The sequence below is a fragment of the Staurois parvus genome, unplaced genomic scaffold (genome assembly GCF_062004578.1).
Source record: "Staurois parvus isolate SC_StPar_1 unplaced genomic scaffold, SC_StPar_1.0 ptg000155l, whole genome shotgun sequence".
In the NCBI taxonomy this organism is placed as follows: domain Eukaryota; kingdom Metazoa; phylum Chordata; class Amphibia; order Anura; family Ranidae; genus Staurois; species Staurois parvus.
Genome location: NW_028317951.1, coordinates 1517302 through 1661480, shown reverse-complemented (window position 1 = coordinate 1661480; position 144179 = coordinate 1517302). Strand labels below are relative to the sequence as shown.

Here is a 144179-nt window from a genome sequence, read left to right as displayed (position 1 = left end):
GTGCGACCTGACCACTCTCTGCCTACTGTCTCGGTACCACGCCATTTCCCACGGTGACAACCGCCGGTTTATCCTGCCAGGTCCTGCCGGCCTCCTCACATCTGACTCTACTCTGTCCTACTTCTATCCACGGAGGCTCCCTCTGCCACGGGTGGTATTGCTCGGAGGTCGTGACCTGGTCCCGGTTCTGCTCCAAGTCCATCCCCACCATCAGGGGCCCTGGTGAAAACGCAGACCGGGACTTAGACCCCACGCTCCGGGTGATTCCGCCTAGTGGGCTGCCAGAGGTGCCACCTGGCGGATCCGTAACAGTACCTTGCGGCCATGACAGAGTCAGGAAGAGGCCCGGCCTCCCTGGAGGATATCTGCCAGCATATGGCGACCCTAACCCAAGCGGTCCAGACTTTTCATACCCGATGCTCCCACCTTGAGGACCGCATGGAGACGTTAGTCCCCCTTACATCCCCGGCACAGAGCTCGAGTCCCGCAGCTTCTCCTGGGGAATCACCTGCTACCCCAGCTCCCGGAGCAGGGGCCGCACCCCCTACTCCTGAACCCCGCGTTCCCTTACCAGAACGCTTCCGTGGAGACCGAAGCCGCTTCAGGGCTTTCCGGAATGCGTGCATCCTGTTCTTCGACCTGCAGCCCCGCACGTTCACCACCGAGACCGTCAAGGTGGGGTTTATAGTCTCTCTCCTTCAGGACGAGCCCCAGGATTGGGCTCATCGCCTGATGGAGAATCACGACCCCCATCTTGATTCCGTGACTGAATTTTTTAGAGCCATGGCCATACTATATGACGACCCTCAGCGAACTGCTTCCGCAGAGTCCACCTTGTACTCTCTGCGGCAGGGTCGCCGGGCAGCCGAGGAGTACGCGTCTGAATTCAGACGCTGGATGGGGGACACCCGATGGAACAATGCGGCATTATGTCACCAATTTCGCATCGGGCTATCTGAGTCACTCAAAGACGAGTTAGCACGGGTAGGCCTACCTGACTCCCTAGAGAAGCTAATCGAGCTGGCCATACAAATTGACCGCAGACTGAGAGAACGCCGGCTTGAACGAAGCAACCAGGGTCAAAGGGCGGCTTGGGTACCATCAAGGGGATTATTCCCGCCCACAGGAAGCACTACCCGGAGTTCGGAACCTGAGGACACCTCCGAACCCATGCAACTGGGACTGGCTCGGTCCACATTATCGGCCGAAGAACGTCAGAGGAGACTATCACAGAACCTCTGTCTGTACTGCGGAGAAGCTGGCCACCGGGTGCGCTCCTGTCCTACGAAAAAATGTAAGTCCACTTCTAGTTTTTTTCCGTTATCTGCGGAAAGGGGTGATCAGTCAAGTTATCTGGCCATACCGGTGTCTTTACAGCTCCCAGGAAGAACCTTGACGGTGACAGCTATCATAGATTCGGGGGCATGTAGCTGCTTTATTGATCTCACGTTTGCTCACCAGCAAGGTATCCCACTCCAGACCAAGGAAAGGGGGCTGTACATCTTCCTGGCGGATGGGTCTAGCTTAAAATCGGGAGTGGTGAATCAGGAGACACCCCCTATTTTCGCCTCAATGGCTGATCATCACCAGGAATTCCTCCGTCTGGACGCCATCGCGTCCCCCCTTTTCCCGGTCATTCTGGGGCTTCCTTGGCTGCGAGCCCATAACCCCCAGATTGACTGGGAGAAGGGAACCGTGCAGTTTCGGTCCACATACTGTCTGAAAAGTTGCCACGTCTCAGGGCCCGTGGTCCCCCAATTACTCCTATGCATGGATGGGGATACAGATCTGCCCCAGGTTATTCCCCCGGCCTACCACGACTTTCTGGACGTGTTTAGTAAGCAAGGGGCAGACACACTTCCTCCACACCGATCTTACGACTGTCCCATAGACCTCCTGCCCGGATCTGAAATTTCGTTCGGCCGTATTTTCCCTTTATCAGAGCTCGAGTCAGGAGTTTTGAGGGAATACATAGACGAAAACCTTCAGAAGGGGTTTATTCGCCCTTCCACGTCCCCAGCCGGGGCCGGGCTATTCTTTGTAGAGAAGAAGGACAAGACACTGCGGCCCTGTATAGACTACCGCGACCTGAATAGGATCACGGTGAAAAACCGCTACCCGTTACCCCTGGTTCCCGAGCTCCTCCAGAGGTTAAGGTCCGCAATGGTTTTTACTAAGCTAGACTTACGGGGGGCCTACAATCTAGTTCGTATCAGGGAAGGTGATGAATGGAAGACGGCCTTCCGTACGCGATACGGACACTTTGAATACCTGGTCATGCCGTTCGGGCTCTGTAACGCTCCGGCCACCTTCCAACATTTTATAAACGACGTGTTTTGTGATTTCCTTGATATCTTCATGGTTGTCTATTTGGACGACATCTTAATCTTCTCGTCCTCTCTGGAGGCTCATCGAAATCACGTGATGCGGGTGTTGGAACGTTTGCGCCAACACAGGCTATACGCCAAAGCAGACAAATGCTGTTTTGAACAGCATAAGATCACATTCCTGGGATTGGTTCTCTCCCCCGCGGGGGTCGCGATGGACCCCCGGAAAGTCTCGGCAATCCTGGATTGGCCGATACCCACCGATAAGAAGGGCGTGCAGCGTTTTATCGGTTTTGCAAACTTTTATCGAAAATTTATCAAGAACTTCTCCGGACTGGTCTCCCCAATCACGCAACTGACTAAACAGGGGATCCGCTTTAAGTGGTCTACCGAAGCACAAACTGCTTTTGAAGTTCTCAAGAAACTGTTTACCTCTGCTCCGATACTCAGTCATCCCGATTCTTCTCTCCCATACGTGTTGGAAGTGGACGCCTCAGAAAACGCGGTAGGAGCGGTCCTGTCTCAAAGGAACGGCACCAAGGAGCTGCTACATCCTGTAGCGTTCTTCTCCAGGAAATTGACACCTGCCGAGCGAAACTACGACATCGGAGATCGGGAGCTCCTGGCCATAAAGACCGCCCTGGAAGAATGGCGGTACTTGCTGGAAGGAGCTACACACCCCATCCTGATATATACCGATCACAAGAACCTGGAGTATTTGAGGACAGCCAGACGACTGAAGCCACGCCAGGCGAGATGGGCTCTTTTCTTTTCCCGGTTTACCTTCCACATAACTTATCGACCCGGCTCTAAGAACACTAAGCCGGACGCGCTGTCCCGCATGTTTGAGGACCCAGACGATACACCAAGACCTGACACGATCCTACCATCCGGAAATTTCCTCGTCCTACAGACGGAACTCCGCTCCAAACTTCTTGACGCTTCCGTGGGACTACCAGCGCCGCCTGGGACACCTCTCCTGAACCGTGAAGGGTTATTGTGGAAGGAGGGTCGGATCGTAGTACCCGAAGGAGTCCGAACCATGGTCCTGGGCCACTGCCACGACCATCCAATGGCGGGCCATTTCGGAGTTACGAAGACCCTGGAACTTCTGCAGCGCTCATTCTGGTGGCCGACCATGGTCAAGGACTGCGAGCGCTACGTTCAGACTTGTCCTACCTGCCAGAGGAATAAACCCTCCAGAAGCAAGGCCTGGGGATTGTTGCGCCCGTTGCCAATTCCAAAGAGGGCCTGGCAAATGATAGCCATGGACTTTATTGTCGAACTCCCACCGTCTCAAGGCCACACTGCCATATTTGTGATTGTCGATCGCTTCTCTAAGATGGCCCATTTCGTACCCCTGGAAAAGACACCATCCGCGCCGGAAACTGCACGAATATTTATCAAGGAAATAGTTAGACTACATGGAGTTCCCGAGGATATAGTATCAGATCGGGGAGCCCAGTTCACTTCAAGGTTCTGGAAGGCCTTGTGCGAAGCATTGGGAATCAAGTTGTCACTCTCGTCCGCTTACCATCCTCAGACCAATGGGCAAACAGAGAGGACCAACCAAGTATTAGAGCAATACCTCCGATGCTACACGTCCTACCTACAGGACGACTGGTTGACGCTGTTACCGTCAGCGGAGTTTGCCTACAACAACTCGAACCACTCCGCTACGGGGCAATCCCCGTTCTTCACCAATTACGGTTACCATCCAACATTTCTTCCCGATCTCATGCCAGAGAGCTCAGTACCAGCATCTCAAGACATCCTAAATTTCCTTTCGACCAATAACAAAACAGTTCAGGAGGCCATCACGAAAGCCCAGGAGGACAGCAAGAAGGCATTTGACAGGAGGAGAAGGGGGGAACTGGCGCTTCAACCTGGAGACCGGGTTTGGCTGGCCACTGCCAACTTGAAGATGCAGTGTCCATCAAGGAAATTGGGTCCGAAATTTGTTGGCCCGTTCCAAGTCATCAACGAGGTAGCTTACGAACTCGAACTGCCGGAGTCTTTCAGGATTCACCCGGTGTTTCATGTGTCTCTTCTAAAACCGGCCGCATCGGACCCTTTCCCGGATCGGGAATCCAGGCCTCCTGAGGCAGTCACCATAGGTGAACAAGAAGAGTACGAGGTAGAAACGATTCTCGGTTGCCGTAGGAGGGGAGGCCAGACGCAGTTTTTGATAAAATGGAAGGGTTATGGTCCTGAGGAAAACTCTTGGGAACCCATCCAGAATGTTCACGCTCCCAGGCTCATCCGGGAGTTCTTTCGTGGCCACCCGCGGTGGAGAAATCAGTGGGGCTCCCGGAGGGTGCCCGTAGGGGGGGGGCAATGTCAGGGTCCGCCGCGGCTCCGTCCCTGGCGCATGCGCGATAGCGGCGGCTCACGCCGGGACACAGGCACCAGATCCCGGCGGGCCGCGGCTGACAGGAGGCCGCGCATGCGCAGTAGGAGCCGCGGGCGCGCCTCGGGCGACCAATGACAGCCCGGGGGCGCGTCCTGGGCGGCCAATGGCAGTGCAGGGCGCGATATTTAAAGATGCCCTGCACTGTCATAAATCGCCGCAAGGTCTGATCTGATACCTGTGTTTCCTGTGATTGTGACCCGGATTGTTTGACGTTCTGCCTGCTCCTGCCCTGACCCGGATTATCTGACTACGCTGCCTTCCCCTGTGATTGACCCGGATTGTCCCTGACTACGCTGCCTTCTCCTGTCCCGACCCCCGGCTTGTTTGACCATTCTGCGGACTGACCCCGGTAACTGACCCAGCGTGCGACCTGACCACTCTCTGCCTACTGTCTCGGTACCACGCCATTTCCCACGGTGACAACCGCCGGTTTATCCTGCCAGGTCCTGCCGGCCTCCTCACATCTGACTCTACTCTGTCCTACTTCTATCCACGGAGGCTCCCTCTGCCACGGGTGGTATTGCTCGGAGGTCGTGACCTGGTCCCGGTTCTGCTCCAAGTCCATCCCCACCATCAGGGGCCCTGGTGAAAACGCAGACCGGGACTTAGACCCCACGCTCCGGGTGATTCCGCCTAGTGGGCTGCCAGAGGTGCCACCTGGCGGATCCGTAACAGTTAGTGTGCTTTTTATGCTGACATAGGTGCAACAGCCATTCTCATATACTGCATGTCGCGGTGGTAATAATAATGTAAGGGAATTCCTGTGAGACGGCTGGCTAATAGAAATGAGCATGCGCACAGCAATCTCTACAGAATAGTGACCAGATGTGCACATGCGCACAGAAATGTGCGATCGCGCACAAGCATGCGTACGTGCACAGTGAATATTGGCTCCATGTGGACTATTTAAAGGATGCCTCTGCCTGTGCTTAGTGCTGACTGGTCTTCAGCTGTTTCCCTGTGTCCTGCTGTATTCTTGTATGATCCCCTTGTTGCTGACCTGGCTTGTTCCTGACCTGACTTCATGTTCTGCTCCTGCCTTGTTGCTTGTTCCTGATCCCGGCTTTGTTCCTGACTTCGGCTTGCTTGTGATTTGGTACCTCGCTGCCCGCCTGTTGATGACCTTGACTATTCCTGTGACCTTACTTCTGTCTCCGATCCCAGTTTCCTGTCCTGCTTGAGTGCCCGCCTGGCTGTCTATTATACCAGCTCTGTTCCTGCTTCAAGTCAGCTGGGAGATCTGACATGCCATTTATCCTGATCCTGTTGTGCAAGCAGAGTGCCCTTTTAACCCAGGTGGGATTCCAAAACATCGCTACCATTCCTGAACCAGTGGTTAGCCAGTCTCTTCAGGACTCCAACTGCAAGTTTTTAAGGCAACACCTGTTGGCACTCTTGTCCACTGGTCCCTCGGCACCCTCTGTTCCACTTTCATCAGGGTCAGGGCTAGTGACACAAGTGAGGCCGACCTCGTCATTTCATTCTCCTATCAGGTACGTGACAAATAATGCAATGGATTCTAATGTGAATTATAAATTATTAAAATAAGGGCAATGCCTGAATTATGAATGAAACTGAAATGGAGTGCCTCCAACCGTTATGCCAAAGTTAAAGAACTTAATCACTAATATTAATTGAGTTCAGACACCTCGAGAAAATATACCCACCACCATGAAACTCTCCTTTTACGCTAATGTGATATTTTACTAAATAGGTAAATATCTGCAAGTTGGTAGATAAATAAGGATACTTTATTTATATACAGATAATATTTAAAATATATATATATATATATATATATATATATATATATATATAAATATATATATACAGTTGTGTTCAAAATAATAGCAGTGTGTTGAAAAAAAGTGAATAAAGCTCAAAATCCTTCTAATAGCTTTTATTTCCATACACACAAATACATTGGGAACACTACACATTCTATTCCAAATCAAAACATGAAGAAAAATAGATCAAATTTGTGTTGTTCCTCTAAACAAAATTGAAGAAAAGTGAATATTAGACTGTTCAAAAAAATAGCAGTGTTTGTATTCTTCTTTACAAACTCAAACATTCACTATATAAACTGAAAAATGTTTGAAGATTTTGCTTTCCTTTGAATCACTTAATGAATATTTAGTTGTATAAGCACTGTTTCTGAGAACTGCTGTACATCTGTGTTGCATGGAGTCAACCAACTTCTGGCACCTGTGAACAGGTATTCCAGCCCAGGATGATTGGACTACATTCCACAGTTCTTCTCTATTTCTTGGTTTGGCCTTTAGGCCAGTCAATGTGCTCTTTGGCAAATTGTAACCTCTTCAGCACGTCTTTTTTTCAACAGTGGGACTTTGCGGGGGCTTCTTGCAGATAGCTTGGCTTCACATAGGCGTCTTCTAATTGTACCAGTACTCACAGGTAACTTTAGACCTTCTTTGATCTTCCTGGAGCTGATTGTTGGCTGAGTCCTTGCCATTTTGGCTATTCTTCTATCCATTCGAATGGTTGTTTTTCGCTTTCTTCCACGTCTTTCAGGTTTTGGTTGCCATTTTAAAGCATTTGCGATCATTTTAGCTGAGCAGCCTATCATTTTCTGCACTTTTTATATGTTTTCCCCTCTCCAATCAACTTTTTAATCAAGGTACGCTGTTCTTCTGAACAATGTCTGAAACGACCCATTTTCCTCAGAATTTCAGAGAGACATTCACTATAACCAGCATGTACAACATTTGCTGCCTTCCTTCCTTCCTTAAATAAGGGCAATAATTGCCACCTGTTTTTCAAAGAATGAATGACCTCACTAATAGAACTCCACACTGCTATTATTTTGAACATGCCCCTTTCAATTAGTGATTCAATTACACAGAATCAGCAGCATGCATGTCATGACTGTTGGGTCTGTTGGATTTCTATTACTCTACTACACCTGCTAGTAAATTATTTGCCATGTAGAAATATAATTTCTACCAAAAACAGTGACTGATCAGGTTAGTGATGTCTGACTGCTATTATTTTGAACACAACTGTATATATATATATATATATATATATATATATATATGTATATACACAAGAACTGGTGATTTGCAATTCATATACACTATTAAAAATTATTAACCACAATTAATTGCAATTAAATAAAACTTTTGGCAAACGTATAATCAGAAATATATATTTAATAGGTACCCAAGGGATAGCAAAATATCCCTGTCAATATCAGAGCAGTTTCCCACCTTTCACGGCCGAATAAAGGGAGGATACTACTTCTGATATGATCCAAAAATAAAATTAACCTTAAAACACATATTTAAAACAATTTGAATACTGCTTATCAACAGAAAAAACTCTAGTTTCTATTGACAATTAACATCCATGAACTCCACAACAAATTAACACCAATCTCCACCATACACATGTAAATTTCAGGTATACAAAGCAGATGTACACTCACCAGCCATTTTATTAGGTACACCTTGCTAGCACGGAGTTGGACCCCCTTTTGCTTTCAGAACTGCCTTAATTCTCCATGGCATAGATTCAACAAGGTGTTAGAAACATTCCTCAGAGATTTTGGTCCATATTGACATGAGTTACTGTTGCCAGTCTATCATCTTGAACCAGTCTGCCCATTCTCCTCTGACCTCTGACATCACAAGGCATTTTTGTCCATACAACTGCTGCTCATTGGATATTTTCTCTTTTTTGGACCATTCTCTGTAAACCCTAGAGATGATTGTGCATGAAAATCCAAGTAGATCAGCAGTTTTTAAAATACTCAGACCATGCCATGCGCAAAGTCACTTAAATCCCCTTTCTTCCCCATTCTGATGCTCGGTTTGAACTTCAGCAAGTGATCTTCACCACATCTTAAGTTGCTGCCATGTGATTGGCTGATTAGCAATTTGTGTTACCAAGCAATACAACAGGTGTACCTAATAAAGTTGCCAGTGAGTGTATATAATGATATGGGAAACTTAGCAAAGTAAACCACCATCCACCATAGGCAGCAATATACCACTATCAAAACACAGGTTAGGAAATTCTAGCAATGATTTTGGAATGAGTAAAATTTTGCAATGACCCTTATTGGTATAGATCTCACCACATCCCAGATATAGCGATCTGGAGTGTAGTCGGTTCAAAGATTGTGTCAAGGAGTTGGATCAAGGAAACAGCAATTCGTCTGGATAGCAGCACTGGTCATGTGTCTCAGTCATCAGCAAAAAGGGTTTCTCTCTCACGTGTGAGCAATAAACTTTTTTTTCCTTTCTCTCATTTTTCCTCTGCTTTTCTAGTGTAGTGGACCCATTGTTCACCAAGTCCACCCAAACTAAATATTGACTGTCTTTTGATCGGACACTAAGGGGGAGATTTACTAAAACTGCTTCACTCAGAATCTGGTGCACCTGTGCATGGTAGCCAATCCAGCTTCTAACCTCAGTGTGTTCAATTAAGCTTTGGCAATAAAACCTGGAAGCTGATTGGTTTCTATGTAGAAGTGCACCTGATTTTGCACTCTCTAGCTTTAGTAAATAAGCCCATAAATGTTCATTCCAAGAATATTTACTTAGTTGTTGCTGTACCTGTCCACTGGATGGCAGTCATATCTTATTTTTGTCAGTCTCACTTCCCGGCAAGAAGAAAAATTATTTGAAATGTAATTTGTGTCACGGTAAAAATATATATGACGTATTAAAGTTGCTATAACAGACATCTTTCTTTATAAAGTACCGGGTGCATTGGTTTTAATGTTGGGATACACGCTTGTTAAAGAAGACTGGACATTTCGGTCTATCATCCAGTATGAAGAGATCATCTATTAAAAAGCATTCTCCCATCATTTATCATGGCACTCTATCATATAATGCAGATGCTCTATTCCAGTCCATCAGACAAATATATACCATGTCTTTTGCGGCACAGTATGGGATCCCTTTTGTGGCTTCTTGATATGATGTTTGCAACCTGATATGTGGGAAAGATCCTATTAGACAAAGCACTTCCTTCAAATATGACTGAAAATTTCCACCCAGAATCTCCATCCATAGTTTATGTTATTAGAAACTGACTGATTGGTGATTAATAACTTGATATGACTGTGGGGTTTATTTACTAAAGCTGGAGAGTACAAAGTGAGACTCACTTCTGCATAGAAACCAATCAGCTTCCAGGTTTTTTTGCCAAAGCTTAATTGAACAAGCTGCAGTTAAAAGGTGATTGGTTTCTATGTAGAAGTGAGCCTGATTTTGCACTCCCCAGCTTTAATAAATAAACCCTTGTATCCTTTGGACATATCAAGAAAAAGGAATTTGACATATACTTAGAGCTTTTAGAGAAATAAGGTTGCGTTTCTCTTTCGATAATCTCTAAAATGTCACCCTATTAATGAATTACTGCATATTTACACACTTGAATTGACAAGTTTAAGGTCTGAATAGACACCTGGATTTAATAGAAAACAATCTGTCCTATTCATTCTGAGGGGACCATTGTCTTTGTGACTAACTGACAAAAACTTGTCTGGCTGCCCAGCAGATAGTTGTATCTGCTGAGATTGAATGTGACAGTTCTCCCCACTGTCATTTTTCTCTGTTCTGTTTAACAATTGTAAAACTTGAGTTGAATGTTGGGACATGGTAAATATAGGTGTTTATGTAAAATTGAGTTTCCCAAGTCTCACCATTGTCGGTTTGGTTATCCATTACTTGTTTGGCATGTACTAGGACCTTCTGGTAACGAGTTACTGTTCAGCCAAATTTTCGTATCTCTTGGAAAGAAGCCACCTTGCCTTGAGTGATTCAGTGTGGGGTTTGGATCTCACAATTAATCAATTTTATGAATATATATATATATCTATATACAGTATATATATATATATAGATATATATGCCCTGACATATGCCACATCTTAACTTGTAAGAGTCATATCTGCAGCTTTCCAACATTTGCAATAGCTATTGAACTATTGGCAGCAATGATCAGACAATTCTCAGACATCAATGGCTTTAAAAGAAGTCCTATAGAAAAAAAAATATCTCTATATGTGGATGATGTTTTTTTATTTATAGGTGAAACAAAATGTTCTTTAGAAAATGTCATGACTGTAATTTCTAAGTTTGGTAGTTTTTCGAGATCTTTAATCCATTTCAGTATGTATTTATTGTTATCCATTGATGAACTGAAATCCCTTTTAACTAGTTCTACCAAAGCTGTACACTGTACTAAATGTAGATCCACCTATTGTAAAATTTTAGGCAGAGTGTTTTGAATGTGAGTGCACATCTGCTGCCCAATTAAACACTCACTCTCCTTTATTTATTGTCAAGCCCTGCAGAATTTCTGGACTCAGGTCCATAACATCATCCGAAGAATTTACAGATGATCCCGTTTCCATGAACTCTGCAATCTATCTGGTACACCATAAAACGTTCCCATTTAAAGCCTAGGTAATATATCTTTCTGCAAATATTTTTCTTGCACCATTTTCTGTCTTTCATTAAGATGAATTAAAATTATATTTAAAAATAAATAAATTGTATTCACACTTTTGCATAGTCATATTTGAGAAAAACCCACTATTTGTTTGTTATGTGTTCCCATATTAAAAAATATTTCTCACCTTTTAGATGTTTCTTGGGGTGGGGGTGGTCAAGATTTTTTTTAATAATGTTATAGTGAGCCTGTCCCAATTTGTCCTTATTAACAAAAAATGCAAGAAGTCCAGTCTTTACACCTTTAATCCCTTGTTGGCACAGTGTTCACATTTAGTTGTAACTGTTTCTGTAAATGTTAATTAGTTGGCCTAATTTTACTAGATATGGACATTTCATACATTTTATTTGGAGATGTTCTAAATTGGTAAGATATTGGAAAAGTTTGTTCAGTATATTAAAACACATGTTGCATGTATTAGTATTATACGGCATCTAGAGGTTCTGGATCCAATTAATCTGAAATTGGGGTTTAGCAGAACATGCAGGAAAATTGATTGCACCAAAGTGGATTTCACCAAATTCACCAACAGAATGGATATCAGCCATCAATTTAAAAATTAAATTAGAATAGTTAACTTTTCAAAATAATTTCAAAATATAATTTCAAAATATTTGGGCAAAATGGCTTCAGGTACAGTCTGGTACCATATAGCTGACAATATCCAAGATTCTGTAAGCTCAAGAATGTTGGGGTAAAACCCTTTTTAACCTTTTTACCACAGAGCTAGTATAGATTAAAATGTACAATGTTTTCAATATGTAAGGTTAAATTTAGGTTGTTTTTTTGTGGGTGTACTTTGTTCTGTATTGTGATGTTTTTCTATAGTATATGTGTTTTCTGTAGAAAATGTTTTCAATACCCAAAATATGGTTTAAAGAACATGCCCTGTAATAAAAACACCCTGATAGTTTGATCATACTCATACCACATGAACATTTTTAGCCCTACATTTTATATCCACTGAAATCAACCTGTACTGAGAGAATGCAAAGGTTGACTTTTACTTCTAAAAAAGGCTAGTTGCCTGGTTGTCATGCTGATTCAATTGCTTTAATACTTTCAGCACAGTGGACAAATGGTTAGCACTTCTGCCTGGCAGTACTAGGGGTTGTTGGTTCAAATTGCAAGCATGGCATTACCTCCCTGGAGTCCGCATGTTCTCCTTGTGCCTGCGTGGGTTTCCTCCTGGTACTCTGGTTTCCTCCCACACTCCAAAGACATGCTGGCAGGTTAATTGGATCCTGTCTAAAAGGGCCCTAGTATGTGTATGTATGAATGTAAGTTAGGGACTTTAGATTGTACGCCCCTTGAGGGTTAGGGACTGATGTGAATGTACAATATGTATATAAAGCGCTGCATATATTGACAGTACCTGTAATAAATTAAAAATAAAATAAACAAAGTTATATTTCTCACTTATCTCTCATAGAAAGTAATGGACTGTCAAAAGAAACCCCCAACAGGTCAGGTGCAATGGTTTGGCCAATCAGAGACAACTGGGTGGAGCTAGCAGTGATGTCACCACTAGCTCCACCCAATTGTTTACATCTGACCAGCAAATGTCTGATTGTGGCAAGCGTTTGACAAGTGTGGACCGGTTGGCAGGAGACGAGGAAGCTTTGAGACAATGCTGGACACTGTGACTGATGAAGGATTATAACGTTGGAACCATTTTTTTTGGCTTTTTTTTAATAAAGGACTTATCAAAAACTGTTTTTTGTTTGTTTTTTTTCTTTGTTCACTTACAGGAATTTTTCAAAAGTCTGGCGCCTTTATTTTTTCTAAATCTAACCCTTTAGTGAATGGGTAGGGGTAAAAGTACCCCTTACTCATTCACAAGGGGGGGCAGCATCAGGGTACCCTGATGCTAATGAGCCCTTCTTCCCACAGACCTCCACAGTCAGGGTTGTGGGGAAGAGGCCCTTGTCCCCATCAGCATGGGGACACTGTCCTAATGCCAAGGGCACGAGGCCTGGTAAGCCGCAGGGAGGGGGTAACACTTGATTGTCTCCCCCTTTCCTGCTCTTCCAGGCCGGTGCTCAGGTCTAGGGTCTGGAAGGAATTTGGGGGGAACCCCACACTTTACCCCCATTTTACGGGGGTGGGGTTCCCCTTAAAAGTCCTACCCGGCCTAAAGGGCCAGGTATGGCTTTTAGGGGGTATCCCATGCAATTTTCCCCCCTATTTTGGGGAGGTGGGGTTCTCTGTACAACAACTCGGATTTTCCCTGATTGATCAGCACTGTCTGCTATAGCTGGCGGTGCTAATCAGTATATTGTGATGTGGGTAAGTCTCCCCGTTATCTGAATACAAAAACACAGAGGGGAGGATTCCCCCATCCACACATTTGATCCCACAGGTTGAACTAAAAAAAATGACTCATGTATGACAAGCTCAACACTGTTCTGAAAAGTTCAGTGAACCATTGCAAAGAATCTAATTTTAGTGAATTCTACTCGGATAAGTTAAAAAAAAAAATCACTTTTGAGTGGGTGCAGGCCAAAGCAGGCCACTCAAAAATGTCAGCAGCCAGTGGGGAGCTCCAAGATAACGCTTTAAGACAGTTGGAATCACGGCCACACATCTATTCACCATCCATCGTCTATGGCCAGAACCAGAATCTGGTATTGTTTTACAGCTTTGGAAGATGAGGCTATTTTTGCTGACCTCTGATATTTTTTTTTTTTTTTTTTAAACCACTGAAAAATAATGGTTCAGCTGGCTAGTGTATTCAAATTTGTGAAGTCGACTGAAATATTCCTCTTCCCTACATAAAAAAGGCCTAAGTAGTCACTGTTATTTGATGAATTAGTTCTCTGTGGGGAGCTGACATGTGGAGTTGTATCTCTCTGCAGGATAAATGTTAGGTTTATCCTCTTACATCGGATGGTTTGAAATGACGATGTCCATACACAACACAATTCAGGATAAAGCTATCTGAACTAGCAGTGGTCTGACTAAATGGCAGTTTGCCCAATGTTTGATTTACAGATATCCAAAAGCTCACAACAGAGGAAAACTGGAGATTCATTGATGTAAGGGGAGCAATTTCCTCCATGAATCCTTTACCATCTGTCATTTATAGAATAAATTCCCATTCACCGTTATTAAATATATGTTGCAAATGTTCCACTCAGGCTTTCATTTCATTGTAAGAAAGAACTGAAGATAAAGATCATCTCATGGAAGTAAAAATGTCAGATGCATTTTGTGGGATGTCACTGTAAAATAGCGCCGAATAAATGTGTATGCTGCTTCACAAAAAAAAAACGAAAGGCTACATGTAGTGTTTTTGTATATTATTTATCTGTTATATTCCTATAGCACAAAAAATATGGGTTTTGTTTGTATTAGATGAATTGTAAATTATGCAGATAAATATTTATTGCTACTACTTGTAGCTAGTAGGCAGCAAGTTCTTGGCAAAAGCACTAGCTTTTTTGAGGTTGTTGTGAACAGAAGAGACCCAAATAGCAAAAAAGATCAGATTACACAAACTGTAAAATGATGTAAGACATTAACACACTTTCCATCAAGCAGCCATTTACTGTCTAGCTTGGTCAGCTATGCTCAAGCATCCCTCAAGCAAACAGGTAGCCATCCTTCCCATTAGAAATGGTTGCCCTCTCTGCAAACTAAAGGTTTTGCATTGACCTTTTATTAAAGCAAGGAAAATCACTACAGACTATATAGTATATAAACAAAATATATATATACAACACTGTCAGGTTGAACCTACTGCTAAGATCACCTCTGCCAAAAAGTTTTGGCTGGAATTCTACTAAAAAATAAAGCCCAAGTGAAAAAAAAGCGGTTGTACATTCTCAAAGTACAATGTGCAAATGGGATAAATCAATTCTTAAATGTGACAGCTAAGATAAAACAAATTATTATTATTTTATTATTATACAGTATTTATAAAGCGCCAATGGTTCGCTCAGCGCTGTACATTATAAAGGGGGACAGAACATGTGACAGAACAATACCAATACAATGCAAAACATGAGGAGATCAAGGGCCCTGCTCTTTCGAGCTTACAATCTAGGAGGGAGGGGATGGTGGTATAGGAGGAGATAGCTGTGGGGGATGGAGTGGTAGGAAGAGTGGAGGAGGTCGGCAGGTTAGCAGGGGGGGTAGGCTTCCCTGAAGAGATGGTTTTCAGGGTGCGCCTAAAGGAGAGGAGAGTAGGTGATAATCTGATGGGTTGGGGCAGGGAGTTCCAGAGGATGGGTGACACCCTGGAGATGTCCTGGAGGCGGGTATGGGAGGAGGAGACCAGGGAACTAGAGAGAAGGAGGTCTTGTGAGGAGTGGAGTGTGCGTGCTGGGCGGTACTTGGATATTAGGTCAGTGATGTAGTAAGGGGCAGTATGGTGGACAGCTTTGTACGTCAGTGTTAGGATTTTGAATTTGATCCGTTGCGCAATCGGAAGCCAGTGGAGGGATTGGCAGAGGGGGGTGTCGGAGATGGAGCGGTTGGAAAGGTGAATGAGTCTGGCAGCCGTATTCAGGATCGACTGAAGCGGGGATAGCCAGCGGCGAGGCAGGCCAGTGAGGAGGGAGTTGCAGTAATCGAGTCGTGATATGATGAGGGAGTGGATGAGCTGTTTAGTGGTTTCTGGGGTTAGGAACGTGCAGATTTTGGTGATGTTGCGGAGGTGGAGTCTGCACGAGTTTGTTAACCTCCTTGGCGGTGTTCCCGAGTGTAGCTCGGGGTAGAATTTCTATACCAAGAACGGTAACCCCGAGCTACACTCGGGCTTACTATGCAGCGTTCTCTGGGGGTCCCTGCAGCACTTACCTTGTCCTTCGCTCCCACGATGTGTCCCCTGCAGCGTCCCCGTCCATCTCCTCCGGCGGATGCCGGCATCTGACTTCCGTGTTCCGGTCCCCGTGACGTCGGAACGTTCGGGCGGCGGAACCGGCGGGAAATTTGAAATTTTTAAAAAATGACATTTTTGCTGTCATTGCTTTTTCACTGCATTTCACATACATTTTGTCCCTACTGCTTTGTCCTGTGCCCTGCCTGTATTTTGACTGTTCTTTCTGCCTGGAAACTTAGAAAAGTCCATGGCGGCCAAAAAGCGTCCCTTTACATCAAAAGCGGTTTTAGAACAGCGATAGTAAATCAGAACCACTTGCAGAATTGAGTGATAATGATTTGTGGGGAAATTCGTCATCAGACACTGAAAACGATTTTGCGACTTTGCTCAGCGATGTGCGAATTTGCCTCTGTATTTCAAATTTCAGTGTTTTTGGTTTGATTATATTATTGAATTAAATTTATTATTATTATATTATTATTTTTTATGATTATTTATTAAATTATAATTTATGATTTCGTGTTTCAAGTTTTATCACATCCGGAATGTTTAATAGACTCTTTTTTGGATAGATTTCAGTGAGTTATTCCTAAAAATTACAGCCTACAATTAAAAACTACATATTTCCATGCAAAAAAATGGTACCGCTTTCAGCACAAAATTCCTGACATGATCATACCGCCAGGGAGGTTAAAGATTGGACTTGGGGCTGGAAGGATAGGTTGGAGTCCAGAATGACACCAAGTACTCTGGCCTGCGGGGCGGGTTTGATGGTGGCGTTGTTGAATGTGATGGAGAAGTCAATGGGGGGTGGTGTCCGGGCTGGGGGGAAGACAAGAAACTCGGTTTTGGAGAGGTTCAGTTTAAGGAAGTGGAGCGACATCCAGTCTGATATGTCGCTCAGTAGGTGTGTGATTCGGGCGGAGACCGAGGGGGTGAGGTGGGGGGATGAGAGATAGATTTGTGTGTCGTTGGCATAGAGGTGGTAGTTGAAGCCGTGAGAGTGTATGAGTTGGCCAAGGGAGGAGGTGTAGATGGAGAAGAGAAGGGGCCCGAGGACAGAGCCTTGAGGGACCCCAACAGAGAGGGGGAGTGAGGGGGAGGTGGTAGCATTATAGGTAACGCTGAAGGAGCGTTGTGACAGGTAGGATGAGAGCCAGGAGAGAGCAGAATCTCTGAGGCCGAGGGAGTGTAGCTTTTTGAGGAGGAGGGGGTGGTCGACTGTGTCGAAGGCCGCAGAGCACTGAATAGTGGCCATTAGCTTTGGCGGTTAGCAGGTCGTTGGAGAGTTTGAGTAAGGCAGTTTCGGTGGAGTGTAGGGGACGGAAGCCGGACTGTAGCGGATCAAGGAGGTTGTTGTCGTTGAGGTGAGAGCTTAGGCGGGTGTAGACTAGGCGCACGAGGAGTTTAGATGTAAATGGGAGCAGGGAGATGTGTGCATGTTTCAGAGGGGAGGGGATGTATCAAATACACAAGTTTATACTGCATATCTTTACTGTTGTGATGTAAATTGTAGACAAAAGTACAGGTAAAGGTTTAACATGAACCTTTCAGTCACTCTAATCCTGCAGTATTATTATATTAACCAAAAAAGCTCATCCATGGGACCCTCTGTTCCTGGTTTCATTATGATCAAGTTCTGCCATTTCAGAGCTAAGCTCCGATACCCAAGAGATAAAACTACACAAACTTGTCATGTCCCTATCCAATGAGAATGTTAATAGCAATTAGAGCAATCTCATTGGATAAACAGTGTGCTGTGCTGCCTAGCAAAATTATTAATTTAGTTATTTTTCATTTTGTAGCTCCTTCTCTCATGCAGAACAATTACCTTTTAGCATTTTAAAATAGGCTAAACCATCAATCTCACAAGGCAAGAATGGAAGAACTGAACCACAACTAATAAAAGGCCTGAACAAGTGGAATAAACCAAACCACTGAACCACCAATGTTATGAGGCTTGAATAGGTGCACTGGACCAACACTGAAATACCAGTAGTGTGAAGCCTGAATAGGGGGTCTGGACTATACCACTAAACCACAATTGTTATGGGGCCATAGTGGAGTTCTTGGGATAGATAGAAGCCATAAAATAGTTATTGGACAGTTGTAAAAACCTGTTCAAAATACTACTGTGTTCTTCATAAGTCAAAGCATATAGGCAGGTGCAGTCTATTTTCTTCACTGTAGGAGGCATTAGTCCAGAGCTGTACTGCAGCTGGAGGGAAAGTCAAGGGAAACTTAGTTTCTCTATGGTTCCCTCAGTTCCCTGAAACAGTATTCTGGTTGGCAACACTGCATCTAGGTGACCCTGGTGGCAAATCTTTTTTAAGTCCCTGTCCACATGTTTTGGCACGCATTTGCGAACTGGCTAGTGTAGGGAGATCATACTTTCCTGTCAGGGACAGCAACACTGATAGGGAGCGGTTCTGGAGGAGGAAGTAAAGGGCATATGTCTGCACTTCCACAAGCTCCCTGTTGGGTTGGACTGGCCACGCTGACTCTCCGCTACATTGACTGCAAGTTTGGGTGAGCTACCCGCAGGGCTGTTGTACTGTTTGCACGTTCTTTAATACACCATTTACTGCCCCACGCTGCCCCTACCCTACAAGCTATTGGTCTGGTATGTAACCTTCCCCCACATGCTTTAACATGAATGGCTGCTTAATTTGCATTGACGGAAGTACTGTACAGTGAAAAGGGCCAAGGGCAGTAGGATGATACCTGCAGATCTGCATGTACAGTAGCTGACACAGGGCTGGCAAACAATATATGCCCAATGCTGTAGGATTCCATATGCCCCCGGTAATCAGGGAGGTAAACCCCAGCAGGGGAGATCACTGCTCTGATTGTTAATTCAGTATTAAACTGTGCTTTCTTTTGTGATTGGTGTTTGACTTTGGGGTTTCAATAATACTTGTTCACTTGTCTGCTGTTTAATGTTTCCATTGTTTCATGCGTAAAATTTACCTTACTTTGCTGTCTCATATTTGACATAACTCGAGTAATCAAAGGCAAAATGTTAGCTTACCATCTGACACTGCATTGCAGAAAGGTAGGTTTGACTATAGAACATGATTGGGGACAAGTACTAAGCATGAAGGTTTTCAATCTGAGGAAAATGAGAGCATAATGTGTACAGTTTGGAGGATAATAGAAGGAGATACTTCACTATGTGATCTACATCACAAACCAGGACCAAAGCATATTTAAAAGAAAGAAACTAGCAAACTAGACTTGAATTATAGTTTTTTTGTGTTTGCTCAGTTCTTAGCTCAGAAAACAATGATGCAAATGATGCTTAAAACACAACTCCAGCTTTATAAAAAAAAAAAAAAAAAAAAACAATGCCCAGCAGTAGTAAAAATAAAGCTTTCTGCAATACTCACCCTCTGCCACTGTACTGGTTGTCATCTTGGTTGAATGAGCTGAGTTTTGCGAGCCCAGGAGCCAAGGACCTGCCCTGCCACATCAAGGACATCATCCAGCTGCCATAGTTACAGTGGAGGGTGTTGCAGGACGTGGAGCCAAAACATTACAGGACAGGACCACCATTCGGGAAAGAAGAGGAGCATGATGTCATACAACTGAACCCATGGAAATAGGTATGTACAGTATGTGATTTTTTTCCTTGATATTGAATGACCCCACTGGAGAGACTTCACCTCTATTCCTGTCTCTCTGACAGCAGGACAAGGAATGGAGGGAAAGATATCATGGAAAGTTATAGCCTGACAGAGGTTCTAACCCCTCCCTACGTTAGTGAAAAAATGTGTTTTGTTGCAGACTAAGCAGTCTAACAGAAATGAAGGGGAGATCTCCCCAATAGGGATACTGCACTACAAACCTGATGAAGTAATGGACCTTCTCTATTCTCTACAAAACTAAAACAAGATCTGGCTAGAATTGAGCTTTAACCTTTTATAGATACCTTATGGCAGTAAAGGATGCACTAGGTTCTTTTATGTCTCAAGTATTCCATTATCTCCTCATTGACATTTCCAGCTCTGTTCCTTCCTCATCCAATGAATCCTTTTCCTAAATTGTCCACATTATAAAGTAAATGGAAATCCAACAGAGAAATTGCAACACATCATATTGGCTTTGGCAGGTCAGTAAACGCAAACACTTTACTACACAGAACTCACCGCAGGAGCCATTAAAAATATAGGAAAAAGGTCAGTGATTAAATAGAAAGGCATCTACCCAACACCGAAATATCAGTTCTAAATGAGCTTTTATTGCCTCCTTATTTTCTCCAGGCATTGCCTTGTACAGACAGCATTTTATATTGTGGACACTATGTATTGTAGCCAGGGAAGGGTAAACATAGCAAGTCAATAAATGCATTTCAGCTATCTATGCCAGCCGGGGGGGCTCCTACATGCCATAGAAGTATGTGGTGTCTTATGGAAGACATATGCTTCTAGTTTTACAGCTATTGGAAACTATGTTGATTTGATTACATGAAAGGTAACAGGGAAAGATGAAAAGTAATGGACACATTAATACATTCTTGGGGGCTGCTCTCCCATTACAACCCCTGTCCTTTTATGCTGTAGCTTTCAGGAAGCCTTATTGTAGTGTGTATTAGCAGAATAGTTGAAATGCTTTGTGGATGAGAGAGACTTTAGACAGAAATAATAAGATCCTTTCATTGCATTATTTGTCATCACGTTTATTTGTTACATCTGCTTTCACGAGAAGTTTATGCTCTTGCAAGAACTCTTTGAAGGCTCTTTACGTCCATTATATATTATATTAGTAGAGAAGACATCCATGTAATAGAATTATTCAAGTGTTAGGAAATACATTACTTTCCTGTGTATAACTTCAATTTCAATCTTTTACACATATTTCCAAGAATTATACAAAATGTGTTGAAAGATAATTCAATAAAAATGTTTACATTCTTTGATAGATATGTGCAGAATTTACTTGGGGTCCTGAGGTAGTCTAGGCAGCCAAAGTGTGGATGAGGGTAGTCTGCTAACAAATAATAGTAGGTCAGCCCATTAATTCCTATGTTAGTGCAGTGAGAGCTGCACTGTGAGGCTGGTCATGTGTCTGCTCAGTGTATTCTGACAGGAGGGAGATCCCTGCATCCATATTGTTTGTGTGGATATGAGGATCTGAGTTTTCTTCTTCATTCAACTCGCTGGTTGAATGAAAAAAAACTATGCATGTATACCCTGCTCTTCAATTGACATTTGTCTTTAATAAGACAGGCCCAAACAAAAACAGGACTCATAGTCAACACAACTAGGTGCTGCGTAATTTTAGAAAACAGATACCACTAGATGATTTATATTTTATATAAGCAACCGTTAGTTGCTCTACTAGAGACCCACATCGTGACAACAAATCTAAAAAGGACTAGACTTGTGCTTCCTACCTTGCCATTTATCCATGTCTTCATGATCTGTCTTCCTTATGGTTAGACCTGTACCCAGTCTTTTGGTGCATGTGCCACTCTTAGAATATACAGTATGATATACAGTCAATACAGGTGCGACTAACTGGCCTGAAACATACAAGTGTAATGCTACCCCAGGAGGAGCTGCTGAATTGTTTTGAGATTTTTCTGCATACCTGAAGATGCCAAACCTCACTAATTCAGCACTTACCAACATACCTAGGGGTAATTCAAGGAATTTATTAAGCCAAGCATTGCCTAAAAGAAGACAGGATTAGGATGTGTACTTGAACAATCAAAAAAACAATAATGGAACTTTGAGAGGTGTTTAAACATCCACAGTATTCTTTTTTTTCATATTCTTTATTTTAAATACAACAGTTTCCATCTGTGGAAAGTATTACACAGAAATGGTTAAAAAACCAGTGTAGGTAAGTCACAAAAGAAGAAAAACATAATACATTCATGCAGGTGTTGTCAGGTATCTTAGAATACACAAACATCAAATTGTAACCAACAAAGGAAGAAACCATCATGGATGACACTGCTGTAACTTTTTCCAAGATATAAAAAAGAAAGCATAGAAAAAAGAAGACAGAAAGGAAAGAGAAAGAGGAACAAAGAGAGAGAGAGAGAGAGAGAGAGAGAGAGAGAGAGAGAACGAAAAAAATAAATAGATAAATAAAGGGGGAGAGAGTAGAAGGGAAGGGGAGGAGAAGAAGGAGGTTGGGCAATAGCAAGGAAAGCATAAAAGGGATGTTAGTAAAGTAGTGTGTCTAATGACCATGTCCAGTAGCACAGCTAATTGTAATCAAACTCTAGACAATGGGGTGATCTGCCTCGAGAAGGGACTTCCTCCTTCGAAAAAAATAAACATGTTCCACAAGGCCCATGTTTTGGAATATACCTCGTGTTTGTCATGTTTCGTCAGTACCAAGTTTTCCACTACATTTAGCTCCTCTACCCTTTAGAGCCAGAGTCCAACAGATGGAGGTTGTGGATCCTTCCATCTAAGGGATATACAGGATTTGGCAGCGTTCAGAAGATGTCGTAGAATTGATTGTTTGTAAACTTTAGCTGGAATGTTGGTGACTTGAAGCAGAAAGAACGCAGGATTGTCAGGGACCGGATAATCTGTAAATTTTGTAACAATCTGACCTCTTGCCAGTAGCACCTCCACCTTGGGCAGGACCAGAATACATGCAGGAATGTCCCCCTCTCCGAATTACAATGCCAGCATTTATCCATGGGCCCGCAGTATTCTAACAGTAATTAACAGAACTGAATTGCATTCTCTTAGCAACAGTTAATAAACACGTTCCTAATTTGTTATAACAGTCTCCATTTTATCCCACTGGCCAGTGATTGATGAAGAAAATGTTGACTGAGAAAAGTTGGGGTCCTTTAAGAAAACACAACAGTTTCCAACACACAACAGATGAAGTTGTGTAATGTTAGTCTCTTACCAGACCCAGGGCACACTCTTCTGAGTCTCTGGACACGTTCAGTTCAAGGCCTCAGACAGGAAAAGAGTTGCTGTGTTTTCTCTCTTTCAATACTCCTTACAAGCGGTGGGAGTGCTCTCTATAGTATAGTATGATCACACACCTCCCAGTGAGAAGGTCCCCAGTTTTTCAGACAAGGTTCTACGCAATGAGCAGTTCTCTCAGGTCCCTCCCAATTGTGGTTAGCTATGACTGGCTTCCTTTCAGTTAGCAGTTCAGTCTTTTTCCAACATCCTGCTAGCCTTTTCTTTGACTGTGCCCTTCCTTTCCTTTCAGCAGCCTCCAGACACATCCTTCTTGCTTTGTTGTATCAGCCAACCACTGTCCACTAGGATCGATCCAGAGCCAGCCAAGAAGACTGTTCCCTGCGCTGAAAACACTCTATAGAGGAGAATTGCAAGTGGTCTCATTAAGGATGGCGGCTGCACTTCTGCTTTAATGAATATTCAATTTAACCCTGTCTACACTGCAGACGGATAATACAGCAGCAACAAAGGAAAAAGTTATGCAGCAGTTATCAGCTACAGTCCAGGTTACACAAGCAATTCTGCTTTCGCAAATTAAAAATTTTGATATGGGGTTCTTTTCTGTCTCATGATTTCAGTTAAACTTCCTGGATGACTTCTCCTGGGTTTAGAAAAGCTAAACAAAGGAGTGCCATTATGAATTAGCAGGGCTGTATGATGCACCTGTGGCTCCCAGATGCACTAAAATACCAGGATTGCACATACAGCAGCTAGATGCCGCATGTGCAAGGGGCTTTAGGGCTCATTCACTCTAGAATGTATTGGCAGATCCTGGACACACAGAGTTCTATTTTTTCTAAGCACAGCTAAACTGACAAAGCCTAAATGCAGATAAACACACAGGGTTTTATTTATTAACCGCTTCTGCACCACCCTATAGCAGAAATACTGCTACAGGGCGGCATGGCTGTGCAAAATCACATATATATATATATATATATATATATATATATGTGATTTTGCATTTTCTGGGTAGGGGGCCCTACCTGCGCCGCCATTCACGGCCTCGGCTGTCAATCACTGGGTCCTGGCCAGTGATTCCCCGCCGGCACCCAGCAATCTCTGAGCATCAACAACAGGGAGAGAACTGTATGTAAACTAATCTCTCCCATCAGCTCCTGCACACTGCCATACGAAGCAGTGTGCTTACAGTGTAAAGCACACACACAGCCCACATACTAAAACACACACAGCACACAGTTAATCCTTTGATCGCTACAGATGTTAACCCCTTCCTGCCCAGTGTCATTAGTGCGGTGTCAGTGTTTTTTATTAGCACTGATTACTGTATTAATGTTACTGGGGATGTCAGTGACAGTTAGTCAGTTCCCACCCAGTGTCAGAATGCCCAACGCAGTCCTGCAGTCCCACTATAAGTCGCTGATTTCCGCCATTACTAGTAAAAAAACAAAAAACAAAATTCCAATATATATACACTGCCATTTGTAAATGCTACAACTTTCACATAAACCAATTAATTTACACATATTGGGATTTTTTTTAGCAAAGACATGTCGCAGAATACATTTTGGCCGAAATTTTCCCCAGAGCTTAGTGAATGCAGTGAAATTTCACTTTGCAGAGAATATCCAATCTAATGCATAGAATATAAAAAAACAACATTTTTACTTGCAAATGACTGAATGTTGGAAGTCAGCAGTGCTTTACCTCATTCACTATCCCCTGGGGTTAATTCCGTTGCAAAGTAATACTTCCCCTGCAAAGTGAACAGTCTATTTTCCTTTGGTAAATCAATTGTATAGTTTGAATGGCAGCATTGAAAAATCATTACATGCCGGTGTCTCTAAGTGCTTCCTGGGTTGTAGAGAACGTGGAACCCTCCTTTACATTTGGTGGACCTGCCCTAAGGCAATCTGGTTTTGGACCTGTGTTTATACTATGATTCACCCTGTTCTTGATGTTACCTTAGCTCGCAACCCCTGGGAGGCCCTACTACATATTCCATCTCTATCTGAGACTCGGAGGAAATTGGTGGGGTTTGTGTTTTTGACCGCCTGTCAAACTCTTGCCTTGGCATGGAGACAACCTTTTTCTTAATGTTGGTGTTAAACAGAGGCTCATGGGCACTATGGTGCCTGAGAAGTGCATTTCAATTTTGTAACATACCCCAAGGTTTGGGGACCTTAGATAGATTATAACCCTCAGGCGAAACTTGCCCGAACTTTGTTTTCCTGTGTAACCCAGTGGAGGCTGCTGAGGTCTAATGGTAGGACTACTCTGGTCCCCCCCTTTCCTCCTTCCTTCTATATCATTCTATTTACTCTGTTCTAGGCAAGTGTCTTTACTTCCTGCCCCCCCCCTTTTTTTTTTTTTGCAATTGCTCTTAGGGGCACTTAGTATTGCCAGCACAGAGCAAACTTTCTCCTATCACTTTGGGTCTTTTGTAACCCCTGCCTTCACTATTCTGCTGATCTCTTTATAGTTGGTAATTGCTGACGTCTTTATTGCTCTTTTATGTAAACATCACTATACTCTTGCTTGTATCAGTTACAAGGCAACAGCTTTTTGTTTGCAGTTGTACTGCATTTTTTCCTCTAAAACTGTCAACCTTTATTAAATCTGTTGTAAAAGAAAAATTATTATATGCATTTATATGTGTTTAGATATATCCTGTAAACGCATATAAATGCAGGTTTGACAAAATAAATTCGAATGAGGCCTAGAGTAGAGAAGAGAGGTTAGAACCTCTGCCAAGATGATGTCATTATGGTGTCCCCGCTGGGAAGATTTTACCTGTCCTCTCTAGATGACCGGTAGCATCAGGAAGTAAAGGGCAAATATTTCCAAATGAAACATGTGGAAAAAACACTTCTTTTTCAGGAAGAATGTGGAAATGTTAGAACTTCTGCCTAGTTTTATTATTGTTTTATAGGTCAGTTCACTAAGCTATAATGCATATGTTATTTATCTTTTTGACTGTTATTTTCAGGAATGCAACTGTTTGTTTCAGCTTTTATTATGTCTCTCTTGCTGAAAATAAAAAAAGTTATATCAGATAATATTCATTGTAGTTTAGTGAATTGGACCTTGTATTCTCATTAGAGAGAGAAAAAAAAAACAATCAGACAGTGGTTCTTTTCCCAATCTGAGCAAAACTAAAGAGAAACGTTGTAGCTAGAGGAGGGTTTTAAAAAAAATTAATACTGTGCTGGAATAAAACAGCTAAAAAACGTATTAATAATGGATAAAACAGCTGAATTACAAATTAGTGTAACATATATACAGCTTGGTGTGACTACCCTTTGCCTTCAAAACAGCATTGGTTCTTCTAGGTACACTTGCACACAGTTTTTGAAGGAACTTAGCTGGTAGGTTGTTCCAACATCTTGGAGAACAAACCACAGATCTTCTGTGGATGTAGGCTCATATCCTGTTTCTTCACGTAATGCCAGACAGACTAGACGATGTTGAGATCAGAGCGAAACCATCACTTTCAGGACTCCTTGTTCTTCTTTACACGAATAGTTCTTCACCACTTGCCCTCCTGAGGATTTACCCCCCTTCTTGACCAGGCCATTTTTTGCGTTACAGCGCTGCGATACTTTAACTGACAATTGCTCCATGCAACACTGCACCCAAATGAAATTTACATACTTTTTTCCCACTAATTGAGCTTTCTTTCGGTGGTATTTGATCGCCTGTGCATTTTTTTTTTTGCACTATAAGCAAAAAAAGACCAACAATTTGGAGAAAAAAAACAATATTTTGGACTTTTTGCTATTAAACATGTCCAGTAAAAAAATTTTAAATATCAAATTTCGTCATAAATTTAGGCCAAAATGTATTCTGTGACATGTCTTTGCTAAAAAAAAAAAAATCCCAATACGTGTAAATTAATTGGTTTAAGTGAAAGTTATAGTGTTTACAAATGGCGATATAGATAAGGGGATTTTTTTTTCTAAGAGTGACTTTTAGTGGGATTGCGGGACTGCCTTGGAAATTCTGACACTGGGGGGGAACTAACTTGGTGTCACTAACATCTCCAGTGACACCAATACAGTGATCAGTGCTAAAAAAAAAAAAAGCATTGACACTGTACTAATGGCACTGGGCAGGAAGGGGTTAATGTGAGGGACGATCAAAGGCTTAACTGTGTGCTGTGTGTGTTTTACTAGGGGGCGGTGTCTGTGTGCTTCACTGTAAACACACTGACCAGGATGGCTGTACTGTGCACAGCCATCCCGAGCAGTGTGCTCAAGTTGACAGGGAGGAAGATTGTCTGTATTATTTGTAAAACAAACAACCTTCCTACCCATTGGAGATGCTTGGTAATGGTTGGGAACCGTCGATTGACATCCGCGGCCGCGAATGACGGTGCGGGTAGGGAGTGCACGTGGCTCGCTAGTGCCTCCTACCCGAAAATGCAAAATCACGTATATATACGTGATTTTGCGCACAGGTGCCACCCTGTAGCAGTATATCTGCTTTAGGGTGGTCCTTAAGTGGTTACTGACACTGGCTGTATGTTTGGGGTCGTTGTTCTGCTGCAGAATATATTTGGAGTCATTCACACGCCTTCCTGATGGTATGGCATGTTCAGTAAGTATCTGCCTGTATATCTCAGCATTAAGGACACCATTGACCATTACCGTCAATTTACGAAACGCTTTACATATACAGTATATATTGTACATTCACATCAGTCCCTAACCCTCAAGGAGCGTACAATCTAGGGATATATATTAAAACAGTGGCTATATCAGATCCAAATGGAAGTAGAATTGCTATCATTACTGGGTGGCTAATTCACATCTGTGTACCGCAATGGGACAATTAGCATTAGTTCTGGCACAGGGTCCTCTAACAGTCAAGGCATAGATGCCAAAGTACACCCTACCCCCATGCTGGTCTAGCGAGGGCACTGTCAAGAACTATCAAAACCAGATCACATTTAAGACTTTCGGGTGGGCTAATCTCACATATCAACTAATGATTATATTTGTACAGGTTTGTGAATGTTTTTGAATATGTTCTTTGACTTGTGGTACACAGGAAGGCAGCTACAGTAGAAGGAATAGAGAAGCTTTTCTTCAAATCTGTATTATGTATGAATGCTCCTAAAATGCATGATGAAAACTCTTTCTACTTATTATACCTTATTTATACACGCAAAAAATATTTCCCCAAAGTTATACACAGTTGCCGTTGTTACCAGGGGTGGACTGACAACTCATGGGGCCCCCGGGCAATAGGGGATCATGGGGCCCCTGTGTCCTCACCCACAATCAAACCACACCATAAAAAGCCTCTGAAAGGTACCAGAGGCATCTCATGGGGCCCCCTACTGACCCCGGGCCCTCGGGCAGTCCGCCCCTGGTTGTTACATGAAGGGTAACAGAGCCACACAGATAGACATAATACAGAAGGTCAGGTGTGAAAACAGAACCAGGTTAGCAGTAAGCAATTACCTAAAGCCTAGCTGATATTCAACCTGTGGCCCTTTGGTACACGTGCAGGAGAGAGAGTGGTGGCAATGATTTATAAGTACCTGCAACCTTTTCACATAACATGACCCCAGTCTCTGCCTGTTTAACAGAGCAGTTTTTCAATCTCCAGCAACACCTGTATTATGTCTGCAGTCTCTTTCCATCTCTTTTAGTATGTATGCACTTTGAGAGCCTTCTGTAGTCTGACATATGCTAAACATTATGTGCAGCCTTCTGGTGCTTTCAGGGGCCACAGTAGAGGCCCCTTATACCTCATATGTTGACAACCACTGACCTAGACAGTACATATTGATTAGCACACAGAAAAACATATAAGACACTTTGATTTCTCCTATTCTGACAGTGATTACTCAGTGGAGCTCTGGGACCATTGGAGAAAGTAGACAATGAATGAGGATCCAAACACAATCAGTTCATAAACTCATTCTAATATTTATCCAACATCTGAGAAAAATGTTTTTGTACTTAGCAAAGGTGGGTTCCCCTCTGCCTACCAATCGTCCTGACCAGGGGCGGACTGACAACTCATGGGGCCCCGTGTCCTTGCCCAAACTCAAAAAACCCTATGAAAAAGGTACCAGGGGCATCTCCTGGGGGCCCCCTACTGACCTCGGGCCCTCGGGCAGTGCCCGAGTTTCCAAATGGATAGGGGATCATGGGGCCCCTATGTCCTTGCCCAAACTCAAAAAAGCCTATGAAAAAGGTACCAGGGGCATCTCATGGGGCCCCCTACTGACCCCGGGCCCTCGGGCAGCGTCCGAGTTTCCAAATGGTCAGTCCGCCCCTGGTCCTAACATAGTGTAGCTTATTCATGCATTTACAGGTGTTAACTGGGCCCATTGAAGTTCCTGGTAAATATGTAAAGGCTCATATATCTTGCATTTGTTTGATGTTTAAATACATCTAAACAGTGGAAAATCAACGTCCCACCCTGTTTTGCATAGTGCATGAACAAAACACTTGAATTCAAATACACAAAAGACCATAAGCATGCCTTTAAAAAGCATAAATGAATGCAGACCTATTGATGAAATAAAATGCATTTAAAACATCTATTACTGTGAAAAACCTCAAAATGCAATTTAAACATGTAAACACAATCAATGAATTGCTCATGCTATTCAGGAAACATTGTTGCTATGCTAAATTTGTAAACTTCACTGCTGTTGGGTAGCAGGCAGCTTCTTGTTACATGAATATGTGTTCTGCAAACTGCCTCTTATGCTTCAGTCTGAATAGGGGTAGCTGCAGAGCATTCAAAGCAAAGGCAGTTCTGGGACTATGAAATTTACCTCTGCCTGAACTTCTGTCAGATTCAGGGCTATTTACATATTGAGTATATAATTGCAATATATATGCAAGACTGTAGCTGCTATGCATTCTGGGAAGGACAGAACCGGTTAAAAAGAACTATGATTTGTCCCCAGGGAGACTGAGCTTGTGTTACAAATTGGTTCTGGGACTATATATCCCAGCATTATCAGAACTCTGTGGGGAGGAAAAGAAAGAACTATTCCAGAACTTAGGGCAGTCTGAGTGAGGATGAGGTGGAACAGACCCACAGTGTAGCAGGCTAAAGTAAGATCATTTGGCGTAGTGTCAAGGATGGAGAAAGGCTGAGTAGCTGACATCTCCTGGTTTGTGGGAACACCAATATTGAGCCTGGTGTCTGCCTGGAGAGCCATGGGCACTGGGAACAGGAGAAAACAGAAACTCCTTTGGGAGTAATCACTACATGGGGGCCTTGATTTTCCTGGTCTGCAAGAATGTCAGCTACCACAAGACCAGAAGCCATCACGGACCCTGCAAAACTGCTCAGTGGTGCAGAGAGCAAAATGGCCAACCATGCCTAAGTGTGGTTCTAGACATCCCTGGAGTTGCGTGGGAGGAAAAGTAGATTTGTCAGGCAGTGATGTCCATACTTCAGGACATTGGCTTTTTATGTTGGACTTGAAAGTGGACTAGGCAATCTCCTGCACTTATGTGCTGTTAGAGTGGAAGGGAGAGATTCCGCTCTATTTCCGGGAGCCTAGTCTACAACTGGCTAATGATGTCAAGACTCACCTGGCTCAACTGAAAGTGCCAGACACCAACCCAGAGAGTTCAAGTCAGGCAATGGCAACAGAAGCGGCTTCTGCAGCAGCAGGATATTTCTGTCCGTTCGGGAGTAGGCTACAGAAAGCAGCGACACTTCTCTTGGTGTCCAAACCTTTTCAGTGAGTTGAGCTTTGTGTTAAGGGAGCTACCAGAGCAGAAGCCATTGGAGTCACTGTTGTAGGTGTTCTCAAGCTCTAATGTGACCTCACTCAAGTGAGAGGTGGAGACATACCTACACTAAGAAACCCTACCCTAAGAAAGGATCAAGTGAAAGACCCTCTATGCAGTTTGACTGTGAAAGCCCTGTAGAGTAGATGATTATAGCTCTTGCTAGTAATCTCCCTAAAACACATCTGGTTCATAAAGAGTGAGATCAACTACAGGTGCATGATGGGATGGACAACTGAAGGGGCCCCTTGGATGTTCCCGAAGACAAGTGACATAGAGAAACTGGTTTTACTGGCCAAAATAGAGAGTCGCTATCACATCTGCATACACCACATTCAAAGGAAGACTTCACCCTCCAGAGCCACCTCAATGAGCCACCTTTAATGTCAAGAACCCATTTAGTTGGTTTGCATTGGTTTCTTATGCCTAGAACCCAATTCCATTGGATAAGGGAATGTCCTGGTGGTGACAAACCATTTCAACCAATGCGCACAGTCGTTTTTAACAAAAGACCAACTAGCATCCATGGTGGCCAAGGTCTTGATGGAGAAGTTCTTCATTCACTATAGATTGCCCCTAGTTTAGATTGTTCAGTTTTATCAAACTAATTAAAGCGGAATTAAACCTCCTCACAAATACAGTTTAAAAAATGGCCCCATGGAGCTTCATGTCATAATGTACTTGTATGTGCATTGTATTAGCACATTATGGCAGACTTACCTGCCAAACGATTACCTCTAGCACTGTGGTATCAGCGATCTCGGCTGTCATGGGCACTTTCATCTTCTACTCGTCTTCCTTCTGCGTTTGGACTCTTCAGCCTCTTGAATGGCCAGGCCGCAATGATATGAGTCCCGATCATGCACATGGGAGTCACATCATGGCACAGAGCAGTGCCATAAATATACAGTGAGATGTGCATGCATGGTTCAGTGTATATAAAGGCTGACTGGAAGGAAGAAGGGTTTAGGAGAGAAAAGACCAGGGCTAATTCATTTATTGATTCATATGTTATACGATAACAAGCCTGTCTGCTCTTACTCATTACACTTCTTGATAAATTTTCATATATTAAATTATCACAATGCGGAACTGAAACATGTGAATGTCCTAGAATCCTGAATTCAAGTACTATAGTGAATCTCAGTGAGACACACACATTCTATTCCTGGAAACTGCATAAGCCTAGTCAGGGTTGACTCTAGTCAGGGTTTTTAAGGACAAGAAATTCCTTGCTCGGGCCAGGAAAAATAAAAGTCTTTATTAAATGAAAGAATATGTAAACCCAACATTTCATATTCCTGTGCCTGCTGTAACATGTTTCTGTTCTCTTTGTAATACTTCCTTTGTGTGAAATCCCTGGTGTTTCTGCCAGTCTGTCTGCTTTCCTATTAAAAACTGACTACACTAAGCATGAGAGCATACAGTAGCTTGGTTAGTTCTCTAGATTTGCTCTCCACCAATGATTATACTTCTGCTGACATACTCCCCTGCGAAGCCATTCACTGGGAAGTTCAGTGTACTGCAGTTTCTCCTCCCCAAGCTCTCTGTACTTAGCTGCATAAGGAGCTTAGAGAGTATGTGATCATTTATAAAACAGGGAAAAAAGGTATTTATAATGTTTTTATATCTATACACATTTTGCCTTTCATTTCTATTTTAAACTGAATGGGTTGTTTACATATACTTTAATTTCTACTTTTGTAGAATGAAGAAGTTATGGTTGGGGAGATTTGTTTCATTTGGAAAACACAGGCTTCTGTGCCAATCTTACACTTTATTTTCAGCACTTTATTCACAACTTTACTGAGGGGATACCATGTTGTATGTGCTAGTCTTGTATATCCTAAAAAGGAAGGACACACTTTAGGAAAAAAAAATCTATGCTGGGCCCAACAGAAATTCAATGATATCTGCTGTTCTATAATCAGTCTGAGTGTCATTAATCATCTGAATGGATAAGCTTACTCATGACTATTCAACTTTATATATGTGTGAATGAAACTCAATGAACAAAGTAAAATACATTTACAGGAAGATACTGCCACTTAGTGTTGACTCAGTTAACTGTAGATATGTTTAAAAGGACACTTTCTTCATGGGCTGTCATTTGTAATCCTTTCAATTATCATCATGTAACTGATTTAATTTATGGCTGTTTTCATAAAATTCCTGCAGAATGGGGAAACCCTGTAAGTTATATAATATTACAGTCCTAAAACAAATATAAAGATCAGTCACAGAACCTACTGAGGGTCCTCTGGTTAACCTTCACCATGCATTAGCTCCTGTAATATATGGTAGCATAGAAAAACTTGATTTCATTGCCTTCTAATATTTTTGTGACACAGATGTTCATAATTCATATTGTGGTGTAGCTACAGTGTGTTTTGTACAGCATATCTCAGTTTTTGATCCTGTATTGCACCCTTATAACTTAAAGTGGTTGTAAAAGCTCAAGGTTTTTTTACCTTCATGCATTCTATGCAAGAAGATAAAAACCTGTGTGCAGCAGTGCCCCCAGCCCCCCTGAGCCTCATCAGGATCCTGCAATGTGAACAAATGTCTCGGCTGGCCCAGGTCTCTGCCTCCTGATTGGCTGAGACAGCAAGTGGGAACCATAGGCTCCGGCTGCTGTCAATCACAGCCAGTGAGCCAATGAGGAGAGGGGGCAGGGTCAATCCCATGGCAGTAGGTGCCCCCATAGCAAGCTGCTTTCTGTGGGGGCACCCGACAAGAGAGAGGGGTCAGGAGAGCCCGTGAGGGACCCTAGAAGAAGAAGATCCGGGCTGCTCTGTGCAAAACCACTGCACACAGCAGGTAAGTATAGACATGTTTGCTATTTAAAAAAAAAAAAAGAATCGCTTTAAAGTGTTACTAAACCCGCAACAGTAAAATCAGTCTGTATATGCAGTAAAGCATGCTTGTTATACTCACTGTGGAACCTAAGGGGTTAATCTTCTGCATTGTGTAAAAATGCTGTTTGATCCTGACTTCTCTGATCCTCCCCTTCTTCCAGTGTCCACCTCTTATCTCCTGATAAGATATATCGTGTGGAATCACTCTGCACATGCTCAGTTTGGTGTGTATTGCTAGAGAGGCATTTTTTCCTTGGGAGAGAACATGCGATCAGTACAGGGCCAATCAGCACTGTCCAGACAGAGATCAGGGGATCTGCATCCTCCTAGAGCAAAATAAAAACTCCTCTTACAAGCTATAACATTTGCTCAGCTGGGCACTGATAGAAGTCACAAGACGTTTATATACTGCTGATGAGAAAAGGTATTTACCAGTTTATATTTACTAACATAATTGCATTTCCATGTTCTGTGTACTGTGAGAGACCAGATATAGTGAATGCAGGGTCCTGGATTTAGTAACACTTTAATTAATTGATGGGACATGATCATTCCAATTCAACACTGCAGACACCTCAGTGAACATAGAAAGTGAACATAGAAAGCAACAAATTCATTTTAATCTCCTCCCTCAGCAGCACATACACACCTTTTCTTAAAGTGGCTGTAAACCTCAGATATGAAATATGAACAAAGCACATCCTTCTATACTGTATACTTGTCTCTGAGTGTGATTCATCTCTGCTGTTTCATTCCTCTGTTATCTGCACAAGTCAATTCTGACAACTTTTTCCAAGTGCAAAATATAATTGATGTTGGGGAAGGAGAGCGAGCTCCAGCACACAGTCTGTGATTAACAGCCTTCGCTGTGCATGTTCCTGTGTACTGTGAGAAGGGGGATGTATCCCTTCCCTCCAATCAGATCTCAGAGCTGTCCTCACTGAGCTGTGCAGGGTGAGACTTCAGATCCCCACCCCGTGCTTTTCCGAGCTTAGAGATTCTGTGTAAAATGTGTGTTTTTAAAAACTGTAGGGAAGAGTTGGCTGCACATAAACAGGGACAACTTATGTAAGAGCATCTGTTTATTATCTGTGTATCCCCTGATGCTAGTCACTTCACTGGGTATATTTATGGGTTTTCAATCAGTTTGGCTGCCAGAAGCAGGAGAAGCCACCCCCTGTGCAGGCTACGAGTCAAAAAATGGGACAGTACTGGGGCTTGGTGATTAGGGCAATGCTGTCATATGGAATGAGTTGTGTATGTCAGATTTCTGTACAAAGCAGCAATGCAAAAACATTAGAACAGTAGCAATAAGATCTTTCTAGGGACATTTTGAAGACAAAAAATACAGAACACCTCCAATGTTGTCTTTGTTAGAATTTTTTCCAGTGTTGAAAATTACTGGGCCAATTTAGCTATGATTTGTAATTTAAAAAATACAAAATGGTATGTGTAGCAGTTGTAAAGGTTAATTTATTTTGGGGGAAAGTGGAGTTTTCTTTTAACTATACTGACCAATAACTCTTAGAGTGCTCAGCATAAATGAGTACACCCCAAAAGGTTTGTCAGAAAACCTTTACTTCCCTTTCAGAATCAACATTTTCTATGAGACACTATACTACAAAATACTCCCACAAATGCGGGTCATTGCTTGCAAACATGATTTGTTAATTTGCACATACAAACAAGTATTTTTCCTAACAAATTAATGCAAGATTATGTTGCAAAAATGAGTGCACGCCAATGAAAGTCTTATGAGGAAAGCTAAATTTTAGACAACAAAATCCTAATTAACTATTACTCAACTAACAGGTGTCTAGCAAACAGTTGATTATAAAAGGGAATTACTTAACAAAGAAAACCCCTTCCCATTTCATACTGTCAGCAATGGCACCACATGGAGAAGAAATGTCACAAGGGCTGAGGAAGAACATAATTTGTTTACACAAGAAAGGTGAAGGCTACAAGGAGATCAGCAAAGCTTTACTTATTAGTCAGAATACTGTAGCAAAAGTGATACAAACATTTTACAAAGATGGAACTGCAACCATCTCACAGAGATGTCCAGGCTGTCCATGGACATTAACACCTCGACAGGAGTGTCTTCTGATGTGAAGGGTTGAAGAAAATTGCCATGTAAGTTCACTGCAGTTAGCTAAAGAAGTAGAAAGCCAAACTGGGGTGATTGTTTCCTGTGACTCAATACGGTGTACAATGCAGAGGAATGGCATGCATGGGTGTCCTCCATGAAGGAAGCCTCTCTTAAAGCCCATACACAAAAAAGCCCACCTAGAATTTTCCAGGGCCATGTTGAAAAAGAAGACTACTGGGACTCTGTACCCTGTACTGATGTGACCAAGATAAAAGTTTTTGGAACTGATAGCTTCAAAAATGTATGACATCGCAAAGGTGAGGAGTATAAAGAAAAATGCATGGTGCCTACAGTGAAACATGATGTTGGCAGTGTCCTTCTGTGGGACTGCATGAGTGCTGCTGATGTCGGGGAGCTGCATGTCATTGATGGTATCATGAATTCACAGATGTACTGCTCTACATTGAAAGAAGATGCTACCATCACTCCGTGCCCTTGGTCATCATGCACTTTTCCAACATGACAATGATCCAGAACACACATCGAAGGCTACTGTTGCATTTCAGAAGAACATGGTGAAAGTGATTCCGTAGCCAAGTATGTCTCCTGATCTGAACCCAATCGAACACCTATGGGGAATTCTGAAGAGGTAAGTTGAGCATCACTCTCCATTCAGCATCCAGGCTCTAAAAGAGGTTGTTCTTGAAGAATGGAAAAAGATAGATGTTGCAGTATGTTGCCAACTTGTTCATTCCATGCCTAGAAGACTTGGTGCTGTCCATACAAATCATGGAGGTCATACAAAACAACAGATGTAGTAGTTTTTGTTGTGGGGTGTATTCATTTTTGCATCAATTAATTTAAGTAAAACTGAAAATTTGTTAACTTAAGTTATATAAATAACCTTACTTTCATGTAATGAGCTAAACAAATGTTCTATAAAACTCAGTTCTGTCAAAATGTTGGAAATTGTTCTTGTGTTCATTGAGATATTGATTAAAATCTTACTTTTCAAAAGGGGTGTACTCATTTATGCTGAGCACTGTATTTGTATACTTTGTGTGTACTGATGAGCACAGACAGCGCATTACATCAAGACATTGTTGAACATCTGTGGATTTGAGTGTTCTTCAAAAAAGGGAGGCCAGTGTGTTCACATTTGGTGCATCTCCTGGGCAGAAAAAAGGGGGCATTCACATGTGCTGTACATCAAACTATAACTAATTGGGGAAGATTTACTAAAGCTGGAGCATGCAAATTTGGTGCAGTTCTGCATAGAAACCAATCAGCTTCCAGATTTTATTATCAAAGCTTAACTGTATAAGTTAGAAGTTGATTGGCTACCATTGACAGCTGCACTACACTTTAAGAGCTCCAGTGTTAGTATTTGGCCCCCATCGCATGAATTTTCCCCTGCAAAGTATGTATTTAACAGATATTTTTTTTAATGCACTTAAAAAACAAACTGTCATCCAATCATACAAAACATATTTTACTGCTTTTTTTCCTTAGGGCACAATCGAAGTTCAAAATCAGTATTCACCCAGTCTACATAAAATTACCTTTTATTAAACAATTGTCCAGATTTAAGGCAAGATAACCGCAATACTGATAACACAGACATGTAAGTGCATGTTTTGCCTCAACTATCTTATATCACCCTTGAAATTCATAGAGCTGATTTGGAGGTCAGATATGGTTTATCAAATTCAAATTCTGTCTATTTAAACATAATAGCTTATAAAATATGTCCTATGTCGATGATCTGTCTATGAGACATCTGTGTATCATTTAGTCAGGATTTATTTATAATTTATCAAAATTAAAGTAATAAATCTCTACTTTGTTCAGCAGTGAAGAAAAATAATCACATATGGGAAATATTAGGGTCTCTTGCAGAATGATGTGAAGCTCTGATGTGTCAGTCTCTTCAGTCAGCATTCTGTTCAGTTATATCACATGGCAAGACCGCTGAGTGACAGGACTGTCATGCTGACCACCATGTGTATGCAAATTGCATCTGACACATAATTAAGTCATTGTTTCTATCACCTGATTTTTTGTCCTCCACTTGGGAAATTAAAATAATATCAACTCAAGAAACAGTTAATATATAAACCTTATGCGGGTTTAAGAGAAGAAAGTGTAATTGTAATTGTAATTTATCAAGTGTGCTTAAATTGAATAAAAATATTATACTTAAGATGGTAATCATCAGGATCTGGTTGATAATATAATTCCCTAGTAAAGAAGACATTATACAGTGGTGTATTGACTGGGGGTCACATCTTCAGCAAAGCAGTTTTCATGATCGGGGGGAGGGAAAACCCCTATACTAGAGTCAAAACTCAAGGTTAATATCTACCTGATACTATTTAAAATTTCAGATACTTGAGTTTATCATCTGTCAAGAACTGGCCTACCCCCTTCTACCCCTCCTTTATTTCTTTGGATCAATCTCCAAGGTAGGCAACCTAAAGCTGGCTAGACACAAGTAGAAATTAATTTAAAATTTTTCATTTTAAGAGCATTTGTTCAATTTTCTAATCATAGGTGGGGTCAAATCGACATGTTTATAACTGCACTGATGAGAAAATTTGAAGGAGCAGGATAGAAAACTTTCTCAAATGAACAAACTTTTAACAGTGAATGTGGTTTTTGTTTGGTAACAAAATCAAATGTTACAAGCAAACAAAATTTGTAAGTACTTCAGTTCTTCAAGCCATCAAATGAATGAGAATTTTCATACCAATGTTCATAGTTTTTTCAAAAATCTGTTGGTATATGGCCATCATTATTGGCCATCATAAAATGGGTCAAAGGATAGGCACAGGAGGCTTAGTTTGTACGCAGGTTGTAACTGCTTTAAAAGTCAGTGTTTGGCCTAGGCTGGGTTGGGAAGGGGTTAAGGTGTCTATTCCCAGTGTGCTGGCTTTTTGGGTTTCACCTGGCCCACCTGTGATATAAATTGATGGGAAAGCTGAGGTCCCAGGGCTCCAAAGTACATCTGTTGCTGCTGTCCCTGCCAAAACCCAAGAAGAGAAGACAAGACTGTTGTGTGCCATCTCTACCACAGTACTGAGGTGCCACCAAGTATGGACTTTGCCATTATGGACTCTTGTCTGTAAAAGGTATGCCTGGGCCATCAATCATTGTAGTTAGCATTAGGGACATGGAACTGTTTGTGTTGAACTATGTTGCTGATGTTTCTTCAGTAAAAGTTACATTAACTGTTACTTGAGCCTGGTCTGAAGGTATTCAAAAGGGGTGCATGTTGGTTTTGGCATATCCTAAAGAACCTGGGCTTGTGAAGCACTAGCGGGGTATGAAGCAAATCACACTACAGTGTCAAGTCATTATGTAAAGAGAAGAAAACAAGGTAATTACTATGGAAAACCAAGTGCATATGTATGACACATAGCAACTAGTAGATGCATGGTGCCTGAGCAAGTGTCCTCCGGGTACAGGAGAGGGGGTCGCTGCTTTGGCTCCCTCCCTAGTGGTCCATCCCCCATAGCAACTGGGAGCAGACCAGCATTATGGAGGCACTCAGCCTAACTGATGGACTGGAGGAGGAAGAATGAACACAGGACATGCATGTGTCCAGCTGTATCTCATTCTGTGATTGGGAGTGAGGTATGTTGGCTGGTGGAGGCGGCCCATCACTCTTAAGGCAACAAGTAGAGGTCACGCTGTATAGAGCAATGGGACACCACCTAACACACTACTCTGCTTTATTACTATATGCTGTGGGAGCTCACCTTTGCATCAGGAGACTGCCTTAATGTTAGACTGTTCACATGACCGCAGTTCCCGTTAGTCCTGGGCACTGGTGAGCGCTCGCTCGGCAAAGGTTCCCCTTAGCACATGGATGCAATAGGCCCTGCCCAAAACTTTCAGAAGATTTCATAATGCACAATGCACAATGGCAATGCACGGGAATAGAGAAGAGATTTATTTAAACATGGTAATCTGCGATCAGTTATAAATCCTAAAAACCATGAGGTTTAGATTTTAAGTGTACTATCATTTATTTATAATTGTTTCTGGGGGTTAATAGTTCCCAAGATGTGATTTTTAAAAGGGCAATCCATACATTGATCATTTTTTTTTCTTTCAGCCAGTGGGTTGAATTAAAAAAATGATCCGTTATAGCCAGCGGTACTGATTGGTCAGGAAAAACCTGACAGGCTGAATTTACACAAGTCAATCGATAGGACTGGATAAAATTTTGGCCAGACCCTGCTGAACTGACCATATTTTGATCCATGTATGGCCAGCTTAAATTTTTTTTTTTAATCTTTTATTTTAAATAATTATGCTTGGTGGAATAAAACAGCTAGAGATTTGTTTTTATCAGAACAACCTCAGTATTTGTATGAAAACAAATATACTTCTTTGTTGTTAACAATTGACTGTCAAGGTGAATGGAACAATTCACAATCTCATCTAAAATTACAGGCTGTGCTGTTTCAGCTGTGCTTTTTGAAAGTCTTATAGAAACCTATAATTACTGCTGAGTGCTATGAATAGTTCAGAAGTTCTAGCATGACTTCATTGACATAAAACATAGATACCATCAGTTGTTGCTAGGAAGTCAAACAACCATTGATCAGTAAGTGACAGCTCCTAAATGTTTGCTTTAGAGGCATCAGCAGCAATTATATTTTGACATACTTTCAATTATTTTAAAGAATACTGTACTTGAAGAAAGATGGTGTCTGACACTGCTGATTGCCTCCCAAAATGTTGGTTGCCTGGCTGTTTCTGGCTTCCATACTTTCCGAGCCACTCACATAGAGCAAGCAAATAGAGTCAGAAGAGTCAGAGTGAAGTCATAAGTCCTGATCTGCATATTTGTTCCATGTTAGTGATTCCGAAAATGTAAAAACCATTGGATCTGCATAACAGGTTTTGTTAGATCTGTTTGATAGAAGTCAATGGGAGCTGAATGTTAAAAAAACAGTTCTGGCAATTTTCTGAACTCTGAGCTAATAGGCAAGGGATTGTCAAACAAATGGCATAGGGAGGGGGGGGGTCTGCACACTGCTCTGGGACATATGTACCAAAGCAGAACAAAATGTTAAAAATTCAATTTGACAGAGAGCAGCAATTTTAGCAATGCTTAAAGTGAAACATGACAAATGCAAAACTTCAATAAATAACACGCCTGGGGAATATCTTGACCCTACCTGTGAAATAGCTCACCTGTGCAATGTGCATAGCCTAATACAGGTTTGTTTAAATTACCAGAAAATTACAGCTTCCAACTGTTTCATTCTGGGCTGGGGATTCTATTCGTTCCAGACCCTTATCCTAGATAAGGGTCTGGTGTAGCTGTCAATGGGGTACTCCGCAGGAAAAAGAAAGAAATAACAGTGTGACCCCACACACACACACCTTGATGAGGAAAAGGGTTCTATAGTTGTGGAGGTCTGAGGGCAAGAGGGTCTTTTCAAAGTCTGGCAGCTTCCTTTAGCAATAAGGGGGTAACCCGATAGTGCCTCCTTCCCATGTGAATAAGTAATTAATACAGAACACCTCTTATGTAGAGGTAATACCTCTTATGGTATGGCAATGGGGGGGTTGCTGTATTGCTCCCTTATAGATACAGTTTGGTTGAAAGCCTCCCTGATTTACCATCAACTCCTGCCAAGCTGGCCAGGGGCTCCTCCCATCTTCTTCTTGCTCAGAGATGAATTAGGGTATGCACACACCTAAATGGGGAGAAACTTCCCCATCTTAGCTACTCACATTCTCCTGGCCTGAGGCTCACTTCTGATAATAAAAGAATGTCCACACGAGCAGATCTTTACTTTACATTCCTCAAATCCATAAATCCACACTCAGAACACAGTTCAATGTCTGCTATAAGTACTTGAACACAGAATGTCTGGCCAGCTCTCCCACTCTCTTCAATGTAGGTCCTCCACTAGTGCATTCTCCCTCAGAGTCTCTACAGCCTACCCTGGAAGGGTATTCCTTCCTAGGCTACAGACTGACATAACACAAAAAGCCTTTATTGCGCTGATCTTCTGTAGAACCTGGTGTTGTAAGGAGTGAAGGGAAGGATATTGCAGCTCTCCAATGTCTCCACAGGGTGATGGATCTGGATAGCAAAACAGAAAGACAGAGAGAGCACAGCTGCCCTAGTGTAACTCCATTTATTTATAATTAAAATCATAAAACTGATTGCACTCACACGATACAGTGATAATAAGGCACTTTGGATACAATAATTCTCCTTGGCTCCTTCCCAGCATAGGTAGCATCACTCGCGTAGTAAGCTGGTTGCTAAATGTGTCATCATAGCAACCACATTGATGTTTCCTCCTTCCTCCCTCTGCACATGCTGTCCAGAGCCTTTTTTCATCATCAGAAATGCATGCAAAGTATTTTCCATGTATTCAAATACAGCAAGCGTACGCCGGCTGGCCTGGGCGTATGCGCAGTAGTGACAGCACGCTCTGTCAGGCCGCTCAAGGACTGAGAGGAGCCACTTAGCAACCATCTTACTACACGAGTGATGCTACCAATGCTGGAAAGGAACCAAAGAGGATTATTGTATCAGAAGTGCCTTATTATCACTGTATCGTGTGAGTGCAATCAATTTTATGATTTTAATTATAAATAATTGGAGTTACACTAGGGCGGATGTGCGCTCTCTGTCTTTCTGTTTTGCTATCTAGACTTACATATCTTATATTAGGGGTAGCCTGTTCCCCTTTTACTCCTCTGCCCAAGACTCCCTGCACACCAGATTATATAGGGACACCATACTCCACCCACTAGCTCTAGTCAAAGGAAGGACTTTTCTGATAGGGGTACTAACCCCTGCTTACATTTTGAGTGAGCTTTGTCACCCTAGAAAAGGAAGTGTGTTGCTGGCAGGGTCACCATGTAAAAAATAAAGAAAAGAATTAATAAAAAGCAAATTTAGCCACCACATGGCTATTGGTAGGTACAATATATTAAATGCATGCTGTTGGTTTTAGCTACACATTGATAATGCTATAAAACACCCATGGTGTGCTATAATACAGGACAACCAAACATAATTTATCATTCCGCAAAAATCTTGTTTGTCTTGGATTATTTTCTAAAGTAAAATGTTTTCTTGTCTGTGAGATATTATTTACCTATGGACATGTTGAGGAAAGTTACATTTAGGGCTCATGTACACTGCAGCTCCTAAACTGACGTTCAGGAGCTGTTCAGCGTTTTTTTCAGCAGCCCCTGAACTCTCCCTAATGTTTTCCTGTGTCCATGTACACATAGTCATTTACAATCGTTTACAGGCAGTTGAGTTTACAGCAGTTTTTTTGAACGTACCAAACTTGCGTTCAGGAGTAGATTTTACCGGCGTTTCAAACAGTAAACGCGGTAAATTGCGTTTATAAGCGTTTGCGTTTTGAAGCGTTTTTTAACTGTTCCATGTCCAGATGCTGTCCAGAGCCTTTTTTCATCATCAGAAATGCATGCAAAGTAGTTTCCATGTATTCAAATGGACCTAGTACACCAGTGCAATCAGTTGCAGGTTTCGTGTGAAGGAAAAAATGGTAGAACGCGCTGCATTATGCTCATGATGGGATCCATAGGGAATACAAGACAGGTCATCTCAACACATACTGCTCTCCCTACTTCTGCTCTCTCTATTTCTCTCAAAATTACAGAAATAGTTAATTTTTTACTATTTTTCAGTGCATTCTAGGCATTTGGGAAGGTTTCTCGAGGTTATCTTTTAAAAATGCTTCTAAATGTAAACGCACATAAACGCAGTATGCAAATGCGGCAAACTGCCGTTTTCCAGCAGTCAGTTTCCATTGTTCAGAAGAGTTTTCCAAACGCCCCGTGTACATGAGCCCTTAGAGATGAGTTTATCTTCACTGAGACATTAAATCACTTCAAAATTTCACTTGTTAACTTCAGTTTTGCCACGTTTGTGATAATATGGCATATACAAAAACATAGGCCCTCCCTGTGTATGGCAGATGCATCCTTGAGAAATAACTGCTGTGCAGAAATAAGCTACCTGCCAAGTACACTGACTTTGAACTCCATTCAGTAAGTTGTCAGCAGAGTTCTATCAATAATCCTGCACTGAGAGGCAGCAAAGAACCCTCACTGTGCTGCACTGTTCAGCAGAATGCACAGTATGTGATGAGAAAATACAGCTGTCCTCATGTACAATATGATCAAAATAAAAAATGAATGAAGAACAAGGTTATAAAGCACCTTTATCATAATATTGCTTGCATTAGTCCAATATGTGAAAGTTCTACACATAAAAAGAATACAGATTAAGGGAAATGACTGATGAATTTCACAGGTGGCCAGCACATCAGACTGCTATGAAGTATGTTTTTCACACAGAGCTTCGCTAATTAGGAATGGCTGTGTTTAAACCCCAGTCTATAGGGGGCAAACAATAGCGATCAAAGTTTTCTATACCTTAGGAGTTAGTAAAGGCAAGAAGGCTGTTCATTTTACAAATAATTTTTTTTCCCAGAGTTTAGTGAAAGGGGAGAAGCTTTACTGATTTCCGTCATCCAGTCATGTTGAATCTTGTTTTTCTTATTGTACATGCACATGGTTGGGTATTCTTTGCAAAGTGAAACTTCACCACATTCTCAAAACTCAGGGGCAAATTTCCTTGTAAAGGGCAACTTCACTTGCAAAGTGAACAGCCTATTGGCCTTTAGTAAACTGAGCCCTTTGTGTTTGTGCCGACTAGCTGTTAAGTGTGCTGTGGAACTCTTCGGGGTTGATTTACTAAAGGCAAAAAAACTGTGTACTTTGCAGGTGCACTCATTTTCCCAGGAGCTTAGTAAATGAGGTGAAGCTCTGTGGATTTCCATCATCCAATCACATGCAAGAAAAAAGACTGTTTTTTATTTTCCTTGCATCTGATTGGGTATTCTTTACAAACTAAAATTTTACTACGTTCACTAAGCTCTGGGAAAAATGAGTGCAACTGCACTTGCAAAGTACACAATTTTATTTGCCTTTTGTAAATTAACCCTTTTGTTTTGGATTGCTCTGTGAGTTGCCCTGCCATAGGCATCTTACCTACAGTATACTAGGTACAGGGGCGGAAAGACCATTTGGAAACTCGGACACTGCCCAAGGACCCGGGGTCAGTAGGCGGCCCCATGAGATGCCCCTGGTAACTTTTTCATAGGCTTTTTTTAGTTTGGGCAAGGATACAGGGGCCCCATGATCCCCTATTGCCCGGGGGCCCCATAAGTTGTCAGTCCGCCCCTGACTAGGTATAAGTTGATCTGAGTGATTGCCATTTATATTTTTCTCATAGCAGTTGTAAAGGCTATACTCTTTTTTTTTTTTTTCTAAAATAACAAACATGTTTTAACAACTTGCCCTCCTGAGGATTTACCCCCCTTCATGACCAGGCCATTTTTGCGTTACGGCGCTGCGTTACTTTAACTGACAATTGCACGGTCATGCTATGCTGCACCCAAATTAAATGTACGTACTTTTGTCCCACAAATTGAGCTTTCTTTCGGTGGTATTTGATCGCCTGTGCACTTTTTATTTTATGCGCCATGTCTAGTAAAAAAAATTTAAAAATCAAATTTCGTCATAAATTTAGGCCAAAATGTATTCTGCTACATGTCTTTACTGAAAAAAAAAATCCCAATACGTATAAATTAATTGGATTACGTGAAAGTTATAGCGTTCACAAATGGTGGTATATATACCGAATGTATTTATTTATTTATTTTTACTAGTGATGGCGGCGATCAGCGACTTATAGTGGCACTGCAGTGGGCATTCTGACACTGGGGGGAACTGACTTGGTGTCACTGACATCGCCAGTGACACCAGTGCAGTGATCAATGCTAAAAAAAAATCACTGACACTGTACTAATGACACTGGGCAGGAAGGGGTTAACATGAGGGGTACTCAAAGGGTTAACTGTGTGCTGGGAGTGTTTTACTCGGGTGGCGGTGTGGTGGTGCTTCACTGTAAGCACACTGCTCTGGATGGCAGTGCTGTGACAAGCCATCCAGAGCAGTGTGCCCACGTTGACAGGGAGGAGGACTGTTAGTAAACAAAGCAGCCCTCCTCCCCTTCGGAGATCCTCGGTAATCACCAGCACTGGCGGGTAATCACCAGCCGGGACCCAGTGATTGACAGCGGCGGCCGCGAATGGTGGAAATACCTGGAAATACAAAATTACATATATTTACGTGATTTTATGCACCCCTGCTGCCCTGTAGCAGTATATCTGCTATAGGGCAGTCGGGATGTGGTTAATTACCTGCTCTGTGCAATGATATTGCACAGAGCAGCCCCAAGCCTTCTCTTCTGGGGTCCCCCACCGGTGCTCTAGGTGCTTCTCCTTTGGGAACACATGTCTAGGTGAGCTCCCAAACAGGACTATGTGCATCCACAAACACATAGAAACATAGAAAAGTGGCAGCAGAACAAGACCGAGTGGTCCATCGTGTCTGCCCGTTTTTGTTTTGTTTTTTTGTGTGTTGTTTTTGTGTTTTCTTTTTTTGTTGTTGTTGTTTATTTTGTTTTTGTCTTTATTTTTTATGGTGTTTTTTGGGAGAGTGGTTGTTTTTTGTTTTTTTTGGTAACTTTTTTTATAGATCTATGCTTGTCCCAAGCATGTTTGAAGCTATTTACTGTTGACAGGTTCAATACCTCTGCTGGAAGTTTATTCCAAGCATCCACTACTCTTTCAGTAAAATAGTACTTTCTGAGGTTAGTTTTGAACTTCAGTTAGTTTAAGGTCATGTCCCCGTGTTCTTGATTTTGATTTCATGGTGAAAATACCGCCCTCCTGAACCTTATTCACTGCCGAGATGTATTTAAAGATTTCAATCATATCTCCTCTTTCCCTTCTTTCTTCCACACTGTACATGTTAAGTTCCTGAAGTTGCTCTTGATATGTTTTATCCCCCAGACCTTTCACCATTGTTTTACCCGTCTCTGGACTCGTTCTATCTTATCAATATCTTTTTGCAAGTGAGGTCTCCAGAACTGGACACAGTAGTCTGCATGAGGTCTAACTATAGATCTATATAGGGGAATCAGGACCTCCTTCCTCCTGCTGGTGACCCCTCTAGTGATGCATACTAGAATGCTATTCACTTTCCCCACTGCCTGGCCACACTGTTTACTCATTTTGTAGTCATCTGAAATAAGTACCCCCAAATCCTTTTCTTCTGAAGTGCTGGCCAATGCTGTACCCCTAATGCTGTACTCTCTCAAGAGATTCTTTTTCCCTAGGTGCATTAGTTTACATTTAGAAACATTGAACTGCAATTTCCACTTTTTTGACCAATCTTTCAGCAATGCCAAATCATGTTACATACAACTCCAGGGATATCAACGCTATTGCAGACCTTTGTGTCATCAGCAAAAAGACATACCTTACCGAACAAACCTTTAGCTATATCACTTACATACATAACATGGCTCGTCCTGCCCCCGATCCCTCTTTACGGGATTGAATTAAAAGCAGCAGGAGCCAATAGCTTTTGTTGCTCTCACTGAGCACTGTGAGGAGAGGAAGAGAGAGCAGCACTCCTGCATTCTAGCACAGTGCTAGATTGAGATAGGAATCAGGTAATTCTTAACCGCTTCCCATCTGCCCTATAGCAGAAATACTGCTACAGGGCGGCACGGGTGAGCAAAATCACGTATATATACGTGATTTTGCATTTCCAGGTAGGGGCTCATGTGAGCCGCGTGCATGCCCTACCCACGATGCCATTTGCGGCCGTGACTGTGAATCACCAGGTCCCAGCCAGTGATTACTCACCATCTCCTAGTGATTTCCGATGATCTCCAACCGGGAGGAGAACTGTTTTGTTTGCTAACAGTTCTTCTCCCTGTCAGCTTGTGCACACAGCTTTGGATGGCTGTGCTGTGCAAACACACTGACACAGCCCCCTATGTAAAACACTCCCAGCACACAGTTAACCCTTTCATCGCTCCTCATGTTAACCCCTTCCTGCCAGTGCCATTTGTACAATGTCAGTGCTTTTTTTAGAATTGATCACTGTATTGGTGTCACTGGAGATGTCAGTGACACCAAGTCAGTTCCCCTCAGTGTCAAAATGCCCGCCGCAGTCCCGCTATAATTCACTGATCGTCACCATTACTAGTGAAAATACAAAAAAAAATCCAGTATCTATACCGCCATTTGTAAACGCTATAACTTTCACGTAAACCAATTAATTTACACGTATTGGGATTTTTTTTTTAGCAAAGAATACATTTTGGCCTGAATTTATGATGAAATTTGATTTTTACATTTTTTTACTGGACATGTTTAATAGCAAAAAGTAAAAAATATTGTTTTTTTTCTCAAAATTGTCGGTCTTTTTTTTTTTTTCAAAAGTGCAAAAAATTAAAACCGCACATGCGATCAAATACCACCAAAAGAAAGCTCAATGCGTGGGAAAAAAGGATGAAAATTTCATTTGGGTGCAGCGTTGCATGACCACGCAATTGTCAGTAAAAGTAATACAGTGCTATAATGCAAAAAACGGCCTGGTCAGGAAGGGGGTAAATCCTCAGGAGGGCAAGTGGTTAATGCAAGGAATTAATGTTCTGCATTTGCAATCACTTTAATGCCCAGCTCTAGCCAGCTCAAAAATGATCCCTTGCACTGGGGTTGTTCCTGCACCGCAAGACTGGGGGGGGGGGGTTCTGTAATTGAGTATGCTGTGATTTGGGAGCTGTGTGATTGGGGGACATTGATGTGATGGGGGACTCTGATGTGACGGGGAGACCTGTATAGGGGAAACTCTAATGAACATGGAGGAAATTTCTGATGTGATGGGGAGGGGGCTTTGTTGTAAAGGGGAACTTCTGATGTGAAGGAGGGCTTCTGACATGAATTTCATTTTATCAAGGTGGATGTGTACACTGTTCCAGGCTCCGGTGTTCCTTTGATAATTAGCATTTACAATTTTTACATTTCAGACTGGGTTGTCTCGAGTCTTTTTAATCTTTTAAAGGGTGCTGCAACTTAAAGAAGTTTGAGAAATACTGGAATAATTAGATGTGAATATGAAATCTGACTTGGAGGCAATGATTTTATTCAATAGTACAGTATATCAATTCCAACAAATCGCTTTTTGGATAATCAGCATGCAAAGCATTGTTCATTGTTTCAGTACCATGCTCTAATGTTTTCATCCATCACGTTACAAAGGACAGAATGTTGGAATAAATTACAAGTTCATTCCTATGACCTTGAGCAAACCCTTAGCACATTAAGTGTCAAATTGTGCTTCCCATGACAACAGCAAAACAGGACTAGGCTCAGCAGTAATCTGACAGCTCTGGAATGTGAGACTGTACTCTTAGACTTGAATGCAGTCACTGTACCTTGCTTTAAGCTTCTTTCAAGCTACAACATCACATAATTATATCTATGGCTGAGCAAATGGAAATTGCATGGAAACTCCTTGATTTACATGACTCCATCTCACTTTCCAAGTCAGAAAGACAAGTGCGAAGGACAGGGGGACTGAAGCAATGGCAGCTTGATAGATGTCCACACTTAACCTCCTCAATGACTCATTCAATGGAACACAAAAAGACCTTATTGTATGAGGCTGCCTGGAGAGGGGACCTGGACCAAGTGAACACATTACTCAACTTGGGGATATCCGTGAACTGCCAGTAAGTGCATTTAAATTTTAAGGTGCGTGAGAAACAATGGTGAGAAGGATACCATCACCAGGCAAAATTAGTTTAATGTTGGTCATTGACTGTAAAGACTGAAGTTATATATAATACTCCTAGGGATATGTGATATAAAGCAAAAAAAAATCACTAAATAAATTCAGTGATTTAGGGGTAGTCTTTCTGGCTTTATGCAAAAGTTGCTTTTTAGATATTAATCAATGTTGACTTATTATAGGAGTATTGTTTTTAATTTGCTCAGTAAAACTGCAAAAGAAATTTATATTTTTATACAAATTTATATTTTTAAACAGGCTTGCACATGCTTGGGTGGGTGCTGAAGAAACCTACAAGTTCAATATAAGAAATATGCCTTTGATAAATTCAGCCCAATGGGTCTGGACAATGACTTATTTTAATCTGAATATATGATCAATATGGCAGCAATATTTAAGATGCACTATATGTCTTGAGAAATCGTACAGACTGTAGGAGTTTTTTATATTATTAAAGGACTGCAAAGGCAGATTTTGTTTTTGTTAACCTTCCACAATCTACTAGGTGTTCCATTGCTAGCACTGGGTTCACCATTTTTTACATTATAAGCAAAATACAGAACTCTATTGCTTGGCTCTGTAACAGCTAAAACAAATCGCAAGCTCCTCTGGCAGGGAGATTGTGTTACAGGACTCCTCAATTGATATAAGAAAATACAAGTTGTTTAACCACTTGCCCTCCAGAGGATTCCCCCCCCCCCCTCCTGACCAGGCCATTTTTTGCGATACGGCACTGCGTTATTTTAACTGACAATTGCACGGTCATGCAACACTGCACCCAAATGAAATTTACGTCCTTTTTTTCCACAAATGGAGCTTTCTTTTGGTGGTATTTGATCGCCTCTGTGTTTTTTATTTTTTGCCCTATAAGCAACAAAAAATTTAGGCCAAAATGTATTCTTCTGCATGTCTTTGCTAAACAAAGATTATGCATAAATTAACTGGTTTATGTGAAAGTTATAGCGTCTACAAATGGTGATATATATAATGGAATTTTTTTTATACTAGTAATGGTGGCGATCAGCGACTTATAGCGGGCCTGGGAGCCTGCAGCGGGCATTCTGACACTGGGGGGGAATTGACTAACTGCCACTGACATCCCCAGTGACACTAATACAGTGATCAGTGCTAATAAAAAGCACTGACACTGTACTAATGACACTGGGCAGGAAGGAGCTAACATCTGGGGAAATCAAAAGGGTTATCTGTGTGCTGTTTTACTGTGTTGTCTGTGTGTGCTTTACTATGTAAGCATGTTACTTTGTATTGCTCTACCATGGAGAGCAATACAAAGCAGCATGCTGGTGCTGACAAGGGAGAGATCTGTATTGTTTACATACAGACCTCTCCACTGTCAGTGTTCCTCAGCGATCGCTGGGTGCCGGTGCGGAATCTCCAGCCGGGACCTGGTGATCGACAGTTGTGGCCGCCAATGATGGTGCGGGGTGGACGGTGCATGCGCGTACCCCCTACCCAGAAATACAAAATCATGTAAATATACATGATTTTGCACAGCCCTGCTGCCCTGTAGCAGTAGTTCTGCTATAGGACAGTGGGGAAGCAGTTAAGCTAAATTAGCATTTCTAAGTAGATTAGCATTATGTAATCAATCAAGCCTGTTGAGGAAAGTCAAAGCAGTTTGTTTCAGATCTGGTTTCTAATTTCAAGTATTGATCATTTCCAATTCTGTTTGGTTTCTGTTTTCAGGGACATTTCTACACCTACAAAGCTTGTATGTAAAAAATACAATTCTACTATTAATAACAATTTTAAAAAATTATTTTCCTTTTTGACATGATTTTTATTTACATTATTAGTATTATTATTATTTCAGTTTTTCCAGGTAATACAGCTTTTATCTCCATTCTATAACCATCTGTACAACCAACTTGTTAGGTTTCATTATTAACATTTTAGGTTATTCTTTCTCAAACTGATGTCACACTCTAAATAAACACATCATTTTATGGTTATAGGATTTATAGATACAGTTTCTTTAAGAGAATATCGTTTATGAGATCCACTTAAATTTCTGCACTGTATTATTGTACAAGAATGAGTCATTAGTTTGTGAAGGTCAAAACCCCTGGTGTGGGACAAAAACAACTTTTACAGAAAACCAGTCAGACCTCAAACGGAAAGATCAATGTTGCTATAGAATTATCAAATCTGTCAGGGTGTCTGATATCGTAGTACAGTCATGTCTATTGTCTCTTACTGTCTGAAGTCATCCAAACCCTGCATTTGTCTGAAGCCCTTGACTTGTGTGGGACATCATTTAAAAAAAAGAGAGTACGTTTTGACATTATTATGTAGAATTGTTTTATGTGAATGTCAAAGCATTCTATTATGTTATAGCAATGTGCTACAAATAATAGGTGGATCATATTGCTAAATATACTTGAATAGCGGTCACAGATCAGTGATGACTTTTACTGTTGCCATTATTAACCTTCACGTAGCCATGATTAAGTTCATGCACTCAATCAGTCCTCCCAGGTATAAGTGCTCTTTGTGTTTCAGCACTGTAAACAAACACAAAAGTAATACATGGTAACATTATTGTATCTAGAGCTGTGTTCATAACATAGCAAATACCAATTTGTTTAGATTACTATAACACATTGTAGCCAGTACTTCAGAAATGAAAAGACTTCTTAAGTTATGAAGAAAATATGCACACAATAGAACATGATGGAAGGCTTACAATGTAAACATTTTAATGGCATCAGGATTTCATGTGATAGATCGATGATAAACAAATGTTTATTAAAGTAATTTGCCAATGCTGACAAAAGTTCAGGCTGTAAATGTAGTACAAAATGTACAGGTGTTGGACAAACATATGGAAACATCGGGTAAAAGAACAAAATCATTACCTAATATGGTGTTGGACAACATTTGGCATCCAAGACAGTCTGAATTCTCCCGTGAATTGACAAATATACGTTTTGGATGGTAAGTAATGGAATCTGATACCACTCTTCATGCAAAAAATCATTCCAGGTCTTGCAGAGATGCCAAAGGCGGAAAACTAACCCAAACCTGGTTCTCCAAAATTGACCATAGTGGCTCTATGATAGTGGCTCGGTGACTGTGGTGTCCAAGGAAGGTGTGAGACTTCATCTGCATGATCTTCAAACCACGATTTGACAACATCAGCTGTGTGAATTGGAGCATTATTGTCTTGGTCTTCAGGAAACAATGTCTGCACCATGGGGTGCACATGGTCAGCCAAAATTTCTTTGTAGTCGCTGGCAGTGACTCTACCTTTTAAGTTAATAATGGGGCCTGCAGAATGCCAGGCTATGGCTGGCCAAACTATGATTGCACTGCCACCATGCTTCACCGTTGGAACAAGACAGTCCTAGTTGTAAGCATGGGATGATGTTTGTCACACGTAAACACGTCAGGTGGTTGGGAAAAGTGACCATATTACAGTCTTCTATTGATCGATAGTCCACAGTCACTAGTGGTTTGGCAATTGCAGCTCACCCGTGAATATTTTGCTTTTGGAGTTCCCTCCGCACAGTTTTTGTGGACACAGGCTTTGGCAGACTGAGACTGAGCTCTGCAGTCACTTTTGCAGCAGTTGTTTTCTTATTCTGGGTCACAATGTCCTTTTGTCTCTTTCAGTCGGTTGACCATGTCAACCGAACTTTATGGTTCTCAAACAATGTTTTCCCGGAAACTGTAAATGCCGTCATAACCTCTGACACTGTACCTCCCAACACCGCAAAATAAATTGGCAACTTTAATAACAGAGATACCAACTTAGCGGGCACCAATAATTTGCCCACTTTGAAACTCAGTAAGCTCTGACATGAGTCAGTATTATTTGCAGTGAATGTGGAAAGTTAAGCTTCCCAGCCGGCCATCCTGTTCTTTCCTCCAGATAATACCTCTGTGGCGTTATGCCTTGTTTAACCCCTTATGAGCCTACTTATTATCTTCTACATGTGAGTGTTTTTTGTATGTTCACCATTAAATACATCTTACAGTCTACACTACATGTCATCACTTTCACACCTGCAAATCATGCAGTGTTTCCATATTTTTGTCCAACCCCATAAATAAATCTAATCTATAGACTAATAGAGTTGATTTACTAAAGGGGTGCATTTTTCAGGTTACGGAAGCTGTATTCACACTAATCAACCAATCATGAGCAAAAGAACCCCTTTTTTTATATTGTCTACATTTGATTAGGTGTTCAAAATGAACACGTGCACTTGGCTAAATGGATGATGCACTTCTTCAGTGAAGGCTGGTACACACGGGCCAAATATCGTCTGGTATCGGCCAGTTCAACAGAAACAGGCTGACATGCAGCCAGTGTGTACAGCAGCCTGTCCTACAGAAGCCAGTCTAACAGGCATGCTAGAAAACCAGCATCCCTTTCCCGTTGGCAGCCAATGTCAGAACAGAAAGGCACAGCGGGAGAGATCGCTGCACTAACAGTACTCTAACCTCTCAGTTCTAGTTTGTACCTAGCTTAAAATCAGCCCGGTATGTCTAGAAATTCTAGGACATATTTAGCAGTGAATGTGACATTTAGAGATGTGCACAGCGGAAACATTTGTTTTGTTTCCTTTCAAAGTCATGTGTTAAGTTAATAATTTTGTGATGTTATTTATATTATGATGATTCATTTTCAAAATTTGTTTCGTATATTCAGATTCATTTTGTTAATTTGCTATTTCCAAATTGATGTGAAATTCAAATTTCGAAATACAAATTTCAGAAGGTGGTTATATTCTTTCTATTTTATTCTATTCCATTTCAGTTTTGAAAGTCGAATTTGAGAAGATTGCTATATTCGTTCTATTTTATTCAAATCTATTTAAAATTCAAATTTCACATTTTGGAAGACGGATACATTCTTTTTTATTCTATTCTATTCAAAATTTTAATTTTGAAATTCAAATTTCAGAAGACGGCTATATTTTTTTTAGTTTATTCTATTTGACATTCAAATTTCAAAATTCAGAAGAATGCTATTTTTTTTTTATTCTATTCTATTTGCAATTCGAATTTCAGAAGGCAGATACATTATTTCTTTTTTATTCTATTCTATTTGAGATTTGAATTTCAGAAGACAGCTATATTCTTTCTATTTTATTCTATTTGAAATTTGAATTTCGGAAGACAGCTATAGTCTTTTTTATTTTATTTTGTTCTCTTCTAATATTTGAATTTTGTAAAATGACTAAATTGTATTTTACTCTATTCTATTCTATTCTATTCCAATCTATTCTATTTTTTTATTCTATTCTATTGTATTCTTTTATTTTCTATTATATTCCTTTATATTCTATTCTATCATTTTTCTTTTCTATTCAATTCTGTTCTATTGTATTCTTTTCTATTCCTTTATATTCTATTCTATTTTTTCTATTCTGTTCTATTCTATTCTGTTTTATTCTATTTTGTTCTTTTATATTCTATTGTATTCTGTTTTATTCTATTCTTTTCAGCAGCCTAATAGGAAATCATCGTCTTATTTCACTTTTATACCTTACTGTATTTTTGTAATATGTTTCAATTTCAAATTGTTTTTCAATTTTATTTTTGAATTTAAGTTAATTTTCAAATTAATTTTTTAATTCAAATTCAGATAATTTGTTTTGTTATAATTTATTTCAGATTCGTTGAAGTTAGTTACTATGGTGATTTGGGAATTTAGATACATTCAAATCTCCAAATACCAAAAATGTTGTTTGAACATCAATTCATAACAAAATTAATTGCACGGCTAGTGACATTTACCACACATTTACTGCAGCTGAACCAGCCACTGTATTGTAAACGCATGCAGCAGCACTGCACCAAATATTTGGCGAATGTCACATTCACTGCCTTATAAATTTACCCTCAGAGACAGTATGATAATGTGTAGCATAGCCATAGTTCTGACTGGTAAAGAAAACTTGTCATCAATAGGGTCTATGAACATTTCACTAACATATATCTAAACCCGCTTTTGACCTAAAGGGACGCTTTTTGGACGCCATGGAGGTTTCTCAGTTTCCAGGCAATAAGAACGGTACAAATGCAGGCAGGGCACAGGACAAAGCACTCGGGACAAAATGTATGTGAAATGGTTTGATACAGTAATGTTTTACTATGTGATTTTAGTGAATGTCACTTTTTGTCATTTTCAAATTTCCAGCCGTTCCGTCCCCTGTACGTCCTACTAATCAGGATACTACTCAGGATGGCCACCAGCGGTGGTCAGACATCCGGATACTGTAGCCCCCCTTACTTTCATTTTACCTCTACAATTCATGTTGTGTTACCTTCTGATTCAATAAACTCAGTGTATACGGTATCACACTATGTGGTGTCCCTTATTGGGCTCTCTTCAATGAGAGTCCCCACTTGCAGAACCTGTTCAAAAAAGGGGACTCCAAATGGTGACACGCTTGAGACACGTTTAAGAATTTTGGAGTACCTACCCTGAGTTGCGATTGGAAGGTGTATGACCCCGTCCGTATCTTGGCAATTGATGACTGCTACCTGATACTACAGCATATATCTTACATGCGTATTTTTGACGCACTTCTGGTGAGTGCGCAATTTTTACCCCAGATTCACCGTGTGGTACACTGAAACTTTACCCCACGCACCCATTAGGATCTATCGGATCCCCACGTTGGGCCTATATTTTGGGACTTTTCATTTCACCCAATCTCACCTCAGTGTGATTTGATATTTGCACTTGATTTTATAATATGATATTTATGTTATTTTAGCGCTGCACCTTATATATATATAACTGTAGATAAAATTGACAACACACCAGGGGTAAACTTGCACAGGACCCTTTTTTTAATCGGATAAAAATTGCACCACATAGATGTGAATAGCCTTCATGGAATACAGTGTATTTTCAGATGACATGTGAATTTATGTGTTTTGGATCGCATCTGATCCGCATCAGTGTGAACTAGGACTAAGGAAACATTTTTGGCTACTTCTGCCAACCATTTAAATTCTACCAATACTAAATTCTACAGAATATGAACACTTTTTTCCATCTTGAATGGTGAACATATACTGTAAGTAATGTATTAAAAAAAAGGCAGTTGCGTGTTATTAGTTTATAAATTATGTGTGTAACACACTGCATTGTTACTGATTGCAGATTGTTAAATGGCCACAAGATGACAGTGTTCTGCAGTCCAGTTGGCACTGGAAGTTGTACAGCAATGCTGGGAATGTTGGGATGTGCATGCTGCAAGCAGGATTTCTTCATTCAGTTTAGTTGACATAGAACTACAGATCCCAAGTGAGTGAGCAAAGGGGCGGGAGTATATAAAAAGAAAAGCCCGGTAGCTCAAAAGAGAGAAGAAGAAAGACAGGATGTGGGTGAGAGAGGAGGGCCGGTTCAGGAGGCCTCAGACTGGATTGGACTGCACCAGACGGCAGAGAAAGGTATTTTCAGATCATTGATCACACTGAGAGTGGCAGGATAGTCAATTCTGCAGGCAGGCAAATCAGGACATCGCCACCAGCACCACTACCTTCCTAGGAGGACAGTAAGAATAGGGACGCCCCAACAGCAAGGCCATTGCTTCACACAGCTACTTTAAAGGACCAGATGAGAGGGTTATTAACCCACAACACACCACTATGCAAGTTCAGTTGCTGCTGTTGCCAGCTATTTAAGTCTAGGGTTCTTACAACACAGATTGCCACATAGAGACACAGACTCTGTAGACCACTAAGTGCTACGGCCTATCTACCCGGTGACCATTTAAGTACTGTACACAGTATATAAGCCTTAATACTTACTGTTTGCCTGATTGACAGGAACTGTAAAAGAGAAAAAGTAAAAGTATATTACCTCAGGCCTATTTTACTCAAGTTTCCCCAGCCAAGCCCAGTACTTGAGAAGCCCTGCATTTTAAGGGACACACTTCTGTCAAATCCTCCCTCTTCAGTTAAAATATACACCATACCCTTGTTTGACACATTTAAACAAGCTTGCTGTCTCTGAAAATATAGGGAAACTTGTATCATCATCTCCTGGGAAGTGTCATCTACCAACATAAACAGCTCCATCAAGCCAGCAGAAGAGTTAATTCTACATTGTGTGATAGGTTCTATATGGGACCTTTCACTTATTAAAACCCTCAGAGAGTTAGGCACTGGTTCTGATTACTGGGAGCCCACAAGCAAACTAGCCTAACATTCTTGCTCTTTTCCCTTCTGATTGTTTGGGGAAAATTATCTTGGTAGGGGAGCTCTGATTAGACAATTGGGGATGATTTAAAGTGGTACTATGTTATATTCCATTGTTTATTTCTCTTTTATGGTTCACTTTTGTGCATAGCAGTCACTGATTCTTCATGTACATACAGTATCTCTGCTAATCTAATCTTAATACAGACTGATTTGTTGTTCATCAAGTGCTGTGTGATTAGTGTATGTGCTATAGCGAGGGGGATACCTTGCCAAGGTGTGTCAGCAGGGGTTGTGCTCCAGCCAGGGCTCAGAAGTGAACAGGGAACCTTTAATACTCAGCAGCTCTTAAGGGGGTTGTGCTACACAGGGGCGGACTGACAACTCATGGGGCCCCCGGGCAATAGGGGATCATGGGGCCCTTGTGTCCTTGCCCAAACACAAATAAGCCTATGAAAAAGGTACCAGGGGCATCTCATGGGGCCCCCTACTGACCCCGGGCCCTCGGGCAGTGCCCGAGTCTCCAAATGGTCAGTCCACCCCTGGTGCTACATGTCTTATCTGTTATGTTGCTATGCTGTAACTATTCACATAGAAATTCAGGTTATTCTCAAGAGTTACAATTTTTTTCCTGCAACTGTAAGTGTCCTATTGTGTTTGCATCATAGTCAAGCTTAACGTTGAACTTTCTAACTCTCTAATATAAAAATCAAAAAAATGTATCAGCATAGAAGTGTTCCCCAGGACTGTGTGCAGTTTAGTCAATAAAAACTGTTAAAGTACTCGATAACCAGAGGTTAAACAAACAGAACAAGTTCATATTTCTAACTACAAAATGTATCTGAGCTATAAGAGTGTCTTGTGGTGCTGCTCCAAGCTGGATAGTAAGATGAGAATCACCCCGCCGGCAAGGGAAGGGAGCAGGTGTCCCAGAGCAATTTCCAGTATAGCTGATAGAAGAAGAAGGTGGACGCCACTTAACCGACCCCAGGAATCAAACACATGAATGGCTTAGCCTCTGTCAAAATATCATGCTTGATTTGATGTCTTGGATTCTTGCTCTAGGACAAGCTGCTGGACCACAACAGGTCATGTGTGGAGGACCTGATCCCCAAAATCAGCTCCTGCAGGGTCTCAAACATTCTTACAGACAGTCCCTTCATCTACTCCTGAAAAGCATCATGCAAACTGCAATAAAGGTCCAGGTAACTGTCAACAGGGTCTCACTGCAATGCTCTGGAGCATTTGCAAAACACCTCTGGAGCAAGGTGTTACTGTTTAGTGGTAGCCTTCTTAACCCTTTTGCTGCCAGGCTGTGTGATCCACTTTAAACATCAGACAGCAAGACCATTTTTGCAAATTTTTCACTTTTTTTTTCTCTTACAGCTTACAGAGTTCAAAAAAGAGCACCGAGACCATACATGTTCTGCACTGGATATTTTCTGAAAGCATTGGATATATACAGGCAGTCCCTGGGTTAAGAACAAGATAGGTTCTGTAGGTTTGTTGTTAAGTTAAATTTGTGTGTAAGTTGGAACTGGTACATTTTTTAAGTATAATGCCAGCCGAAAAATTATTTTACATTTTGGATAGCATAGGGAAAGGTTAACTGGCCATGCAGTGATGTGGGATTGCTGACAGGTCCACAGGATACTAGGTGGCAGCACGCAGTGAGCAGCAAGATGACTACCCAGTGTGATGTCAAGCTGCCTCCATTCTTAAAGTGGCTGTAAAGGCTCAAGGTTTTTTGTGCTATAGCGCAAGCAGTGCCCCCCAGCCCCCTTAACACTTAAAAGAGCCTCATCGTGATCTAGCGATGTGAATGACAGCCGCGGCCAGTCTCTGCCTCCTCATTGGCTGAGACAGCAAGTGGGAGCCATCGGCTTCTGCAGCTGTCAATCACAGCCAGTCAGCCAATGAGGAGAGAGGGCGCGGGGCCAAGCCACGGCTCCATGTGTGAATGGACACAAGGAGCAGTGGGTGCCCCCCATAGCAAGCTGCTGCTGTCTATGTCTATTGGAGAGGAAGAGGGGGGCTGCTGCATAAATCTAACTCTACTTTTTAATAATTTAACAAGAGGATTTGGGAATTGGAGAGAGCAATTGATTAAAGTACAGGGGGAGCAGAATATAAAGTAATTAAGAAAATAATAATTGTGCTCTGTGCCAGCATCTCTGTTCCTCCATTTTTGTTGATGGATACATGAGTCTAAGAAGGAGAAATAAGGGAAAACCTAGCAGCAAGGTACAAGGTGAAGTAATTGCAATGGTCACTGTGACCCACCACTTATTCTTAGAGGGGAAGGTTTAGGCCCTAAGAGGACGAGATCTCTTAAAGATTGGGGCTGACACTGAGCACTGCTGAACTTTAAAAATATTAAGCAGAGTACACACGGGCCGAATGTTGGGCGGCATTTGTCCCGTGTGTAGGGCAGATGGTCCAACAGAAGGTCTGCTTCTGTCAAAGGGGCATGACTGAAAAAGGTCTGCCGATCGGCTCCCAAACAAGTCTATCAGCCAATGACTGAGAGTGCTGACCAGAGTTTTCTGGCGGAGGGGCAGTCCCCCCTGTAAGAACACAATAGCACAGCAGGGGTGAAAGCTGTACTAACACTGCATAGTTAGTACAGCGGCTCCTCCTGAGCTGTCAGGTTTTTTTTTCGTTCAATCCACTGGGTTAAATTAAAAGAAAAAACTAGTAGCGTGTACTATGCTTGGCAGAAGGTGGCTCCCCATGGCCCTGGCTCTGGAAATTATGTGCTAGTGTATGTAGGCTTTAAGAACTTATCAACCACTTAGAGTTTATAAGGATGATAATAGCTTACCAATCACTTATTTCTTCTATATTTTATGTGAGAAGTATCTTTAAATGTGTAGTATGAGGCAATTATTTATAAATGGCTTCTCCTCCAATTATGTCCACACTTTATGAAAGCAAGCATTTTGTAAGACAGAGTTACAGAGACTATTGACATCACTGAATAATGAGGGTTCTTTAAATTGTGGCCTGTGGCATTTAAACCACCCGGGTTTTCTATGTCTCTGATGTCTGACGTGCTGCTCAAATGTTATATTAAGGTAAACCTTTTAAAACTTTCTTAGCCCAAAACAAATGAAAACCATCTGCTATTACAAATGTTTGCTAAACGCCCTATAAAAACCCTTGTTTGATGTAACTAACCTTCATTTTTAACCTTTTTTAATTTTATTTCTATGTATATTTTGTTATCACTAATTGGAAGTTTACTGAACATCAGTCAGTGAGTACCACTGTGAACCCTCAGGCACAGAGTTAATTACAAAGGGGGAACACGACAGATACATCCACTTAATTACTTTAGGGAACAGTGTGCAATCTGATAACACCAAGAAGAACAGGAAGAACGCAAGCAAAACAGCATCACAGAACGTTTCTTCAGCTGGATATGAATAGAACATGTAACTCAAAGCAAACACATATCCCTAAGAGACAAGAGTAGGAGTTCATCAGCATGGAACAGTTAACTAGGCAACCCAAGTATTCAACTTTATTTTGGGAAAGGCATTACCAAGAAAAGAAATATACTTACAAGTCATCAATGGGCACTGGTAAAATCCTTTTATTTATAACAGGATATAATGTTGCACAGAAATAACCTGTGAATTTTGCAGAATGTTGAAGCCCTTTGTAAAGCACAAAAGATAAAGTATCATTATAAACTGTTTTTAAAAAAAAATGCTTAAAAAAACAACCAACAACATATGACATAATATAATGAAAACTTCTGAAAAAGTCAAGCTGAGTCAGCACATTTTGAAGTTTACCAAAAGCTTGCCTAAAGCTACAGCTGTTGCTTCTATTAAAAAAAAACTTTCAAAAACCTGGCCAATTCAAATGTAATGTTTGGGGAAAAAAACAAGGTGTATTGCAGATCTCCACATGTACCTGTACATATACTTGCTTCCTTTTGCTCTTCTGTCATACTGTTGGACCACTGGGAGCGACAGCAAAGTCCTGTGTAAGCTAAACGTTATTGGAGATGTAGCTTAGTCAAGGAGTCCTCTATGAAAGTGCTGACTGGCCAGTGTTGTCACGTGGGTGAGTCACCTGATCCTCCATTCCCAGAAGTACCAGGTATTTCCTTGGGCTCTCATTGCTGAATGTAGCAGTGGGGAAGCTAATAAAGAATATACTGCTAGGCATAAGGGATAGGGGAAGCAAGCCTGAACTGCATTTAAAGTGGTTGTAAAGTCTAAATTTTTTTCCTTAACCTCCCTGGAGATATTCCCGAGTGTAGCTCGGGGTTAACTTTCAGTACCAAAAGTGGTAACCCCGAGCTACACTTGGGATTACCCTGCAGCTTTACTCAGGGATTCCCTTGATCACTTACCTTGTCCTTCATTCCCGCGATGTCCCCCCTGCAGCGTCCCCGGCCATCTCCTCCGGCCTATGCCGGCATCCGTCTTCCGGGTTCCATTCCCTGCAAGCGTTGGGACGTACGGGGACGGAACGGCGGGAAATTCTAAAATTTTAAAAGTGACATTCACTCAATACACTAAAATCACATAGTAAAACACTACTGTATCAAACCATTTCACATACATGTTGTCCCAAGTGCTTTGTCCTGTGCCCTGCCTGCATTTTTACTGTTCTTTCTGCCTGGAAACTGAGAAATGTCCATGGCGTCCAAAAAGCATCCCTTTAGGTCAAAAGCGATTTTAGACCAGCTAGAATACAGCTGATATACAAATATATACAAATATAGTAAATTAGAACCACTTGCAGAATTGAGTGATAATGATTCGTGGGGAAATTCGTCATCAGACACTGAAAACGATTTTGCGACTTTGCTCAGTGATGTGTGAACTTGGCGCTATATTTCAAATTTCAGTGTTTTTGGTTTGATTATATTATTGAATTAAATGTATTATTATATTATTTTTTTTTATGATTATTTATTACATTATAATTTATGATTTCGTGTTTCAAATTTTATCATACCCGGGATGTTTACTAGACTACAATAAAAAAAACAACATATTTCTATGCAAAAAAATGTACCACTTTGAGCACAGAAAAACTGACATAATCAGACTGCTAGGAAGGTTAATGCATTCTCTGCATCAAGGTAAGAAACAACCCACTATTTGTCCTACCTATCCCCATCCCTAAACACTTACCAGAGTTTTGTTTCCACCCCAGCGCTGTCTCAGCTGCAGCACCTCTCCTTTAACTTCCTGGTCTCACAATAGACAATGAGAGCAGCAGGAGTCAGTCAAACTCCTGTTAGAAGGGAGCAGGGACATGGCTTACAGGCACTGTGTGTGTCTATGGATGCACACAACCTGGCTCTGAACTGCATGCGCATGGGTGCCTCCTTGGTGTTCAACTTGCTGAGGAGGCACCCGTAGAAGTGAGGAGTGGACAGTGACGGTGGGGGACTGCCAAGGAGGAGGTAAGAGACTGCTTTGTGCAATATTGTTGCACAGAGCAGATAAGCATACAGTTTTTTTTATTTTAACCACTTGCCCTCCTGAGGATCCCCCTTTACTGATAAGGCCATTTTTTGCATTACGGCACTGCATTACTTTAACTGACAATTGCGCGGTCATGCAAATTAAATTTACTTTTTTTTTTCCACAAATTGAGCTTATTTTTGGTGGTATTTGATCACCTGTACGGTTTTTAAATTTTGCGCTATTAAAAAAAAAAGACCGACAATTTTGAGGGAAAAAAATTTTTTGGACTTTTTGCTATTAAACATGTCCAGTAAAAAAATTAAAAAATCAAATTTCCTCATAAATTTAGGCCAAAATGTATTCTGCTACATGTTTTTGCTAAACAAAATCCCAAAACGTGTAAATTAACAGGTTTACATGAACGTTATAGTGTTTACAAATGGCGGTATATATACTGGAAATTTTTTTAATTGTTACTAGTAATGATGGTGATCAGCGACTTGTTGTGGGTCTCCGATGGGCATTCTGACACTGGGGGAACTGACTTGGTGTCACTGACATCCCCAGTGACACCAATACAGTGATCAGTGTTAGATTGTAAGCTCCAAGGAGCAGGGCCGTCATACCTCTTGTAGTGAACTGTATTGTTGCTGTATTGTCTCCCGTTATATTGTAAAGCGCTGAGCAAACTGCTGGCACTATATACATTCTGTATAATAATAGTTTAAAAAAATAGTGCTAAAAAAAGCACTGACACTGTACTAAGGGCACTGGGCAGGAAGGGGTTAACATGAGGGGCAATCAAAAGGGTTAACTGTGTGCTGTTTCACTTTAGCTCTGTGTTTGTACTTCACTGTGATCACACTGCTTTGAATGGCTGTGCTGTACACAGCCATCCAAAGCAGCGTGAACGAGCTGACAAGGAGGAGAACTGTATTGTTTACCAGGAGTTGGCAAGTAATTGCTGCCTGGGACCCGGTGATTGACAGCCACAGCTGCAAATGGCAGCACCCCCTTCCTGGAAATGCAAAATCACGTATATATACATGATTTTGCGCACCCGTGCCGCCCTGTAGCAGTGTATCCGTTATCGGGCAGTCAGGAAGCGGTTAACAAAAAAGAATATATGTGCTGTATATATAGCCTTTAATATCACTTTAGCAACTACAGTTAGGCACTAAGAGTGCTCTAAAAGCTTCCAGAAAGCTGTATGAAGCTTGTTAAATGCTTTGAAAATGATGATTGATGAATGATTCTACATGATGTGAACCAGGGGCGGACTGACAACTCATGGGGACCCTGGGCAATAGGGGATCATGGGGCCCCTGTGTCCTTGCCCAAACTCAAAAAAGCCTATGGAAAAAGGTACCAGGGACATCTCATGGGGCCCCCTACTGACCTCGGGCCCTCGGGCAGTGCCCGAGTTTCCAAATGGTCAGTCCGCCCCTGATATGAACTAAGGCTTATGTTTTTTTTTCTTTCTTCAAAACACGGGATGTGACGGCTAACATCTCACAGTGCTATCTATGATTGCACTTTTCCAGTGTGGCTCATTTGGAGTATCACTACGATGCTATGTCCCTTTTAGTGCTTGAGGGGTTCCTAGAGTGAAACGTTCACAGCTGCTTGTTGAACAAAGAACATTAAATAAAAAATACTGAACAGTGTTAGTTCCATTAGTGCAAGAGGGTCATAGATTATCATCTAATGCATTAAGAGGTGGCAGTCATTTAACAAATGTGGCTTCAGTTTCAATATGGAAATTTATTGTGAAATTCTCCAGCAGCAAGGAGATATTAAGTACATTTTTTGTTATAATATATGCTGCATTAAACAAGAAAAGCCTTTGCAGCATTCTGCTGACACAATTAGCCTATAAATTTGAATCAGTGTGCTGACCGAAACATGTCCCCAACTTGGGGTAAATTTATAAAATCTGTGCCTTCAGCCATCTGGTAGTAATTTTAGAGCAGTTATTAAAGTGTTTCTTTTTATAGAGGAATGTTTCCTGATGGATCCTGGAAAGATTAATTAAGATCATGATAACTTAAAAAAAAATGTATGCTGATATAGCAAGTCATACAAGGTAATCCCCATCAAAGAGATATGGAGCAAAGAGCAGATAAAGTATTCACAGACATATGTGATAACGTAGATTGCTTCCAGAATACAAAGAAATTGAATGCCTGTATGAATCGAGAAAATGATACATTAGCATTCGGGTCTGGTATGAATTTCAGAAATAAACCATATGCAAAAAAAAAAGAAAAAAAATGTGGGGTTTCCCAAAAAATCCACACCAAGATCACTGAAATCTGAAACAATAATAGGGCCCTTATATACTGCCCCCCCTGAATACATTAATTTAAAAAAATGTCCCACAGTGTAACTCCATTGTCAATCGCGTCCTCCATCAATGTACATGCACTTCAATTATTATGAATGTCTCTTGTAAAACCACCAAAAAAACCTGGGGTCTCCCCAAAAATCCACACCAGGATTATCAGAATAAGAAAGCCCCTGTAACATTAATGGGGCCCCTAAATCCCACCCAAACCCATGTGAATACACAGTACCCTACTCATTCACAAAAAGAAAATGTGAAAAGTAAATTAACATACACATAGGGTTTTTGACAAGTCCTTTAATTTAAAAAATGTCCCATAGTGTAACTACACTGTCAGTCATGTTGTTCATCAATGCAGATCTCTGTCAGTCATGATAAATGACTCCTGCCAACCCACTGAAAGAGAACCTCCGACTGTCAACTCATCTCCCATCACTTCACTCATGCTAAATGACAGCTATGGGTCCCCGCCACTAAAGTAAACAAAGCTGAAGTGATGTCCATATTTGGTAAAATTATATCACGGAGATTTCCAATAGATTTTATTCAGAGAAAGTGTAACAGCGTAAGCAGATGTGTTGATTCTCCTCCAAGAGTTGATTCTCATCACCTAGAGACCTAGAGGCCCTTGTCCTGATTAATAAAGGGACTAGATGCTTTGTCAGGGTGTTCCCCCCTGGAAAGGTACCCCCCATGTTGAGGGCATGTGGCTTGGAACACTCATTTCTCCCCTTTGCTGACCTGCCAATCTGCGTGCTCAGATAAGGGTCTGGTATGAAATTTGGGGGAGAGTGTTTTTTTGGGGGGGAACACAACACCTTTTTTTATGGAGATCCCCCATTAGCATTTATATTAGATCCTCATCTAGGATAAGGGTCTAGTACAGATAAAAGCAATTCCCTGCCATTTGTTTGCAAGCAGAAGTAAATCAGCCAAAGCTATCTTTTGCTTGCAGTTTAAAGTTACTGTACATTTTCAAATGTTTTTGTTGTTTTAGCTAGGTATTTGTGTAGTTATATTCCGTGTGCTGTTTTTTGCCTTACCTTGTAATGTTGGACTCACATGTTGTGGCAGCGCTTTTTAATGTTATGACTGATCGATCCCCTATTTCCATGTACTGCTTCAGCTAATTTGTCTTGGTCCACCATCTTCCTATTCTGAGTCACACAGCATCCAATGTATACCCTGTTGGGGTGGTAGGCTGGGAGGGGGTGCCTGTACTGAGAGGAGCAAACAGCCTGTAGACTTTACCTTACACATTAGCCGTGTGTGGTGAACTGTGTCAAACGCTTTTGCAAAATCCAAGTATACCACGTCCACAGCCACCCCTCTGTCTAAGGTTTTGCTCACCTCCTCATAAAAAGAAATCAGATTTGTTTGACAACTTCTGTCTTTCATGGACCCATGCTGTCTGTAGCTTAAAATATTTTATTTCCAGCAAGAACTCATCTACAGTATGTGGTCTTTTATTAAACTCTCCAGTATCTTCTCAACTATAGAAGTTAAACTAACAGATCAATAATTACTTGGTAAAGATTTTGATCTCTTTTTAAATATTGGCACCACATTGGCCTTACGCCAATCCATTGGTACTATGCCAGTCATAAAAGAGTGCCTAAAAATTAGAAACAATGGCTTTGAATTGACAGAGCTCAATTCTTTAAGGATCCGTGGGTGTATGCCATCCAGTCCAGGTGCTTTATTCACCTTTATTCTCTCTAAATATTTCTGGATCATATCAATTGTGAGCCAATGTGGATCATCTCGAGCTGTGTCAATACCATGCTCAATATGGACAAGAGCTCCCCCATGCTCCTTTGGTTTGTCCTTCTATCTTTTGCAATCTGTCATTCGTTTTCAATTTTTGCGACCTTGATTTCCTTTTTACATATTCTGTTATATTCTTTGTAATGTTAAACAACGATAGCGTTCCTTCATTTTTATATTTATTAAAAGCTCTTTTCTTACTATCTATAGCTTTTTTAACTTTGTCAGTAAGCCAAGTTTGATTTTTAGCCTTTTAAACTTGTTGCCCATGGGAATATATTTTGCAGAGTGTTCACATACAGTCTTTTTGAAGAACTCCCATTTCTGTGTTGTGTTAATCGATGCCAATATTCCCACCCAATCTATGTCTTGGAGAGCAGCTTTCAGCCTTAGAAAATTAGCTCTCTTAAAGTTAAGTGGTTTTATTTTTCCCATATGCGCTTGTTGTTTACAGCTAACAATAAATGAAATCATGTTATGGTCACTGCTACCCAGATGTTCTTTTACATGGACATTAGTAATAAGCTCTGCATGGTTTGAGATTACCAGGTCCAGCAGAGCATCATTCCTAGTTGATGCCTCTTTGAACTATACCATAAAATTGTCCTGTAGTAGGTTTATAAATTTTTACCCTTTAACTGTTCCTGCAGTACTATTACTCCAGTCAATTTCCAGGTAGTTAAAATCCCCCATTATTATCACTGTCCCAGCCCTTGCAGCCCTTTTGATCTGGGCAAGGAGATGAGTCTCCACCTCAATAAAACTGGGCAGCCTATAACAAACTCCAACCATTACCCATGGGCAATTCCACCCATAATGCTTCAGCCTCATCACACTCTCCATCAATTAGGTCTTCTTTCACACTCGCTCTGAGATCACTTATCATCATAGATGATGATCATGAGATCATAGAGACTGACACCACCACCACAACATAGCCAGGAATATTAATGGTCCAGTCATGTGAAGAATGAAGCCAAGATTCAGCAATACCAATTAAATCATAGTTCTCTTCATGCACCAAAGCTTCCAACTCACCTATTTTGCTTGGCAGACTTCTGACGTTGGTGAGCAAACACCTTAATTAATTGACAACTTTTGCACACGTATTTTGCAGATTTTTTATTTTCATACAAATGGTACTAATTCCAAAGGTTGTTTGTAACATGGGAACCTTCTTACCACCTGCCTCCCCCCCCCTCCCATCTTTCCCCATTTTACCTACCAATAAGTACTGACCCCTGTCTGATATGTCTGCCCCATTATATCTAATTCTCCCTCCCCCCTCGATCCTAGTTTAAATACTTCTCCAGCCGTCCCTTAAACCTCACCCCCAGCATAGCAGACCCCCTTCCATTTAGGTGCAAACCATCTCTAGCATATAGGTTGCACCCCAATGAAAAGTCAGCCCAGTGCTCTAGAAACCCAAATCCTTCCCTCTTACTCCAGGTCTTTAACCATGCATTTAGTTATCTATTCTCCCTCTGTCTTTCCTGAGCTGTGCATGCAACAGGTAATATTTCAGAGAATATCACCTTGGAGGTCCTTCCCTTCAACCTGCAGCCTAGTTCTTTAAATTGATTCTTAAGGAGCCTTCACCTTCCATGTATTCTGTCATTGGTTCCAATATGGTCCAAGACAGCTGGGTCATGCCCAGCCCCTCCCAGTAATTTATCAAACCGGTCCACCACATGCCGAACCCTGGCACCAGGAAGACAGCAAACCATTTGATCCTGGCCACAAATTATTATTATCAGTCCTTCTGATTATAGAATCCACTATTACCACCAGCTGTATAGGCCTTCCTGCACTACCCTCACCACCCTCCCAGATGGTCTGCCCTCCAGACTGTTAGGGATAGCAGTGACATCCAGGGTTGCCACTCCTGAGCTTGCCACCCCAACATCTTCACCAAACTTGGCAAATCTGTTTGGGTGCTCAAACCCAGGGCTGACCTTCCTTTTCTGTGAGCCCCTACTACTCCCTCTCACTACAGTAACCCATCTTCCTACCTGATAATCCTGACTAACCCCTCAACCCTCCACATCAATCCCATTAGCTATCTGCCCAGAGAGCAGAAAACCCCTTTCAAGGTTGTCAGTTCTGCCCAGTGTTGCAACTTACTCCTCCAGATCTCTAACGTGAGCTTCAAGAAGGGCAACCTGTATCACATCTGTTGCAGCGGTATCCATCCTGGAGCTGTTGCTCCATTGTTGCATTCATGCAGCACACTGTGCACTGCACAAAACCTTCAACCCTGCTAGCAATCATTATCCCAGTTACAATATTAATATTACTAATAACAGTTGTCACTTACAGGTTAGTAGACTCCTATTATAATCTCCTGTTTTCCACTCCACTTTATCAAATGTCCACTTTGTCAAAGGTCCATCAAGCAAAATACAGGCAAGCTCCAGAATGAGAAAGCTCAGAGTGAGCAGGGGCGGACTGACCATTTGGAAACTCGGGCACTGCCCGAGGGCCGGAGTCAGTAGGGGGCCCCATGAGATGCCCCTGGTACCTTTTTCATAGGCTTTTTTGAGTTTGGGCAAGGACACAGGGGCCCCATGATCCCCTATTGCCCGGGGGCCCCATGAGTTGTCAGTCCGCTCCTGAGATTAGTACTCGACGACCAAGGGCACGGAGTGATGGTAGCATCTTCTCTTTCAATATAGAGCAGTACATCTGTGAATTCATGATACCATCAATGAAATGCAGCTCCCCGACACCAGCAGCACTCATGCAGCCCCACAGAAGGACACTGCCACCACCATGTTTCACTGTAGGCACCATGCATTTTTTTTTACTCCTCACCTTCGAGTTGCCATACAGTTTTGAAGCTATCAGTTTAAAAAAGATGAATCTTGGTCTCATCACTACAGAGTACAAAGGCCCAGTAGTTTTCTTCTTTTTCAGCATGGGCCCTGGCAAATTCTAGGCGGGCTTTTTGTGCATGGGCTTTAGGAGCGGCTTTCTTCGTGGATGACTCCCATGCATGCTGTTCCTCTGCAGTGTATGCCATATTGTGTTATGGGAAACAGTCACCCCTGTTTGGCTTTCTACTTCTTTAGTGAATTGCAGTGAACTTGAATTGCAATTTTCTTCAACACTTCTCATCAGAAGACGCTCCTGCCGACGTCCATGGATGGCCTGGATGTCTCTGTGAGATGGTTGCCATTCCATCTTTGTTAAATCTTGTTTGCAATCAATAACCCGCATTTGTGGGAGTATTTTGTAGTATAGTGTCCCATAGAAAATGTTGATTCTGAAAGGAAAGTAAAGGTTTTCTGACAAATATGTTGGGGTGTACTCATTTATTTTGAGCACTGCATGTACTGTATATTTTGACACAAGCAGGGGCAGACTGACAACTCATGGGGCCCCCGGGCAATAGGGGATCATGGGGCCCCTGTGTCCTTGCCCAAACTCAAAAAAGACTATGAAAAAGGTACCAGGGGCATCTCATAGGGCCCCCTACTGACCCCGGGCCCTCGGGCAGTGCCCGAGTTTCCAAATGGTCAGTCCGCCCCTGGACACAACCCTCAGACCTTTTGAATGGGTTTGTTATTTCTGTAATGACCTCTCCAGGAATCAGAAAATCTGTGCGTAGGGTATGGCATAATATGTCACAATCTAGTGGCATCAGTGTAATCCCGAAAGTGTACCGATTTAAAGCTACAGATTACCGATTTAAAGCTACATGGTATATTGGTGTGCTCCAGCTATGCCAGGAGGAAATGTGGTGTGTTTTCTGTGTGCCTTTCAAGGGATGCTTTAAAGGGTGGATTTTAGTTACAGAATTACATAAAACACTACATCTGTAGTGTGTATAGATACAATATATATTATCATGAACAGTAAATTATTATATGTGTTTGTAGGTTTGATTAAAGTGTTACTGAACCCAGGACCCTGCATTCTACTATATCTGGTCTCCCACAGTACACACAACATGGAAATGCAATTATTTTAGTAAAAACAAACTGCTAAATACCTTTTTTTTCATCAGCAGTGTATAGCAGTCTTGTGACTTCTATCAATGTCCAGCAGAGCACTGGTTAAAGCTTGTAGGAGTATTCATTCTCCCCTATGAGGCTGCAGGACTCCTGACCTCTGTCTGGACAGTACTGATTGGCCCTATGCTGATCACATGCACTCTCCCAAGAAAAAAAAAACTTTCTAGCAATACACATCAAACTGAACACGTGCAGCTTGCCTCCAAGCCTCTGTTCTATCAGGAGTTATATTGGGGACAGTAGAGGAAGGGGAGGATCTGAAAAGCCAGGATCAAACATCTTTTATACATAATGTAGAGGATTAACCCTTTAGGTTCCACAGTGAGTATAACAAGCATGCTTTACTGCATACTGTATACAGATTGATTTTACTGTTGCGGGTTTAGTAGTTTAAAGATGTCTGTCTATGCTTGCGATTGCATCTGTTCTGTTCTGTTTTATATCTGCATATCTTTGTACTTGACAGGAATTGCAGTGGATGGTCCCCACTACACATAGCATCATGCCGTGGAAATCCTGATCTAGTGAAATACCTTCTACAAAAAGGTGCATCTGTAAATATCAGGGATTTGTGGAACTACACCCCACTTCATCGTGCTGCCTGGAACGGACATACACAAATAACAGAACTGCTGTTACAGTGCGAGGCATCACCTGATACTCAGACCGCATCTGGAGAATCACCATTGCATTTGGCTGCAGCAAATGGACACCTGCAATGTGTTCAAACCCTGCTAAAATATAATGCGTCTCCCACCATCAGAGACAACAATAAGTGGACTGCACTGCAGTGGTGTTCTGTCAATGATCACATCCATGTGCTGGATTACCTGGTATCTCTTGGACTGTCCCTTGAAGAAGAAAGTAACAATGGCATGAACATGCTCCATCTGTCTGTATTGGCTAGAAACATACAAATTACCAACTACGTACTAAAAAGAAAGCATGATGTAGATGTGAAAGATGCAAAGGGGACAACAGCTCTACATATAGCTGCAGAAAATGGTTACTGTGAGGTAAGTAGATATGTACTATGGAAAAACACAAATTTCACCCAGACTGGATAGTGGATAAATGCTTTAAAACTACGTTAGGCCTCATGCACACTAGGTTTTTGCCCAGGTCTTCTAAATGACTTTCACCTTGCAGGACAAAAGCAGTGTAGAAAACATTTTACGAATGCATTTAGGGGTGTCAGAACTTTGGGCATTCATTCATTCCATTGGCCAGAACATTGTTTTTTTCTGGTCATTTAAATGAATGAAAGCTCAAGTGCTAAAAGTGCCTAGTGTTTGGACACATTAGGCTTTTTTTCTGCTGAAATGTTCCTCTCCTGAATGTGCAAGCAATGGTGTTTTTTCCTGCCTCTAAATGCCTGTGAACACCTATTAGGGCATGGGCACATACTGCGTTTTTGATGCCCATTGTGCATGAAGCCTTATCCTCTTCACAACCACCCGTTGTCAATGTACTGCGGATAGGTAGCCACTGTAGGCACAGTGATATACGGGTACATCACTGCCTACTTCCAGGTTTCAGGCGCATGGCTGTACACAGCGGATGTCTGTCAGCAGGTACCAGACAATGATTCACAGCTGGTACCTGCTGATCCGCTGTGTATGATCACAACCCAGAGCTCTGTGTTGGTAAACAGCACAGAGCTCTGTACAGAGAGAGCGATCTGTACATTTCTCATCATTGAGTGAAAGCAGCACACTTTACACACATTACACATAGTTAGGCACACTTTAACTCCTTGATCGCCCTAGATGTTAACCCAATCCCATCCAGGGAAATTAGTAAAGTGACAGTGTATAGTATTATCACTGATCATGGTATTAAAGTGTTACTAAACCCACAACAGTAAAATCAGTCTGTATATGCAGTAACGCATGCTTGGTATACTCACTGAGAAACCTAAGGGTTAATCCTCTGCATTGCATAAAAATGCTGTTTGATCCTGACTTCTCTGGCCCTCTTGTTCAAATGTCCATGCTGATAAGACAGACTGAACCTGTAGCCCTTCTGCACATGTTCAGTTTAGTGTGTATTGCTAGAGAGGTTTTTTTTTTTCTTAGGAGAGTGCATGTGATCAGCACAGGGCCAATCAGTACTGTCCAGATAGAGGTCAGGGGTTCTGCATCCTCTTAGAGCAGAAAGAAAACTCCTCCTACAAGCTTTAACCAGTGTTCAGCTGAAGTCACAAGACTGCTCTAACCAGGGGCGGACTGACCATTTGGGAACTCGGGCACTGCCCGAGGGCCCTGGGTCAGTAGGGGGCCCCATGAGATGCCCCTGGTACCTTTTTCATAGGTGTTTTTGGGTGTGGGTGAGGACACAGGGGCCCCATGATCCCCTATTGCCCGGGGGCCCCATGAGTTGTCAGTCCGCCCCTGGCTCTAACTGCTGATGAGAAAAGATATTTATCAGTTTATATTTACTAAAATAATTGCATTTCCATGTTCTCTGTACTGTGGGAGATCAGATATAGTTAATGCAGGGTCGTGGGTTTAGTAACACTTTAATGTCACTGGTGATGTCAGTGGCAGTTAGTGTCAGATTGCTCACAGCACTCTCACAGTTCCATTATAAGTCGCTGATCGCCACCATTAGTAGTAAATCCAGTAGTAGTAGTACCATAGTTTGTAGCTATAACTTTCACAAAAGCCAATCAATATACATTTATTGGGATTTTTTTTATCAAAGACATGTAGTAGAATACATTTTGGCCAAAATGTATGAAGAAATTTGATTTTTAATTTTTTTATTGGATATGTTTTATAACAGAAAGTAAAAAATATTGTGGGTTTTTTTTTCAAATTTTTCTGTCTTTTTTTGTTTATATCGCAAAAAATAAAAAACCCAGTGGTGATCAAACACCACCAAAAGAAAGCTTTATTTGTGTGAAAAAACGTATATAAATTTTGTTGGGGACAGCATTGCACATGCAATTACCAATTAGTAGCGCAGTGCAGTATAGCAAAAAATGGTCTGGTCATGAAGGGGGTAAAACCTTTCGGAGCTGAAGTGTTTATTGGTCTCATGGAAGTTTCTCCACCAGTGACAACTTTATAGATAAACATAGATAAATGATGTAGCGCTTATACATGAACAATAAATAAAGTAATGTAGTGACCCCCAAGTGAAATTACTGTGTAATCATTCCTAACATAGGCCTTAAATAGTGAAGCAATCCACATGTGCAGGAGCAAACCAAGCTCTTTTATCCACATAGGACAAAAATAAGATACGTGACACTTCCAATCCTCAATATACTACTTGGGTATATAAAACTTTAATACAAAATGTAAAAAACACTGCAAACAATACACACGAGGAGAAGAAATCCAGTGATCTGTGTCACATTCCTTTTGTTCATGCAAATCAAAGGAATGTGTGTGAACCCACACACCCTTGAATGTGATCCAATAATGGCTAAAATGGCCTCTCACCTCCAACCTGCGACCCTGCAGGGCCACAGAGCTTTTAATATACCACCACTAGGACTAGGAAGAGCTCCTCACGGTTATATAGCTTGAAAATGTTTCCACAGGACACAGCTTCCACCTCTCCTCTAGTATCCTTGCGGGCCAATGAGCAAGATGAATCCCAGCTCAAATCCCCATAAGAAAAAAGAAGACATCCTCCATAGTGTAGACCTTTTATTTAAACATCAAAAACAAGTAAAGTGCAAACTCACATGAGCAGAGTTTCATACAGCGTTTTTCCCATATGTTGGGTGTAGGCATAGAACTCAAAGGGTGTTCCAAGATGGCCATCTTGGAACACCCTTTTATTGTTCATGTATAAGCGCTACATCATTTATCTATGTTTATGCTTTATTGACCTATTTTGGTATAGGATTAGATGTTAGCAGCTGTTGAATATCTGGTGTGAGATATATATATTTTTTTTTTCCCACTACTGTCTTACATAAGAGCGCAAGAGGATTTTGTATATTAACTTTATAGATAACAAGTCTCGAAAAAATTCTATCTGAAAGCGTTCACAGAGGTTGTCTCCTCTCTTACCTGGCCTCAGTGCTGATGACAGACAGTCATAAATAGAGATGAGCGAATTATTCAAAAATTCGGTTCGGCTGATTCGCCGAATTCGCGGAATAAATTCGCTTCGAGCCGAATATATTCGCTGCGAATTTAACTTATAAAAAGGGTGTTTCTAGGCTTCAGAGAGCCTTTATATCAGTGCAGAACACTGTACCTTTAATTTAAATGCCCTTGGAGTCTGCTGGGGAAGAGAAATAATACTGTCAGTCAGTATGACATGCAGATGAGTGCCGTCGATCTTAGAATCACCGCACACTTCACTCATTTGGGCAGTCACGGGGCCAAAACCAGAGTGTGGAGCCACAGTGTGGCGGTGGAGGCAGCAGCAATGGGAGGCCATACAGCACCCTATGACAAAATGGAACCCACCAGCAGTGTGAGGAGACCTGAAAGTGGCACATGGCAGAGTGTGGCGATGGAGACAGCAGCAATGGGAGGCCGTACAGGGACCCATGACACACTCTGGACCTGGCAGCAGCATGAGGAGGCGGTACAGGGGCCCATGACAGATTACGGGCCTGGCAGCAGCATGAGGAGTCGGTACGGGGGCCCATGGCAGATTACGGGCCTGGCAGCAGCATGAGGAGGCGGTACAGGGGCCCATGGCAGAGTGGCGGAGCGTAAGCAGCTAAAATTGAAGGCCATACAGAGGCCTATGTTTAAATGTCCCTCACAGTTAATTCCAATAACGAACTCTACTCCTCCGTGCAATCTACTTACGAGACCCTGGGCAGGTCTGGGTCCAATTTGTGGTAGAGACTGGTTTTGTTCAGTGATGCAAACCCGCTGAACCACGTTCATGAGGAGCCGGTACAGGGGGCCATGAATCAGTATGGACCTGGCAGCAGCGTGAGCAGACGACAGAGGCACATGGCGCAGGGTGGCGGTGTAGGCAGCATTATTCTGAAGCCATACACAGGCCTAGGTTAAAAAGCGGAAGCCGTCAGCAGCGTGAGCAGACGACAGAGACACATGGCGCAGGGTGGCGGTGGATGCAGCAGTATTCGGAAGCCAAACACAGGCCTCGGTTAAAAAGCGGAAGCCGTCAGCAGCGTGAGCAGACGACAGAGGCACATGGCGCAGGGTGGCGGTGGAGGCAGCAGCAATGGAAGGCCATACAGCACCCTATCACAAAATGGAACCCACCAACAGTGTAAGGAGACCTGAAAGTGGCACATGGCAGAGTCTGGCGATGAAGTCAGCAGCAATGGGAGGCCGTACAGGGACCCATGACACACTCTGGACCTGGCAGCAGCAAGAGGAGGCGGTACAGGGGCCCATGGCAGAGTGGCGAAGCGTAAGCAGCTTGAAGGCCATACAGAGGCCTATGTTAAAAAGTCCCCCCAGCAGCAGTGTGGGGAGACGACTATCAAGAGTCCAATGGCAGAGTGGCGGAGCAGAAGCAGCTTCAATTGAAGGCCATACACAGGCCTAGGTTAAAAAGTCCCCCCAGCAGCAGCGTGGGGAGACGACTATCAAGAGTCCAATGGCAGCGTGGCGGAGCGGAAGCAGCTTCAATTGAAGGCCATACACAGGCCTAGGTTAAAAAGTCCCCCCAGCAGCAGTGTGGGGAGACGACTATCAAGAGTCCAATGGCTGAGTGGCGATCCGGGAAGTCAGCGTTGTGATTGCAGATGCAAATGCAGAAATTCTACGAAGTAATGCCGTGGGTGCGAAGAAGATCATATACCGTCGTACTTCCATCCATAAGACGGAACAACCTGCGAACAGGGAGCTTTATTGCCCTGACCCGCTGAGCAGCTTCTGGGATACCCAAGAGGCCCATGGCAGAGTGGCGGAGCGTAAGCAGCTTCAATTAAAGGCCATACAGAGGCCTATGTTAAAAAGTCCCCCAGCAGCAGCGTGGGGAGACGACTATCAAGAGTCCAATGGCAGAGTGGCGGAGCGGAAGCAGCTTCAATTGAAGGCCATACACAGGCCTAGGTTAAAAAGTCCCCCCAGCAGCAGTGTGGGGAGACGACTATCAAGAGTCCAATCGCTGAGTGGCGATCCGGGAAGTCAGCGTTGTGATTGCAGATGCAATGCAGAAATTTTATGAGGTAATGCCGTGGGTGCGAAGAAGATCATATACCGTCATACTTCCATCCATAAGACGGAACAACCTGCGAACCGGGAGCTTTATTGCCCTGACCCGCTGAGCAGCTTCTGGGATACCCAAGAGTTTGGCTTCTGTGGGGAATATGGTTGAAAACTGAAACTTAAAGGCATGTTGACGGAAGGGCACCAGTGTCAGTGCTCCGGAGGGAATATAGCTTCAAAGCTGACACTTAAAGGTATATCGACGGTCAGAGACCACAGGAAGTGGAGCTTGCGTCTTAAATCGACTGAATGTGGCAGACGTGAAACGTCTACGGGCCGTATATGAAACGGGTTGTTCCTCTTTCTGGAATAAGTGTTGGAAATGGCCACTCTTTTTGGTGTGGCGTTTTGTCTATTTAATTCCGATAACGGACTCTACTCCTCCGTGCAATCTAGTTACGAGACCCTGGGCAGGTCTGGGTCCAATTTGTGGTAGAGACTGGTTTTGTTCAGCCATGCTTGAGCGAGTAATAACAGGTCTGTGCTGCCCTTTGGTGTCTGGCTTAATGCGCACAACACTGAACGTCCCAGCATTTGTCAACGATTTGCCGTTAAGTGATGCAAACCGGCTGAACCACGTTCATGAGGAGCCGGTACAGGGGGCCATGAATCAGTATGGACCTGGCAGCAGTGTGAGGAGACCCGAAAGTGGCACATGGCGCAGGGTGGCGGTGGAGGCAGCAGTATTCGGAAGACAAACACAGGACTAGTTTAAAAAGCGGAAGCCGTCAGCAGCGTGAGCAGACAACAGAGGCACATGGCGCAGGGTGGCGGTGGAGGCAGCAGTATTCGGAAGCCATACACAGGCCTAGGTTAAAAAGCGGAAGCCGTCAGCAGCGTGAGCAGATGACAGAGGCACATGGCGCAGGGTGGCGGTGGAGGCAGCAGTATTCGGAAGCCATACACAGGCCTAGGTTTAAAACTGGAACCCAGCAGCGTGAGCAGACGACAAAGACGCACATGGCAGAAGATGGATCTGGCAGCAGTATGAGAAGGCGGTACAGGGGCCCGTGGCACAGTGTGGTGATGGGGGCTACAGCAACTGGATGCCAGAAAGTGGCCGATAGGGCTATATACTGCATGGAATTATAAAGTTGTAAAGACAGCGGCCTATAAGGCTATACACACTATAACAATCATGACTTGATTGACCATTGGCCTATAAGGCTATACACAGCATGAATATCATGACTTATTCTGAGAGTGGTTTGGAAGGCTATATACAAAAAGTAATTCATGAGCTGTCCGGACAGCGGACAATAAGTACATACTGTATATACAAATCAATTCATCAGCTGTCCAGCCAGCGGCCTCAAAGGCGACACATATAGAAAGCAATTCATGAGCTGTTCAGACAGCGGCCTCTAAGGCGACAGATATACAAAGCAATTCCCGAAGTGTTCAGGGAGCGGCCTGAACGGCTAGGTTATTACTAAATATATTTTTGTGGCCAAACATCGGCCTATAAATAGATGTCTACACAGTGACAAAAAATTATGTCGCCAGACAGCGGCCCCTAAGGCGACAGATATACAAAGCAATTCCCGCGAGCGCACAGGACCCACAGTGTCTGAGGATGGACGTTGGCGCAGAAAGGCAGAGACCAACTGACTACATAGGTGGTTTTTATAGTACTTTATTTTGGCCTCCCTCTCAGCAGGTGTGAAAAAGGCCACCATTTTTGAACGGTAGCGAGGGTCCAACAAGGTGGACAGCCAAAAGTCATCCCTCTGTCTGATGGTTATTATTCGGCTGTCGCTACGCAAGCAACCGAGCATGCTATGGGCCATTTGTGCCAAGGAATGCGAGGCACTCCCTGCCTCCATCTCCACAGCATACTGCCATGGTGCGTCTGGGTCCTCTGTCTCCTCCTCCTCCTCTACCAGATGCTCCTGCTCCTCCACTCCTGTCCGCTGAGTGTAAAAAACACCCATTTCACTCAATAATTCCTGAGCACCAATGTCCTCCTCTACCTCCTCCTCTTCTTCCTGTCCTGCCCCCACAGGGGTCATGTGGCGTTGAGATCTGTGTGCCACGTCTACCGCACCCTGACCAGCCATTGTTAACAGCATTTGTTCCAGGACGTGCAACAGAGGAATGACGTCATTCATCCCATAGTCCTGCCGACTCACGAATAGCGTGGCCTCCTCAAAGGGCCTGAGCAAGCGGCAGGTGTCACGCATGAGCTGCCAATGGCTGACATCTAAGTTACACAGGGGAGTACCTTTATCCGCTTGTAACATCAGGAAATCGGTGATGGCCTTTCGCTGTTCGTAAAGGCGGTCTAACATATGTAGGGTTGAATTCCACCTTGTTGCAACGTCGCAGATCAGGCGATGCTGTGGAATTCCGTTCTGCTGCTGCAGCTCAAGGAGGGTGTGCTTTGCGGTGTAGGAATGGCTGAAATGCATGCAAAGTTTACGTGACATTTTAAGGATGTCTTGCAGTGGGATGGTGGATTTTAGGAACCGCTTGACAACCAGATTGAACACGTGAGCCATGCATGGCGCATGGCACAACCTTCCTTGACGCAGAGCAGACACCATGTTCTTTCCGTTGTCGGTCAACATGGTTCCGATTTTCAGTTTGCGCGGAGACAGCCATCTGTCGATTTCTCTGTTCATTACACTCAGAAGTTCCTCCCCTGTGTGACTACGTTCGCCAAGGCATACCAGGTGCAGCACAGCGTGACACCGTTGCGCCCTGCACATGTGATATGCCGGTCGGGTAATGGGACTTGGCACGGGGGTGGCGGCTGAGGACACGGCGGAAGAAGAGGTGGTAGAGGCGGACATCTTTGCTGGACCAAGGACGTGCAAACGTGGAGGCAAAAGCGGCGTGACCTGTCCAAGTTGCTGGTGCGGCTGTGCCGGCACCACGTTCACCCAGTGGGCCGTAAATGACATGTACTGTCCCTGACCGTAGTTACAGCTCCACACGTCGGCGCTGCCGTGCACTTTGGCAGAGACCGACATGCTCAAAGACTGGCCCACCATCTCTTCTGCATGTGAATGCAGGGCTGGCACTGCCTTTTTGGCGAAGAAATGCCGGCTTGGCACTCTCCACCGCGGCGCAGCACAAGCCATCATTTCTCGGAAAGGTGCTGAGTCCACCACTTGGAAAGGGAGGGACTGCAGCACCAGCAACTTGGACAGGAGGACGTTCAGCTTCTGCACCGTCGGGTGCGTGCTCGCAAACTGTTGTCTCTTGGAAACGGATTCCAAGAAAGACTGCTGACGGAATCCGTGAAGAGGAGTAGCAGGAGAAGGAGTATCTGAATGAGCGGAAGATGCCAACGAGCGACAACTCCCCTCAGCAGAGGTGTTGGAGCCTTGACTGGCTGATAGAGGGCGATTGACGTCGGGTGATGGAGCAAGTAACGGAGCGGGTGATGGAGCGGGGGCTGGGGCAGGCAGAACCGCCGTATCTTTATCACGGTTTTCCCAGGCCACCGAATGGCGACGCTGCATATGCTGACGCAACGCTGTAGTCCCAACATTGGCCCCCTGGCCACGCTTGACTTTCTGGCCACATAGTCGACATACGGCTACGTTTACTTCCTCGGGCGGCTTGACGAAAAATTGCCACACCGCCGAGTAGGAAACTTTGCCCCCGCTACTCCTCACTGGCTGACTGCTACTTCCTCCGTGCACACCGGCACCACTACTGGCTGTGGTGGTAGGCTGCAGTGGAGCTGGTGCTCTACTCCGTGGCCGTTTGGCTCCACTGACACTGCTGCGACCCTGCTGCCTCCTGGGCAACCCACCGACTGTTTTGCTCGCTGGCAAGCTGGCACCCTCTTCTCCTGATGATGCGGAAGCAATAGCCTGATGACGACGAGGCTGCCAAGTGCGATCAGCCTCATCATCATCAATTAGGGTCTCCGCGTCACTACTAGCCCCCTCGGCTGCGTGTGGGTCAGGAGACAGACCTGTCTCTAGACCGGCTACCGAGCCACTCTCCTCGCCAGTACTTCTTCGCCTGGCTGCTGAAGAGGCGGATGTCTCCCCCCTTTCCTGACCGCCCTCTGTTAGCTCTTCCTCACTGTACAGTGGGGCTGAGCCCACAGCATGCGATACTTCGCTTGGTGAGGGAACACCAAAGGACAGGGGCAGGTAGAGGACACGTGATTTCAGTGGGCTTGCTCCCGGGCCATGCCAACTAACGGTTGTGTCTGACGTACCCACCGACCGTTGGCTGTAGGTGTCAGAGGTGACCTGGGAAGAGGAAGACGACCGAGTCAACCAATCGATGACGGCAGGGTTGTCGGTGGAGACACGACCGCTGGATGACACCGGGAGCACTGGCCTCTGGCTGCGACTAGTGCTGCCTCGACCCCTTCCTCTGCTGCCACGTCTGCTCGCTCCTGAAACATTGCCTCCTCTGCCACTCCTCTGCGTGTTGTCTGACATGCTCTTTAATTCAATAAGCACCCCAAAAATAAAACCGGATTTAACTCTTTGAACGTACAATAGTGGTTGTGAAGCAGAAAGTCAGTTTATTTAGCACAATCGGTCAATTGCAGCTTGCCGTTGGCTGGAAACTGTACGTTTATGTCACTGGAATGCACTAATTACTCAAAAAATATTACCGCCAGCCGGCGTGTAAATGGATTTAACTCTTTGAACGTACAATAGTGGTTGTGAAGCAGAAAGTCAGTTTATTGTACACAATCGGTCAATTGCAGCTTGCCGTTGGCTGGAAACTGTACGTTTATGTCACTGGAATGCACTAATCACCCAAAAAATATTACCGCCACCCAGCGTGTAAATGGATCTAACTCTTTGAACGTACAATAGTGGTTGTGAAGCAGAAAGTCAGTTTATTTAGCACAATCGGTCAATTGCAGCTTGCCGTTGGCTGGAAACTGTACGTTTATGTCACTGGAATGCACTAATCACCCAAAAAATATTACCGCCAGCCGGCGTGTAAATGGATCTAACTCTTTGAACGTACAATAGTGGTTGTGAAGCAGAAAGTCAGTTTATTTAGCACAATCGGTCAATTGCAGCTTGCCGTTGGCTGGAAACTGTACGTTTATGTCACTGGAATGCACTAATCACCCATAAAATATTACCGCCAGCCGGCGTGTAAATGGATTTAACTCTTTGAACGTACAATAGTGGTTGTGAAGCAGAAAGTCAGTTTATTGTACACAATCGGTCAATTGCAGCTTGCCGTTGGCTGTAAACTGTACGTTTATGTCACTGGAATGCACTAATCACCCAAAAAATATTACCGCCAGCCGGCGTGTAAATCGATTTAACTCTTTGAACGTACAATAGTGGTTGTGAAGCAGAAAGTCAGTTTATTTAGCACAATCGGTCAATTGCAGCTTGCCGTTGGCTGGAAACTGTACGTTTATGTCACTGGAATGCACTAATCACCCAAAAAATATTACCGCCACCCGGCGTGTAAATGGATCTAACTCTTTGAACGTACAATAGTGGTTGTGAAGCAGAAAGTCAGTTTATTTAGCACAATCGGTCAATTGCAGCTTGCCGTTGGCTGGAAACTGTACGTTTATGTCACTGGAATGCACTAATCACCCAAAAAATATTACCGCCACCCGGCGTGTAAATGGATCTAACTCTTTGAACGTACAATAGTGGTTGTGAAGCAGAAAGTCAGTTTATTTAGCACAATCGGTCAATTGCAGCTTGCCGTTGGCTGGAAACTGTACGTTTATGTCACTGGAATGCACTAATCACCCAAAAAATATTACCGCCACCCGGCGTGTAAATGGATCTAACTCTTTGAACGTACAATAGTGGTTGTGAAGCAGAAAGTCAGTTTATTTAGCACAATCGGTCAATTGCAGCTTGCCGTTGGCTGTAAACTGTACGTTTCTGTCACTGGAATGCACTAATCACCCAAAAAATATTACCGCCAGCCGGCGTGTAAATGGATTTAACTCTTTGAATGTACAATAGTGGTTGTGAAGCAGAAAGTCAGTTTATTGTACACAATCGGTCAATTGCAGCTTGCCGTTGGCTGTAAACTGTACGTTTGTGTCACTGGAATGCACTAATCACCCAAAAAATATTACCACCAGCCGGCGTGTAAATGGATTTAACTCTTTGAACGTACAATAGTGGTTGTGAAGCAGAAAGTCAGTTTATTTTGCACAATCGGCAAACTGTAGCACCAACTGTGCACGACAGCCACCAAAAAAAAAAAGGGTGTATGTCACTTTAAATTTTCGATTCTTTGATAGCTGTGGCCCTAAGTAACGATTCTGTGTCCCTGAGTAACGATTCTGTGTCCCTGAGTGTCCCTGAGTAACGATTCTGTGTCCCTGAGTAACGATTCTGTGTCCCTGAGTAACGATTCTGTGGCCCTAAAGTCTCTGTGGCCCTAACTCTGTCCCTTAATACAGACAGGTCTGTCTCTCTTGAATGACCGGAGGCTAATGGAGAATTCTAAGATGGCCGCGATTTATAGTGCTGGCTGGCTGCTGATTGGCTAATGCGATCACATGTCATGAATGCATTATGGGTCAGCGCGCCTTGTCTGCGCACCTTCCCAGAGATCCCCGCCCCATCTTCTCTGTCCATTTTCTCCGTGGCCACACATGTCGCCGCCATTTTTGGGAAAATTCGATTCGTGCATCCGAAGTTTGCTAATCTTCGGATTCGTCGCGAATAGAATTTTTCCAAATCTTCGGAACGAATTCCACTTCGTCATGTTCGATTCGCTCATCTCTAGTCCTAAACCTATCAGATAACAAGGATTGTGTCAGGATTAAAGTGGTTTGTAAACCCTTACATATATGCAGTGAAGTGATTGGCCTCAGGTGCTACACAGAGATGAAACATGTCTTCCTACACAGGGGTGGACTGACAACTCATGGGGCCCCCGGGCAATAGTGGATCAAGGGACCCCTGTGTCCTCGCCCACACCCAAAAAGGCCTATGAAAAAGCCAATGAAAGGTACCAGGGGCATTTCATGGGGCCCCCTACTGATCCCGGGCCCTCAGGCAGTGCCCGAGTGCTCGAATGGTCAGTCCGTCCCTGCTCCTACATAAGTTGTACCTGTTTACCTGCAGGCTACATCCTTTCAAAGTGCTGCATTTATAAAGCTTGTGTGAGAGTTCTGAAAAAAGTGGGAGGAGAACTGAAGTGACATCAGTGTGGAGAGCACTGAGAGCTGATTGAAGGGAAGAGACCCTTCCCTTTTACACAGCTCACAGGAAAAGAGCTGAGGCTGTCAATCTGCTGGAGGTCCCCATTTTTCTCTTGGTGTCAGTAAAACTTGTCAGAAGTGATTCATGCTGATAGCAGAGGACTGAGGCAGCAGAGAGAAATGACACGTAGGGGTTTGTTTGATAAAACTGGAGAGTCCAAAATTAGCAAACATGGTAACCAGTCAGCTTCTGACTTCAGTTTGTTCAATTAAGCTTTGACAAAACAACCTGGCAGCCAATTGGTTTCAGCGCAGAGCTGTACCGGATTTTGCACCATGCAGCTTTAGTAAATCAACAGCTTAGTGCTCTGGATTGAGACAAGTACATACTATAGAGGGATATGCTTTGTTCATATTTCATGTCTGAGGTTTACAACTACTTACAAATTAAGGAACACAAAGAAGAAGGGAAAAAACAATGACCTTACAAATGTAGAAGTTATAGACCACATAGATCCTCTGAATGCAACCCCTAAGAACCCATCCACAGCATCATAATATGGTATATTTAACCCAGGAGCAGGGGCGGACTGACCATTTGGAAACTCGGGCACCGCCCGAGGGCCCGGGGTCAGTAGGGGGCCCTATGAGATGCCACTGGTACCTTTTTCATAGGCTTTTTTGAGTTAGGGCAAGGACACAGGGGCCCCATGATCCCCTATTGCCCGGGGGCCCCATGAGTTGTCAGTCCGCCCCTGCCCAGGAGTTTACAATAACACCTATACCACCCAAGACTCAAATTGTACATATATCATGCAAGAACGAATGTCTATGGGTCAAGGGTCCTCATGCACATTTGACATTTTTACAGCTCTTGTTTTTGGCTTTTGATGTTTTTTTCTACAGCCAGTAAACTCCCCAGCATGTTATCCTATGTGTCCATGCACACATAGACTGTAATCAATGTTTTTGGCTGGGACGTTTCTTGGCTGGAAAAAAAACACAGGACTAGTGCATTTCTAGAGGAGTTTTTAAGCTGTAAAAACGTTCTAACGCTATATAACCCAACAAAACGCGGTAAAATGCCGCAAACCTGCGTTTTTGGACTTTTTTTTACCAGAAAAATGCTAAAAAATACAAACGCAGAAAAATGTGGGAAAACACTGCTAATAGCGGCAAAATGCCGCTAAACGCTAATGTAAAAATGCTAAAAAAAAGGTTGAAAAACTCACGTTTTTAATGTGACTTTACACAGCTAACATTAAAAGTGTTATCAAAATGCCGAGTGTGAATGAGGTCTGACAGTGTTCAAACAGCCTGATACTGCATTTTTAAAAACACAAGGGAAGCCATTGGGGGGAGGGGGTTAGGGGTCGATGGTCAACAAGAAGTCGAGCCAGGTGAAGCTGAACTTCAACTTACATTTTTATAGGCAGCTACATCAAACAGTATTTTCCTGTTGGGATAAAGGTTTTACATAAATAAATAAAAGCTGACCATTGTAAGCACCTAAATGCATATTGCGTTTCAAGTGTGTTTTTAAAATTCACTGCAACGCATAATGCATCTTACATGCCTTCTCCTCCCTGGTCATCTGGGAAAAATGAACATGTGACTCCAAAAAAACGCCCTTAAAAAAACATGCAATTTTGGTGCGCTAACATTGAGTATAATAAAAGGTGCATTTTTGGTGTGTTTTTCACAAAATGCACTGAAGATGCAGCAAGCAAAACTTTTCAAAAGTGTAGCGCACTGTATAAAAAGGTAGTGCACAGATGTGAACAGTTGCATAGCATTTAAAGGGGAACTTTTTCACATGCACTTTTGACTTGTTCAGCAAGTGCGTTTCAGTGTGGCAAATGCACACAGATGTCAACAAATTGAAAAATAACAGACTTACTCACAGGATCACCAGATGAAAACAAAGGAAAAAAGGAAATTAATGCAGCCACCTCACCTAAGAATTGGTGAGATGCAATTTTTTTTTGGTTTAACACAGGTGCACTTTTAAAGTAATAATAAAGGCAATCTTCCTCTTCCCCCATCCCCGTCCCCCATCAGCGCTCCTGGCCCCTCCCTCCTGCCAAGTGCCTTAAGAGCATGCAGCTTGCTATGGTAGCACCCAAGCAGGCTCACTCCCGAGCCGCTGTTCTGTGTGTCCATTCACACACAGACACGGCTCAGCCCTGCCTCCGCTCACTCGTCATTGGCTGTGATTGACAGCTGCTGTCTCAGCCAATGAGGAGGGAGAGTCTCCGGAGAGCTGAGGCTCTCATGCACATGCTGGATCACGATGGGGCTCAGGTAAGTTTTAGGCGGGGCTGCTGCACACAGAAGGTTTTTTACCTTCATGAATAGAATGCATGAAGGTAAAAAAAACTTGAGCCTTTGCAACCACTTTAAATCAGAATAGTCAATAAAAGCTGAAGTCCAATATACCTATATATATTTTTTTTCTTAATCATACATTAGGGATGCAGGATCAGAATAATCAGGGTGACACTAAGGCCCTGTTCACATCTGGTGATTTGAGATTGGGATTTACTGTGATTGTCCTGCAATAAATTGTGCGACAAACCACATGGCACAAAGCTTGTCACCCCAAAAAGGAGCAGGAACGTCTTTGAAGCGAAAAGCTTTGTACAATGCAGTGTACCGTGATTTATCACATGACAATCAAGGCAAAACTGCACTGTGTTTAGGTGCTATTAGAAATTGATGTCACACACTATGCAGTGTGATTTGGAACGTGGGCAGAATCCAAGAAGGGTCTAAACGTAATTTTTTTTTATAAAATAAAACACATACAATATGAGGAGGAAAAAAAATTTAATCTCCAAACACGGAAAGGTTTCTTCACAGTGAGAGCTGTAAAAATGTGGAATGGACTCCCTCAAGAGTTGGTTCAAGCCAGCTCAATGGATTGCTTCAAAAAAGGCCTGGATTGTTTCTTAGATACACAGAATATAACTGGATATAACATTTATAGGTAAAGTTGATCTAGGGAATATCCGATTGCCTCTCAGGGATCAGGTAGGAATTTTTTCCCTGCAGGAGCAAATTGGATCATGCTTTGCTGGGTTTTTTTGCCTTCCTCTGGATCAACTGTGGGTATAGGATTATAACTTTTTTTATTTTTTCCTATGGTTGAACTGGATGGACGTTTGTCTTTTTTCAGCCAGACTAACGTTGTAACTATGTTTAAATATAACTAGAATGTACTTCCCATCTCTCTGCCTTTGCGCTAGTGAGGGCCCGCTCGATAGAACTTACAATCGAAAAGCTATACCTTTATTACACAGTGTTTTGCCTTCTCAACTTTTGGTTATTCTTTCAGTTTATGTTTAGCATTACAAAATAAGTATATGGATAAAACTAACAGTGCGCCAGAGAAGCTGGAAATTGTTCTATTTGTAGACTTTTCAACATCTCAAACATCTTAGTGTCAGCTGACAAATACTTATTGATTGAGAACATTTGGTAATGTACCTGCAGATGAAAAAGCCACAATATGCATTGTCCTGGTCAAATAGTGCCTGCCAACACAAATGATGAATTCTGTACAGTTACTAAAAAAGGGCCAGCAGGGGGCAGCATACTACCACAAACATGGATGTAGTTCTTGCACAAAGTGAACAATCTAAATTAGAATTCTAATGGCACAGCAGAATGTTCCAGAGTTATGTTTGTGGAATGGCTGTGTACACCATAAGTCCTCATGCACACTGGGCGGTTTAAAAATGCTGGTAGTGTTAGCTCTATAAAGTCACGTAGAAAACACAACTTTTTCTGCATTTTTTTAGCATTTTTGCATTAGTGTTTAGCTGCATTGTGCTGCGTTCAGGGGCGGACTGACCATTTGGAAACTCGGGCACTGCCCGAGGGCTCGGGGTCAGTAGGGGGCCCCATGAGATGCCCCTGGTACCTTTTTCATAGGCTTTTTTGAGTTTGGGCAAGGACACAGGGGCCCCATGATCCCCTATTGCCCAGGGGCCCCATGGGTTGTCAGTCCGCCCCTGGCTGTGTTTGTGTTTTTTAGTGTTTGCACAAAAAATTTGCTAAAAAAAAAGCCCCAAAACACTGGTTTGTCGCGTTTTACCACATTTTTCTGCATTTAGCAGCGTTACAGCATTTTTATAGCTAACAAACTCTTCTAGAAACCCACTAGTTCTGTTTTTTTTTCCCTGACAAAATGCTGATTAAAGCCTATTTGTGCATGCACACGCACGTAGTATAACATGCTGAGGAGTTTAATAGCTGTAAATGCCAAAAAACAAAAACAGCAGCTGTAAAAATGTCCAGTGTGCAGGAGGACTTACATGACAATGAAGAAAGACATTTGAGATCATTTATGAAAGCCCATAATAGGACAAGACATAAATATGTAAATGAGTCATGTAGATATTTTACAAACTACAGTACAACAAGCAGCCATTAAAGTGGTTCTAAAGGCTCAAGGTTTTTTACCTTCATGAATTCTATATATGAAGGCAAAAATCCTTCTCCCCCCCCCCCCCCCCAATCGTTACCTAAACCCCCTCCAATCCAGCAACGTTTTCAACAGCCTCTGCTGTCTGGGGACTCTTTCTCCTCATTGGTTGAGACAGCAACAGGAGCTCATTAGCCAGTGAGTCAGTGAGGAGAGAGAGGGGGGAGGGGCCAAGCAATGGCTCCATGTGTCTTCTGGACGTATAGAGCAGGAGCTTGGGGATGAGCATGCAGTGGTGCCCCCAGGGCCAGCGGCTTTCTCTGGGGGCACTGCTTGAGGAGGAGGAGCCAGGAGCACCAGAGGGGATCCCAAAGAAGAGGATCGGGGCTGCTCTGTGCAAAATTACTGCATAGAGCAGGTAAATATAGGCATGTTTGTTAATTCTGAAAAAAACCCAAAGCTTTAGTGTCACTTTAAACACTATTTAATATATATCGGCAACGAATAACTGTTAAAGGGACCTGTACTGTGCTAAAAAAAATCACAAGCAGTGGACAAAGGACTAATCACCAATATTACCTTTGTACCCCCTGCAGCTGATCATTTCCCCATTACTGACTTACTAGGGTTTATTTACTAGAGCTGGAGAATGCAAAATCAAATTCACTTCTACATAGAAACCAATCAGCTTGTAACCTCAGCTTGTTCAATTAAGTTTTGGCAATACAACCTGGAAGCTAATTGGTTTCTATGTAAAAATGAGCCGGATTTTGCACTCTTCAGCTTTAGTAAATAAACCCCACTGTGCCACTGCAGAGAGGCCATAACTACCAACTATCCCTCATTCGAAGTGATTGTCTCCATTTTGAAACCAAATCCCTCTGTCCCTCTTTCCGCAATTTCCTCTTTTTTGTCCCTTTTTTGGTCTGATGTATAAAACAAATATAAAAAATATTATTTAACTAGTAAAAGTATTAAACTGCATTAAATCACAAAATTTTTTATCCAGCCTGTAAATAATTGCATTTTGAAAGCCCGGTATAAAGGAAACGTAGTGGTGAAAAAACATTGTTTTTTGTTTATAGGCTGTTTGAATAAATGAACCAGAAGCAGGGAGATCCTTGCACTGCAGGTCCTCAGATTCAGCTTTCTCTGCATAACAGTGTGCATGACATCAGCAGATCTCACTCCGTATCTGGTGAGACTGTCAGTCAGAGGCAGCAGAGCCCTAAATGCCCACACATTGCAGAGATCTGGCTATCATGGCTACAGACCAGTAGTGCCTAGGCATAGTCACATGTCAGGAAGTCAACTGCTATTCTTCAGTCGAACTGGAAGGCAAATGGTATATTTTTCAGGGTACTGTTTAGGCACAATTCACATTTCTAAATGTTTCCTATAATATAGTAAGTCTTAACTTTTTTTAGTTCATTTTAAAGTAAGTACTGCTCTGCTATTCAGGAGAAGCCTTGTATTTGTATAAATTATTGCAAGGCTTCCTCTCATTGGCTATGGTGGTGAGGCGGGCAGATGATGTCACAATTTCTACTCCTATCAATTAGCAAAGGCCTTGTAACCATTAATGGAGGTCTCATCTGGACCCATTCGCCAAGACTGAGCGATCGCAGAGGTGGTGGTGTCGGCTTGCTCCTATCACCGCTGAGCACCTTCCAGGTCCTCCCTAACCCACCCTCGCTATCCTTCCCCTCCTTTGAGGCGCACTGCATCCGACTCTTCTCACCCACCCCCTAAGGATCGCAGTGATCTACAGACCTCCTGGGTCCATACCCCACTTCCTGGACAACTTCGCCGCCTGGCTCCCCTTCTTCCTCTCCTCTGAGCTACCGACCATCATCCTCGGGGACTTCAATATCCCTATCAACGACAACAACCCAGCTACTTCCCAATTCCTCCACCTAACCTCCTCCTTCGCGCTCACACAGCACACTCAATCCTCCACTCACATCGGAGGGAACACCCTGGACCTCGTCTTCTCCCACCTCTGTACCCTCAACCAGTTCTCTAACACCCCCTTCCCTCTCTCCGACCACCACCTCATCACGTTCTCCATCTCCCCTTCCCCCAACTCCCCCCCCCAAAAACGCCAAACCATCACCAGCCGCAACCTCCCCAACCTGAACCCGGCCCCCCTCCACTCGGCCGCCGACCGCCTACACGACAGCATCCTCTCACTGTCATGTCCTGACATAGCCACCACCTTGTACAATGACTCACTGTCAGCTGCCCTAGACTCTCTGGCACCCCTAACCACACGCATCATCAAACCTAGACCACTTCAACCATGGCAAAATGACAGCACTAAATGCCTCAAACGTCGCAGTCGCGCACTGGAGAGACTGTGGCGCAAAACCAGGTCCCCTCATGCATTCTCCCTCTACAAATCTGCCTTCCTCACTTACACCTCCTCCCTCGACGCCACCAAGCAGGCCTACTTTGTTAACCTGATCAACAACCTCTCCTCCTGCCCTCGCCGACTCTTCTCCACCTTCAACTCCCTGCTCTCTCCACCCCCCCCCCCCTCCACTCAGTACCTCTCTCACCGCCCACAAGATTGCCACCCATTTCCACAACAAGATTGACGCTATCCGTAAGTACATTGTCAACTTGCAATCTACCTCCCCACCTAGCCTCCCCACCCCGTCACCCCTTCATCTCCCCCCTCCTCTGCCCTCACAACCGCACTGCCCCCCACCTCTCCCAAGGCCCCGCCCACCGTAACCCCCCCTGCACTGCACTCCCTCAGCCCTGTCACTACTGTTGACCACCCCCTCCTCCTTAATAAACTACTCTCCCTTGGCATCAGAGATACCGCTCTCTCCTGGTTCTCATCCTACCTATCCCGACACTCCTTCAGCGTCACCTACAATGGTGCCACCTCCCCCTCCCTCCCCCTCTCTGTTGGGGTCCCCCAAGGCTCTGTCCTTGGACCCCTTCTCTTCTCCATCTACACCTCCTCCCTGGGCAAACTCATACACTCCCACGTCTTCAACTATCACCTCTACGCTGACGACACCCAAATCTACCTCTCCACCCCTCTCCTCACCCCCACTATCTCCGCCCGCATCACTCACCTCCTAAATAACATCTCAGACTGCATGTCGCTACATTTCCTCAAGCTCAACCTCTCCAAAACCGAGCTCCTTGTCTTTCCCCCTGCCCACACCCTCCCCCCCATCCTATCCATCATCACCAACAACTCCACTATCATTCCCGCCCCGCAAGCCAAAGTCCTTGGCGTCATTCTTGACTCGAACCTCTCCTTCCAACCTCATGTCAAATCACTTACAAACACATGCAGGCTCCACCTCCGCAACATCGCCAAGATACGTACCTTCCTCACCCCTGACACCACCAAACTTCTAGTACACTCCCTCATCATCTCACACCTTGATTACTGCAATTCTCTTCTCACCGGCCTACCCAAGTGCAGGCTCTCCCCGCTCCAGACCATCCTGAACTCAGCGGCTAGACTCATCCACCTCACCACCCGCTCCACCTCTGCCACCCCCCTCTGCCTCTCCCTCCACTGGCTCCCGATTGCCCAACGCATCAAATTTAAACTTCTAACCCTGACCTACAAAGCCGTTCACAACACTGCCCCTGACTACCTCACCAACCTGATCCCCAAGTACCGCCCTACCCGTACCCTTCGCTCCTCACAGGACCTCCTTCTATCCTGCTCCCTGGTCTTCTCCCATGCACGACTGCAAGACTTCTCCAGGTCCTCCCCCATCCTCTGGAACTCACTGCCCCAATCCATCAGACTGTCGCCTTCCCTCCTCACATTCAGGCGCTCCCTCAAAACCCATCTCTTCAGGGAAGCCTACCCCACCCTCACCTAACGACCATTCTCCCTCTTTCCTCCCACCCCTCATTCCCCTCAGCCACTTCCTACTGTACCATTACCCCCTCCCTCCTAGATTGTAAGCTCGAAAGAGTAGGGCCCTCTTACCCCTCGTACGTTGTTTGTTATTGTTGTACTGTGCCATGTATTGTCCCCCCCCCTATTGTACAGCGCTGAGCAAACCCTTTGGCGCTATATAAACTCGATGTAATAATAATAATAATAATTAATAAAACTACAAAGCTTCTCCTGAATGGTGGAGAAGCATTGGGCCTGAGCATATATCATTCCAGCAGCAAACCAGAAATCACCCATACTGGTGTCGGAACACAGCGCTGCATACAGCATGTAGCTAATGCTACCACACTTGCACTCACAGTGACCACTTAATTATGAATTGAACATAGTTGGTTTGGGCCAGCTTGGCCCTATCAAAATATTTAAAACCAAAATAAACATGGAATTTCATTTTAAGCCTAGGTTCACACTAGTGCTGCTGCATAATTATGTGTTTTTCATTACATTTTTGGAGCAGGTTTTTGCACATTTGAACACAAGTACTTTGATGTGTTTTTATGCTTCTTGCATTTTTTAGAGGAGGAAACTGGTTGTGAAACAGAAAAGTTTGCCCAAAACACACCATAAAGGCATGTACATGTGTTTTTCATGGGCTCACATTGAAGTTTATGTGCCCAAAAGCACACTATACTGCACCAAAAGAAGCACCTGCATCTTTTCAGAAATCGCACCACACAAGCTTGCATTGATGTAAACAGGCACCATAGAAATTAATGTAATTTACATTGTCTTGCATTGCAGCGTAATGGCAGATGGAGGAGAAATTGCAGGAGTGTGAACGGGGTCTTACATTGTGACACCACAAAACTGTTAAATTCTAAATGGCCTATCTAATAATACTACTATTTGTAGCTGGTCAGTCACTGAGGAGGTCCCTAGATTTCCCCTATGTCACCACTGTCTGTGTAGAGATGCAGGCATAAAACTTTTACCAAATTGGTACATCTGAATACCGTTCTGCTTACCAGATACATAAATGCTATACATTCCGTTTTATAATTTATCGTTATTAAAGGACCGCTATTGCACAAAACAAAAAAATGTATTCTGATAACTATACACAATTAATTCTGGCAATCATGGTATTCAGTGTATGAATTTTTTTTTTAATTCACATCTTTTTTTTTTTTTTTATTTCTACATTTTATACATCTTTACATGCAGACCAAGCTGTCCAGCAAAAGTGACAAAGGCCAGAACACATAACATCCCCAACCCTACCAAAGATGCTTACAATTGTTGCCCTTTATTCACATGGTTTCATTATCTATTTTTAGAAATTTAACTTCAACTGTTTAAGTGCATCTGAAGTAAACATTTCATTTATGCTTCAAAATATGCACTCAGTGAAAAAAGAAATAATTTGCCTTTGAGGTAAACCTGTCATGAGAGAAATGTGACTGCTGCCATTGTTGAAGCAGGAATGTGACTTCACAATTTTATTTGGGTTTTCCTGGTTTTGTAATTGTATAGAGATATGTAAATTAGCCACTGGAGGAAACTCTGTATTCTTGTTTCAACAATTTTTATTGAAGGAGTTTGAAGAATAGCAAGTCAAAAATAAGCAGGAACCCCTTCCCCCCCCAGAGTTTTCGCACATTGCAATATATAAGGCATTGAGATGCATTTCGTACAGATTATTTTCTTGCTTATTGAAATATAGATGTATAAAAAGTAAAGTTTGTGTCAATGTAATCCCAGTATTTGGAGGCTTCTGCAGGGCTTATCCATACACTGTATTAATGGAAATGAAATGTATCAAATAGGATTGATGATAGTGAAAGTCCTTTAGGCTGTTTTTAACACTTGCGTTTGGAGGATGGTAAAATTACGTTGTCACATTTTTCCAACCCAAAACTGCTCCCTCTTAAGCTGCTATGGCAGTGGAAGGGTGAGGATACTAGCCATGGCCACTGTGCAGCAAAAATAACCCTCTCATCACATTCACTACATATTGTATGTGGTTGCAGTAGAATGGTGTGAGTTATTTGGAGTTAAAACAGGCTAAGAAGGCGACATAATGTCTCCCCACCTGTCAAATGCCCTCTGAAAAGCAATCCACCATGGAATGCTCTTCAGAAGGCAATGCTCATATGAACAAGAAATGGGACATGGGCAGGGGCGGACTGACAACTCATGGGGCCCCTGGGCAATAAGGGATCATGGGGCCCCTGTGTCCTTGCCCAAACTCAAAAAAGCCTATGAAAAAGGTACCAGGGGCATCTCATGGGGCCCCCTACTGACCCCGGGCCCTCGGGCAGTGCCCGAGTTTCCAAATGGTCAGTCCGCCCCTGGACATAGAAGATAGCAATGAAGGGGTCAGATGAAAAGGTCCCCCCAAGTGTTGTTTGGACCGGCCACAGGAGTATCCACCAACTGATCAAACAGAGGGGGGAAAGGTGGAAAGAAATAGAGATAAGAATGATTGAAATATGAGGGGGGGAATGGAGGATTGTAGAAAGGGTAGTACAAGGGGAGGAAAGGAAGGGTTATAGGCCAAGGCCTCTCTGAGAGCCACATAGCAGGGGGTTGGTCTCTGTAACATAAGTTTTATACTGAATAGTCAATAAAGGCTTGTTTGAGTCTTTAGGAAGATAATGCAAAGTCCATGGTCTTTAGAATTCAGACTCTGTGTTGTGAATGACAGCTGTGAGTTTCTCACGTATCATATGACAAGTCATCTTCTGCTTGACGTGTAAGATTGTAGAAGTGCCAGACAACCAAGCTGTGCAAGCCTTTCTTTAGCGGCTGTAAAAATAAATGTTAGGAGGTAGATTGTTTTTCGGTGCATTCAGGAGTTTTCAGGATGAGAAAGGCTTCAAAAGGAATTTTACAGATGTCCTTTCCCGATATGGTTTGGACAAATTAGTAAACTTGAATCTAAAATCCACAAATTCTGGGACAATCCCACTAAATACACATTAGCGTGCCATTTGATCCACAGGCCCTGAGGAGCTGTGTATTTTTCTGTAATCAGCTTCCAAGGAAACCTGGGAGATATATAGGAAAGAAAAGGTATGTAGGTGTAGCCAGATACACAAAACAAAAATAACCCAAAATATAAATGCAAGTTCATATAATATAAGAAAGTCCCATAAAGTCTGTTCGCTAGGTCAAGCTTAATCCGATGAGCAGAAGCAGACTATAATATCAAAAAGAGGAGCGAAAAGAGGATAGCACCTGTAAGTGCAGACTTTTAATACCTTAATGGCTTAAAAAAGTGCCTAATGGCCACTCACCGGATGATTAAAAGGAACAGGCTCATTACGTAAAGAATGTCTGGGACACAGAGGTATTGAAGATAATGAACGCTGTGGTCCGCTGCCGCAAAGGGAGACATGTGTGGAAGCCGGCAGGGATCCTCCAAGATGGTGTTGGAACACAGCGTGGCCTGCAGTGCCTGAAGGATGATGTCACCAGAACAGGGCAGGATGTGTTTCGGAGCATGTGCCGAGCTGACTATGGCTGTGCACGCTCCTTCATCAAGCAGAAGAACCCAAGTGACGAGCCTTCTTATATAGGCTTGCCGGTGTGGGAAAACAGCACCCAGCAAAGCCCCAGAAAAGCATCACAGGACATGGATACATTAAAAATACAGTGCCTTGAAAAAGTATTCATACCTCTTGAAATTTTGCGCATTTTGTTATGTTACAACCAAAAACGTAAATGTATGTAAATGTTGGGATTTTATGTGATAGACCGACACAAATGGCATATAATTGTCAAGTGGAAGGAAAATGATAAATGCTTTTCAAAATATTTTACAAATAAATATCTGAAAAGTGTGGCGTACATTTGTATTCAGCCCCCTTTACTCTGATACCCCTAAATAAAACCTAGTGGAACCAATTGCCTTCAGAAGTCACCTAATTAGTCAAAGAGTCCACCAGTGTGTAATTTAATCTCAGTATAAATACAGCTGTTCTGTGAAGCCCTCAGAGGTTTGTTAGAGAACATTAGTGAACAAACAGCATCATGGTCTTTTGGTTTGTAACATGACAAAACGTGGAAAATTTCAAGGGGTATGAATACTTTTTCAAGGCACTGTACATAATATGATATAAAACATAAGAAAATCAATGTAATTCATTAATTAACAATTTCTAAAGACTATATAAAAAAGATCAAAGGAATAATAAATTAATTATTCAATTAATTAATTGCAAGGCAACATATGTGCGCAATTAGATAAATAAATAAAAGAATGCATAAAATATGATTATGAAACAGTTCATCCAGAAAATAATAAATAAATAAATGGGAGGGGGATATTTTTATATATATATATATATATATATAACATTTTTAATATATGTAAATGTACATATAAATATATATAAAATTTAAAAAATATACTGTATATAGTCAGCAATACAGTAGCGTGTCATATGTACTTACTCTTGACATGTGGATTAAGTCTAATCCACTTAACTTCCACTTGAATTTTTTTTTACTTTTTTTTTTATATATTTTTATCCCACGCTGGCAAGCCTACATAAGAAGGCTCCTCACTTAGGTTCTTCAGCTTGATGAAGGAGCAACACTCCCATAGTCGGCACAGCATTACCACATTGGTCATCATCTTCAACACCTATGGCGTCTCAGACTTTATTTTATGAGCCTGTTTCCTTTATTCATCATGAGAGTGGCCATTTGGCATTTTTTACCCCCTCAAAGTATTTAAAGTCTGCAATTAGAGGTGCTGTTCTCTTTTATATCCTCCTTGTGAGATACATAGGGCTTCCATTAGTGACTGCCTTCTGAATATACTAGTTCTCTGGCTTTTACTCAAATCTAGTGTGGATTTTGTGCTCAACAAAAGTATTCACTTGTAGAGAAAACATCTGTCTATGCGCAGGTCTTATACGGGTGGTTTACACGTAATGCTCAGAGGTGGCTAAATTTCATTTCTACTTTATGGAACTTCAGAATGGTGATGCAAAATGAAAAACCCCGCCAGATGACAGAGGAACCCAAAAGAAAAGGAACGTTCCCAAGTGGGCTTTGACTTTTTTTAAGGTCTTGATTACACTTGCAGTTGGGGAGCAGTAAAAACATGCCATTGAAATGTATTTTTACCACCCCCAACTGCTCCCTCTTAAGCTGATAAGGAAGTGGACAGGGGTGTACATATGCTACAGCCTCAATGTTTTGGCCATGATTCCCTTGCTCAGAATGTTACGCAAGAAGTGCCACTCACCAAATATGGCACATTCAACTGACTGCATCTGGTGCATGTTTTAAGAGGTTAAAATAGGTGTTGAGGAGGTGACATAAGGCATCCTCACCACCAGTTAAACACCCTCTGAAAAGCGATCCATTGCGTCACCCTCCCAAAAGGGCAATGCTGCTATAAGTTGATTTTGTTAGACACCAAATAGCATGTTTCGTGACTAATTGACTTCTCAAGAAATGTGGTATGACACATACTTGTCCTCAGGCTGATGTACAGAATGTCATAAGCAGAGATTATATATTATAGGTTGTAATGCTTTTCCCACTCTTGTTCCAGATAGCAGAGTTCCTTCTGAAAAAAGGTGCCACTTTGCAGACACTGGATGAAAACCATCTCACCCCATTACATCGGGCTGCAGGTCGAGGCCACACTGACACAGTGAAACTGCTGCTGAGAGAACAAGCTGAAGTGGACAGTGCTGACTTGTTGAACTTAACACCTTTACACCATGCAGCCTACAATGGTCACAGTGTGGTATGTGTGTGTCTTCTTCAACATGGAGCAAACCTACATGCCAAAGACTGGCTGGGAAAGACCGCATTGCACCTGGCTGTAGAGAGAAGCCATACTGGTGTGGTTAAAACATTGAAGGAATGGGGAGCTGATCCCTGTGCTAAAACAAAATGGAATGAGTCAGCTACAGACATGGCTCCACAATGCAGCTGTAAGGATATTCTTAATATTTTAAACATGGGGGGTATGAATCTATGCTAGAGCAATAGAAATATACATTTACCAATAGAAACTACTTCATTTTCAACACATTCATTCACACTAATTTTAAAGACAGTTTTCATATCTGGCAAAGGTGAATTCTTTAGCTAATGGTGTTAACTTTAGGAGCGGTATGTTATGTATTTCTCAATTACATTGGTCACTAAGCATTTTTTCCTGCACAATTCATAATAAAGTGTGTCTATAGTCAAAAATAAACAGTTGACATGTTTCCACATACAAATGTAATGTAATCCAGCCTGTTTTATTATTTATGTGCATTTCTGTTATATTCCAATGTTGCCCTGTTGATCCTACCAGCCAACCAAGGGTTATTAAAACGTCCTGCAGTCTGGTGATAACCCCGAAGCAGGGTCTGCAAATATTCCTACAGCGTTGTCACCTTCCAAGAAATTCTGCTTCCCAGAGACCATAAATGAATGCCAAGATGTTGTCAGTGAAATCACATCATTCCCCTGCATTCTCCTCCCTTATATTTATATGTGATTGTTCCGTCATATCAATCAAGCTGCAACTCCTCCTCTAAACTCCAATGACAACGGGATCTGCATCTCTAAATATACATTATATTGCCAAGAGTATTGAGACACGTACCCCTCCAAATCACTGGATTCAGGTGTTCCACTCACCTCCATGGCCACAAGTGTACAAAATCAAGCACCTAGGCATGCAGACTGCTTCTACAAACATTTGTGTAAGAATGGGTCGCTCTTAGGAGCTCAGTGAATTCAGGTTGCCATCTGTGCAATAAGTCTATCCGTGAAATGTCTCTGCTACTAAATATTCCACAGTCAACTGTTAGTGGTATTATAACAAAGTTGAAGCAACTGGGAACAACATCAACTCAGCCACAAAGTGGTAGGCCACATAAAATGACAGAGCGGGGTCAGCGCATGCTGAAGTGCACAGTGCGCAGAAGTCGCCAACTGTCTGCAGGGTCAATAGCTAAACACCTCCAAACTTTGCATGGCCTTCAGATTAGCACAACAACAGTGCGTAGAGAGCTTCATGGAATGAGTTTCCATGGTCAGGCAGCTGCATCCAAGCCTTACATCACCCAGTGCAATGTAAAGCGTCTGATACAGTGGTATAATGCACGCCGCCACTGACATCCAGAGCTTTTAAGACGTGTTCTCTGGCGTGACAAATCACTTTTCTCTGTCTGGCAATCCGATGGACGTGTCTGGGTTTGGCGATTGCCAGGAGAAGAGTACTTGCCTGATTGCATTGTGCCAAGTGTAAAGTTTGGAGGAGGGGCATTATGGTGTGGGGTTGCTTTTCAGGGGTTGGGCTTGGCCCCTTAGTTCCAGTGAAGGGAACTCTTAAGGTGTCAGCATACCAAGACATTTTGGACAATTTCATATTCCCAACTTTGTGGGAACAGTTTGGGGATTCTGTTCCAACATGACTGTGCACCAATGCACAAAACAAGGTCCATAAAGACATGGATAAGCAAGTTTGGGCGCAGGAACTTGACTGGCCTGCACCTGAGTCCTGACCATAACTTAATAGAACACATAGAATTTGAATGGAGACTGTGAGCCAGGCCTTCTCTTCTGACATCAGTGCCTGACCTAACAATGCGCTTCTGGAAGAATGGTCAAGCATTCCCATAGACACACTCCTAACCCTTGTGGACAGCCTTCCCAGAAGGCTGGAAGCTGTTATAGCTGCAAAGGGTGGGCAACTCAATATTGAACCCTACAGACTAAGGCTGGGATGCCATTAACGTTCATGTGCATGTAAAGGCAGGCATACCGATACTTTTGGCAATATAGTGTACACATAGCATGGATCTTATTTTTCATTTTTGGGCTAAGAACAGTTTTAACAAGTACTGTTGATTCTGTTAGAAATGCAATATATTTCCCACTTTCTGTGAGATTAACTGGAAGCAAAATCAATGTTATCTTTTTTGTCTAAAATACTAATCCCATTAGACCACGTCACAGAAATGAACAAATGTGGACATTTGAACTCCAACCTGGGTGAAAACCATGTCTCCTTCTAAAGATTCAGTGGAGGAATGAGCATTAGTGAGCAGAGAAGTGGTTTGGCCTTTCCCATGCACAACCTTTTGGGCCACATCACAGATTCAAGGAGGCTGTGGAACCAGTCTGCAAGCTCAGCTGATCTCACACATGTGCAGTGGAAAGCCAGTTGTGATATACCAAGGAGTTAAGGGGGGTGGAAATAAATATTGTTAGTAAACATTATGACATTTTAAGGATTAATGGTCAAACTGCTGTAAACAAAAGGCAGGAAGCTGGTACTGGCATGGGGGATTAAAAAATACAGAAAAAAACCACTGTACAGAAGTGAAAGGATCTTTTTATGTGGCTTTGATGGCAGCATTAAAAAACCTTTAAATAACATGCTTAGGGGATGACTTAAAGCCAGTGTTAGGGAGCAGTTTGATTTTTACTGGCTGACTGTGATATTGACTTTTTTCTTCCAGCGCTACCCCCTTAGGAGTTGCTAAGTTTTTGGGTCCCCCTACAGTCCTGCACAGCCAGGCAACACCCATCGTCTTCCTCCACACTTGCACACCGAGACAGTAACCAGTCATTAGGCTTTTATTTTGTGATTTTATTAAAGGGTATTGAACTTGGATGGGATTGAGGGATGCATGGGATGCCCAAGGAACTGTGAACTTGGAGGACAAACTATGTCTATGGACAAGAAGCAAAATCTGTCTCTTCTTTGAGAGCACTCCAGCTCTCCAGTGTATCTCCTCAGACCCCAGATGAATCCTCCTCTTCACCCAGCAGTACTAAGGGTAATCCCTGAGAAAGAAGATCCATAAACTGTCAAAGATTAAACAGCCAAGGAGCTTGTTGGGTTCTCCACCTGAGTGCCCTCTCCCTTATCCGGCCAAGGGGGTGTAAGGTTACTCACACTGCCCCTCCTGATAGCTTTATGGGTTGCTGCCTTCAGGCCTTCCACTGGGCTGGCTTCTTCCCTGCTACTCAGGATGTCCCAGTGGAAGTCCCCTCTTCCATCATCTGCCTATATGTAGGCCCCTTCCCTGGGCCCCTTCCTAGGCTCCACACTCCAGCTTCCTACTCCATCTTCCACACGATACACACTGACCACTTCCTGTTGAATAGGCTGTATCATATCTGAGGGCTGTCCTGATCAGATGCCAAGCCTCCTGCTTGGGGATTGGTCAAGATCCCTCAGACATGCAGATCAGCCCCTCCTCACTGCCACCCACTGCCTTCCAGAAACTTCTCCAGCTTCTAGAGCAGGAGGAGGTATCAGGGAACTGACCTGCAGAGCCCTCAGCCCTGCCCTATATTTACCTGGCTGACTCATACCCAGGCTGATTCATCCCAGGCTGCTATTCGGCCTCTGCATTAAAAAAAAAAACCTAGCTAGCTCCCACTGGCTAACTAGAGGGGCACTACATTCTTTTACAATTAGCTTGGCTTAAATACAGTAGCAGCACTCCAATCTGATTTATTTGTATTACACTTTCATTAAGAATTAAGAGATTGCAAGATTGTAAAACTGGAAAGCAACTGGATATTTTTAATGAAGGAGCAAAATGTAGCAAAGAAAAGGAGCACTGGCAGGTGTTTTACTACAAGAATTAAAAGACAGCAGGTGACACAGCAGTGTAAAATTGGTCAGCAGTATCTTGGGTAGGTGCAACGTGGTGTAGCTGCAGTAATTACAGAGTGGCTCAGTATGTAGTAAACTATGTATTGAAGATCTTGCAACAGTACAACAGGCCGGTGCGGAAGCCCACCTGACTGGGAACTTACAGTCAAGGGAGCAGAGAGTTAGCAGAGAGTTGGCCCGAACTGACAGCACCTGACAAAGAAGGCGGAATACCTATGTTAACTATGTAACTATATGTAACTATGTCAGATCTAAACTATCTTAACTCGGAGTGCAGTAAAACAAAATCGTGGAGCAGAATGTCATCACTGTGTGTGAGTCACTGGCAAACAGTCAAACAATGTGACAGAGATGCTGGGATCCCCTCTTCACGCTTCTATACCACCAGTCAATAGCTGGGAAAGTCTAGTATGTATTCAAAGTGATATAATTAAACAGAACCTGTGCTTCCTTTTTCAGGTGTCCTCATTAGAATGCTTCCTTAGATTGGGTGTTTCCTTCGGAGTTCCCCTTGAAATTGGGTGTTCCCATTGAAAATACCCTTTAAATTAGGTGTTCCCATCAGAGTGCCCCCATAACCGCTTCTTGCCCGCTGTATTGGGAAATGACGGATGGATGGGAGCTCTCTTGTTCTGGTAGAATGTCATACGACGTCCTCTCACTCTAGCTGCACATGCGTGCTCCCAGGTGGTGCATGGTGCAGCGATCGGTGAAGTACCCTAGGACACAGCGCATCACCGTTCGCAGTAAATAGCCGATGACATAGGTTCTTTACCATGTGATCAGCTGTCTCTAATCACAGCTGATCAAACGTAAACAGGAAATGAACATTTTCAAAAAAAAAACAAACGTGTTTTTTTTAAAAAACATTTTACTTCATTTCTGTAAAATTTTGCAATTAAATAATCTTTCTTCAAAAATTTAGGCCAAAATGTATTCTGTTACATTTCTTTGGTAAAAATAACCCAAATCAGTGTATATTATTTAGTCTGTAGGAAAGTTATAGAGTCTACAAACTATGGTATATATCCGAAAATCGATCAATCCTGATGTACTCATTTCTTGAGGCCTGAAAATGTCAGGACAGTACAAATACCCCTCGAATGACCCCTTTTTGGAAAGTAGACAGTCCAAGGTATTTAGTAAAAGGCAAGTTTTTTGAAGTTTTAGTTTTTTTGTTATAATGTTTGTTATATTTTTAATTTTTTTCAGTTTTAGTTTTTTTTTTCATGATTTTTTATTTTAACACACTGTGACCAGAGCAATACAGTGTTACCATAGTAAAAATGTACTACTCTGGGGAAGTGATCAGGATTTTGTTTTAACACATTGTGACTGCTTATAGTAATTAATTTCACTGCTATAAGCAAGACTTTTTACAGAATAAAATCAATTCACTGTGTTTTGATGTGATTAGATGTGATTGGCCACAGGTAATCACATGGTACAGATGATCAATCACAGCTAGCAACAAAACTGTACACAATGAATGGCATGAATTGAAGCCATTCATTGTGTACAATTGTCATGTGATCTGCTGTGATTGGTCACAGCGATCACATGGTACCAGCTGCAGCCTGGTACTGTGATCTGTCATCAACAGTGTACGGTGGACACAGCTGGTGACAGATTGCACCCGCAGTGTGGCTGCGTGCGAGGCTTGTTCCTGGAGGACGTCATATGACATCCACCCGAAACAATGAAAGTCCGGCCCAGCCATCAACTTGTTACAGGCCAGGCAGAATGTGATTAAATCAGGTGTTCCCATCAAAGCACCCCTTAAATCAGGTGTTTTCATGGGAGTGACCCTTTACATTAGGTATCCATATCGAAATGCCCCTTAAATAAGGTGTTCCCATTGGAAAGCCCCTTTACATTAGGTGTCCCCATCGAAGTGACCCCTTAAATCAGGTGTTCCCATTGGAGGATCCTTTTGCATTTGGTGTCCCTATTGAAGTGCCTCCTTAAATCAGGTGTTCCCATCAGAGTGTCCACTTAAATCCAGTGTTCTCATGGGAGTGCCCCCTTAAATCAGTTTCCATTGGAGGGCCACTTTACATTAGGTGTTCCTACCAGAGCGCCCCCTTAAATCAGGTGTTCCCATTGGAGGGCCCCTTTACATAAGTTGTCCCCATCAGCATGTCCCCTTAAATTAGGTGTTCTGATCAGAGTACCCCTTAAATCAGGTGTTCCGATCAGAATGCCCCCTTAAATCAGGTGTCTCCATAAGAGTGCCCCCTTAAATCAGTTCCTATTGGAGGGCCCCTTTACATTAGGTTTTCCTACCGGAGTGCACCATGGAAACCATGGGAAGCTATCAGCTGACCCAAGGAAGAAGTGTAGATCGAGAATAGGAGAAGTCCAAGGACAGAACCTTGGGGGATCCTGACGGTAAGAGGAGCAGGAGAGGAGGAAGTAGAGTTGTAAATGACACTGAAGGTGCGGTGAGATAGGTAAGATTTCAACCAACAGAGAGTACAGTCACGGAGACCAAGTAAATAGAGTATGTTGAGGAGGAGGGGGTGGTCAACTGTGTCAAAGGCAGCGGACAGGTCCAAGAGTAAGAGTATGGAATAGTGACCATTGGTTTTAGCGGTTAGCAAGTCATTTGTGAGTTTTAGGACAGCAGTTTCTGTGGGGTATTGTGGGTGAAATCCAGACTGAAGGGGATCGAGAAGGTTATACTCAATGAGGTGGCAGCTCAGCAGGTTGTAGACTAGATGTTCAATGAGTTTGGAGGAAAAAGGGAGTAAGGAGATGGGTCTTAGGTTGCTAAGATTGGTGGGGTTCATTAAGGCCTTTTTAAGTATGGGGGTGACTAGCACATGTTTTAGAGAGTTGGGGAAAATGCCAGTAGAAAGGGAGACATTGAAGATATGAGTTAAAGAATGAAGGATAGAGCCAGAGGGTGACCCTAGTATTTGCGAGGGAACAGGGTCCAGGGGACAGGTGGTTAGGTGGGCTTTAGAAAACAGTTTACCAACCTCCTCTATAGTAGCTGGGTTAAACAAGGGAGGTGTAGATTATGCAGGTGGACAAGGAGTGTAGGGTGAGGGAGATATCTGTACAGTGGAGATCTTGTCACAAATTGTATCAATCTTATTTTTTAAGTGATTAGCGATCTCCCGGGCAGTGAGTGAGTTAGTGGTTGGAGGTAATGAAGGACAATGTAGAGAGTTAAAGCTAGAAGAGTTGATGGGGACTGCGCAAGTTAATGAGAGTGATAATATAGGTCTGTTTGGCAGTGTGGAGACAAGAATTGTATTTCTGAACAGCATATTTATATTGGTCGAAGTCTTGCTGGGTCTTAGTCTTATGCCATAAATGCTGAAGAACACGGCTACATTTTTTAAGGCATCTGGTATTGTCTGTTTGCCAGGGCTGTAGCACTCGGGGCCTAATTCTGTGTGTAGTGAGGGGGGCCAATGTGTCTACAGTGGGTGGCAGTGAACTGTTGTAGACAGAATTGGCCAGGTTGGGACAGGACAGGGCTGAGATTTTGTCATAGAGACAATCTGTTTCAGAAAAAAGAAGAGAAGGGTAACATAGCAAAGGTTTGTACAAGTAACTGTCCAGTAGTTGGGAGACAAGGAGGAGAAAGCCAAGGAGAGAGTAAAGCTAATAAGGGAGTGATCAGAGAGAGGAAAAGGAAAGTTGGTGAGGTTGCAAGGAGTGCATAGGTAGGAGAATACAAGGTCCAGGCAGTTACCATTAGAGTGAGTAGAAGCATGTGTTTTAGGTCAAAAGAAGTGGTTAGGCTCAGAAGTTTACAAGTAGCAGGAGTGTTAAGATTAACAGGGATGTTGAAGTCATCGAGAATGATTGTGGGAATTTCAGAAGAGAAAAAGTAAGGCAGCCAGGCAGAGAAGTCAAGGAAGCTTGATAGCGGTGCAGGAGGCTAATGGATCACAGAAATTCTTAAAGAAACTGGAGAGAATAGACGAATACAGTGAACTTCAAATGAGAAGGACAGAGAGGTGAATGAAGGACCTGAAAAGTGCTTTGAGGGGATAGGAAGATTCCAACTCCACCTCCTTTCCATCCACTAGGCCTGGGAGAGTGAGTCCAGAGGAGACCACCATGGAAGAGAGCAGCAGGAGAGGGAAAGTCAGCTTCATGAAGCCAGGTTTACGTAGTTGCAAGTCGGTTAAAGGAGTTTGTCAAAAAAAGGTCATGGACAGAGGTGAGTTTGTTACAAACAGAGCGGGCATTCCAAAGGGCACAGGAAAAGGAGAGGCTGGTTCTAGGAAGAAGAGGAATAGTAACCAGATTGTGTGGATTGCGGCAGCTGTTAGAGAATAGGGGGTGCTGGGTGTGTTGATCAAAGGAAAAAGATGGCGGCCCAGGATTTGGGGAAATGTCTCCAGATGTTAGGAGAGGCAGAAGGGTGAGAGAGGTAACATGGGAGTATGACTTATGTGGAGGGACAGGTCCCAGTGTCCTGGAGGTTTTATTAGTGTGTGGGTTCAGAATAGAGTTGATAAGTACAGTAATAATGTGAAGAAAGGAGTGAGAATGATATATATATCTCCTATCTTTCATTTTCAGAGTTTATTTAAAGGATAAATCCACATTTATACAAAAAATAATAAATGCATATTTTTTTGAAAGTAAAAAAAAATGTGCATTAGTTTTTGTTTGTTTCAGGAGCCTATAAAGCATTACTCCTGTGATCAATAGATCGCTGGTGTAACGCTGGTCTCCTGCAGATCTGTCAGTATATCTGCTTGTTCGTACAGGATGTACAAGCAAACAGATATACTGATAGGAGGACTGAATGAACTACCATGGAGCTCCACAGTGCCATGATTGTTCATTGAGAACTACAAGGCAACAGCCGCTAAGGCTGTCGGGACTTGTAGTTTCGCATTCACAGAACACTGTGAGAGCTGATTCACAAATACAGTATGCAGTGCAGATTGAAGCTCAGGTTTCACAGCTAATTGATATAGTAGTTGTTCAACGGTTCATGTCAGGTTTACATCATGTTTAGACATGTTCGGTTTAGAAACAGTTCTCATAGATTTCAATAGCACGTATTCCATACCTGAACCAGACGACACTGCTCAGAAACCGGACAGGGCTCTTTTTCTATCCGCACTGAATCCCGGAGTGCACCGGACATATGTCAACAGGCACCATAGGAAACAATGTTATTTCACATGTCATGCTGATTGGGTGCCGTTCAAACCTCACCCAATCCGCATAAATGTGAACTGGCACTGAATGAGTGACATGACTGGGTTGGATGTGCCCCGCTCTGCTGCATTTGTTAAAAATTTGACAGCTAGCAAGAGGGGAGAAGATCCCGCTAGCTGTCAAAGCAGGGGGACTGGCGGTGCATTCATAACATGTTATTCCCTGAATTTGGGTGTAACGTTATAAAAGTCAAACTTATCCTTTAACTTCTTCCCTACTATGCTCTAGCTGAAAGAGAACTACAGCTGATCACGTGATACGGTAAACAGCCAATCACAGCGGCCTTTTACCATGTGATCAGCTATGTCCAATGGCACAGCAGATCACCGGTAAATACAGTTGCTGGTTATCGTCTGCACTTTCCTCATGCTGTTACAGCATGAGGAAAGTAATGCCGACAACCGGCAATTGTCAGAGAAGTGATCGGCACTGATTATCAGGGCACTGATGATTAGTGCCGCCCACCTGTACCCATCAGTGTCGCCTACCTGTGCACAGTAGTGCCACCCATCAGTGCCTCCTATCAGTGCTGCCTAGCAGTGCCACTTTATCAGTGCCCATCAGTGCAGCCTCATCAACACACATCAGTGAAGGAGAAAAATTACCTGCAAAATTTTATAATAGAAACAAAAACTTTTTTTTTTTTCAAATTGTTTGCTCTTTTTTTGTTTATAGAGCAAAAAATAAAACACCCAGTGGTGATTAAATACCACCAAAAGAAAGCGAAAAAAAGGACGAACATTTCATAAGTGTACAAGGTTGCATGACCGCGCAATTGTCAAAGTGCGACAGCGCTGAAAGCTGACCTGGGCAGGAAAGGGGTAGAAGTGCCTGGTAGGCAAGTGATTAAACAAACTGAAGGTAGAGGCTGACTGGTTGCCATGTTTTGGCTAGCCCAGTTTTGAGGAATCGGCCCTGTGGGAATATGAGGGAACACACGTGACCAGCACTGGCTTAGCAGGATCGGTGATGCCAACAAGCTCCAGTAGGAAGTGTAGAAGAGTAACAAGGCTGACAAGGCGGGCGCGCTGATTCCGAGCCCCAGCAGGGGGCAGCATCGGGCGCGATGACGCAGGCAGAGGGATGCTGGGAGAAGACCAGTCACAGCCGGCCAGTTGTTCGTTGCAGTTACGTTCCCGGCAGAGCGCGATGGCGGCCTTACCCTACCTCTCCGCTCCTGCGGCTCCGCCACGGCCTAACGAGGGCATTCTTATCGGGGACCGGCTGTACTCCGAAGTCTACCTCGCCATCGACAACTCCATCATTCCGGAGGAGCGCCTGTCGCCGACTCCGTCTATGCTGGACGGCCTGGACCTGAGCTCGGAGACTGACCTGCGTGTGCTGGGCTGTGAGCTCATCCAGTCTGCCGGGATCCTGCTCCGAATGCCTCAGGTGAGGAGAGGGGGAGGCGGGCGGGAGGCCGGCCGGGCTGGGTGCTTGGAATGCCGGGCCTACTCTGCCTGGCGGAGCGCTGACAGGGCCGGGGGCTCCCAAGATGGCGGCCGCCTCTCATCTTCTTCTCTCTTCCTCAGGTGGCCATGGCGACTGGTCAGGTGTTATTCCACCGCTTCTTCTACTCCAAGTCCTTCGTCAAGCACAGCTTTGAGGTGAGCCATGGTTGGTGGTGGGGAGAAGTCGTGTCAGCCTGTGTATCGTCTGTCCTCCCCCCTCCCCCATTATCTCTCAGGATCAGGTCGTTCCTTAGGTGTTTCCATTCAGGGCTCCTCAGAGCACAGCTGGTGTGTACATTTGTATTAGATGGTAGGGGGTTTACTGAGCACACCGGTTACATCATCACAGGAGCCTGCCAACATTGGGCGTAGAAGACAACCAGGAGAAGTCGCCCGTGATGGAGCTACGAAGGTTCTGTCTACATCCTAAATCACTGAAAGGGGACACACAGCAATATTAACCACTTCAGTACCGGGCACTTCTACCGCCCTCCTGCCCAGGACAGCTTTCAGAGCTGTCGCACTTTGAATGACAATTGTGCGGTCATGCAACATTGTACCCATATGAAATGTTCGTCCTTTTTGTAACAAAAATAGAGCTTTATTTTGGTGGCATTTAATCACCACAGGGTGTTTTATTTTTGGCAATATAAACAAAACAGCAAAAAATGTTTTTCTTTGTTTCTATTATATAATTTTGCAAACAGATAATTTTTCTCCTTCACTGATGTGCATTGATGAGGCCACACGGATAGGCGGCACTGATATGCAGCAATGATGGGTGGCACTGATCATCGGTGCCGATCTGTTTTCTGACAATTGCCGGTTATCAGCAGTACTTTCCTCACACTGACAGCGTGAGGAAACTGCAGTCAATAATCGCATTTACCCAGTGATCTGTGTCAATGGTCACAGCTGATCATGTGGTAAAAAGCTGCTGTGATTGGCCTTTTACCACATTACTGATCAGCTGTGTCTGTAGGACACATCGATCATGGAGATTGCTGGGTGTGTTCTGGAAGGACATTATATGACGCCCTCCCAAAACTGGACAACCGTGCTGTAGCTGTCATTTGGCTATAGCGTGGTTGCCAAGTGAATAACCCCCCCCTCCCCAAACCAAAAATATAATATGTTGCACCTTACCAGTCCTTAGATGTGGTGACTGCATTTGGTTTTTTTTTTTTTTCTCTCACCTGGTGATCTGGCTAGTAACACACCTCCTGTATTAGAGTACCCCCCCCCCCCCCCCCCAGAAGGAGCACAGGGGGCACCTTTTGGACAGTAGAATTGTCAGTCTGGGGTAGGGGAGTTTACATGTCCTAGCAAATTTGGATACATTAACCAATTGAAGCAAAACTTTAGCAAATGCTTTACCAAGAGTTTTGGTCCTTTTTGGGGTAAGCGTAAATAAATGAATAAAAGCTGATCATTTGTAAGCACCCCCTGTCATTGTTAAATGGTTTGTCTTAACCCTCTAATTGTTACATCTAAAAGAAAGCTTGTTCTGTTTAAAACCCACTTTCTTTCCTTTCAAAAGGAAAGGCAGCTTAACGTGTTACTAAACCCATAACTGTAACATCAGTCTGTATATGTAGTAAAATATATACATATAGTAATGTAGTAAAGTATGCTTTTTACACTCCCTGTGAAACTAAGGGGTTAATCCTCCACATTGTGTGAAAAGGTTGTTTGATCCTGACTTCTCTGATCCTCCTGTTCTACTGTCCCCAATCCCCTTTCTGATAGTACAGAGTCCTAGGAGACGAGCTTCACATGCTCAGTTTAGAGGTTTTACCCCCCCCCCCCCCCAACCAGGCCATTTTTTGCTGTGCGGCTCTGTGTTACTTTAACTGACAATTGTGCGGCACCCAAATTAAATTTGTTCCTACGAATTGAGCTTTCTTTCAGTGATATTTGATCGCCTGTGTGTGTGTGTTATTTTTTGCGCTATAAAAAAAAACAATTTTGAGAAACAATATTTGTGACTTTTTGCTATTAAAGCATAGTTCCATCTGAAAAAAAAGAAAAGTCAGCAACTACAAAAAACTGTAGCTGCTGACTTTTAGAATACAGCCACTATCCCTTGGTCCAGCGGTGTCCTCACCACGGCTGGTTTCGTTGGCCGTCTTCTGTCCCCGGCTCCGGCAATTTCAGTGTGAGCACCCGGCTGTGACAGCTTGCTGTGCTTTGTGAATGACCCTGTAGTCTTCTGGGACCTGTCACATGGTGCCAGTCCTTAATGCTTAATGGGGAGCGGGGGACAAAGCATTAAAATCGGAACTGGGTGGAGCTCCGTTTTAAACATGTCCAGTAAAAAAATTTAAAAATCAAATTTCATCATAAATTTAGGCCAAAATGTATTCTACTACATGTCTGCTAAAAAAAAAAAAAACAAATCCCAATATGTGTAAATTAATTGGTTTATGTGAACATTATAGCGTTTACAAACGGCGGTATACTAGTGGAATTTTGTTTACTAGTAATGGCAGCGATCAGTGACTTATAGCGGGACTGTGGCGGACATTCGGACACTGGGGGGAACTGACTTGTCACTGACATCTGCAGTGACACCAATACAGTGATCAGTGTTAAAAAAAAAAAGTACCGACACAGTACTAATGGCACTGGGCAGGAAGGGGTTAACATGAGGGGTGATCAAAGGGTTAACTGTGTGCAGGGAGTGTTTTACTAGGGGGCTGTGTCAGTGTGCACAGGCTGAGAGGGAGCAGAACTGTTAGTAAACAAAACAGTCGTCCTCCGCGTCGGAGATGCTCAGTAGCCAGGACCTGGTGATTGACAGCTGCGGATGGCAACGTAGGTAGGGTGCGTATTTCTTCCATAGGGCAGTCCGGAAGTGGTTAAAGTCTGCCATAATGTGTCACATACAGGTTATATGGTGTATGTGTGTCAGCGAGATCTGCTGTTTTTACTGTCCTCCTACATTTAAAGAATGCTTTGTATATTTGTTGAATACAGGGCTTTCTGTAAATGGACAAAGGGAGAACAGGGGCAGGAAAATAACAGGATATCACCATGTCTATTCTCAGAACGACTTGTATTCTGCTAAAAGAATAGAGGGCTTTTTTGAATTGATAAGGGTAGAGGAAATTACGCTGTAGGGGCTCATTCACAGGTGCAGCCCCTCTGAAAGGTGATGTGCGGTGGATCGCTTTTCAGAGGGTGTTTGACAGGTGTTAAGGAGGCAATATGTTGCCTGCTCACCTTTTAATTCTCAATCCAAGCCTACTGCGTGGCTACCAAATGCATTTTACTACCTGCTTTGGCCGTCCTTGTGCACCAGTCTTTCAAGAGCTGGAACTTAATTTTCAGCACCCGGAAGAAGAGCACTGACTATAATTTCCAGCATTAGTGAAGCTTTAACATTTAAACTACACCGCAGCAATCACAACCTAGGATTAGAGGTAACTTGTCTCTACAGAGCACAATTCATAAACCTTTTTTCTTTCTTTCTTTCTTTCTTGGCATTCCACTCTTAAGTATTCCTAAGGTCACAATAAGGTAAATGTTGTTTTAGTGTGGTATTCGCAAAGATCAGAATAAAAAAAAACAAAAAACCCCATAACTGTGGGTATTGACTATAGGGTCTGTTCATACCCAATACAATTCATTCCAGTTTGCTGGATTGCGTAAGGCAGGTAAACTGCATGGTGCTTGAAATGAAGATACCTAAAAGAAAACAAAGCAGCCTCCTAACACTTTCCTATCTGGCAGGCAGGAAATCCTCATGTTGCTCAGTTCAGTAGAGATGGGCTCCAGTTAGGTCTGATGTTTGGACCCTGCTGTTTTTTTGTGGTTCCATCTGATGGTCTGCATTACTGCAGGTTCTGGCATTAACTAATGGCCTGATGTAGCTGAATGGGCTGAATCCAGAGCACATGGTGAAGAGGTATTAAGCAGGGGCGGACTGACCATTTGGAAACACGGGCACTGCCCGGGTCAGTAGGGGGCCCCATGAGATGCCCCTGGTACCTTTTTCATAGGCTTTTTTGAGTTTGGGCAAGCACACAGGGGCCCCATGATCCCCTATTGCCTGGGGGCCCCATGAGTTGACAGTCCACCCCTGGTATTAAGTGTCATGTTGTAGGCCATTTTTGGTTATTTTAAAGCTGAACTCTTGGCAACTATAGAAGTGTAGTTGCATGTCCACATTAAAGGATACGTTCACTTAAAAAAAAAATGTGCATTTTTTTTTTTTTTTTTTTTACTGGGAGTCTATAAATCGTTGCACCCATGTTCAGCAGATTGTGGGTGCAATGTCAGGCTCTTGCAGAGTGTCCCTACACTGACCTTACCTCTGATGCAGACAGTTACTGAATGACAGGAAGCTCAATAGACTACGAGAGTGCTCACCAGTGTCCTCCCAGTACATTGAGAACTACAAGCAGTCAGCCGCAAAGGCTGACTGTACTTCTAGGCGTTCATTCAGAGGAAACTGAATGATGTGGCTATGTGGGCAGAGCCCCACATGCTGCGTTATATTCAGATAGTTACAGTGGGCGCGGGTCCCCAGTTTACTTTCAGAGGGAATGGGGGGGGAGGTTCAGATGTTGCAAATGAAGGTGAGCTTTCTCTGCCTCTCCAGCTCAGTTCCGCTGATCATTAGAGAGGCAAAGCTGCTTTTTCATATATAGGAGCCAGACCACATGCCAACAATTTATTCTGTGCAGTTTAGCTGTATAAACCCATTTATATAATTGAAGCATGTTCTTCCCAGTGTGGTGCATTTAGCAAGGTAGAGAATGTCCCTTGCAGTGTTGTCAACCTGCAGTTCACCATTCACATTAAATGGAGACATTCAAAATCATGTCATGGTGCACCTGCATTAAATTGCATGCATTCTCCGTTACACCTGGCATGAATTATTTAAGTAAAATCATTGCAAGCCTACTAGATGCATTGCTACTTTGGCAGGTAGCAGATTGTTTACTTAAATGGTGTTATATTGGAAAATGGGGTTTCCAATTTCCACAGCCAATAACTGAAGAACCTCTGCTATGGAACAGTTTAACTGCCTCCCGCCCGCCATATAAGGTAATGACGGGAGGGCGGTGGCTCTCTTGTTCTAGGAGGACGTCATATGACGTCCTCCGACTGCGCGTGCGTGCTAGTCAGTTCCATACAAGTGCTGCTTTTCAGTGCCCTTCACTGATACCTGTCAATGCCCATCAGTGCCTCATCAGTGCCCATCACTGCAGCCTCATTAGCGCACATCAGTGAAGGAGAAAAATTACTTATTTACAAAATTTTATAACTGAAACTAAAACTTTTTTTTTTTCAAAATTTTCAGTTTTTGGTTTGTTTAGCAAGAGGTGATTAAATACCACCAAAATAAAGCTCTATCTGTCTCAAAAAATGATAAAAAAATGTTATGAGTACAGTCTTGCATGACTGTGCAATTGTCATTCAAAGTGCATCAGTGCTGAAAGCTGAAAATTGGCCTGGGCAGGAAGGGGGTGAAAGTGCCCTGTAGACAAGCGGTTAATTTGCTTGCCATTTGAAGTCCAGCTATTTTTATTTAAAGTGGTTCTAAAGGCTGAAGGTTTTTTACTGTCATACATTCTATGCATGAAGGTAAAAAACCTTTGTGTAGCCCCTCCCGCAAGCCCTCCAATGCTTACCCCATCCCGACCCTGATTCCAGCAATGTGCACAAGAGCCTAGGCTCTCCTGGGAAACTTTCTTTGGCTGAGACACAGCAGTGGGTGCTATTGTCTCCTGCTGCTTTCAATCAGTCAGTGAGGAGGGAGCATAGGGTGGGATGGAGCCATGCGCTGTGTGTCCCATAGATGCACAAAGGCTGCTCAGGAGCAAGCATGTACAAGTGCCCCCAGAGTAATTCACTTGTTCTGGGGGCACTAGAAAAGTGGGAGGGGCCTGAAGCTTCGGTGGGGGACCCAAGAAGATGGGTTGGGGCTGCTTTGTGCAAAACCATTGCACAGAGCAGATAAGTATGATGTGTTTATTATTTTCAAGAAAAAAATTGAGGCTATAGAACCACTTTAAATGTGCGACTACAATGGAAAAAGTATGCAATATTAAAATGAAAAAAAAAAAACTATCTACGTTGACGCTTTCAGAACAGATTAACTCTTTGATCCTGTAAACACAGCTTTTAGTTAGAGAAATGTGTGCACACAGGCACTTTCCAGAAGTCTTCCCAAGCTTGCACAAGCATTTTACATTAGGTTTAGGAAATACGGGTTTGTGTATATACTGCTTAAAACCAACTGCTTTGTTCCACATACGTCAATAATTCTTCAGAGACTGATGCTGGATACAGAATGTGAATACCTACATTATGAACACTAGCTCTTACATTCTCTGAGCGAAACACTGGCTAAAGATCCTTCCAAGGTCAGAGGTCATCTGAAATATGTTTTACTGCACATTTAGAATCTGGATGATTGTTTATGCAATTAAGCAGTTGTCCAAGACTTCATGTTCCATAGACTCTGCCTCAGTAAGGGCAATTCTCAGATCTTGACAAGTTTTTTTGGAGTCAAGGATACAGATGGAATTTTAAAGGTGTGTGCGCATTTTGAACAATGCCTAAATAAAATGACTTGTTTGTATTTAAATTTGGTATTTTTCCATTTTAATTGGGGAGTCCATGTGAAACGTATATTGAGGCTTGGTGGCTTGAAAGTCTGAGTCATATTTGAGCTATGGGTTTAATTGCCTTTCACAGTTTTCAGGATGTTCTTCCAGATGAGTATTTCACTTTTCTACGTGTAAAATGTACTAAGGAACAGTGCTTTTGAATTGCTCAAAATCACTGTTGTAGATATGTTTGCATTTGTGAAGACTGAATATTTATTTTTGCGTGTCCATTGCTGAGCAAAATTGATGAGAATTGATATTCACAGGTTTTTCTAGCGGACATTTCTAGGCATCACCACATGGAAAAACAAGGCCATGTCACATTTGTGATCCTGTCATAAGTGATGGGATCATTACACGGTGCTAAATAAGGTAGATAAGTGCTCGTCTGTTTCCTTTAGACTTTCCTTCACTGGCTGGATGAGCGAGCTGTCACTTTCTTCATGGGAACCTTGCATACGGTAATTTGTTTCTTCAGCAAGGGAGTGACCCTGCTTATCGAGCCAGAGGAGGAGTGAAGAATGGATGTGGCTGTATTTTCTCTGCAGTCTTTGATCCTGCCACTAGTTAGTTGTTACTAGTGACTGGATCACATGTTGCATGGCCCTAAATGTTGACCAGGTTTTTTTTTTTTTCTGTTTTTTCAGCTTCTGAGCTTGAGCATTCACACTGTTGGGTTCTTGTTTACACATGTGCACCAAACAATAAGGAAGAAAAGTACTCTGTATGTACATTCCAGTTTAGCTATGTTTGCTTTTCATTCCACATCCCTTTCTTGCTTTTTCTTTGAACCAAATGTTGAAATATGGTACTCTCATCAAATTGACTTCTTTTCAGATTGTTGCCATGGCTTGTATCAATCTCGCTTCCAAAATTGAAGAAGCGCCCAGAAGGATTAGAGATGTGATAAACGTTTTTCATCACTTGCGCCAATTAAGAGCAAAACGGTATGTTTCTTTGTTATGCAAATGCAATTACTGGTTTGTCAAATAATTTTCAAAGACGCAGCTTTATAATCTTGTGCTCCTCCATCCAATATCTGTGCCTACTGAACAGAAATCAGTATTTTTCAAGCTGCTGTAGAATTGAACAGAATATATGCATATTTTAGATGAGACAGTTTAATTATTTCAGTGTGATAACATTTCTTAAAAGGGCCATTTTTAGGCAATTTCCAGTTTTGATTTCTTGAGGAAATATTTTTACACAACAGTCCTTTACACAACAGATTTGTGTTGTGGACTTTTCTTGTTCGCAATATTTCTGCACATGTGCCGAACATCCTCTTAATCTTCTTTGGATATCATGCTTAATTTTTCTGTTCAGATCTTGTGTTGGAATTTGTTTTCAGCACTTAGCTATGTATGGATCCCCCAGGCCTAAATAACAGACTTCTAAGTTAGAGACAAGTCAAGAGCCAAGACTCAGGTTTGATTTTGCAGTAGAATTTTTAAGTGAAAAAAGAAGGGTTAATTTTTTTATTAAACTAAAGAGCATGTCCAATATAGTTTCAAGAAGGATTTTATGTTTCTGTAATCTGTAAAGTATTGCATGTTGATTTATTTCCTTTAATCTAGTTTTGTGATATTCCATAAACTTTTAAACCTCCTATGTGCTTCATAGATTTGTGTCGTACTTCAGTTTAAACAGTTGCTTACTTGAGCTTTTTAAAATAAATGGAAATGTATTGCTGGTTTGCATTCTTGGTAAAGACCATCCTCGCAGAGGATTGAAAAATGTCTACATTTTTACCACTTTTCAAGGCCACAACTGCACACAAGGGCTACAGATAGTTCATCAGGATAGGGTCACTTCTTGTGTAATAACTTTTTTTTTTTCATATATATATATATATATGTTAGTCACACTTGGGCATCAATCCATGCTGCATATAGCTGTGATTAGTTTTCTGTGCATGAATTCATTAAACCAGGGTACATAGCCATGTATAGAAAAGGTTTTCTTTGTGGGCGAGATGCACATTCGTTTTCAAAAACTAATACTTTTATCTACACATATTATATTAAACTTGATTTTAAATGATTAGGCATAGTGCAGACATTACATCTTATTGAGATTTGTAGTGGTAATATGTGAAGTCTGCACTGGTTTTGTTTTTTAGCTAGCCACTTCAGATTTCAGGGCTTCAAACTGCGACTCATTCATTCAAAGGATTGACTCAGACTGAAAACTTAGCCATGTGGTGTGTGCATAAATCATGCAGTTTTGAAGATATTGCCTTCTCAGATCTGAGCTCAAGGCTTGAGTACTGAATTTCTTTTTCTGCTAGATTTATTCACTCAGTGTATGGGCAAAATCGATCAGCCCCAGCATTCCTAGCTCTACTGCAAGACTCGAATAAGGCTAGGTTCACACCCTTGCATTCCCTGCATGCTGTGTTTTGTATGGGTTGCTGAACCTGCCAGAAATGCAGGTAAAAGGTCCTTGCACCTTTCCATAAATCATGTCACACAGAAACCACATGGTGCTTTCACGCCATGCAGTTTCATGCACCCGAAAACGCACTGCATTTTGCGATGCATGGGGGTGCCATTTAAAAAATTAATGGCACCCCCATGCTTCTGCATAAGAGCAGCACGTTTTGGCTGTAGGTGCAGGACAGCGTGCAATTTACACACTGTTCCACACCCAAAACAGTGTGAACCTAGTCTTCGTGCACATTACCAAGAATTGTGTTCATATAAAGGCCTATTTCTAAATTTTGTGTGAACAAATTTAACTGCCGTCAGAATGGTCACTAGTAATAAAATGAGATGTCTTGTTTTCATAAACTTGGTTTGCTTTACAGTAAATGTCTGTACACACTGGCGCAAATAGAGCTAGATACTTTTTATATTACATCAGCACGCATGTCATGTAGAAAGAAGACATTTTGAAGATATTCAAGCACGTTTTTAAATGTGGTCTTTAATTCAATTGCATATGCCTGCTGGATCTAAGTTTTTATATACGTCTATATATAATTAAGTCAGAAAATCTTATATTAAGGAATCTGACAAACGCCATGAGTAGTGGTTATGACATGTAAAGCAAGCAGAAGAAAAGTCATGTTACCTTTTTATGTTTTAGACATGTGTATTGACTTTACATTTTTTTCCCTTGCAACCGACTATACAGCAACCAGCTACATTTACCAATGCCTGGGTGATGTGGAGTGGTACATAGAGATGAAGCTTTCGTCTTGGCAACAGTGAGTGAAGTGTCGAAAATCCCCATGGAGAAGCCAGTGCTCTGAGAATAGGTCACTGGAATCGGGGACTCACAGGTTGGCCACTGGTGAACCATTTGGACAAACTCCTGTGTCATGTTAAACTTTTGTCTTTTGCTGTCCAAGTTTAATTTAATGGTTATTTATGTTGCATATCTTCCAACACAGACATTTGTATGAGGAGTCAAATCTTACAAGGAAAACATCTCTAGCTTGTTTATACCGGCACATTTTTATTGTTAAAGGAGTTCAGTATTTAAGAATTTACCCATAAGAAATTTACATTACCAGAAAGCTTCAGTTTAACTCCTTTTACTGTTCCTAATAATGGTACTTAATTTGGTTGAGGAGCTACACTTCAAAGGCACATATTTTGTATTGTATTGAAGAAACATTTTTTTTATTTCTCAATCTTTCCACTGCTTGCTGTAGGCTTGCAGTTGTAATATGCATTTGCTGCTACTCACCATCTTGCTGTACACCACAATGGGAGAATCTTACAATTAAAAGCATATGTAACCTTTTTTAAGGCTTTAAAGCGACTGCATTACAACATGCTTTGAACACTGTTAGTGTATTTCACCTTTGCAGCCAAATTGGCAAAGCACTTTATATTTGTTACATGTTCCCATTACATAGCATTACTTTAAAAAATTGCTGCCTATCTTTTTTTCTTGCTGACCATTTCGACCTAGCCATCACATGTAATGTTAATGGGATGGAGTGGGGTTGCTGATAATTTGTTTACCATAATTAACCTTGCTTGTGCAGTTCCCTCAGGGCTTCATTATCGGTTGTAAACTAGATGTCCACACTGTCTGTGCTAACAAAGGGTAAAAGATCTCAAGGCTTAGGTGGTACATTGTATGTCATTTTTAAAAAAATCTGTCCCCTAATTTCACCTTGCAAGCCATTCTGAACAAAATAAGTTGCTTGTAGAGTTATGTGTATATTTTGCTTCAAGAAACAACTAGAACGGTAAGAAGTGTTTTTGTTTTTGCATGCTGTGTGAATGGTAACGTAACATTGTTGGGGTTTCTCAAATTTGACTGCCAAGGTGAAATTAAAGTTTAACTGTCTCCTAAATTCGATCGGGCATGTTTCCTAAATTCAGGCATATATAGATCAGGTTTGAATGTTTACAGAAACTTGTTATACACTTCACATTTTTTTTTTTCTATATCTGGACCGTTCTGTGTTTTATGCAATAGACAGAACAGGTTTTGACAAGATGCTAAAATGCTTTGCTCAACCATGATATTTGCACTCTCTGGACACCTTAACAGAGGAACTATACACACAAGTTACTTTGCTGAAACACATTCAAGTCACATATCTAGTGATAGCTGTCACAATTACTAGTTTGCTTATGTCCATTCTCTCCTGAACTGTCAAGTTTTTAAATGGTTGGGGTCATAGTTGATCAGGTGCGCAGCCATTTAGCAAGTGTAGGCTGAGATGGCAGCTTCCTTGGCTGCAAAGAAAAAAAAAAAAAAAGGTTTAGTTCCACTTAGATTTAGATTATAAAATATTTCCATAAAATTGCAAATCAGTGTTTTGTAAACTACTTGCTACAGAAATGTTAAAATCTGTCACAAAGCTAAATGGCTTCCTCTGTAGCCTCCAATGGAAGCAGCCATTGTTTTTTATTTCTGGGGACACTGTTTAAAATTGTATTTATCTGCTGGTCTTCGTAGTGCCACAAACCATATTCTTGCAAGCTCACAAGTTACTGCATATCTCTTCAGCTTCCTGTATACCCCTGGGTCACCAAACCTAGGGCACTCGTACTTGGAAATACCTACCTATCAGAAGGTTGGTACTTCTTATCTGCTACCTCAGGTGCCCAGTAAGAAGTGCCAACTTCTCTATTTGAATTTAGTATTTGTTCTTTGGAAGCTGAGTTGTCTGCTGTAACATGTTATCAACATTTTTACAGACTAGTACCTCATTCACACTTGTGTTTTGGGAGAGGGTAAAAGATGCACAGCCGAGCTGTGTTTTCATTTCATACACTTACTCCAACCAGCGCCTCCTTTTGCTGCAAAGGCAACAGAAGGGGGAGTGCACGTGCAATGATGCAATGCAAAGCAAAAATGATCAACCCTGCACGGGGTTTAAGGGATCAAAACAGGTGGTGAGGAGGCGATACAGCGCCTCCTCACAGCCTGTCAAATGTCCTCTGAAAAGCGGTCTGAACGCAGAACACACTTCAGAGAGAATCACTGGTGTAAACTAGCTGTAGGTCAGTACATGTCACACTGAAATGTTCAGCTTCACTGAAAAGAATGTAGTGGCCCTGGTGATAAAATGTTGCACAGGAAAAGAGTGATAATCTACTTTTCATGCCCTTCAGAGATGGGTATCTAGCCCTGTGCCAAGTTACTCTTAAACTTTACAAAATGTAGTACCTCTGCACTTTAAAATGTTCCTTTTTGTATTTAAATACAAATCAATGGGTCCTTTTGTCTGTAAAGTCGGTCAATGATAATAAGACAGCAATGAAAGCATGATCCCATCCACCCTCTGACCCTCGTGTTGGCTAGTGCAGCCCCAACAGTTGCAATGATTGAGTGTTTATGTTGTATAGTTTATCAGTGCAATAGTATGGAATTATATTCCCATAATTGTTACTTTTTACAGACCTTTTAGTGGCCTCTTGCTTAGACATTTGATACGTAGGTTTTAGTGCTCACTTTTGCTTAAAATGTAGCTTAAAGTAGTTACTCTCAAATGGATAAAATGTATTCTCTGAGATATTGGTCTAATCTCAAAAATTACTTTAGTGCTTATGAGAAGTTATTGAATGGCGTTTTCCAAGCTTCATTTAAAACATGATCGCTGCTCGAGATCCTTCTGATTTAATACTGCCCCCTCTTTCCTTAGCTTTGGGAGACTTTTTAAAGTAGTTTTATACATGCTAGACATATAAGATATATCACTTCTAGAACATTGTAACCTCAATGATGAGGCACTGTACAAGGTTTGTTATGTATCAATGGCAAGGCATTACACCAGGTTTTTACCTGAAAAAGGTTTCGCTGGCAGAATCTTTAAGTTATGACTCCTAGAGAAAGGGTACTAGTGTGTCCTCCTTTATAACTACCTTGCCATCGTACCACATTTTGCTCTGTGATACTGAGGTTCATCCCAGTGCTGATTATTCTTTTACAGTAGCACACTCGAAGAATGCTGGATTATGCACCTGGTTTACTTAATTTTATCTGCAACTGATTTGTGAGCAATCATGTTCCTGAGTCTCTGGTAATATCTACATGGGACCAGTCAGTTGTTGATGACTGAGGATTGCCATCGTATAACTTCACTTAAGGGATAAATTCACCTTTTAAAAATCAAATAAATGCACATCTTTTTGCAGATAAAAATGTGCATTTATTATTATTTTGTTTTTGGATGCTGGAAAGTATTGCACCCGCGGTCAGTAGATTGCGGTGCCATGCAGGACTCTTGCAGACTGTCGGTGTTTCTTTCTGCTTTTACCTTCTACAGGCAGGCAGATTCACACTGACAGGAAGAGATTATGAACTACCGCAGCACTCAACAGCGCCATGGTAGCTCATTGAGAACTAAAAGCTGACACCTGCTAATCCATGAATGAATAACACGGCCAGGCGGAGCCCGCTTGGTGACAGCTAGTGGAGGGAGATGATCCCCCACTAGATGCAGCGGAGCGGGCAGCATCTGCAGGAGTGGGAACATGTTACATGATCAGCCATAAAAACAAGTGGAACATGTAACATGTTCCCAAAGGTAAACTTATCTTTTAAGCTATCTATAATGTTGTCTGATCTATCCCTTATTAGTATGTTTATTACAAAATCTTATGTACTAGATAACACATTTTTAGATTTTTTTATATTCTGGCTACCAGCAGTTTACTTCCACAACTTATGCTTCGTGACCCTGACAGCATTGGTCACTTGTTTCCAAAACCATACCTACTGAATGAAAAAAAAAATGCTTTGCTTGCTTATATCTTGAAACCCTGCCACTTCCCTGCTCTACAGCCTCTTGTATTTTACGCTTCAAGGGAACCTTCACTGCACACTGTGGTTCTTTCAGACAACTTGTACATCACTATATAACGTATAAGTGGAAGAAATGGCTGCGTGTAGTGGGGGTGCAGTCACACTGGACAGTGGCATTGTATTGCAGTAATTTGCGTCAAACTGCTGTGCTAAAAAAAAATTGTGCATAGTACTTTATTACATTTTGTTTCCAGTGCACACCACTGCAGTGCACTGGTGCAAACTGATAACATAGGAAACATGGCTTTTTGCCTGGCATGTGTGGGACTGTGCTAGAGTAGGCTGCCTAGTGAAGCTCCAGTGTGCCTGGTGTGAATGAGCCCTTAAGAAGGCTTTGTGTGCAGCATGCTAGTGAGTCACCTGAGATCAGAGAATGGGGCGGGGGGGGGGGGTTCATCAAGATGTGTTTACATCACAGGGGTGGATTTTTTTGGTAAACATGCCTTTTGCTCTTTAGCTTTACATCCACTTTGGAGATAATGTCACAATTCAAACTGACCATTTCAGAAAACTGATTAAAGCTGCTGTTTTTTGAGAGAAGCTAGTGACATTTTAGGCTCGCATGCTGCTTCTTTCATGACGGGAATTGAACGTATTGCAAGTGAGATCACTTCTATATTATGCACTCAAATGGTTGCCTTTCCATAGAAATGAGTTGAATTTTTCAGTGTATGCAAGGAAAGAAAGAGTAGGAGAGTTTGACTTGAGGGGGGGGGGGGGGGGGTTAGTTTTCCTTTCTGTGTTTTAAAAAAAAAAAAAAAAGCAGTCTTTTGAAACACTATAGTACAATAACCTTAATAAAATAAGAAAACAATATTTCGGTAGATGCCAGTGGTGTATCGCATATTTTGTCATTTGCAGTAACACATATCTCTCGGTAGTGGCATTAAATGGATACTAAATTTGGTAGTTGCACAGCATTTTTGTACACTATGGCATACTTTGTGTACTTTTCCAGCAATGACCAGTTCAGAGTCCAATCACCACTCAGCCAATGTTTCCTTAATCGTTTCCACTTCTTCTTTTGGGTCCCATAAAGTATCATTTGCGGGCATGCAGTGGCAGAAGAGGAGCAATTCCAGTACTTGGCACACAGGAATTGCATCATTCCTGACACCCCAGAATGCTGGGAATGGGCCAGCATGTACACTACACTGTGCATTGACTTTGCAGTGTAAATTAAAATCCCAAAATTGCGAGCAGCATGGACAAAAATCATTTATTGTGCCTAAAGAGACTCGGCTCTTTTTTTTTTTTTTTTTTTTGGTGTGCTTTTACTGCCTCTTAACTGCTACCCTCTTTTAGCTGCAGAGGCAGGAATTATACCTCCTGTAGCCTTTGGCAGGTGCTACTGCCTGCAAAACGCAACCATTCAGGTGAATGGGGCCGCTCTTCAAGTGCCCTGGAACTGCCAACATTTCAAGGGGTTAAAGCCAGCAGATAGGATGCCATATGCCCCCTCACCTTCTGTCAAAAGGTCTCTGAAGAGTGAGCAAAGCTAGTGTGAATAAGCCCTTGTAAGTTTCTTGCATATTGTATTGATACTAGTAAAATTAATGAAAGTCTCTTTTTAAATTATTTGCCTGTATCAGTAAATGATCTGTAACCAGAGGGCACAGTTTTGCAATACTATGGGACTGATTTATGAAACCTGGTGATAAAATGAAGCTGCTGTTCATTGAAATCAATTTCTTCTTCAGAAATAAGAAACACACCTGGCTGCTTGATATGGGAAACCACTTGAATTTAGTTCCATTGATCATAAATCAAGCCATGAGAGTAAAACAGCGTTTCCCCAATTAACAGGCTGCTATTTCACCCACCAGAATCAGAATAATATGTTCTCTGTCTATAACTGGCATGTAGTCTGGAGTTGGAGAATGGCAACATCTGAGACATGTTTTCTTTTTGACAGATTCCACTTATACCCTGTAAACATAACACATCTTAAGCAGTTTGTAGGGTTTGAATATACTTATGTGTAATATTAGTTGAACTAAATATTAAACCTTAGAAACTGATGAATTATAAAACGAACAGGTTCGTGCACCAAACTACTGTTTAATATGGGTTCTTGCAGCCTTTAATACTATGTTTTATGTGTAAAAAAAAAAAAAAATCCGGCTTGTATTTTAGGTTGCATGGTACTTAAGCCTACATCACTTATTGTGGATGTTTTTCTGTGCCGGGAAAGGCTGTCATTTTTTTTTTATGAATATTACTTATAGTTGCTAAGCTTGATAACCATTGTTTAGTACCTTATCTCACTATTTTCCTTTTAACATAACTGTGTGGTTCTTTATTAAATGGCTGACCTACTGGAATTCTGAGTTCAGTGTTGACACATCTGTCTTATCTCGAAATGTTTGATACCACTTACTGCAGGATTGATCCACCATTACTCTGGTGAGGAATGGAGCTCTTGTTTTTTCCACATTTCAGTTGAATGCTAAATTTAAAACTAAGAATTCACATTCTATCCTCTAGTCATAATGATTCAATGTTTCCAATGCGCACTCAAACTAATGTCTGCAGTACTTTTGCTTCAACTCACTGGCATCTTCTTGGCTTCTTCTGGGTGTTGGTCTTCAGCCGCCTTGATTGTGTCATGAAGGATATTGTCACTGCTGCTGGATTTCAGTCATCCTGACAGAGGCACTGTACTGGAATGTAAACTGAGCTGTGCATGCACAGCTTAGTGTACATTCTACAGGTAGCTGAGAGCAGGCAAGTAGGTTTCTTTCATTGTGTCTTTTCTACAATAAAGCTAGGTTCAGATCTGTGCAGAAATATGTGTAATTGCATGCATTCTTGCAGCTGCACAGAAAACGTGCGGTGTGCCATTAAGTCCAGGCACTAAAAATGCAAATTTCATTCCACAGCGTTTTTAAAAAGACCAGGGACCTTATTCTTACAGGAAAAAGTGGTTACAGCGGTCCATTCAAATGAATGAGCTGCCGTGCCTGCACTGATGTGTCTTGCAGTTGTCTGGCTCCTCAGGAATCAGGCTTGCCATATGCAGCCCCATAACAAAATATGTGATAGACTGCTGGAAATGGTTAAAAGCTTCTGAAAAATCTGTTAAATAATGTAAGACCTTTTCACACTTGATCCCCTAATGGGAAGAAAATCAAAGCAGAACTACACCCTTCTATTGTTTGCAGCCAAAGAAGCTGCCATTTTAGCCTCGGTTTGATCTACAGTTGCCATGGTGCTGCTCATGTGAAACCTGCTGACCCCAGCCATTGTACAGGTTGACAGTTCATTTGAGGGCTAGAAGCACGCCGGTAACCGAAATGGTTATCATTCAAGGCATGTCTTGAATGTAACTGCTTTGGAAAGCCATTATATCCATGGGTTTAGTTCTGCTTTTTGTTCACTTCTGACATCCAGTTTTGTGAAAAATTTTTCAGTTCAGAGTAAATTCATGCAGTTCACTTAATTTTAGTGAATTAGATCCATTAAGGCTCCATGCACACTGGGCTTATAAAACACTAGTTCCCTTGGCAGATAAAAAATGCTCATATAGAGTGTTTTTGTACACTGTTTAGGAGAGTTTAGCGGGGTTTTTTTCTGCCAGAAAGCTTCAATCAAAAATGCAAACCAGAAGGGGTTTTTTCCTACCTCCAAATGCTGAGCTTAAAATATGCCTCTGATCACCCCAATGTGTATAGACACATAGGATAACACTGAGCTGCTTCTACACACAACTCCTGTAGAAGCAGTGATCTTTAAGCCAGTGTGCATGGACCCTTAGTCATGAGGCTTGCAGGAGGTTGCAGTAGAAACAAGTTCTTTATTCACAGCATACACTTTTTTGTTTCATAACCTCAGTGTTTTAATAACCGTACAAGCAATAGTTATATTTGACTATTAATTCCCTGCATGCTTTGCAGCTTCTCCTGCTGTTTACGTTCATTTTCTAAAGACCTACATATCCCATGATACCTTGCCAGCGATTTCCGTTCTGACTCCACCCCCTAAAACTCCTCCTCTCAGCACCTCTGTAGTTCAGAAGGCAGGTTCTGTGAATTTTGTGACACAGCAGTGCCTACTTACAGGGCATAGTAAATGTGTCACAGTATTCAAAGTAGTTAATGTGTGAAGATCCTCAAAGTAAGTTTTGCAATCTTTGAGATTGTTCAGATTAATAGGAGTAGGCTAGAAATAATTGAAAATCAGTGTGGAAATGTATACACAATTTTACATTTTGACTATAGGTTTGCGTTTAAACATTCAAGGACAGGCAAATGTCACAACTTCTCATCTGTAGCCATTCTTGGGAAAAGCCAATGCGTGGATATTGTTATACACCTCCATATTTTTTTTTTTTTTGTAAGATGATCTACTAAACACAGGTTAGTTGTGTTTCAGTAAAGTTGTTAACATGGTTCTAAAGGCAGATGGTGTTCTACATTAACCACTTGCCTACAGGACACTTATATCCCCTTCCTGCCCAGGCCAATTTTCAGCTTTCAGTGCTGTCGCACTTTGACAATAGCGTGGTCATGCAACACTGTACTCATGAAATTTTTATCATTTTTTTTGAGACCGCTTTCTTTTGCTAGTATTTAATTACCTCTGGGTTTTTTATTTTTTGCTAAACCAAAAACAACTGAAAATTTTGGAGAAAAAAGTTTTCTTAGTTTTTGTTATAAATTTTGTAAATAAGTGATTTTTCTCTTTCACTGATGTGCGCTAATGAGGCTGCACTGATGGGCACTGATAGGCTGCACTCATAGGTGGCACTGATGAGGAGGCACTGGTAGGTGGCACTGATGGGCATTGACAGGCATCACTGATGGGCACTGAAAGGCTGCACTCATAGGTGGCACTGTTAGGCGGCACTGATAGGTGGCACTGACTGGCATTGATAGATGGCAGAGGCAGCTCAGATGTGCACTGATATGTGGCACTGGCAGGTGGCACTGATGGGTACTGGCAGGTGGCATTGATGGGACACGGACAGGTGGCACTGTTGGGGCTACACTGATCCATCAGTGCCCTGATGATCAGTGTACATGTCCCCCCTGAGGAATGCAGATTACTGGCAGCGTGACAGCTCGTGAGGAGAGAGATGCCAATAACTGGCATTTCCTTATTTACATGCAATCAGCTGATCACATGACCAAGCCGACGTCTTCGGCTCTTTCTGTTGATCGGTGATCCGTTGTGTCCGAGGGAAATGCGCACTACCGATCGCCGCACACGAGTGCTTAGAGTGGGACTCCTATGACGTCCTCTCAGAACAAGAGAACCGCCTTGCACTCGTCATTTCCTTATATTGCGGGCGGGAGGCAGTTAAAGCGTAGTTCTGCCCAAAAGTGGCAGCTCCGCTTGTTTACCTCCTCCCCCTCATCCACTGCCATATTTGGCACACTTTGGGGGTAGCAGATACCTGGTTTTGATTGGTACCGGCTCCCACTTTGGCTCAGTTCCTTGTGGCGAAGTGAGCTTAAAGTTCGGCCCCCCTCCTTCCTCCCGCAGTCTTCTGGGGCACAGGTCCCACAAAGCTGTTGGACCAATCAGGATGCACAGTGCAACTTGCGCATGCGCAGTGGGCACCCAGCCACAAGCCGTCACAGCCTGGTGCCCACAGCTGATATGCCGGCAAGGGAAGAGGGAGAGCAGGGATGGCGTGTGCGAGCATATCGCTGGACCCTGGGACAGGCGAGTGTGTGTTTAGTAAAGGTCGGCAGCTACAGTTTTTGTAGCTGCTGACTTTTAATTAAAAAAAAGACAAACTCTTTAATGCACTCTGTGTTTAATGTGAACCCCCCCCCCCCCGAAAAACTGGGTCACAGGATCTCTCCCCAACCCCCAAGCTCAATCCAGTCATGTGCACAAGAGCAGCATCTCCGCTCTCTCTCCCCAGCAGTGCAAATTGATAACGGTAGCATTGGCTCCTGCAGAACTCATCCTGTGGTGGGGGGGGGGGGGGCAATGCCAATGAACAAAGGCAGCGGGGTTCTGGGGTGAGCCTGCACAAGCACCACCCTTAGCTAGTGTTTTGCTGGGAGGGTACACAAAGGAGAGAGGAGCCAGGAGCACCAGCGAAGGACCATTGCACAAAGAAGGTAAGTGTAACGTGGTTTGTTTTAACAAAGAATAAAGATTTAATATCCCTTTTTAAATGTATAGCTGGTTCAGGAATAATGTAACATCAATTTTGCATATAAAGATTAGGGAGGGAAGGCATAGGACAATGCAACCCTTCATATTTGTCTGGTTTCCACTGAATATTAACACCTCTAAATTTTACTAAATGTATGTTGACCAAACTTTAATAATACACGAAGCAGTGTTTTGAGTATAGGTACACTTAGGAATCAGGCGATGAGCATTTCCCCTGACATGCAAAGGTGGAAAGTGCGAACCAGCTGTGCTTTTGCTACCAGGCATTAGGCTTTGTCCAGTCATTGGTTGACTTGTGTTGAGCATGTCATTCTCTTACTGCATCTAATTACCCAAATAGGAAACTATTTCATCAATGCCATAACAACCATTTTCTGTAACAACTACAGATTGGATGTCACCCTAGAAGCTCTCTGAATCATGTATTTTCTTCAGCGCTGAAGAACTGCAAGGATCATGCCATTGTGTCCTGGCTAAACCTTTTTAATTAAATCTTATAGGGTATTTTCAATCTAAACGAAAAGATCTTAAATACGTATTTGCTTAGTAGTTTTATAGGAAAAAAAATCCTAGTGTATATTACAGTTCAATTAATGTCCAAATATCTCTTAAATTAAACTTGGACAGTTCAAGGCGAAGGTTTGGTCTTGGCTGCAGGAAGCTAACGGTTAGTTTCTGTTGCCGTGTAGTCGGTTGGAAGGAAAGAGAATTTCTGCAACAGTAATTTTTTATTTTTTTTTTTTAAACCCATATTGATTTTATTTCCCACAAATTAGGACCCCAAGTCCACTCATACTTGATCAAAGCTACATAAATACCAAAAACCAAGTAATCAAGGCGGAAAGAAGAGTGTTGAAGGAGCTGGGATTTTGTGTTCATGTAAAACACCCACACAAGGTGAGCCGATGCATTGCATTAATATTTATGAATACTGATCATTAAAATGTGTTTTTAATTTAGTATCATGACAGATCATAACTGCACTCTGTTCCTTCCTGTGCTCACTTTATAAAAGGTTCTTGTGTGGTTTTTTTTTTTGTTTTTGTTTTTTTTTGGGGGGGGGGGGGGCGGGTTCTTGAAGTTGAACTCAGGGCAGATGTAAAACACTTTAATCCAGTTTTGTATTTGTTAATGCCACACTCACACCTGTGAATATGGCCAGAAGCAAATTCTTGCAGCAGGAATCATGGGTGTTTGCACACAGCTGCTCAGCTTGTATGCAGCAAAGGCAGGCAGAGGAGAGCCACGGCTACCCACCAGATTATGCATGTATGTACACATTCAGTTATTACCTTCAGTTTGGAACAGGTGATTGTTTTTGGGCACAGACTGATTGCTTCCAGGTATGATCTGTTCCTAAGGCCTTGCTCACACGATTTGGACAAATAATCGTCCATATTTATTTATTTATTTATTTTTTGAATTTTAGTCTCATATTGAAAACGAGCTACTCAAGTTACGAAAATTCTCATTAAACAGAATACAACTTTGGAAGTTATGTACTGTAGTGTATTCTGTCACTTCCAAGCATGTATGGTCTTGATGTGGTTTTTTTTGTTTTTTTTTTTTTTTTTCTTCTACAAATACCATCCTAACTATATGAAACTTATTCTGTTATGTTTAGAAATATTTTCATGCTTGTCCCTTCAGATATTTGTTCAATGAAATGTCATGATCGAAAGCTGTGTACTAACAAATAGATATCGGATGATCGCTCTGAATGTTTTTTTTTTTTTGTTTTGTTTTGTTTTTTCGGCCAATTTACTTGTGTGCTAGGTATAACAGCTGGTAATTTGCTGCCATCCATAATCAAAGAAGTGAATGAGGCCTAAAAAAAATTAAATTTTGCGAGAATACCACCGTTTGGTATTTAGTGTCTATGCAATATGAGCTGTGTTTAAGGGTGGTATTTTAGTACTCTGGTGGTTCAGTAACAAATTTTTTTCCATGTGCCCTGTTAAAACCATACATGTGCAGGGCATAGGTTACCTCAATAGAATGTTTTTTATCAGAATGGTTTCCTAAAGAAGTCTGGGAAAGCACAAATGCACCTTCCTGAAAAGTAGAGTGCCATGCTTTTTCTGGTACTGGCCATGTGATTAATTGCCACATCATTGGCCATGCAACTTCAGCTGAAATAGTTTGGTGGTCTGATAATCAGGTAACACTTCTTTCAGCAGAGATTAAATGATCAGTTATCTGGAGTTTTGACATTTGGCCAGAATCAGAGTGTATGGAGGACCAGTTTTTGTTCAGATGGTATGTCATTGCTTCCTTTGTTTGTGCATATATAGGAACAGGATGGTCAGAATAGTAGGGGTTTGCTTCTTAAATATAGGTGATCTTAAAAAGATTTTGTCCCGCCCAAAAGTGATATTTTAGTTTTAGTGGTGAAACATAGTGGGCTTAGTTACTCCCTGACTTACTGACTATAGTGAGACCTTCCTGCCATTATTTGACTTTTTTTTGCCTGTCTGGGAGATTAGTTGTTCCTGCCTAACTCTGTGTTTCAGTATCGGCCTTTACTTGTCAGTAATCCCATGTTATGACAGAACCTTTATGTAAGACGGAATTGTGCATAATTCCACCCTTATGTCAAATGTTGAAGAAAACCTTTTTAAAACTTTTTGTTATTTTTCAGATCATTGTAATGTACCTTCAGGTCTTGGAATGTGAAAAAAATCAAACTCTGGTTCAAACCGCTTGGTAAGCTTCTTTTTAATTTCTTAATGAGCCAGGGAAATAGTAGCAGAAATATTTATAAATGTGTATCTGCTCCAAGAACTAACTAGAGAGCAAATCATTAGAACATATGGCTACATACATGTTTCTGCTTACTGTTTTCATGGCTTGAACTAGACCTCGATTGGAGATCTCTGTTTAACTTTGTTCTTTTTTCTACTCTTTGGTTAAAGGGTAGTCCATGATGGTAAGTCATAGAACTGTACCCTCAGCACCACACCAACCTCTGGATGGCCTGATTGGCTGCCCTTCTCTTCAGCCAATGCAGTGCAAGCTTTCATCCGAGATTCACTGAAGTGGTCCATATCCATCTGGCCGCATCTCCTAGTTCTGTCCTGGGGTCCAAAGGATTTGTATATTTGCTCTCAGAATTCTGTGTTTTTTGTTTAGCAGGGAAAGGTATATATTTAGTTACATATCCCTATATGATGTTTAGAAAATTAGTCATGTATGAAAAGGAGATAATCCATTCAGTACTTTATTAGAAAAGTATCACTTCTATGAATTAAAGTAAGGTGAGTTAACATAATGTTATATTCATTTATGCATTAGAGCAGTCATTCATATTTTTGTTTTTGTTTTTTCCCCTTTTCCTGACATGTCTGATCCAACAAGCACACATTCTTTAATGCTCGAAGCCTGTGTCGCTAAGAGCAGTTCCTTGGCTTAAACCAAATCATTTCACCAGTGTAATCCTCTTGGCTCTTTAAGAGCAATTTAGATATTGAGGGTTTATTTCTAATGTACTAATGTCAGCTGTATTGTTTTCAACTTTGACTTTGTATTTCAATTTACTCAGAATTGACTCTAAAGAGCAGAAGACTGCTACGGTATTGTCATTTATGCCAAGTGTATTTTCTTCAGTGAATACATCCCATGGTTTATCCATGGCTGGAAATGATCATGAACTTACAAAATAAGTACATGTGTGCCTCTTGGAAACTGAATTAGCTGTATGGACCTTTCCTATAAAGTAATACAAATGTGATCTATATATATATATGGTATATAGCCAGAACACTGCCTTTTTAAAAGGTTTTAAAACCTTAATGATGATAAAAAAACACACTTCATACTTTGTTAAAGCTTTTCTTACGCTTATACATGTTGGCATGTTGTGTGAGCTGCTCTATTAAGGTGAAAAAAAAAATGTCTTCAGCGATTAACAGTGAGCCCTTTGGCTAATAGAAAATAGCAGTTCTACTGAACTAGTGATTTTTACTATAAAGTTTTTTTTTTTTTGTTTTTCTTAATTTCTGGAAAGAATCTTAGTGCGGTCAGAGCTTTGATTTTTATAATTATGAATTCATTTATAGTGGATGTACTGCTTTCTTTTTGTTTTGTCAGTAAAATATTGGTGGCTCTGTTTTCAAACTAGCTAAAGAACAGTAATTTCTAAAATAAAAGTTGACCACTTCCATATCTTTGTTCTACTCTAAAATGGAATTGTGTATATATTATGATTTTATGTTAAACTTCAGAGAGAAGAAAAAACAAAGTATGCCGAGTCTCCAAAGGATTTGTGCTTGGTATGGCACATTTTGCAATTAACCAGTTTCCATATTTTGTGTTTTTCAGGAATTACATGAATGATTGCCTTCGTACAAATGTGTTTGTCAGATTTGATGCTGAAACGATTGCATGTGCTTGTATTTATCTTGCTGCAAGAGTATTGCAGGTAAGGTGTGCTTCTCCTTTTGTGTCTTTTGACACCATGGATGCTTTTTCTGAGGCTGAAAAGTGACAAGGTAGCTTTGCTAGGTGGGAGATATTGAAGTTGGGGTAAATTTAGTATGAAGATGACTCTATCCTCCATGCAATTCTTACTTCAGATTTGCTGGCTTTAAGTTCTAGATGGAGTATTTCTTGGTCTTTGGTTCTATTGGACTGCAATGCTAAGAGCTACTGCTAATTGACTGTGTTTTAAAAAGTCAGGACATATTAGATTTTCAGGCACAAGGTGCTAAAGGCTAACAGTTTTTGATAATCCTCCGATCAGGAAGTACCTGACCACTTTGGAATCCAGAGACCTTTCTTAGCCCCCTTTTACACGTTGTTTTTTTTTTTGTTTTTTTTAAACTGCTGGTAATGTGTATGTAGTAAGAAGTTGTCTGGTGAGCCTGTGCTTAACTTTATTCAAGATGTGTGCTTGAGAGTAAATTTGCCAATGTGTAGTGTTTTTTTAATAACGGTTTGTCTTGGCACGTTCTCCTTTTTTGTTTCAGATTTCTTTACCCAATAAACCTCACTGGTTTTTACTTTTTGGAGCTACTGAGGAAAACATGCAGGAGGTCTGTGTCACAGCTCTAAGACTTTATACCCGAAAAAAGGTAAAGTCCTTCTATTATAAAGTTTGAAATTGTCGCTTTTAATGCTTTGTTCCGAACACAAAAAAGCTGATTACATAAAAATATCATATGCACTCGTGCATGTTTTCCAGCTAGTGAGTCATGGTCTGGTCAAATTTTACTTATGCTATGATTCAGCTGAAAATGGTACATATCTTCGTATGCATTTTAAGACCTGTTATTCAAAATGTTTCTAGAGGTCACTAGAATGCACAATGAGTTGCAAGTAGTGTTTTGACCAGTCTTGTAAATGCCACTGCTTAAATGAAGCCCTTGGGACAAACTAGCATATTGCCTAAACGTGTTAATTCTTTTTTGTTTTACTGACTATAATTTTCATTCAATCCACTGTCTACTATTGAGCTATGTGGCCTGCAGTGTGGTAATACAGGTGCTGGTCTGGGAGGTTGTTTCAGGAGTGGTTTGCTACTCTACCCGACCGTCTTCATGAACTGTAAATGTAATGTTGAAAAGAGGGTTTGTCGGTAGTTATACCATTCTGCAGGCTTCTGCATATAATAGCCTCAGACATTCGCTTGCATGCTGCAAGATATTTACCTGGTTGGCTACCTTTCAGCTGTGTGGAATCTGAACGTTTAGCTCCTGGCTTTCTATTTGACTTTGGGCACTTCAGGAAAATTTCACCAGCATGATTTTTGACTTTATTTCTTTTCACTTGTCATGTTCTAGAACCTGCAGTTGTATCCTGTAAAATATAAAACAAAATTCCAGCAGGGGTAGTTGTTCACCACCTCCTCATAGGCAAGGCATATGTGCAGATATCTGGCCAGCAGACTCTCTTGGAGATAAAAAAAAAAAAAAAAGTATTCAGCATCTGCCAAAAGCTAAAATATCTGTTTTAGGAGGACTGATCCTTTTTACATGCCTGCAGAGCATCCCAAAAGGAAGCCTCACATATGTGTTTTTGTTTTATTTTTATTTTTTTTTCATCTGTCTGATATTTAATGTGATATTTTATTTTTTTTCTGAACAGCCAAATTTTGAAGTTTTGGAGAAAGAAGTAGAAAAGCGGAAAGTGACCTTACAAGAAGCCAAGTTAAAGGCTAAGGGATTAAACCCTGATGGAACGCCTGCTCTTTCTACAATGGGAGGCTTTTCTCCAGCATCTAAACCATGTATGTGGTGGTTTTGTGTTTTTGTTTTTTTGTTTTTTGTCTAGGTAGTTTAATAGCCTGTTTCCCAGCAATTTGTGTACATTGTTTTTATTTTAATTTTCTTATTTCTGTCTTGCTCCCCATTACATCAATTATATCTATATTTGTACACTGGGTAGGGCAAGATCAAGCCCTCTATGGCAGAACACAACAAAACAATGTCATTTTCAGAAGCCTGAGTGGCTAGAAAACATTCTGTTAAGATCAATATTGGTAATAGGATTTAAGCAGTAATATTTAGGTGTATTGCTTTCCTGGCCTCTGTCCAGACTTGTTTTATGTAAAAAGGGTTCTGAAATGTGGTATGATTTGATTGGATTTTTCTCAGTCCCCATAAGTAGGTTAACTTTTTTAGTTAGCTTGTCTAAAGGATGGCATTGGCATTCAGCCAAGGGCTATTCTGATATTCATACTGTAATACATTGTGACATTAGAATGCAGAAAAGGATACTTTTAGTGTAGATTCATGTTGAGGTTAGTAAGCAGTAACTGGTGAATATTGTAATTATAAGCTCATATTTAGTATCCAGCTGTCAGAAGCTTGAATTCTTCCAAATATCAGTACGTTCAGGCAGTAAAAGTGCAAGTATGTCTACAGGTTCTTTCTTTATTTTTACAGTTTCAGAATCTGTTTAGTTTAGAGACATTACAGCAGTTCCTATTGTTTCCCACTTTCCTTGTACAGCACAATAGGTGGATTTAAAAAGTGCATTTTGCATTAACACCTCAAATTGTCATTTTTCTGCAGCAACTCCAAGAGAAGTGAAAGTTGAAGAAAAATCTCCAGTACTTGCAAAAGTCAAACGTGAACCTGATGAAAAGCAGTCATTAAAGAGCCCCTATAATGGGTATGTAATGTTTGGGATGATGTTTAGATACTGAAGTTGTTGAGAATTGCTTCTTTAAGCAGATCCTTAAAGCGGACCTCTGACTGCTCGATGCAATGGGCAGCATAGCTTGATTCTAACCCCATCCCATCCCCTCCCCAGTCTTCCAGTTACTATTTTTTTTTTTTTTTTTTTTTGGTCTACTCTGGCCCCCATTCTCACTTTTGTGAAAATATCTCCTCTGCTTTGAAGCCACCTGGGATATGCAGGTCACATAACCCAAGATGCTTCATGTTCCATTCACTGCAACTAGAGGGGGGCTGGATTTGCTGGCAGGGCGATGTATGAATTGTACTTAACACCAGTTTAAAAAAATGACCTGTCCAAGGATCCAGCACTGGTCTCAACCAGGCTAGTTCTTTACTAGCCTCCGGGTTCCTGATGCCAGCATCCTAACTGCGGGCAGCCAACTGTCCAGTTTTCGGTTTGACAGCAGGCTGCCCACTGCACATGTGTGCGCCGCACTATGCTTCCTGAATGGTTCCGCAGTCTTCCGGGACCTGTGATATGTCCCAAAAGAGTGTGGGAAGGGAGGGGCGAGAAGAACTTCTTCCTCTTGGATTGCCTCGGCAATCCAAGCGGAAGTGGGAGCGGGTACCTGTCAAAACTAGGTACCCACACCCCCCCTCTTCCCCTTTCCAAACTTACATGCCAGGTTAGGCAGAGGAAGGGGGAGGATGTCTTAAAGCGGAACTTCCCCTTTCGGGTGGAGCTTTATACCACAAATCCAGTTTGGGAAATTTGGAAGGCTGTAAAGTCTTTAAGAATTAATTGTAAAGAGAAATAATTTAGTTTTTATTTAACCACATCTTTGACAAATGGGAGCCTTTTTTTGTATTGCTGTATTATGCCGTAGTTGAATATTGAGTTTGGTTGACATATTTTTATCTTCCAGTGCCCTTTCTGTTTTACATTGTCATTTGGCCACTTGCAAAACGATTTCTATTTTATATTTTCTTTATATGATAGGTTGCGAAAGGAAATGAAACGAAGCCGAAGTGGCAGTAGATCAAGATCGCGGACAAAATCAAGATCTCGATCTCCACGAAGACAGTAAGTTAAAGAGGAACTCTACTGTATCTGAGCACCAAAAACGCTGTTGAATTTATTTTTGATATTTAATGTAAACTCCTCTATCCATGTCTCTCCTTGCTTTAATTTTGTTGAGAAACCATTTTGAAAAACGCCCCCATAGTGTTTTTAGCTTAGGCAGTCTTGAGTAAGGGAAGATGATTCGTGTAACGTTTACTGCCTGAAAACCATCTGATCTTAGGTCAGGTACGCATGCAGGAGAGTGTGCTTAGCTGCTGAGAAAACCGTTCTACAGATAAAAAAAAAATTTAAAAAGCCATTGAAAACTCCTGGCATGTATGACCTCATTTTGGTCTAGGCCAAAAAACGAATGTAGGCCATACATGGGTCACATTGTGAACTAATTTTCTTTCGAAAATCGTAACTACATATTTTTTTTTCTTCACATTTCACACCATTAGTGGGCTGCAGCATCAGCAAATTTTCGTGCGGCCATCAAATTCGAGTGATCTGCATGTTGGAAATTTTTTGGAAAACGAATGATTGTCTAATCGATGATGGGAGAATCATGCGAGAAATATAACTGAAAAAGAAATGAGCATGAGCTGTGACCTGCAAAGAAAAGAAGATTCCTAGCCACGAAAATTCTTTTCTGTAGCAACATGAAGTGCAATTGAAGGCTTGGTTGGTTACATTTTGAAATCATTGGTCGCACCTTCGAATTACAAAATGCACAAAATTTCTAATTTTCCCAAAATAAATTTGTTCAGAATTCAACCTATGCATGGCCTACATAAGGGTTAAGAAGTTATTGTTGATTGCGAGGGTAAAGTTTCTCTTTAAAGGAAATCTATAGTCACAGCATATACTTTCATTTTATTACTCTGGCATTGTAATAGCAATACAAACAATAGATTTGTTGTGTTGTGAGTTCAGCCTGTCTGCTGGCCATCTTTTCCCACAACTTCTTGGATTTCCAGCATGCTTTGCAACTTGTCCTCTGCTGTTTATTTTCAATTTGTAAGGATTGTGTATCCCATGGTACCTTACTGCCTACAAGCAGTGATTCCTGTACTGACTCTTCTTAGCACATCTAGTGTAGATGGCAGGTGACTTCTGTGACACAGCGGTGCCGATCAACAAGGCATAGTTAAAAGAAGTACAGCCAAAGCTCTTATGGTTTCCATGTATGAGGCCTTACTTGAATGAGCATCAAAATGCTTTTGGTGTTTAGCAAAAGTTTTTTTTTTTTTTTTTGTTTTTTTTTTGTTTGTGTTTTTTTAGCAACATCCTATGTACTTATTTAATCTCTTACAGTGTATGTCCATGCAACATAATGACTCATTCATGGGGGAGGTGTAAACAGTGTCTTAGTGGGTGGAGCCTGCTTGATTACACTGTATGCCTTCAGATTCTATGCTGGCTTCACATTATTTTCTAGTTAGCGGTATCGTCCAGCAGGATCCTCCATGTACACTGGACACATGTAAACATTGGCACAAATGTTTACATGCATTTTGTCCCACTTAGGTCCTCATGTAGGACCTAGGATGTATATTATTATTATTTATTTTTTTTTACTGTAATGTTTGCAATACTTATTTCTGAGAGGGTAAATGAAACCTAAAAATTATGTAAGGACGTGTAACCTTTTCAGTTGGAGTCACAGTTCAAATTCTTCAATCAATGAGGCTCACAAAGGAGCAGAGTGAAGGGGGGGGGCCATAAGCAGCCCAAAAACATGAGTTTGACATGCCTGTTTTATGGTAATGCAGGGTTCAATGTTGATAGATCAGACGCCACTAAATGGGTTTTCTTTTCATCAAGCTACAACAACCGACGGAGTCGATCCGGAACCTACAGCTCAAGGTCAAGAAGCCGTTCTCGAAGCCACAGTGATAGCCCACGCAGACATCACAATCATGGGTCACCACACCTCAAATCCAAGCATCGTGGGGATGATCTGAGGGGTTCAAACAGACATGGACATAAACGGAAAAAATCACATTCCCCTACCCCAGGCAAATCCAGGGAACATGGGGATCCTGCAAAGAAGCACAGACATGACCACAGCCATCATCACAGGGATAGACGGGAACGATCACGCTCTTTTGAAAGGTCACATAAAAGCAAACATCATAGCAGTGGTCATTCTGGACACAGCAGACACAGACGCTGAACTCTCCATCACCTATGAAGCAAATAGAAATAATTTGCTGGATAAGGACTCTTGTCATTGTGATTTTCTAATAAATTACATTAAAAAGACATTTAACAGGCTGTTTTGGTTTTCTTTCAATCTGTACTTTTTGCACATTATACCTTGACAGTATATTTCTTACGAAATCATGGTCTGATGACTTTGATCTAGATTTATGTATTAAAACAGCTTCTGTTGCTGAATTGCTGTAAAATGTCGTATTTTTATATGAACTGGTTGCAGACACTGTTATATTTAAGGATTATTTAAAGAATTGTGAAATCTTTCATACTGGTTTTAGTCTGCATGTGTACAAAATTAATTTTATTAGGAAATAAATTAGAAAAATCTAACGTGTGCCGCATTATTTAAATGTAAATAGATATGTATGTATGAGGGAGATGGGGAAGTGTAGGGATGGCAGGCCCCTTCTAAACTTGCGTTGGGGCCAGAGGCCACAAGGTTACTTTTATAAACTGTGTACTATAAAGTAAATTGTTTATGTGGTCTGTGATGATTTTGTCACCATGCTACAACAGTGAAATAGAGTTGCTTACACATGCTTCCTTAGGTGGTTGTGACCAAAACCTGCAGTTGAGCTTGGCGCAGTCCACATGCACTATAATTCATGCAGCATTCAGAGATTAGTTGTTTTGTAATGGTATGCATTATACTTCCAAAGTTGTTTACAGTAGAATCTCAACCATTTATAAATATTTTAATCGTACAGTAAGGACACAGGCAGAATATTCATACACCACATGGCATATATCTTCAGGTGATTGGACATTGGCTATAAAAGTTCTCCGCTCATAGTTTGTGGGGTTTTTTTTTTTATTATTTGCTAGTGTCTGAAGGTGTTGAATCTTTTCTCCTTCAAATAATCACCCTTAGCTTAGCTAGTTTTATTATTTCATCTTCAAATACTTCAACTCCTTTACTATCTTTGAATGCCAACATAGAAGCAGTGCAACTGTATTGTTGCTTTGGGTACCAGATTCTATTTGGTCACTCACCTTTGCACTTGGTGCAATGTGATGAATCAGCTGCAGGGTGCTATACAGGTCCAGGACTGGTCCATTGCTATGGAACCCAGTCTCTAAAGAGCCCTTTGACGTATGCCCACTGTGACAAGCGGAGCCTGTACTCGAATGTACACTGGCATTGTGGACAGGTAAGACAGTCACCCTGTATCGCTGACACTAAAAATGGGGCTGTCTTTGGAATATATTCATCTTGCAGTGCAAACTTTTCAAACTTGGTGTTAAAACTCAACCAGAGATGGAATGTTTATATAAAGTGCAGCGCTCGGTATTAAAAACAAATATATGTATTGGAATGAAGGTTGATCCTATATAAATAAATACATAAATATAAGTTCAAAAACGAAGAAATAGTCCAGGAAATTAATATAAAGATTAAAGTGCTCAGGTGACATAGGAGTCCGGTATCCGTGTGGTAGTGATAAGGCAATGGGCACTCACCGGACTTGCATATTAAATGTGCTTTTGTGTATTAAAAAATCAAGATGTCATCTGATAGTGGGTGGTCCTTCCTCTGTTTGGTATGAAGCTGGTGGTCCTCTTCCACTAGGGGTCCCCCTATGTGCTCCTGGTAGGTGGTATCCCTCTGGGTGAGCTGGTTCCACTATGTAGCAGTAATCCGTCTAGGGACCGTGTCTGTGGACTAAAGTACTCCCCCAGGGGCTGATAAGGATACTTCCATAGTGTAGTAATTTGTAAGAAGCTTTATTGTGATGCATCAAGGTAAAAACACATAATGATTAGTTGCAGACAGTGATCTGTAAGGACTGACCGTCTGGTGTAGTAAGATGGCCGCCGGAGCTCCACGTTGCTCTGGTGGCGTGACGTGGCTCCTCCTGAGGCGTATCGTGCTCAAGCGTGTCCTCAGAGGGGGGTCGCTAGAGATGGAGTGTTGCATCACAGTACTTCTGCCTAAAACCCTTTTAAGGTACTCGGGGACTCTACCTGCCCTTTCATCACAAGGACTTGCTGCAGGACAGTCTACACCTGGGTTACAGCATATTCCTTCCAGACACACTTAGCCTATACTCTGCACCTTATTCCGTGTGTATGCCACAGGGAAATACCCTCACTTTAACTACCACAGCACTCCAGAGCGGTAGTTCATTGAGGACTACAAGCTGGCATCCGCTAAGGCTGTCGGGACCTGTAGTCTATTCATTCACAGAAGACTAAATGAAGTGGCAATGTGGGTGGAGCCCTGCCCAGCTGCGCCTGGGTTACTGCATACTCCTTCCAGACAACCCCTATACTCCATACTGTATTCTATGTGTATCCCACGGGAATACCCTCACTTGTAGCTATGGTGGAGACTAGAAGAAAGTGAACCAATGCAAAATTGCAGGCGAACACACTCTGCCAATGGCCACACAACACTCAATTTCAGAGTGATGCTTCCCTTGTACTGAAGCAAGAGCCAGCTCTAACACCAGTCTCTGGATCTGATTCTATCTCTATTTTAGACTTGCAACAAGTGGACTGTTTGACTAAAGCACAGTTCTCTGCATCTAGGTCACATTTCCTCAGGTAAAGTGCTTTTATATGAGCTGGTTGCAGACATATATTTGATTATTTAAAGTTCAGTAGTTGTAAAGGTTTTTTACCTTCGTGCTTTTTATACATGAAGGTAAAAACCACCTGTGCAGCAGCCTCCTAAGTCCCCCTAATAGTTGCCTGAGCCCCTTCGCGATCCAGTGCTGTGCACAATAACCTCGGCTCTCTGTGGACTCTTGCTCCTCATTGGCTCTCGCTGCTGTTAATCACAGCCAATGAGAGAGGCAACGAGGTCGAGCCGTGTGTACGAATGGACACGTAGAGGTGCAGCTTGGGAGCGAGCCTGCTTTGGTTCCCCCAAATCAAGCCTGGGCTTAGCAGGAAGAACGGGCCAGGAGTGACGGCAGGGGACCCGAGAAGAGGAGGATCGGGGCGGACCCCTACAAAACCACTGCAGAGTGCAGGTAAGTGTAGCATATTTGTTTAAAAGGGAAAAAAAAAAGCCTTTAGTATCACTTTAAAGGATTGTGAAATCTTTCATACTGGTTTTAGACGGCATGTGTACAAAATTTTATTAGTAAATAAATTATAAAAATCTAATGTGTGTTGCATTATCTAAATGTGAATAGATACGTATGTATGAGGAAGGGCGCCTGCTATACTAAACTGTTGGATATAAAGTTTGGATGTTGTGATGTAACACCTCATCAGCCAAAACACTTCTGCCTAGAACCCTTTTAAAGGATAAGTTCACCTTTTACACAAAATAATAAATTCACATCTTTTGCAGGGTTTTTGTTGTTTTAGGAGCCTCTAAAGCATTGCACCACAATCAGCAGATCACTGATGCCATGCAGGTCTCCTGCTGACTGTCAATATATCTGGTTGCTTGTACATCCCGTACGAGCAAGCCAATACTGACAGGAAGAATCAATGAAACTACCACAGCACTCCAGAGCGGTAGTTCATTGAGGACTACAAGCTGGCATCCGCTAAGGCTGTCGGGACCTGTAGTCCATTCACAGAAGACTAAATGAAGTGGCAATGTGGGCGGAGCCCTGCCCAGCTGTGCCTGGGTTACTGCATACTCCTTCCAGACACCCCCTATACTCCATACTGTATTCTATGTGTATCCCACAGGGGAATACCCTCACTTGTAGCTATGGAGGAGTCTAGATGAAAGGGGAACCAATGCAAAATTGCAGGAGGACATTAATTTCAAAAGCCACACATCGCTCAATTTAAGAGTGATATGTCCCTTGTATTGAAGCAAGATCCGGCTCTAATGGTCATCTTCGCCCAGGGTTTAAATAGGCCATGCCTCTTCTATTTTGTTTTCCAACCTGAATTGGAACCTAATATGCTGGTTCTAGAGAACACAGATAAAAGGGAAACAAAAAGGATATTCAGGCAATAGTGGAAGAGTTTACTTCCTCGGACTGTCACCATATTGAAGAGGAAGCTTGCAACATGCTTGCTAACCTTGAAAAGCGCACTGCCTCTGTCGACAAAAGCCTTGGCATTGTGCAGCCTGACTCTCCTCTAGCTTATCATGCCCATTTGGGTGCAAAGGGACCTTCAAAATCTGCAAAAACATTCTCTGTTCATAAACATAATGTGCAGTCAATTTAGGAAGGGTTTTTTTTCTACCCCAAATCTTTGCTAAACTATCCAGTAGAAAAAGTGTTTTCAAAGAATTGGGCTAGTACTGTAGTTAATCTGCCTTGTCTGTCCTAAAAAGGTTACTTGCTGTATGTATTGAAGATATTCCTTCTTTCAAAAATTATGCACGTAGGAAATTTGAGATGCTCTTAAAAGTTTTTGCTTTTGTAGGCCCAGCCCTGCAATCAGCTCTTGCTGCGATTTCAGTATGTCACATTTGGAGCTACCTGGAAATTAGAAATGAGCAACAAACATGACCCTGCCGTCTGATCTGCTTTTTTGTGTGAATGCCCCCAAAAATGTCATGCAACTCAGTTCCAGAAGGGCTCCATTTCGCATGTACAGAATCTTATGGCTGAAAGCTTGGATCACTGAAGCTGCCTGCAAGAAGCACCTTCCACGTATGCTTTCCAAAGGAAGATGTCCATTTGGTGAGGAACTTTACCAGTTCATCAAAGAGGTCACAGGTGGGAA

The 144179-nt window shown here is 42.3% G+C and overlaps 2 protein-coding genes and 1 long non-coding RNA gene across 3 annotated transcripts; all 3 read left to right on the top strand.

The window, feature by feature from the left end:
• The first annotated feature begins 19476 nt into the window (after nt 1-19476).
• LOC149463238 (uncharacterized) lies at nt 19477-23558 on the top strand. Its single transcript, XR_016312485.1, has 2 exons — nt 19477-19662; nt 23255-23558. It is a non-coding gene; the product is annotated as an uncharacterized LOC149463238 (long non-coding RNA).
• A 25441-nt stretch (nt 23559-48999) lies between these two features.
• On the top strand, nt 49000-99032 carry LOC149463237 (uncharacterized). Its single transcript, XM_089675671.1, has 3 exons — nt 49000-49359; nt 71640-72189; nt 98351-99032. Exons 1-3 carry the CDS (start codon nt 49109-49111, stop codon nt 98786-98788), a joined length of 1239 nt encoding a protein of 412 aa, XP_089531797.1. The 5' UTR covers nt 49000-49108; the 3' UTR covers nt 98789-99032.
• A 9683-nt stretch (nt 99033-108715) lies between these two features.
• Nucleotides 108716-139576, top strand: CCNL1 (cyclin L1). The gene is made up of 11 exons (XM_089675403.1): nt 108716-109027; nt 109168-109242; nt 116547-116656; nt 129899-130019; nt 131764-131828; nt 133443-133542; nt 134090-134194; nt 135207-135348; nt 136136-136235; nt 137244-137327; nt 139134-139576. The coding sequence occupies exons 1-11, from the start codon at nt 108719-108721 to the stop codon at nt 139483-139485; spliced, it is 1563 nt and encodes a 520-aa protein (XP_089531529.1). The 5' UTR covers nt 108716-108718; the 3' UTR covers nt 139486-139576.
• The last annotated feature ends 4603 nt before the right edge of the window (nt 139577-144179 follow it).

Bases quoted from the DNA above. Each gene is read 5' to 3' on its own strand.
- LOC149463237 (XM_089675671.1), top strand. From the start codon at position 49,109: ATGGCTGAGCAAATGGAAATTGCATGGAAACTCCTTGATTTACATGAC. The intron at 49,360-71,639 runs GTAAGTGCATTT...TGTACTTGACAG, and splicing joins GGGATATCCGTGAACTGCCA to GAATTGCAGTGGATGGTCCC. The intron at 72,190-98,350 runs GTAAGTAGATAT...CTCTTGTTCCAG, and splicing joins CAGAAAATGGTTACTGTGAG to ATAGCAGAGTTCCTTCTGAA.
- CCNL1 (XM_089675403.1), top strand. From the start codon at position 108,719: ATGCTGGGAGAAGACCAGTCACAGCCGGCCAGTTGTTCGTTGCAGTTA. The intron at 130,020-131,763 runs GTGAGCCGATGC...GTTATTTTTCAG, and splicing joins ATGTAAAACACCCACACAAG to ATCATTGTAATGTACCTTCA. The intron at 135,349-136,135 runs GTATGTGGTGGT...ATTTTTCTGCAG, and splicing joins TTCTCCAGCATCTAAACCAT to CAACTCCAAGAGAAGTGAAA.